At 45.0% G+C, this 144,179-nt stretch overlaps 2 protein-coding genes across 7 annotated transcripts; one reads left to right on the top strand and one right to left on the bottom strand.

Annotated features, from left to right (window-relative positions):
* Nucleotides 1–69,416: 69,416 nt before the first annotated feature.
* Nucleotides 69,417–72,766, top strand: LOC133900455 (protein FLOWERING LOCUS T-like). Its single transcript, XM_062341607.1, has 4 exons — nucleotides 69,417–69,721; nucleotides 71,667–71,728; nucleotides 71,897–71,937; nucleotides 72,395–72,766. The coding sequence occupies exons 1-4, from the start codon at nucleotides 69,521–69,523 to the stop codon at nucleotides 72,622–72,624; spliced, it is 534 nt and encodes a 177-aa protein (XP_062197591.1). The 5' UTR covers nucleotides 69,417–69,520; the 3' UTR covers nucleotides 72,625–72,766.
* A 5,694-nt stretch (nucleotides 72,767–78,460) lies between these two features.
* LOC133900478 (plant UBX domain-containing protein 11) lies at nucleotides 78,461–96,878 on the bottom strand. 6 transcript variants are annotated; one of them, XM_062341633.1, is made up of 11 exons: nucleotides 96,719–96,875; nucleotides 96,192–96,390; nucleotides 95,502–95,601; nucleotides 94,969–95,021; nucleotides 94,785–94,863; nucleotides 92,338–92,403; nucleotides 92,176–92,243; nucleotides 91,412–91,618; nucleotides 90,796–91,306; nucleotides 79,721–79,978; nucleotides 78,461–78,932 (listed from the first exon to the last, which is right to left on the bottom strand). In XM_062341633.1, the coding sequence occupies exons 3-11, from the start codon at nucleotides 95,599–95,601 to the stop codon at nucleotides 78,691–78,693; spliced, it is 1,584 nt and encodes a 527-aa protein (XP_062197617.1). In that variant the 5' UTR covers nucleotides 96,192–96,390; nucleotides 96,719–96,875; the 3' UTR covers nucleotides 78,461–78,690. The 6 variants fall into 6 exon arrangements, with proteins under 6 accessions (XP_062197617.1, XP_062197619.1, XP_062197616.1 ...); XM_062341635.1 differs by having other exon boundaries at nucleotides 96,301–96,390; nucleotides 96,719–96,874; XM_062341632.1 differs by lacking the exon at nucleotides 96,719–96,875 and adding an exon at nucleotides 96,477–96,621 and having other exon boundaries at nucleotides 96,301–96,390.
* Nucleotides 96,879–144,179: the final 47,301 nt, after the last annotated feature.

Below are 144,179 nucleotides of genomic sequence, written 5' to 3'. Positions count from 1 at the left end.
CCTCTGTTCTGAGCAACATCTTCAGATTTCAATCTTGATGCTTGGTCTTTCATTCTCTTTTCCTTGTACTCATCAGTGGTCCAATAGTGGGAGAATTTGGCCCAAACTTCCTTACTGCACCAATCAAGCTTACATATTAAGTATTGTTCTTTTGTAAGTCCTATGGTCCGTGCTCGCTTGTCATCGCAGTCCTCTTTCTTTTTTGGAAAAGTACAATTTGAGAGCATCCAGATGGCTTGATACATCATATCAGATACTCTTTTAACTATATAGCTCTCTAATTACGGTAAGCTTTTCTCATATATTGTCACCTAACCGAGAACAAACTCTGGACATGTGAAAAACAACTAAGTCAGATATGTCCACTCAAATTTTAGAACCCAAAAGATACAAGCTAGTTAGTTTTCTTACCCAAAATTCATGCTTAACTAGTCTGGCATGTGATATTCCACGTTCATTCTTTTTCTAAAAATAATCACTCCATGAAAATGTGTGTATCAACAACTCTACCTTCCTCATCATGGGTCTAGATAACACCCAGGTATAGCCATTTGAGGATTACTCCAAGCTGTGAGCCATACTTGTAGCCTTTAGGGATGTAATTGGCATAGGTGAACTGACTGTTAGCATAAAAACTTGAAATGTTAGTTTCCAATTTTAGTAGAAAAAAGAGTTGATAGAAGCATAAGGAAAGAGCTCCAAATTGATAGCACAACACATGAACACACAAGGTTATTTTAGCAACACATAAACACGCAATGCCATCCTAGCTACGCTCCACCAGGACAAGGCCTAGGATATGTGATATTGTGACAAAACAAATATCTTAGCTTCACCACTAACATCTGAAATCGTCCATGATAGACTAAATTATTATCATGCATGTTTTGTTGCACAATATTCAAGTTATAGTTTACCCTTTTCAAGTGAAATATGAGAAAAAGTCCTATACTCAAAATGAAGATGACCCCTTCGTAGGAAGCAAAAGGTCATGTCTTTCGTCAAGAAATAGTGAAAACCTTGATTCTAGTGTAACCTAGCTATAAAGTCTCACTAGCTATATAGTTTTTACATTCAGAATTACATGTCCTAACCAAAAATCATGTATTTCATCTTAAAAAAAACAAGGAAAAAACAACATAATAAGATGAGTGGACATACTATCAGTGTGACAGAAAAGTTTGGCAACATATTACATATGTTTTCCTTAATATCATAACCTGTGGTCTTTTGTGGTGTTAATAACATAACCTATGGTGTTTTCATACATGCAAGAAACTACAGACATTTGCCCTCCCCCCCCCCCCCAATTACATTGTACCTCAAACTGAAGGCACACATTGAAAACTTACAGCGAACTCAAAGGCGAGTTCTATTTCTCATAAGTTGAGATAATTCGCTTTTTTGTACACAATAAAAGAAATGAAGAGCAATTCCAAATGAAAAGGTGCTGTGTTATGGGAAACATGCCTTAAAGGACTAAATTCAGCATTTCTTTGAACCTTACCTGTGTGTTTGTGTGGTTTAGAAAACTTTAAGCAGGAACCTTTCTGAGCATCTTTTATTTGTTCATCTCAATCAACAAATTGATGAAACAATCTAAGTTGAAATAATGCAAAGATAGAAGATTAAAAAGCTCGAAGAGTGTTATTTTTTTCAATATGGATATCTTCTCAAATACACCCCTCAAACTTAACATTCCTCAGAAATTTTTGTTGTGAAACCATATTCTGAGCTTTGCAATATAAGAACAATTAATTAAAGAGATGAAATATGCTAGATTCTAAAACTAATAGGTATGTAGGCTAGTGACCTATAACTTGATTCTACCACTCAATATCCCGCTAGTGCATGTCATCTACTTGAATGACACAAATGGTAGACTGTAATTAGGCCAAATGAAAATGAGGATTTCTAATAATGTTTGGATATGTAACATTTCAAGTTTGCAATGTGTCTTTTCAGATAGGCAAAAGGCTGAATTTAGTTCATTGCATTTCTTCAGTGTAATAAAAAAAGTAAAATGATAATTTCACATTTCTTCAGCTAATGTTTATACTTACCTAGAACCCTTAGGAATTAGCTGAACCTTCCCATCACGTGGAGGTAATCTCAGTTGTGTCCTACACCTCTTCCCTCTCCCTCTTTTTGGAGGATCCTCGTTGACCCATGTAGTACCAATAGCACCATCATTTGAGTCATCACCACCAGCACAACGGCTCAATTGGGAGTTAACACCATTAGTACCAACTCTATGGGAGTCAATATTGTTAGTATCGCTCCTTTGGGAGCTCCCACCAGAGGCTGCACGCAGGTTACCTGCAAGTTTTTTGTGTCGAAGGCCCTACATCTCCTGTATTACCAAAAACATTATAAGTTCATTGCAAAGAAAAGATTCAACATATTTAGTTCCAGAGAAATGACAAGAAAAGATTCAAGACATGTAAATTAAGTTTGGAGGAAATTTAGAGCATTACATACATACAACACAATTTTATTTCCATATAAGACAATATAAGTCAAAAATCATTTGGGTCATAAGGTGGGTGTTCAGGCTGATCATCTTGATCCTCTTCATCACCTTCATCGGTATCTTGATCATTCATATCTTCTTCATCTGCTGCTCAATATTCAGTTTGGATACAAATTTAAAATCCTCTGGATTCATTATCTCATCTGACACAGTTGAAATTATATTGTCTATATCAATCCCTAAGTCAATGACAAAAGTTCCTGGCAGCCAGTCCTCTTGATAGAATGATATTTCTTGTGCTGGCCCATTAGGAGGATTTGAATCATCAATGGCATCAATTGAAGGAATATAGCTGCGCAGAGAAACATGATCTGCAATCCATCATTCCGTTAGATCTCTTTTGTCCGTACAGGCGTAAGGCAAATAATAAACCTGTTTAATTTAGACTTACCATGACAAATGGTTCAAACACTGAAAGCCTAGAAGTATGCTTAATCTCCACCAACCCTAACTTCTCAGTATGTAACACCCTGGTTTTTAATGTTCTAATTTTGCTAGAATTTTATTAGGGTTTAAATCAATAGATTAGGTTAAAACCTATTTTCTAAAAATATATTGAATTTTGCCCTAGGTTATATTTTTGTGTTGCATTCATGATGAGTATAGGTGCATTAGGGTTTTATGGTGTAAAAAAGAATTTTTCAAAACCTCGAGGCACGCCGTTTGATTTTTGATTTTTTTAAAAAGGATTCATAAAAGAAAATTCAATTTTTTCTTCTTTGGGCCGAAACCTTTCCCTCTCCCTCTTCTTCTCTTCTTTTCCCGACGGCCCATATCCCTTTGTCTCTTCGGGCGGAGTCCGTTTCATCTCCCCGCCGTCCGCCTAGGCTGCACATCTCGACCTATCTTCGCTCCATCCTTGCCAGCCGAAGACGCCCCGGGCCGAAGCCGCTTCCCCCCTTGCGAAACGCCCATGTATGCTGTCTCCTTCCTCGCGCTGCGCTAGCCGAGTCCGAGTTAAACCCGACGCCACGCGCCGCCTCTCCTAAGCCCATATCCCAACCAAACCCCACCCAAATCTGAACGCCCGACACGTTCCCCCGCCTATACAAGCGCATGCCCCCCTCCCCATTTCATCTGTCTTTGCCCACCGAGCCTCTACCACCACCATTGCTGTCGCTCGGCCAAGCCCGCCGTCGGCCGAAACCCGCTGCCATTTGCCGCATCTAAGCACATCCCTGGACCGTGTGCCTGCTGGGAGTCATTTCCGCTGTTGTTTGTCGCCTCTCCGCCGCTGGAACACCGCCGTCGACCAACACCCGTGCGCCACCGCCGCCCCTCTCGCTATCGACTACCTTCTCGGATTCCGCCACGCTAGGTAAGCCATCAAACGGAAATCCCTCACTCTCCCGAGTCTTTTGCGCCGCTCGCCGTTGTCATCCGTGCACGGCGACGAGGTCTCTGCCTCTCTCTGGCGAGTCCACCGCCGCGGTTTCCCTCCCGCCACCACATTCTCCTTGATGCCAACTGTTTACTCCAGTCCCACCTCTTAGCCGTCGCATCCGATCTCTACAATTTAGGTTCGAATCGAAATAACTCTTCGCAGAGCCAATCACGTGTTACCACGTGTTTCACTTAAACCAGTCAACCGCCACCTCATTGTCCACGTAAGCAAATCCACCCACGCGTCAAAGCCATGTCAGTCAGCACTTACCCAGTCAGTTTTCCTTTTATTTTTAATTTGGAAAAAAAATCCAATTTTGCAATTAAGCCCATGTACTCTTCTGAAATTATTTATAAGCCCTTGTCTTTTTACAGTTTAAACCCTGAACTTTTTCAAAATTACTTTTAGGAGCCTCTATTTTTACAAAAGGCCCCTAACCTTTCTATTTTATTCAAAATAGGTCCTTTTCTTTTTCAGATTAACCCTAAAACTTGTTTTTAGCATATCTTTCTCTTCTAGCTCGGATTTGTGCAATTTTCATGCTCCCGCGTTTGTAGCAGCGTGTACTATTCTTAGGTAGTTTTATTATGTGTTTTTTCGGTGTGTTTCGTGAGCAGACGAGGAGCAGTTCCAGAATCTCCAGGACTAAGTATTTGAAGAGTCTGAGCAGCAAGTTGGAAGAGGCAAGTGTCCTTGAACATTTTGATCCCAGCTTTCAAATGTGTTCTTTATTTCAAACATGCATACTATTAATTCTGAATCCTATTTACTTATAGTATCTTGTTCCATATATTTTCTTATCACCTAGTTGTTACAATGGATATGATGGGTAGTTATGCTTAGCTTTGCATAAGGGGATGGAAGAGTAATGGTTAAACATGACTAATGAACTATGCAACTATGAGTTGGGAATACTAGAGATGTTATAGCAACATGGAACCTTAGGCCTTGATCAAAGTAGTGTTGTTGATGATGATGGTTATGAAGTTGGCTTAGTGTTTTCTCAAGCAACCTAAGTAAGGATCAGTTTGTGGAGCGACAACCCAAGAAATATTGTACCAACCATGAGACCTGGTATGGGACAGGTCTGGTCTATTAATTAGTGGATTCTAGTTTTGTACGTACCAAACAAAAGAGTGGAGGTGTGGGGACGGCAAAGACTAGAACCATTTGGTTACTGGTATGAGATAGGTAGTGGAAGGGAAGGGTAAAAACTTTCTGGAGACTACAAGGCACAAAAGGAGGCTTCTGGGTGATGTGAATACCACTTTGACGGTGGTGAAACCTAGCGGGCATGCACATACTGGATGAAGCTTTGTAACAGCTTTGTAGTGACTTTCCGGGTGACACACCACTTGCGTGTGTTAAGTGTTTCGCAGACACGGCAACAAGGAAATTCACGACTCGTGGGGAAAGCTGGACAACCTTTGCAGAGTATAAAATCTGATATATCGACCGTATTCACGGATATGAGAGACTTGGATCCTCACATGATTAGTTGGATGGGTTTGGTTTGGTTCGGTTGGTTTGGGAACCTAATATGGGATTCAGGTGGTTGGGAAACATGTGGAGATGTTTTTATGCAAATTTTAACTATTGCAGCTTGTTCCTTTATTTAAGCTTGCATTTCATTTATTTTCCACACTTGCGAAGTACGATAAGTACTCATACTTGTTGTTTCCATCCAAATGTCCACCAAGCGCTGCTCAGACAGTGAAGGAGATCCAGACTTCTACGTCGATGAGGATGAAGATTGCTAGGCTGGTGGTTCCCCCGGTCAATTACCTGTGGAAGTTGGAGCTTCACCGTGTTTAGTTTATGTGCTTTTGTTTAAGACTTTGAGGTCTTTCTATTTCTGTTTAAGATAAATGTTGTAATAATAACATTATGTGTGATACACTGATGAAGTTGCTGTATGTATGAAATTTGATCCTGGTATACATGTGGTTTACATCTGGTTTTGTCCTTTTATAAAATTGGGTGTGACCCAGTACGCCTAGTTCCAGTTGGTGTTGGATCAAACCAATAGCAATCAAGCAAAATCATCTCTAGTTGCAAGCCTCCTTCCCATTTTATTCTTATGATGTCCTTAATAACACCATAATACTCCAGCTCATTGTTGTTATCATCAAGGCAAGATACACAAATAACACTATTAACCATTGTTAACATTGATTTAGTTCTCTCATATGCCTCTGAATGAAATCTATACCCATTCACGTCATAGCATCCATAGGTGGTTACTATTCTGCTAAACCATAAGATATTTCACGCAAGGCATTATCAACACTACATAACTTCATGCACTGCAAATTCAAAATAGTATGACATGTTAGTTCTTGGAGTATTCAGATGGCTACTTTACTTTAATGTGAAAATTTTCAGCAACATACTTGTTCTTTGAACCAATCAAAAAAATTAGGCCCGTATTTCCCACAGCTATTCTTCCACCCATGCAACCATAAGTCCCAGACCTGCTCAGGTTTTGCTTTAATACGGCTTTTCCATTGTTCCTTCTCAAATTTTGTAAGGGAACAAAGTAAGTTAGCATACTGCCAACAAATTATATGGAAAATAAATTAGAATTCGTAGATTCAATGTGTGCATACTTGAAGAATGTGTCCATCTCCAGCATGTTTGTCAAAATATATAGAAAAGCAACCTCATACCCTTCCGTTGAGAGCTCACGAACACCTCGAGGGCTAATGCACCGACCAGGGCATTGAATTTCAAGGTTGCATGAACTTTGGAAGGTAGAAGAACCATCATCATATCAAGGAATCTTATTTCTAATTGATCGAGCTTGGGGCTTAAAAAAAAGAGAAGGGTAATTTATGGCCTCCTCAACTAATTCAGCCTCAACCATGCAACCCTCAACACGAGCTTTATTTTGTACTTTCTTTCTAAGATTTTGGATTCCCCTACATGAAGCAAACAACGAATGAATAGAAGAATAGAATACAATAAAACATAGTATACTGTTTCTTTTTTTACCTCTCATATGGATAGTTCCAACAGGATTGGACAGGGCCACCAAGTCGAGCCTCACGAGGAAGATGAATAATTAGATGTTGCATAGGGTGAAGAACCCAGGAGGAAATATCTTCTCCATTTTGCAGAGAAGAACAACAATCTGGTGTTCTAGTGAGCATATGGTATCCTTGCTCAACTCTTTTGCACACAACTGCCGATAGAAGAAGCTAAGCTCAGCCAAACAGACCCATATATTTTCCCGTAAAAAGCCACAAAATGCAACGGGAAGTTAGCGTTCCATGAAGATGTGGTAATCATGGCTCTTTAGGCCAAAGATATTCTTTTGTAACAAGTTAACCCCCTCCTAATATTTGCTGCATAGCCATCAGAAAACTTGAGTTCTTGAAACCATTTAAGAATTTTTGGCTTGTCATTCTTATCAATGACAAATGGGGCCTGTGACTTGTCCCACTTGCCATTTTCCTTCAGCTTCAAATGCAGTGTAGGACAATTGCGTATCTTGGCTAGATCTTGCCTCACCTTCACATTGTCTTTAGTCTTATCGGGTATGTCAAAGCATGTGTTCCATATAGCTTTAGCCACATTTCTCTCATTGTGCATCACGTCAATGTTGTGTGGCAACAACAATTTATGAAAGTATGGAAGCTGCTAAAAACAACTGACATGGGTCCAATTGTGCACTTTACCAAAGTTTCTTGTGTCACCTATGAGTGTATTCATTTGTGCAAATATTTCCTCCCTTGTTACATGCCTTGGAGCCTCATGAAGCACCACTGTGTTCTTACAGAACGCATTAGCTTGAAATCTGAATTCATGGCCTCTAGGTAAGAAGCGCCTATAGCAATCAAACCAGCAAGCCTTGTGACCATAACAAAGTGTGAATGCTATACTATCACACAAGCATACTAGGCACGCATTGTAAAGTTTTACTTGAGTGAAGCATCCCGTGTTTCTACCCCCTCCCACAACCTCATTAATTCATCAACTAAAGGTTGCATTAGAATATTTAGTTTCTTTCCAGGATCTTCAGGACCTGGGACCACAAGGGTAAGGAATATGTACTAAGGAATATGTACTCTGACTTCATAATCGTGCTTGGTGGAAAATTCAATGGAGTAACAAACACTGGCCAGTAAGAGTATGGAGCTGCACTCAAACTGAAGGGCGTGAAACCATCTGTTGCAAAAGCAAGCCGCACATTTCTACAATCACTAGCAAAGTCTGGAAAGTCTTCATCAAATTGTTGCCACACTTCTCCATCACATGGGTGCACTATCTTACCAAATGTGGACCGCTTGTGAGACCGCATTAGCTTTGTCGTCTCCGCATGTGCATATAACCTTTGTAGCCTATCTGTGATGAGAAGGTATTGCAACATTTTACGTGGGACTCGATTATGGCCTTCCTCATAACGAGAGGTATCACAAACATCACACTTGTCTTTATTTTCATTATCTTTATAGTAAAGCATACAATTGTTATAATAGACATCAATCTTGATAAATGGCATACCAAGGCCCTCTAAGAGTTTCTTTGACTGGTAGAAGTCCTTAGGCAACTTAGATTCCGGAGGCAAAAGTTCATGGATTAAATTCAAGTTCGCTTCAAAGTGTGCAATTGACATGTTGTATTGTGATTTCAAAGCGAGCAAGCGTGCTACAACAGATAAAGATGAGTGTGTTGTGTTCTCATTGACCGATTGATCAGCACTAGCAACCATCCTATAAAAGGCTCGAGCAGACTCTGTTGGCTCCTCAACTAACATATCATCCATGCAGTCAGTTTCTCCAAATCTCTCATCATGTCCATTTTCAAAATGACTATCAACAAGTCTCTCGCCATGCGTTGTCCATGTTGCATAGTCATCCTTAAACCCAAATTTACACAACTGCATCTCTATCGTAAACCTTTTATGCATAACAAAGTTCCGACACATAGAACATGGACACTTAATGATTCCACCTACAACCAGATTAGACATAGAGAACGTACGATCTAAGAATCCGTTGGTGTTTTCAATCCAATCATTAAACGGAGCCTGCCCACGAGACCAACCAGCATACATCCACTCACGGTCTGCTGTTACTTTATTCTGTTTTAAAAAAAGGATGAGCAATATCATTCACTCATGTTGTCTGATTGCTCAAATAATAGCATGGCACATGAAAAAAATCATATGAACAAGCAACAACTTGTGAAAAAATTGCTATCTAACACGAGTACTGAACAAGTATATATTCTGTACATATGAACAACTGTATGAAAAAATTCATATGAAAAAGCATCAACTTGTTGAAAACATTGCTACTCTAACACAAGTACTGAACAAGTATGCGTTCTATATATATGAACAAGCGTGTGAAAAAAATTCATATGAACAAGCATATGCTCTGTATTGTACATCTATGACATGCTCGAGAATGAATTATTTAGAATACAAGATACATGCACACAAGCAACAATTTTTTGCACACATACAAGATACGTCCACACACAATATTCCAATTAAAAGAAAAATAGCAACAACTTCAAATTGACATAGCTGGTTGCGTAGCAACAATTTTGCTTTCACAGTTTTAGACACATGGGCACACAACATTCCAAATGCTGTGCAACAATAGCAAGCAAAAATATAGGAAAATAGCATATTTCAAACAGATCCAATTCCAACACTAATAGTCAATATAGATGGTCCATACAGTGTTATAACATCTTTTAAACACATCAGAAGCAACATAATTTGTTATGACATGCAAATGTTCGGCAGCAACTCCACTTGAATATGGTCAAGCTATATTCACACAGAAGTACTACACATGGGAGATCACATGATCTTGCAAGAAACTACAAAACTAGTATATACAGTACAGCTTCGAATGCAGAAGAGGAACAAATTGAACATACAGCAGAAATGATCAATACACATCAAACATACCAACAAGACAACATTTCAGAATATACAGAGATCATGCAGGGTAGAAATAGAATTACCTGAGGAGAGCGCACGCGGTAGCTCCCAAGCTTGGACGAAGCAGTTGGTGATGTAGTGGCTTCGCGACGCCACAACCAGTTGGTAGACCTCGCACTGCACAACCTTGCGGGCACACACGTTGATGCCGAAGAGGTGCTTCTCCAAGAAGAAGTAGACCACGTTAGGGTTGTCGGGGTGGATGAGCGCAAGCATGGGGATCTTCTTCGGCAGCCCGGTCATCTGGCGTCCATGCAGGGAGCTCCTTGCGTGGCCTCGCCCGGCGTCCGTGTGGCCGGCTCCTCGCGCGGCCTCCTCCAGCGTCAGTGCAGCAGCCACCTCGTGCGTCCTTGACCGGCGTCGGTGAAGCGGGTTGGGTCGGTGCAGCTACCTCCTCCAAGGTCGATGTTGGGCTCCAAGGTTGATGCAATGATGGGGGCAATGCGAATTCAGCTGGTGGACGTGGATTTGGTGAATTCGGGAAGGGCGCGAATTTAGGGGCGTAGGCTAGAGAGGAAGCAGCAGGGATCGAGGTGGGCCATGAATTTGGGGGCGAAGACTGGAGAGGCGGCGGCGGGGGTCGAGGTGGGGCGCGTTGGGGGTGAAGGCTGGAGAGGCGGCAATGGTGGTCGAGGTGTGGTGCAAATTTGGGGGCAAATGCTAGAGAGGCGACGGGGGTCGAGGTGGGGCGCATTGGTGTAAAAACTATAGAGAGAGGACCAGGGTGGCCCGAGTTTGACGCGCGATGCTGAAAAAAAATAGTGTTTTCACACTTGCATGTGGCGCCAACGGAGTCTTAGGCGCGGGAAGATAATTTTCCTGGGAGTGAACGATGTCCCGCCGTGAAAAAGAATTTTCGTGGGGGTTTAATGCTACCTGCCACGAAAATACATGCTTTTTGTGAGGGTTTTTAATTTCTCTCACGAAAATTTGTTACCCTCACAAAAGATCGGTTATGTGGTAATGCTACATGCTGACGCTGAAACAAATGCCAGTCGACGACTGTACATTATGTCTTTAATTTCCTGCGTTAACTGAGTCAAGAAATTAATCAAAATAGATGGTATTATATTGTAATTATTAGTTCCAAACGTTACAGCCTTCTGTAATTTTGTGCCCTTTTTGTTGCACGTTTTGGATGTTGCAGACGTTGTTTACTAATGTTGCGATAGGGCGTGGAGCGTCCGATGGCAAGTTTTATATCGAATGTCCAGGAGCTACCATCAGTCCATCACCCATGCTATGAACACTATTCATGACATAAGTAGAGAAGCCCCAGCTAGCCCACTAGAGTTTGAGCTGCGAAACATGCTACCTGCCTTATGTGAGATAATGTGGATGATCGACATAGATTGGTGTGACAAGCAATTGCCATCGAGTATAGGTGTATGAGGTTTGGTTTAGATGTAAGTGGTTTTTATCAGAATCCAGGTCTGTGGATGATAATGGTGATATATGGAAACAGTATTAAGCTAATAATGGTGATATATGTGTCTTTCTACTTCTTTGGGCCACGTGTCCCTTATGCATTGTGATGTGGCGAAACATCCCAAGTTTGAGTCCACATCGAAACGACCCATCCAATCCACACTAGGTGTGATTAATCCGGTTTTAAAAGATGATAGGGTTAAATTACTGATTTCATTGTTTAGAGTGTAAATACATGGACGTTTTTCACAGTTCAGATATAAAATGGGCTTACTCTTTTTTTCTTGATAAGAGAAGCCCATCGTACTTGAGCAGGCTAGAAAGTTAAGCCCAATTTTCTGCCATCCGTGTTGTGGTTGGGTCCATCCATTCCAACGAATATCAATACAATGGACCCGACCCATTATATCTTTACATGTCCTCACGCGGTCACGCCACCTCGCTCGCCTAAACGTGAATGCTGTGGTAACTCGGATGACTACAATACAGACAATTAGACAATAGATTGTAAATGAGTTTGTTGTTTGATTCATTGATTTCATGTGTGTATATATATGCACCCGTATGCTATTTTACACTATTCTACACCTCGGTTCGGCACAGCACAGCTCAACTCGCCAGCCCCACACGCGCTCGCCCGCCCACTCGCCTGTATGCCGCCACGTGTCCCCGTGGCCCGCGCACCCGTGCCCGACTTCACACGCTACGTCACGCGCACACGCCGCTCATTCTGCGCCCATACGCCACATGTTCTCGCTCCCCGTGCCCACTTGCCCACACATGCACCACCCGTCTTTGTGCACCACTTGTTCCTACGTTACGCGTCACGCATAGTACATTTTGTAGTCTAGTAGCGTTCAGTAGTTCAGTAGCAGTCTGTAGTAGTTCAGTAGCAACCTTATAGTTGCTCAGTAGTGTTCAGTAGTTTAGTAGTCCAGTAGTACTCAGTAATTTAGTAGTCCAGTACTGCACAATAGTTTAGCTATTCAATAGTTTCAAGTCATAAAAAAATTATTCAGTAATGTCAATAATATACGTAGTTTGTTTAGTAGTGTGATAGTTTTTGACCAGTAGTTTATTTGGTAGTGTCAATAGTTTATTCAATAGTATCAGTAGTTTGTGTTTAGTAAAACAATAGTTATTCAGTTGTTCTAAGTCATAGTAAATTTTATTTAGCGGTTTATGTCAGTAATTATCAGTAGTTTGATTGAGTAGTGTTAGTAGTTATTTCAATAGTTCTCAGTAACTGGTCACAGCCCTTGTGGTCAGTAGTTGGGCACAAGTGGGAATGCGTGGGGCGCGAGGTGAGGACACATGGCGTGGGCTAGCTCATGGGCACGGGCGCGAGCGTGAACGGCGCGCCATGTGGCGCATGCTGGTGCTGGGGCATGTGAGCGTGAGGTCGTGGCTACACGCGCCATGTGGCGTACTCTGGTTGCTCACGGGTGTCCTAGGCCCGTATATATATATATATATATATATATATATATATATATACACACACGGGTGGGAAGGTAACCTCTCCCCAATGGGTGGCTAGCCGATAACCTCTATGGGTGGTTTGGAAGATATGATGCCAACATCATACTCTCCCTTGATCGAACCATCATCCATATATTGATCAATGAAGAACTTCTCCAAAAACCTTATAGAAAAATATAGAGAGAAAATATAATTGTAACATGCCATTAAAAAATTCTTAAAAATCTAGTGGGAAAAACTTATGAGAAAATAATATAGCATATATGCTTGCACTGATATTGCCTCATTAAAAATATTAAATAAGAAAACTTGAGAGTAAAACTCATAAAGGAAAAAGAGTGCAATATATATGATCTGATGATCATATACAGGTTATAAACTAGGGATTGACTCCCTCTGAATTTGGCAATTCAAGAAGTCTTCGCATGCCAATTCCACTAATAAATTTCTGGAATATTGAAGTGAGCAATGACTTAGTGAATAAATATGCTAGATTTTCGCATGACTTTGTTTGCAAGATATCTTGTGGCAATATGTTATGTGATATTGTACTTTATATTATCTTTAGCATTTGAGCAATACAAGAGTATTATCTTGATAGATAATTGTGGGGTATTCAGATGAATCTATACCATATGATTTTGGAATATGATTAATCATCATGTGAAGCAATACACTCATGTGATGCTGCATATAATGTAATTATTTTAGAATGATCAGTGAAAATAGCAACTACAGTTTGCTTTTGATGACTTCCATCATAAGGATGTACTACCATGTAGAAAAATAGAACCGGTCAAACAATAGCTAGGATCAGTATATCCTACAATGACCATGTCTTGATATTCTAATAGGATAAATCAAGATCCATTGTATATTGGAGATACCTGAGGATATTCCATAAGCCAATCGTATATCCTTTTGTTGGAGTTACGTTGTATCTAGCCAATAACTCAGCTGCAAATGCAAACACAAAGTTAGATCTGGTGCAATTTGCAAGATATCTGGGTGCTCCAATCATATTAAGATATGGAACTTCAGATCCCAATAGCACCTTATCGTCAACTCTAGGTCTGAATGGATGTTTATTCATATCAAGGGATCGAACGATCATAGGTGTTTTAGATGAGATTCTTGATGGATGGTGCTCAAGTTATAGACTTAAGTAAAAATTAGTTTTAACCAAGTATTTCATCTTAAACTCCGTCTTAAGATATTTTTTTGCCACTTCTATATGTTTATGTAGTTCTAACAGTGTTGAGGTTGTTAACACATACTGAGATGATACAAAATTCAGTGAGGAATTTCTTATGAACTGTAACATCCCAAAATTATTACGCATGTCATTAAGTATTCATTAGCATCATATTTATCTATTTGAGGAAATTTTTGCATGCAATTAAAAATTAAACATAAATTGTTAAGTTTAATAAGAAATGATTATTGTGAAGGAACTCACAAAATGTCTATCTAACTTAAGGCTTGAAATAATTTTAGAAATTAGTCCATGTTATATGAAAATTTTGGTGAATTTTCCCAAAATTAGGGATTGAAGTTGAATCATTTAAAAATTAGGGCAAGTTGTAAAAGGTTCCAACTTTGAAGATTTTTCATTTAATTTTGGCTTTGGATTTTTGGGTCAAACTATTAAAATGGTTTGTATATGAATTATAGTGTCCTACAAAAATTCTCCCACCAATTTTGGAGATTGGGAAGGCTTGCATTTGGATTAGAGATGTAGCAAAAATGAATTCGGCCATGATTTGATTTTGGTGATTAATGATAATATAGCCTTTGTGACTAACATGTATGTCAAGAATATATGTTAGTATATCTCATGGATGTAATATATAAAGAAACCACCACAACTGGGACAAAAGTTCGGTTGAATTGGAAGAAGTCTCAGAAAAATTATTCTCACTAGATAGTCCAGTGTGGAAATGGTTACACACACCGAAGCAATTTTCTATTCTGTGTAGAAACAAGAAGACTTCATCGGATGGTCCAGTGATGGAAGTTAAAAGCACACCGGAGTATTTAATAGAATGGTTGATTTTCAAAGAAAATTGAAGTTAAGTATACTGGATGGTCCGGTGTTAGAAGAGTAAGAACACCAGAGCATTTTACAGAATATTAGATCTTTCAGAGGAGATGAAGTTCAAGGCACTGGATGGTCCAGTGTTGAGGAGTTCAACACATCGGAAGCTTCACCGGAGCATTTAACAGAGTATGTGAAAAATCCTGGAAAGATGATGTTGTATACACCGGAAGGTTTGACGATGAAGATTGTGGATGGTGAAGCTTTTTGCATAGAGAAGAAGTGGCGCGGTCAGACTTAGGTCAACACACCGGATAGTCCAGTGTTTAGAATGTATTTGGGTGGGGTTCCAACAGGCTAGTTGCTGATGATGTACTCACCGGATGGTCCGGTGCTTGTACTACTATTGTTACCGGATCATCCGGTGTTCATAGTAAATTTAAGCCGTTGGGATAATGGCTAGTTCATGGGGTTAAGGCTATAAATACCCCTCCACTCGTTCATTGCTGCTGGAATCCATAGAACCTCATACACACTTGAGAAGACATCCAAGCCATCCAAGTGCTTAAAGTGTTCATTCAAGACGATTAACCACACCATTAGAGAGTTATTGGTGCTTATAGGACTAGAGAGAAGTGTTGCTAGATGCTGCAACCTAGAGAATGGATTAAGGAGTAATCCAACCATGTACCGAGAGGTATACCGACGCCTTGGAGTTTTGGTGACTCACCGGTAACTTGTTGACCCTCTAACTTGGTGTAGAGCGGCAGCAAGAAGATTGTGGGGGACACAGAGGCCTTTGTGTTTATGACTAAATCTACGAAGTGAAGACGCCATGCAAGTGACCGAAAAAAAGTTAGTGGTGAGACCTCGCCTTGGTGGCTTGGTGGCTCATCGTGCTCGAGGCCTTATCTTGGTGACTTGGTATCTTAAGAGCCGTGACTGGAAGAGACTTGGCGACTGGGAGCATATCCTTTGTGGAGCTCCAACATGGACTAAAGGTTGTGCCACTGATACAATGGGATAAAAATCTATTGTCGAGTTTGTCTCTCTACCTTATTTATGTTTTCGTATTTACATACTTACAATGTACCTTGTTAGAGTAGGTTGCAATTCTCTTGAGCGGTAGAGTAGACATAATAGATAAACTTAGAGCACATTTACATAGAAATTCAGATAGATTTATCTTGTGTATTTTTGGAGTCATTAGTTTCTAAGCGTCTTAATTCACCCCTCCCTTCTTAGAACGTTACTGATCCCTACAAAAGAAAAGAGGGAGACTTTTTGCTAAGTCGGCCACTGTTTATCGGGCCCACTGTCATCCTCTCCCTCTCTCTGCATCTATGTCGCCCACCGTCGTTACACAAAAGGCTAGCCATTGAGCCACGGCACCTAGCAGCTGTTGGACAACACCGCTTTCCTTGACTCTAAGCATGTCGGCTGCCACCTTATCCCCCTGCCCTCTCCTCTCTCTCCCTCACTTCTCTCTCATGTGCATAGAGCAACAGAGCACAGCAGGGCAGTATAGCCACTACCACTGCCACCCGATTTCCACCCTGCAAAGCTCGAATCCGCCCCGGCCAAGCTCCCAAGAGTACTAAAGGGAGACACTAGGACCCTCACTGGGCTCCCCTCACCGAATCCCCATGGAATCTTGACCGGATTTGGTGCGCCAATGCCTTCTTCCTTGGCTTCTGTGCCTCTCTCCACCCCTCACCAACATGCTACCAATCTACAGCCCCTCTGCCCCAACTAGCCCCACGGTGAGCTTCCCTGTGCCACGTCCAATCTTTTGTGCACGTTATTTGTCCTTTGGCTCGACGCTGGCGTGGGTCTCTATGGGGGCCAAGCCACTAGCGCCTATGCTCTACATTGTCGGTAATCTTTCGATCGTGCCTATCAGTTGAGGCCTCACTAGGCACGTTCGACATCGTGTGCTAGAGCTGTTAGTGCCCTCGATTGGCTAAATAGCGATGTCGTTTGCCGACAGCAAGTTGCACTGCCTTGCGCTCCTATGCACGCCGGTGAGGCCAGCCATGGCTTCTGGACTTGTTGGCTCCAGTCAACAGGTCAGGTCACGGTCCCACCGATCCATGAGTACGGCTAGCTCTGGGCTTGGTGTAAAAAAAAAGAGAGGCCTCAACACTTTAGTTAAGTGGTTAACTCAGAAATTGTGAAAGATGAATTTTTGTTCAATGTTTAATTCGGTTGAAGCTTGATTAATCCACACTAAACTGAATAATTATTCAAAAATTGTGAAACTACTTTTGTTAGCTTCGTATGATCATGCTATACATGTTAAAAATGCTAGGAGCCATGAAATATGTACTCAAATTCTTGTATTAATGAATTATGTTAAATATTAACTAATTCATAATTAGTTAATGGTAAATCCAAAATTAGTGAAACCAATTTTGTTAATCTTATTATATTATGAACTATTTATTAAAAATACTCACCCTCATGTTATGCATAATTAAATTTTATGTTTTGGATTAAGCTTTGGGTTAACCTTAAATTAATCCAGAAGATTTGTAAAACAATTAACAATAATCCAAGTTAAGAAATCATCGATGCTATGGAATCATGACATAAAGCATTCCATCTCTATGGTTTGTCTTGCATTGTGGAGCATCTCTCATCGCATATCATCCAAACTCATTGCGACACATTGTTCTTCTATTTAGAAACCGACGCTTTGGAGAGTCGCGTGTTTGAACCTGACAACTAACTAGAGGAGTTCATGAGTGAAGTGCACGAAGAATCCGGCAAGAATCTATCATATCTTTCCAATATTTTGGCAAATTGTTGGTCAATTTTCCAAGTATTGCTACATGTCGTGTATGCATGTTTTAGTGAGTTGATGTTGGGAATGTGGGTAGATCCTACTTATTGCATAGTACCTACCTTGACAAAGTTGTTAATCCTGATCGTTGTAGCCTGGGGATAATGTGCCATGGTCTAACTTAAAAGTGATGTTGTAATTACTTAGCCTCGCATAGGTCCACGATAGAATTCGGGCGATAGATGTCACCGTCGTTCATGAGCTATCAGATATTCAATTACTGTTTTAAAAGAATGATCAGTTGGGACGATGAATTGGTGAGATTGGGACGAGATTTGGGTGATGTTAGGGGTAGTTCGGGAGAGGAGATCCAGGTGTCATAGACTGCTTGTATCATTTAAGCACCGTCCATGGTGTCATTTGGCTTAAGCACTTTTCTGTACTAACCACATATCCAAATATGGTAAAGATGAGCCGAATACCTTATGTTGTTGTGACCCTTTGGCCTGAACGTCTATGATGTTGTGGGCTAGCAGTCTTGTAGAGGTATCTAGGTTGCTCTGGGAGTGGACCTAGTTGACCTCCACACCGAGAGACACATGCTCCAAATGGTTGGGGCTTATTTGGGAAAGGTTGTCACGGGTACCCCCTTGTGTACCCGGTAGGTTGCACAAGCCGAATGGTATCATATCGTGTGGGTAAAGAAGTACTCCCCTGCAGGGTGTAAGATCAATTTGAATTACCATGCTAATCCCATGGTGCCATGGTGCCTTATGGGCAATGTCACCATTGGCCTTTTGTTTTATTATTATCTTTCCACTGCGTATGAAAGCTGTGATAGTAAGTAGAAATTGAAATTGTGAACAAGGTATATCTTCACACTGTATTTGTATCTTGTGATGAAACTATATTGTAAACGGTATACGATATGATCTTGGACATTGTTGAGCATATGTTGGGACTGCTGGAATTACTCTCGTCTTAATCGAATAGTGGCTGTGATTGATGTTTTTAGATAATTTACGCTCAACACGTCGAATGACTGGTGTGTGCTAGTTATTATCTTTATGGAGAGTTGGCACAGTCTATTAAGCCAAGTGTGATTTGGACAGGTCTGACATGAACACACATTGGCAATCATTATTTAAGTAACCCTTCAACAAAAAGAACTCACTCAGTCAGTTGTACCGTATCTTGTTTAACAAATTTAAGTCATAGAATGACTTTTTAGTTTTACACAATACATGTTGCAGTTTACTTTTGGATTTGGAATTTTAAGCCCTTCAAAGACTTTTTCATATAGATATTCGAATCTAGTGACCCATATGAGTATGTGGTCACTACATCAACTACATGGATAAATCCATATTGTACTGTCAAAATATTAGATATCCAAACTCAATTCCACACATAAGTTGAGAGTAGGTTATCATCGAAAATCGATGTCGGGTTTCTACATGAACCCTTACACTACAGAGTATGTTATCATTTTTTCAAATGAATAAACTTATTTTGCTTCTAGTGGGAAATCTTAATGAAGAGTAGGTATTACATAGGTAAATGCTTCTCTTTTGTTAAGCAAGTATAATTCTACCTCAATTGCTTCCTGTTGGGGGTCGTTATCAAGGACCCACGATGGCCCCTTGGCTTAATCAGCTCAGCCTCCCAAAGGCTCGGCCTCTCAAACCCTCTGCCTTCCGGAGCTCAGCCTCTAGAAGGCTTGGTCTCTGAGGCCACGGCCTCCTGAAGCCTCCCCTTCCGAAGCCCCGGCCTTCCGGAGCTCAGCCTCCCGCTGCCCGGGCCGGCTTCCCGTAGGGTACTGGGTGAGTCATCTGGCCTCAGAAAAAATTTACCAAAAGGGAAGAACCGGTCGTACTTTGCCTGCGAGGAGGTGACAAGCATTAAATGCCTAGGCTAATGGACACCGCTCTGACACCCCGTCATGATGGTACCTGCTCTGACGCCCCTAACAGTGTGGTGCCAGGCCGCAGTTGACAACCGGCCTGCCCCCTTCAGGGGGCAGGCACCACGATAATTACCACGGTGGATATTTATCTCCTCGATAGGATAGAAGGTAGTTATCCGGGATAAGGCCCAGTCATTTAGTTAGATCCCGGATATTTGTACATTATGATAACTTGTACGCGAAGCTACACATGGCCCTATAAATAGGAGGCCATGGTCCTCTGGGCAACAGGCACAGCGGGAAAGAACACGCAAGACAGTGAACGCTATGATACTCCTCCCAGAGTGATACATTTTTCTATCATCACTATCGAACCCTCACCACCTTCCGAGAGGAGTACCTCGGGAGGCAGGCAGCCTTCGCCTCCAACTGTGGGGCCCCCAAGGGGCAGTCCGAAGATCACAGGCTATCGGCCAACCGACGGGTCGACCACCTAGCCCTATAGAATCCTTCGCAGCTGGCCCTACCTTCACCACCCCAGTCATCCCTAGAACGGTACAGTGACGAAGGAGCTCGGGGCAAACAGATCGTCCTCGCCATTACCGGCGGAGGGAGCTCCGGTGACACTTCAAAATGACAGCGGCGAGACTACGCGCGTGAGGTACACCACATTGGAGCGACTAGCATCCATCGACAGGCCCCTAACTGGGCCGATGCCCCCGTAACATTCACCATCGATGACTCCGAAGGAGTAAAATTTCCCCACTCCGATGCCCCGGTCATCTCAGCCAATATCTCCGAGGTCGAGGTCCGAAGAATACTGGTCGACGGAGGCAGCTCGACGGACCTCCTATTCGTGCATGCCTTCGACCAGCTCCGAATCCCACGAAGCCGGCTCTCACCGAGCAATAGACCCCTCCAGGGATTCAATGGGCCCCTCTCAACGCCCTAGGATAGATAAAACTCACTGTCATCTTCGGCGATAGCTCTTCATCACTATCCGAGGTTATCACCTTTGACGTTGTGGACATACCGTATGCCTACAATGCCATCCTGGGACAGGGGACCCTGAACAGATTCAAAGTTGTACCCCATCACAATTACCTTTGCCTGAAAATACCCGGACCCCAAGGACTAATAAGCATCCACAACAAGCAAGACCTGGCTAGACGCATCGAGTATGGGCACCCTGCTCCGCTCCCTAGTCGCCATATCCACACTATGACACAAGAGGACTCGAAAGATCCTCCGTCGGCACACCCCGGGCACCGCTACCCTCCAAGGCCACAGCCAAAAGGGGACATAAAGCTAGTCCCCATACACCAAGACCAACCCGATCAGACCTTCCGAATAGGGGCGGACCTCACCTTCGGGCGAGAACCCAACATCTGGTCATCTTATGGAGTAACCTCAACATCTTTGCATGGTCCCTGCAGGACCTCCCAGGATTTGACCGCAGCATCATCGAGCACTTGCTCCAGGTCAACCCGAAGGCAAGGCCCGTACGCTAGGGGTTTCGCAAGCACTCTCCGGAGCGGGAAGAAGCCGCAAAAGAAGAAGTCCAAAAGTTCCTAAAAGCCGGTGTTATCCGAGAGGTCATCCACTCCGATTAGCTCTCCAACACCGTCCTGGTCAAGAAACATAGCAAAAAATGGCGTATATGCATCGATTTCACATCATTAAACAAAATATGCCCCCGGGATCCCGTACCCTCTCCCCCGCATCGACCAGTTGGTGGATTCCACAGCCGGCTGCAAAATGCTAAGCTTCCTCGGCTCCTACTCCGGGTAGGTGTGGATGGCAACAGAGGATGAGAGCAAGACCAGCCTCATTACCCCCTTCGGAGTATACTGCTACGTCCGGATGCCCTTCAGTCTTTGAAACGTCGAGGCCACCTTCTCCCGCCTAGTACACAAGGTGCTGCAAAAGCAGTTGGGCCGCAACGTTGAGGCCTACGTAGACGATATCATGGTGAAAAGCCAACTAGAAGCCACCCATGTTGCCGACCTATAAGAAACATTCAACAGCCTCCAAGCCGCTGACGTACGGCTAAACCCAGAAAAATGCGTATTCGACGCTAGAGGTGGAAAAATGCTAGGATATCTTGTCTCCCGAAGAGGCGTCGAGGCCAACCTTGACAAGATTCATGCTATCACAGAAATGTCACCTCCCACCAATCCGAAAGAAGTACAATGCCTGGCCGGCCGCCTCGCAGCCCTCAGTCGCTTCCTCGCAAAATCCACTGAGCACAACCTCCCTTTCTTTAAAATGCTAAGGGGCTCGGAGCCATTTAGCTGGACACCGGACTGCCAGGTAGCATTCGAGGCCCTAAAGGCACACCTTTCCCACCTCGAAACACTCGCGATGCCCCTCCTCGGTGAAGGACTACTCCTGTACCTATCCGTCTCTGCATCCACCGTCAGCGCTGCCCTGGTACAAGAGGAAAAAAGTAACGGTCGCCCCACTCAAAGGGTTGTATACTACGTCTCAGAGGCCTTAGCCAGGGCCAAGACATGCTACATTGAGCTCAAAAAATAGCCTGCTGATGACCTCGCGCAAGCTCTGGAACTACATCCTTACCTACGACATCACTGTCCCAACCTCGTACCCGCTTGGCGACATGTTTCGCAACCGGGAGGCAATGGGACGCATCGGCAAGTGGGCGGTAGAGTTAGCCCCCTTCGTGGTAAGGTTTGTAGCAAGCACTGCCGTCAAATCCCAAATCTTTGCGGACTTCATCGCTGAATGGACCTCGGCACCCACTGAACCCACCACTACACCCACCAAAGACATCTGGACCATCTACACTGACGGAGCATACTGCTCCACGAGCACTGGAGCTGGCGCGGTCCTCATCTCCCCTACAGGCCAGCAGGTTCAATATGCTGCTCGCTAGATTTCAATATGGCCAACAACATAGTCGAATACGAGGCCGTCCTCTTCGGCCTTCGAAAGGCCAGAGCCTTAGGAGCAGCCAAAGCCATCATCCGAACCGACTTTCAGATCATTGCTGGTTACATCAACAAGGACTTCCAAGTCTGGCATCCAGACATGATAACATACCTCGAGGCCATTCGCAAGGCCGAGGCACACTTCCGCAGCATATCAATACGAAGCATACCGCGGGCGGACAACAATCAGGCAGATGCCTTAGCAAAGGCCGTAGCCACGGGTAAAGACCAACTAATAGGCACCTTCCTCGAGACCCTGCACCAACCGACCGCCAGATCTCTTGACGAGATAGCCGTGTCCATCCTCCCCATCCAAACTGCGGACTGGAGGGCCCCCCTCCTATCCTTCCTGAGAGGAACAGCAGAACTGGATGATCCAATTGCACTCCGCCGCATCCAGCATCGTGCCAGGGGCAACCGTCTCATAAATGACGCCCTTTACAAGACAGGTGTTTCACTCCCCTCCTTCGATGCATTACTAAATAAGAATTAGCCGACCTCCTCAGGGAAATACACGATGGCCTTTGCGGCAACCATCTAGCGCCTCATGCTCTAGCTGGTAAGGCACTTCACCAGGGGCTCCATTGGCCTACAATCATGTCCGATGAGGAAGAACTCGTCCGCACCTGCCAAGGATGCCAATGGATGGGACGCCGAAGCCAACGACCTCCAACTCCCTTGCAACCAATCACCCCTGTCTGGCCCCTGGCTCGTTGGGGTATGGACCTCATCAGTCCATTTCCTCGCGCCAAATGAAACCTTCAGTACGTAGTGGTAGCATTGGAATACTTCTCCAAATGGGTCGAGGCCGAACCCCTCACTGCAATCACATCAAAAAATGTCCAAAAATTCTTCTAGAAGAACATAATCTGCCACTTCAGCGTCCCACGATAGCTCACAGTGGACAACGGCACACAATTCGACTCTGGGCCTTTTAGACAGTTCTGCGACGACCTCGGCATCGAATTATGCTTCACAGTAGTTCAATACCCTTAGTCCAATGGAGCCGTTGAAAGGGCCAACGGCAACATCCTCTCCGGCCTAAATCGTCACCTTGTCGGCTTAGCTCGAGGCCTATGGGTCGATGAACTACCCAAGGTTTTATGGTCCCTCCGCACCACTATCACGCGGGCCATCGGGTTCACAACCTTCCGCCTCCTGTACGGAGGCGAAGCCATGACCCCCACCGAGGTCAAGGCCTGCTCACTCAGGGTATAATTTCCGCAAACTAACGGAGAAAGGGAGCTCTCCCTCGACCTTACCGAAGGCACGCGGCTCCATGCCATTCAGAACCTAGATCACTACATTAAGAAAACTAAGGCCTGGTACGATCCAAGGGTTACACCACGAAACTTCAAACCCGGTGAACTAGTGCTTCGACGTGCCCTAGCCCCAGGAAAGCTACGCAATAAATGGGAAGGCCCATACCTAGTTCTCAAGTCTAACAGACCCGGCTCCTACCGACTGGCCGATACAGAGGGGACCCCCCTCAAACACAGTTGGAATGAGGAGACCCTCCGCAAGTATTATGTATAGAAAACCCTAGGCTCAGTCCTCTCCAAAGATACCAAAAAAAAAAAGACCGCCCCAGCATCTTGAAGGCGCAAGCCTCCGTGCTGGACGGGCATTCCATCCGCCATCTTTAAGGTCTCGCCAACCTATGTGGAAAATAGGCAAAGACCGCTCCAGCATCTTAAAGGCATAAGCCTCCGTGCTGGATAAGAATTTCGTCCGCCATCTTTAAGATCTCACTAACCTACGTGGCAGATAAGCAAAGACCACTCCAGCATCTTGAAGGCATAAGCCTCCTTGCTAGACAGGCATTCCATCCGCCTTCTTTAAGGTCTAGCTAACCTACGTGGCGGATAGGCACAGACCGCTCCAGCATCTTGAAGACATAAGTCTCCGTGCTGGACAGGCATTCCGTCCATCATCATTTGGGCCTAGCAAACCTAAAATGGCGGATAGGCAAAGACCGCTCCAGCATCTTGAAGGTAGTGCCTTCATACCGGACAGGCATAACACCCCCCCCCCCCTCATTTCTAAGGCCATGCTGGCCTAACATAGCGAAGGGATAAACACGCCAACACCAGCACGACTAAAAGTCTTTATCACCCGACCCTTCTGATGCCCCTCGAAGTCTCGCACCTCGTGGCCGCAGAGTAGCCACAAGATGCGAAGGGGCTGGGACAAGGGACACAGGTGAAACGTCGGCGCGATCAATCATAAAAAAGGGAGAGGAAAAGAAACAAAAACAACAAGCTAACACAACACAAGTTTTACACACATGACATACATTGGGTCTTTTTGTACAGTTAACCGCTGTACATCGAATCTAGGCCCAGCAAACTGGCTAGCCAACTACGCCCCCCTGTACCACTACGGGAAGATGAGGGTGCCCGACCGCCACGCCTTCCGGACACACCGCGGGACCTGGAGAGTCGTCCACGACAACTACGCATGGGAGGCCGACGCGAGCCCCCTCCGCAAGAAGGGCTACTGCCCAAAACAGAGACTCAGCCTCGGGAAGACGAAGGATCCGCCAGGAAGGGATACGAGCCAAAGGCGGAGAAGTCCAGCTCTTCCTCCTCCTGCCCCGCCAGCGAGGCCTCCTCGGCCTGTGCCTCCTCCACCTTCACCTCACCCAAGATAGACTCGAGGATTCCTGAGGGCACCCTTCCATCAGAACCCCGGGGAAAGACGAAGCGTTGTAGGAAGCGTTAGCTGGCAACCTCTCGGGCCGTTCGGGCCACACACCAATCATCTCTTGCGGTAAAACATACATCCAGAGCGGACACCGGGGGATCCTCTGGCTCGACCTTAACCAAGACATCGGCAGCCACCTACAGGTCAATACGCCCCTTGGAATTGCGGGCCATCACAAAACGACTCCGCTGACGAACAAACGGAGTAGCCCCCGACGCACCAGACGCACTCGATCGCTTCCCAGAGGCACTATCCAAGGTACGGACAAGGCCTCCTCCGGCCTCGGGCTGCCATATCTATACACAAAGAGCAGACTCCGGGTAAAACTCAAAGGCACAAACATTCCAGAAACAACATAGGTAAAACACAGGAAGACAGGCATGGTTTCCATCAAATAAAGGAAAGATTATATACATGAAGCAGAAGGAGGTGGTCAACATACTAGAACTCGACCCCCTCCCCGGGAAAGAAAAGAAACCAAAGACAGCCACGGCAAAGCTACACCTCCAGGGCATCCACGCTCGGCTCCGGCGGGGCAACAATGACAGAAAAAAGCTCCCCTAGAGGGCCGCAAAGCGCCCATAGACTCCGGGTGAAGCACCGGACCTCCCAACGAAGAACTCGGGCAAAGGCCCCAAGGCACCCGGAGTCCCATAACCAGCCATGAAGCGCAATGTCATGCTTCGGCCATGCTTCGCCCATACGCCACAACGGAAACTTTCTAGGGTTGCGCAAATCTCCGCCAATGGTGCCTCTGGCTGGAAGGCCTCGACCACGGAGTCCGACACCTGCCGCTCCAGTGCTTCGAAGGGACCAACCCCCGCCTGGTGCAGCAGGGTCAGCTGAAGTGCAGCGGCCACATGAGCGTTGGACCTCGCATAGACCTCTGCAGCCCTAAACGTAACCTTCATGGCGTACCGAAGCCAGAAGAGCGGTATGACCGACGCCTCCGAGTCGGAGGGCAATGGCGGACACCGAGCACCTAGTCCGCTCAAGGCATTAAAGGTAATCCAGGCCACCTCCGATGCAAACACCAATAACTGCTGGCACTCCGAACGCAGTGCCCCTCCAATGCCCGAACTCCTCTAGCTCTCGCCACATATTTACCACCACCGCCCGAAGGGTGTCAACGTTACTCTCGGCAGAAACGTGGGTTGCGTTGGCCTCATCGGCAACCTCCTTCACCTCTCAGAGGTCTTCAACAACCTTCCACACTTAAACCTCTACATGCTCACAAAGCACCATCTCCTCATGAAGACGACCCTCTGCAGACTCCACCAGTTTTCAGGCCTCTTCCAAAGCCTGGTGCCCACCACCTCCCAGCGGCCTCATCAAAATTACCTGCTACAAGGCACCACAAAAGATGGAAAAAGACAAGATGAGCTACTCAAGACACAACACCAAACTTGGCAAATCATAACTAATACTACCGACCTGAAGTGCCGCCGCTACCAACCACGCCTCCAGCTCCTCCACGGGACACTGGACCAACGATCGCTCGATCTCTCCACTCCGGAGTAGAGAGGAGGCCGCAGCAAAGGCCCTTGACGCCTCCAGGCGTAGCACGAAGTCGTCCGAGGCCAGGACCTCGAGGCCAAGGCCCCCCTCAACCGCTTCGTAGGGACTCTCAGTGGAGGGCATGATGCCTCAGGCACTAGCTGCCACAGGTGGGCCACCAGCTAACTCAGGGCCCTGCAGGAACGAAGCCACGTCCCCCGAGACGACCCTCTGCGACCCCTCCGAAGGAGTCCCCGATCTTCGCTTGGCCTCCGAAGCCTCGAGGGGTGGAGTCAAGGATACATCCACCTCGAAGGTCGCTACAAAAAAGAAACACAAATTGCGAACACAGTGCACGACCAAAAAAGGATATGACTAACGAAGCAAATCACACCTGGTTCCCCGAACCTCTTACAGGAGGACCCGTAGCATCCTCAACATCCGAGTCAACAATACTGAAGTCAAAGTCCACGGAGGCCACGTCTCTCCGTTGGCTCTGGTTGTGACCCACAATATCCAGGGAGGCCCAGTCCTTCCCCCGGTCATCACCGCCACCCTGGTCCTCGCCTCCAGACTGATTGCTCACGCTCCCAACCCGTCTCAAGCACTTCTTGCGAACTAGGGGCACCTCCGACGACTCAGCCGTCGAACCAGTATGCGAGTCTCTAGATGCTGAAGCCCGCTGGGCCTAGAGCGTCCTCGCACGAATGGGGGGGGGCCTACACGCGCTCGTTTTCCAGCAGCCCTAGGCTCTAGAGGATCCTGCCATGCCAGAGCCCCCACTCCAAGGTAAAAGCAGACACGATTGTACCGCTCATAGCTCCATGCCAGGGCCACCCGCCACTCCTGCTCCACAAGAGTAGGGGGCCCAGGATCACCTCTGTGATCTCCGTTGCATGCTCTAGCGGGAGGCAGCTCTCTGGAAGAAAAAAGAAGGCTTACATCGGCAGATCGAGAACCCAACTACAAAGGGAACTCACCAGCACTGACGAGCAAACCGAAATACACCTTCAGCCACTCTTCCTTACCTTGGTAAAAAAATGCAGTTCCAGCTTGTTTGAAGGGGCCGGAGGCGCAACATGGTGAACTCCTCCACGAGGTCACGCATGCTCATCTTTTCGGCCACCCTCCGGAGAAGGGCCAGCTGTGACGCGAACTGGTAGTCCGTAATCCCCGTCTTCGGCTTCGGAACATACGTGATATCCCGATTCGTGGAGCAAAGGGGCGATGCAGGGCTGATGCTTTAGTAAAACCACCGCTGCAACCAGCTGGTATACCACCGGCCATTAATGGCCTTCGCCGGGAAGGCATCGCGATACTGTGGCCGTATCTGGAAGTTGATACTCCCAAAACTAAGGGGCCTCTTCAACCCCTCGACCTTGATCAACTTCGGCTGGCAACTAGCAAAGTGGAGGGCCGCGAAGAAATCCGCCCACATAGACCACTCAAAGGTGGCCAGGCGGGCAATGGCGTTGGCGTGGAGCTACGAAAGCTCCACGTAGAAGTGGCAGAGCACCTTTTCAAGCAATGGCACTAAGGGAAAACCTAGGCCCGCCTTGAAGAAGGCTTCAAATATAACGACCTCATGGGCCAGGGGCTTCGGGACCTCCTCGCCCAGCGAAAGCCGATCGACAGCTCGAGAGGGAATCTTCCCCTCCCTAACCATCCAGTTGAGCTCCTTGTCACCGATGACAGATGCTCCCAGCGCAGTGGTTTTCTGAGAGTGGCTTTTGCTGGCACGCTAGAGGTCCACTCCTGGCGGCGGCCCCATTAGCAGCGGGAAAGCCGATGCCACCTGAGGGTCCCCTGGCGCGGCTACCCCGGCCATCTCCCCCGCCGTTCGAGTTTTGGCTTCACTCGGGGTACTCACGTCAGCCATATGAACCGTAAGAGGATGGTGAAAGGCGCTGGATTACGAGAGAGAGAGAAGAGTAGGGATCAACGGACAACTCGCACAAGGCAAAAGGCATCGAAGACAAAGGCAGATGAGAATGAGGAGTCGACGAAAGGGTTGCTTTGGGCAATCCCCCTCCTGCTACAAATAGGGAGCAACTTGCCCCCTCCAAGCGCCGGGCGCACGCGTCGTCCTTTTGCCTACCAGGCTGAAATCATGGGGGAGCGAAACCGACTCCCTTGCCCCCAATGACAAGATGACACGTGACCCACGCCCCGCCTGACAGGGCAGGACTACACCTCTCCAAAGGGCGCATTCAATGCCTCCTGTCACCAACGTCATCCAACGTGTCATTCTGTCACCCGGGTCAAACTGTCTCGGACAAGACAAGCGATTCTCAAACCACGAGCCATCAACCACAAGCTAGGGCACTGGGGGCCTTGCTTCAAAGGAACTGCGGGCCCAACCGCTCCGTTGGCCGCCCTCGCGAGCGGCTACTGTTGGGGGTCATTATCAAGGACCCCCGATGACCCCTTGGCTTAATTAGCTCAGTCTCCCAAAGACTCAGCCTTTCAAAGCCTCCGCCTTCTAAAGCCCCGACCTTCCAGAGCTCAGCCTCCCGAAGGCTGGGCCTCTCAAAGCTTCCGCCTTCCGAAGCCCCGGCCTTTCGGAGCTTAGCCTCTAGAAGGCTCGGTCTCTGAGGCCTCGGCCTCCCGAAGCCTCCCCCTTCTAAAGCCCCGGCCTTCTGGAGCTCAGCCTCCCGAAGGCTCGGCCTCCCGCTGCCCGGGTCGGCTTCCCGGAGGTTACTGCGTGAGCCATCAGGCCTCAGGAAAAATCTCCCGAAAGGGAAAAACCGGTCGTACTTTGCCTACGAGGAGGTGACCAACATTAAATGTCTAGGCTAGTGGACGCCACTCTGACACCCCGGCATGATGGTACCTGCTCTGACGCCCCTGACAGTGCGGCGCCGGGATGCAGTTGGCAACTAGCCCGCCCCCTTGAGGGGGCAGGCACCACGATAATTACCACGATAGATATTTATCTCCCCGATAGGATAGAAGGTAGTTATCTGGGATAAGACCCAGTAATTTGGTCAGATCCCGGATTTTTATACATTATGATAACTTGTATACCAAGCTATGCATGGCCCTATAAATAGGAGGCCATGGTCCTCCAGGCAACGGGCACAGCGGCAAAGAACACGCAAGACAGTGAACGCTGTGATACTCCTCCTAGAGTGATACATTTTTTTATCATCAATATATTCGTGGTGTTCCTTCCTCTCAAACTTCGTCTCCAAGCTTGAGTCTCCTCCTTAGAAGAAACTCTCGCTGTACTTGCTGGGGCAAAACGAACTCTTGCTCCAACACTTCCTTACAGTTGGTCCAGTTTGAGCGCTACAGACACTCTACCATAGCCATGGACTTTGGCCTGGATCCAACTGAAGGTATTTGGCAATTTTCAAGGAGAAATATATATGTCAATAATTGTAGTCTTTCTATTGTATGATTCAGGGGAATTAATATAGTTTGTGGATATTTCATTAACCCTTCTAAATCCTCATGATTTCTGACAACAATGAAGTTAGGGTGTTCCGATGTGCCAAAATATAAGTTTGTGACACATTTATACTGGATACTAGATGTAGAGCATCCATTAGGTGTTTTTCTACAAGAGGTTGAATTTCATTTACTGATTTAGAAGATATTTTTATTTGCTTCTATGGCTGCGTGAGAAGCATTATTTGTGCTTTGTGCCTAGATTCCCCCCCCCCCCCTCTTATTTTCATTGGTGAGATGAGTGGTTTTATAAGGTACCTCCACTCTTTCGTGTGTATTGACTGCATGGATTAGTGACACCCTTATGATCAGTAAATGCAATTGGCAAAATATGTGCAAAGTGTTACAAATTTATAATTCTCTGATTTTTTTTTGTTCAGATTCTTTAGTATGTGGATAAAGATTGAACCCATTATTTGTGGTGTATATCTCCTCGTAATGTTGGAATAATTGTCCTTATCAAAATACAATAAGTGTACCGAACTATATCTAAGTGTTCTGTTAGGAGTTTGAGGTATTATATCATTGACAGAGATTTATACCTCATTTAGATCCCTAATTTCTTATGGAGGCTCATAGATGTACACTGTAGTGGTGATATCGGTATGTAGAGAGTGTAACAAATTTTTTGCAGACGGGAAATACTCGGTTGATTTCCACGTACTAGTTATAATTGAAAAGTTGCATGATATGCAGTTGGTCGGATTTGGATCATATCCGGAGCGTGCAATAACGCATGATTCCAACAAGAGGTTGGTAAATTTCAATTCTGTTAGGAGTGGTTATGCAATTAATTTAACTTTCTTGATAAGGGATTCAGTGAGATCATTTAAGTATGGACATAAGGTACATAATGATCTAGATTGATACCTAGAGCCATACAACAGGTATTGAATACCTGTGGAGTTTATCCTGCGTCCAAAATATTTTTCTCTTAATTTGATAATTGGAGCAATTAATTCAACAAAAGTATAGTTCCTCGTGCAGGATAGATTCATGTGCAACCATTTTTTAGATGCTTTGTGGACCACCATAAATTACCATAAATGGTCTAGATGATAGCTGAATGGGACCACATATATCTCACTGAATGTGGTTAAGGAGATTAAGTTGCTCATGCTTAATTTTAAGGTAAGAGGGGCTCAAAATTGATTTCCATATGGCACAAGAGAGTCTCAAATCTAATGATTTTGGAAATTTTGCAACATTTATGTCATGACCAATAGAATTGATAATATTCTTTCATCATCATCCCTAAACGAGGATGGCTATGGCAAGCATGCCAAATCTTGAATTTTAGATTATGAAAAATTATTGTATAAGCAATATGTGTTACGGGATTGATGTATGTATGATACAATCCAGATGATATGGAAGAATTTTTCTCAAGTGTTTGTTTGTCATATTTGTTGGATTTATTGAGAAAAAAAAATATTCATCACCATTCTTAGTTTGGCATATGAAAATCATTTAGATTGATGTCTTTATAACTGCGTAAGGTACGAGTTGAATCATGATACAAGAGTGCATCCTAAACCACAAAGTGTGTACCCATAGGGAGAATAGTTATGGCTCGATCCAAATCCATAATTAACATATCGCATTCAGTGATCGTCATAGAATTTCCATGTTTTAGAGTGTGAAAATATTTTTTTCTTCCAAAAAAATGTATTAGTGGTATAGCTATCCACTAAACAAATTTCTTCCATCTGATTGCTTCCTGTAAAATTTATATATACATATAAGAGAGAATTTCATAGGAATTTAACTCATATATAGAATACAAACACTGCTAATTTTCTTGGGTATCATGTCTAAAGAGACACTATTGTATATAGTGATATGCAATATCATGTAGGATAATAGTAGGCTTATGACATTTATGGGAATATTATGAGACTAATTGTGGTCTACCAACATATCTTGGGGAGTAAAATCCACAAGCATGCCATATACACTAAGAATATCATCCTCCTACTGGGCTAAATTATTGTTCTCCATCAGAGTAATGGTTTAAGAACAGTCCACTAGTAGAGTGTCTTCTGGTTGTGCATTGAAGTGACCTTCAAGCTTATCCTATTTAACTTGCTTGCTTTGCTCAACAAATTTGAGATACAATATACCAAATATTTGGGAAGCTGGTATTTATTTGTACAATGATTCGTACATCCACACCGTTGACAAACTTGAGATTTGTCTATATTATCATTTCTAGTGAAACAATCTGCATGTTAGAAAACTTTCCCTTGGAATTCATGTTGTTCCATTTATGGCCACGAAATTTATATCCTAAGTGTTAGATGTACCTCAGGAAGGGGCGCTGCATGCGTTGGGTGATTTGATAACGATATTGCTATTGAAATATCTGGAACGATGGATCGAAAGTGCATAAAGTTTTCACAATCATCCGAAACTGCGTGATCACAAAATCTAAACATAGAGCCCTTTTGTGAACTTTGAGAGTTATAATATGCTACGAACTAAAAGTCCAGAAAGCGAAGGAGAGACCATTCGCGTTGATCTTCGAGTAGTATAACAGTTTGTTGCTCATAACGCTCCTAGAGGGAGGTCCAAAGAACGAGTGAATCATTCTCCATTAAATAATTAGATTTCAGATTTGGAAGGAGGTGATGCAATAAAAATGCAAAGTTGCATATTTGGAATGATCGGGAATAGGTTCAGCATTCTCAGGTGTTGGAGTTAAGGTGGCAATGTATTTATGGGCAATCAAATTGAGTTTGACGTCCACGGTCTCGGTTAAGTAATTGTTGACAGCAATGCAAGTTTTGAAAAATCCATTGAGGAAATGTCAGCAATGTCCCATATGAAATGACAATGTATTAATTTACTAAGAGAGTAAATTAATAGCAAATGTTGTAATTTCATGTATAAAAATACTAATCATAAAATGTTAGAAAGAACAAGTGATGTAGACCTTGATATAGTGCAGGCGATGAATCGCTTCTATAATGTTAGACTCTATTCCCGATGGAATAGGTGACAGTAGTCACCGCCAACATATAGACTATGTACGATGGAATATACATGATGAAGGTAGTCACCAAAATGGTGTAGACCTTGCAGTATTTGGCAAGATAACTCACTTTTATTGACATGGACTCCGTGCAATTAAGGCGGATGATGCTACAGTCGTAGCCAATGTCAAAGTCTCCAATACATTGTGCTATGCCAACATTGTTTAGAAGGAAATCATCAATTTAATAGCATTTTTAATAATTTTATGTGAATTATTTAAGCAGAGACTTCAATAAATAACAAACATAGAAAATATTTATTCCATTTAATAATATGCAATGAAAATGATTGCAAGGAATAAATGAAAATGTATTATAAACTACAATGTATTAAATACCAAGGTATTACATAAGTAATACTTGTAAAATGCAGTAATACACATTATTTCTGCAATTCTTGAAGAACTAAAGGTCTGAAATGCTTATTTACAAGAGGTAAATAAAGCAGAACGCAATTTATGTAAAAGCTGAGTGCTTAAATATAATAATTACAAGCATGTAATATTTTCATTTGGCCTGTTCTGCAATTTTTAAATGCAAGAACATCAATATAACTGAAGTTATATTTAAGCAGAGTGTGATGTAATGGAAACCCGAGGCATTTTATGCTATAGAACACATCACAATGCAATTCCATATGACCTAAGGGTCTAGAATGCATATTTACATGATATAAATATAATATAGTGTAATACATTTAGAACCTGAGGGTTGAAATATAAAATACACAAATTCCTGCAATTATTATAAGCCTGAAGGACTTGAATGCGAGGAATACAATATAATTAAAATTATATTTTAAATGCATCGTATAACTATTAGTAAACCCAAGGGGTTTATTGAAAATATGTGTTGTTTATTTGTATTTTTGCCCATAAAAATGTTGGAGGCGCTACACTGCCCAATGGCTATGCCGACCCATTAGCCATTGGCTCAGCCAAGAGCCTGCACCGGCCCATTCAGCCTGGCATGGTCCGTCTGGCTAGCGCTGCCTATTGTGGCCGCCCATTGAGGCAAGGCGACTCAAGCGGACGACATGGCTCAATTGGAAAGCACGAGCAGCCCATGCGGCTAGCGTGGCCCTATAAAAACAGTAGGAGAGGGGGGCCCAAACGACCGGCAACCAGACATGGCCCAAACAGTCGGCCGGTGCACCATATAAAGGACGGGGATCAGAGGGCATCTAGGGTTAGATTTTCCAACCACCCCCTCCCCTAATGCCCGTGAGTAGTGGCGGCGCCAGGTGTAGGGCAGTCGCTGTAGCCATAAGCCATCGTCACCGCATGGGCTGGTGGCCACATACCACTGGTCAAGCTGAGCCACCAGCACACATTGTCGAACCATCACCAGCCAGGGAGGGGCGGGCGGTTGAGTGGTGAGGCGGTGGGCGGATGTGCCACCGGTTTCAGCTGAGCGACGTCACCGGTCACTTGCCCTGATGGAGCGCTGCAGGGCGCTGCCTAAGGGCAGTCCGTTGGAGGGAAGGCATTGCTGAATCTAACCGTCCACTGCCGCTGTACCTTGGAGAATCTAGCCGCTGCCTTCTTGAAGAGAATGCAGAAGATGTCCACAATGGCGATGAAGTTATGCTACCATCTTCGTCTTAATACTGCAAGATGTGGTTAGTCACGTTGCCGTGTGGGTTGACGCCTGAGAGGAGCACGCTGGCTAACAGCCATGAGCTGTCGACGTCGCCGCGGTGGGGTCAGTCGTGATCTATTCTCAGGTTCTTCCTTTTTTCTTTGCCTTCGTGGCTTATTGCTCGAATTGGAGACAACGATACTAATAATGTGTTACTCAGATGTACGCAATAGAGATAATAGATAGGAAATGAGTTCGTTGTTTCATTCATTGATTTCATGCACATATGTATACAGGTGAAAAGGGTGCCCGCTCGGGAGGCAACCCCTCCCCAACGAGTGGCTAGCCGATAACCGCCATGGCAGTTTGGCAGATATGAGATCAACCTCAACAAATCAAACCATTCCATACCAATCAAACAGGTGCCAAAACCCTACTGATAAATTTTACATTGGGTCCCCTACAGGAGCAACAAATGCCAATCCACCCCCTCGAAAACCCGTCGCTTCCATTCTCCTCCCTCTTCTCCTCCTCACGTAGCTTAAGGGCATCTTTCTTGCCTAGCTTTACCCACTAGCCTTCCTTGGCAAGGTTAGGCAAGACAAACCTTTAGTGTTTCAGATGTACATAGATATATAAGATGGTATGAAGGTGTTAAGTGACGAGACATTTCATTAGCTCTCCTTTTCAACTCAACCTTGAAATAACATACTAACATTAGCGATAATTCATTCAATGCTACTTCAAAAGAGTGGAGCCCATACTATGTTACTCTAAAGAGCGGAATCCATAAAATACCGCTCCAAAGTGGGTATGGCTTTATAGTTCATACTATGCAATTATCCTCTCCTCTTATATATTTCAATTATTTTTTAACAGAAAATGTTGTGTTCCTTGATGTTTTTTCCCCTGTGTATGCCTATGAAAACTTGATGTATGGTTGCATGGATGTTGGTTAAATTTTATAGCTTATGTTTCTGGCATTTATATGTATCAAGGTCATGTTAGTTTTTCTTTCTCCTATCTGTAAATTTTTATGTTGATTTTTTTGCCGCATCCATGTATATGCAAAAAGATCATGACAATTTTTTTATGAACTGCAATATAGATGAAAGTTTTGCTTTTTTGGGGGGGGGGGGGGTCATTGAGTGGACCAAGAGCTCACTTAGTTGAATTAAAGATACACTTTCACCTACTTAGGCTGAGAAAGCAAAGTAACTAAAATAGTGACCTGGAACTACACATTAGGTACCTAATTTCATCCTTAAACTGCAACCATACGGTCAAGGTCATTTCGTTTTTTTGGATAAACTACAAACTTACAATCTAACTGACTAGGTCCCAATGCACCGGTAGGAATCAGGTTGAGGTTGAGGCCTGCTTGAGATGTAGGGCAAAAACGTCAAGGCATGTAACATGTTAGACTAAAAAAATTAAATAGAGAAGAGGAGGTGATCACGGCATAGCATGAACTCTTACCCCTTTAGAATGGGTTCCATGGATTGAACTATTTGGATTGGCATAGTATGGATTTCACTCTTTTGGAGTGGCACAATATGAATTATCCCCTGGCATTACGGTTGTCCAAAACCTCGACTGTGTGCATTATGTGATGTACAAGCTGAAATAGTTCTTATTCTTCATCTTAAAGAAAGGTTGTCCAAGACCCTTGCGGAAAACAAAAAAACTAGTGAGCCCATTGTCCTAGAGCTCAGTCCTAACCTCATAAATGGAACATCTTGAATAATTGGGCCGAATTTCCCGTCTCTGCGCTCAAAATTTTTTCTGTATTTTTCTTGTTTTAATTTACAGAACTAGTAGCCCAACAGTAGGGTAATTTTTTAAGAATCAATCGGATAGTAGGCGACTGCATAATTGATTGCCCAAAGCAACGACGAAAAATTTACATTGTCCATTAGTAAGGTGAAATTTTATTTCGCCCACTTGTCGGGCGACAGGTTGTGTCATGGCACACCATCGTGGCACTGCTTTATCTAGCCGGATGCCAGTGAGGCTAGTCACCTAGCCGTCATATAAGATTTTGAAAAATCTCATGTCTGTTGGTCGACATCAGCCTTTCGCGCACATGTGGGCCTTGTCACTCGAACAGGTTCTTATTGCACTGTTGTGAGCTCTATAGCTCAAATAGAAGGCGATTTTTATATAAATCTCACATTGGTGGAGTGACAAGGGCGGCTTGGAAGCCTATCACCCAACGGTCAGGTGGCTGGCTCTTTCTATACAGAGAAAATTTCCTATATGTCATAAACAAACTTCCTCTTCCCTATGAGCCACTTAAATTTTTGAACTTCCTTCATTGCCATCAATTTTATCTTTTGTTCTTTTCATTATGTCCACATTTCCATTCAATCCTCCATCAAATTCATTGTTCACCAATTCACTGTTCATCAGTTCTATTTCTCCAAAAAAGTAGTGATCTTCTGGTTCTTCAAAAAACCTAGAAATTTTTGTATGTCTTCCATAATCCATATATAGCGCATTTTAATTGGATTCACCCAAAAAGCCTATATAGAATTTAAACTAAAAAACTCCAAAAAAGACTACTTTTATAACTTCTAAGAATTTTTAGCGTCTAAAATAAAATCCTAAAATCTGAAAAGGTTCGCTAATTTTTTTTCTTATATGATGGAATAATTTCTAAAATTATTTCCAGTGCTAGATTATATGGTGAAAAAGTAAATTCCTTTTTAATGCTTTATTTTCATCTATTTTAGCTACATATAAATCGGTTGTAGGCTCATTTTGATCGAAAAAAAGAAAGCAGGGAGAGGAGAGAGGAGAGAAGAGAATAGAAGAGGAGAGGGAAGGAGAGGATGAGGGGTAGCGCTGTATCTTTACGGTAAATTTTTGAAGTTACATTAGTTTTGTGTTAAACTTAATAGGTTAGCCTTATGACCTATGATTAGATGTGTAGCGTAGTGATTAGTGTACATATAATTATGTAGTTTTGTAGTCATAGTAGTTAAATGTAAATTGATAATTTGGTAGGTACGTGACCTAGCTAGGATTTGATGAGTCGTGTAGTATTTAGTGCAGTTTGAAATTAGAATTAGTGGTAGATTATGGGTAGATTTGTAGTCATTGTTTTGATCTGTAAATTAAATGTTTAGCCATTGTTATCTTTTTAATTTAGAAATAATGGTAGATGCGATGTTGTTTTTAGGCAGTACGTCCGACAAGTTAGTTTTCCAATTTTTTATGGCGAATGGGAGATTGTTGAGGGTTCCGGTGGGTAGATCATTCTGGTTTCAATCAGTTTTCAGGGGATAACTAGAGTAAATGAAAGGACATATGGGTTGTATAACTGGTTGATGTGGACATTCCAACTTGATACGTAACATCATGAGTTTAAGCTGAGGGGTGTAGTTAGCTTTACCACGGAAAGGTTTTCTAAGAGTTGGGGATCAGAAGCTGAAGATCGTGTCATCTAGAGATGGCTAAATGAGTCGTGTCTATTGGGGCAGCCTAAGGCCCGGCACTGCACGGCTCAGGCACAATGCGATCCAAGTCGAGTTGGGCCGGATCGGCATGGTACGTCTGGAGATGGCTATTTTGTATTTGATCAATGTTTTCTTGCTCCCTGCACTTACCGTGCTCACGACCTGGCTCGCAATTGTCGGCATGCTCTTAGTTATGGCTGGTATCATGATGGTGTTGAGAGGGTTCTGGCAGTCTTTGGATATGCATTTTGAAATGGTAAAACAACACGAAAGCGTGTGCATGATTCTTCTGTGATGAGGGCAATGCAACCTACTTAATGGCACTTCTCTCTTTCTCGACCCCACGGCTGTGCATTTGTGTCGACTTGCTAGACAGCTGGAGCAGCATGCCCTTTGAAATGCCGGTCACGGACAACCTGAAGTAGTGGAAACATATATACACACTCGACGAGAGAAGGTATAAGCTACGTGCCACTGGATGAAGGTATACTGAGAGAATGGCACTGTTGATTGTGCAATTTAAAAGCTAACACTTTTTAGCAGCGCACGGGCAGTAATGGAGGTATACACCAGGCACGGCAGTATGCCCTAGCGAGCGTTGATGGCCCGTGGCACTGTTGAATTTGGTGCCGCGGGCGGTGGAGCTATTTTTTTAATCTATCTTTTTATATTTTTATCTATTTTTTATATATTTTTTAAAATTTTATAGTTATTTTATATTTTTATTTTTTTCCTGTGCCACCATGCTCATCATATCCATCGAACTGATCGTGCCGTTAAATTATAATCATGTACAGACCGATCTGACACAGCATGATATATGATAAACCATTATAGACTGAAAACGCGACACACAAACTGATACGACACGATCCATTACGCTAACCAGACCTATCAAACTATACCTAATCGGACCGTATCTAGCCAGATCCGTACCAGACCTGTTCAATGACCCAGTGTCATCCATCCCCCCACACACACCACACCCCTCTCTCTATCTCTAGCGAATCCGACCGTGCTTCACCAATCAAACGGCTAGCGAATCCCAACGACAAAATTCACACGCACACCCCCGGCGAATCACCAAATACCGACCACCCCCCTCGAAGCCCGCCGCGTTCATGCTCCGCCCTCTTCCTCTTCCTCACCGTAGCTTAAACCCAAACCCTCCGCGGCCGCACCCGCTCCTCGAACCTTCTGGAACCTTCCGTTGCGCCATGGCCTCCCCTGACGGCTTGCCCAGCAGGAGGACGTACATGAGGGAGGGGTTTAAGGCATTGCTGTGGCCCAGGTCTACGCAGCCCTCGCCGCCGCCGGTTTCTCCGGCGAGTACGAATAAAAAGAGGGCTCCTCGCTGCCGAGCAGTCGAATAAAAAGAGGGAAAAAAAGGGCAAGAAGGTCGCAGGTGGCTAGAGGAAGAGACCCGAAGAGGCTGCGGCGGCGCCCCGGTTCTTGGGTACGGCTCTTCTTGCCCCTTTACGAACTTATCCTCAAGACTGAATCCTTTGTGGGGTAAAAACTGTAGTTAGTGATTTTCTTACAAGTTCTTGTTTTGTTGTGTGATCCTTCATATAAATGTGACAGAGATTGGTGCGTCAACAAATGGGAATTTGGAGGTTCGCCATGAGCATCGCCTGGAGTCTGTTCATGACACTGCTCGGGTGTATGGGGTGATTGAGGAGCCGTTTGATCAGGGTGCAGATGTGGAGTATGAAGAAGACAGTGACGATGGCTATGAGGGAATTCTGAAGACTGCATTTGCGATCGTTGGGGACCCTGATTTCGAGTCTGGCGAGCCGATTGATGGTTTTGAGTATCTTCGCCGTGTCAGTTATTCCTTACTCATGGTTTTCACAGGGATTTAGGATCCGTTTGAACTAAAAGGATGTCAAACAGAGATGCATATCACTTTCTGCTTATATATGCATTTTATTTGTATTTTGGATCAATATTTACCTAGTGACTTTTGGTAACTGCCACTAATGGCCTCATGTGGCACCCTAGGTACCTGCTTGCTTCATCTATTTTTATGTATTTTTCTAGGCCTTAAAGGGCCCTTTTCTGTCGGTTGAGTGTTGAGTAAATCAACGCTCACTATCTTAATAAGAGGTCAATATCTCCCATTCATAAATTTAGTCCCATGTTTCAACATATGGACATTTGAGAATTGTGCCACAGTGATGTTTCATAAGTAGGATTTCTCCAAACTTATTAATCAGTATCAGAAGGAAATGTTGGCAGTTCATGTTTGTGAACAGAATATAAGTAGTGGTATTTAATAAATAGGATCTCCCCAAATATACCAATCAAAAACAGAAGGAAATATTAGCAGTCATTTTGGGAAGCTTGACCTGAAGCTAACAGTGTTTAGCAAAATAGAAGGATTGAATATGAGCTTTACAAGTAATGTCTAGAGAAATAAAAGTATAGCATATTTCTTCAATGTTGGCTATAAGCTTTTTTTTACCACTAATAGGGTTAATCCTTGGCCATATAACCAAAAAAAATGGTACAGATGTTCTAGTTAGCGTAAACGAGCGGTCACCTTCCATTCACATGTATAAGTTTTTTTTAGAATAAGAACAGATACAGTTATCTATGTATGCAATGATACCACCTATATGATAAATGTAATTGCATCTGCATTGCAACATCAAAAAGAAATATCTGAGAACCAAAATATCTCATATACGATAATATAGGCATATGGTTAAAAATGTTTGAAACTAGCAAGATGGTTAAAAATGTTTGAAACTAGTAATATGGTTAAACTTAGTATAAGTAAGAGTTCGGTTGCTTTATAGATTTTGAGAGTTCAAAACTTGGTCACAATGAGAGGGTCAAGAGGCAATTCTGGGAAGATCTGGATGACATGGTTAGTATTATGCCTATTAGTGAGAAACTCTTCATAGGAGGTGACCTTAATGGCCATGTAGGTACATCTAATGTAGGGTTTGAGGGGGTGCACAGGGGCTTTGGGTTTGGCAGTAGGAAGAGAGGATTTTGTCCTTCATAGGAGGTGACCACTCTAACTAGATCGATTTTGTCCTCGCAAGAAGAGAGGATAGACATGCTTTCTTAGATGGATGAGGTCACAAGGGATATACAGGGAGATATTCCTTGGTGTATGCTCTTTATTGACGATGTGGTGCTACTTGACGCGAGTAGGATAGGCCAGAGTTAATAGGAAATTGGAGTTGTGAATATATACTTTAGGATCAAAAGGCTTTAGATTTAGTAGAACCAAAACCGAGTATATGAGGTGCGATTTCGATGCTACTAGGCATGAGGGAGAAGATGTTAGTCTCGATGGAGAGGTGGTTCCCAAGAAGGATATCCTTCGATACTTGAGATTGATGCTACAACGCGATGGTGATATCGATGAAGATGTTAGTCATAGAATCAAAGCCAGATGGATGAAATGGCGCCAAGCTTCTAGCATCCTCTGTGACAAGAGGGTGCCACAAAAGCTGAAAGGTAAGTTCTATAGGATGGCGATTCAACCTGTGATATTGTATAGAGCTGAATGTTGGTCAACTAAAAGGCAAAATGTCTAGCAGCTACTGTAGCAAAGATGCGTATGTTACGATGGATTTGTGGCCATACAAGAAAGGATCGGATATGAAATAATGATATACGTGATAGGGTAGCGGTAGCACTAATGGAAGAAAAGCTTATCCAATATTAGTTGAGATGGTTTGTACATATCCAACGAAGGCCTCTAGAGTCACCCGTACATAACGGAATAATAAGGCGCGTTGATAATGTGAAGAGAGCTAGGGGTCGACCAAACCTAACGTGGGAGGAGACTGTAAAGAGAGACTTGAAGGAATGGAATATCCCCAAAGAACTATCCATAGATAGAAGCGTGTGGAAGTTAGCAATTCACGTGCCAGAACCATAACTTATGCATCAGTCTCCTTGCACTGTTATTACTTTTACTTGTTTACTATTGCTAGTACCTTTATTTATTATTGTTTTATCATCATATTTTTAGTTGGATCTCGTGGGTTTCACCTCTAGCCTACCTCAACTTGCTTATGACAAAGACTTTCTTGTTGTTGTTGTTCGTAGTCTTTTTTTACTGCCATGATCCTTTTCTTACTGCTCGCTAAAGGAGGTGGGTTATATCATTAGGTTGCAATCAAAATCAGATGGGTAAAACTATTTAGAAACTTTTATCCTAGAAGCTACTGATGATTTGTATAATTTTTCAGGTTACAATCCGTACCTTTATGGAGAATTGGAGATACTAATGTGTAAAACTATTAGGTTTTAGCGATACTCTTGTGGTTGCTAGGCTGTGGATTATACTGAATTTTGTCTGTTATATTTTTCTTTGCTTCTGTTCTTTTGTATAATTGGTCTTGATGGTCTCATTATTTGTAAATTCTAGTATGTTAGACTTTGTGAGTACCTGTTGGTAGTTGAGAAGCTTTGTAATGAAGTAGTCATGTTACACAACTCCCAATAAACTAGAGTTTGTTTTCATACAGTAAGGATTTCATTGAAACTAAATGAGAATATATGCATAGTATTGCATACTGGTGCCTCCAAGACCTTCCTTTATTTTTCATGGAGATCATGTATCATGTCTTCTGCAGTTGAAACACAAGTTCTAATGTATATATGACAGTATTAATTAAGTAGCATTTCATCAAATTTGTATTCTTCTTGTTAGATATGCTTTCGGCTTTCACAACAATCAACTATTATGCATGTAAATAAAGTACGTCCATGATTCAGAGCATAAATTGGAGCCCCACCCTCCACTCCACCCAGTCGACCTGTCCATCTCAAAGGCATAACTGAACATTGCATTATCTGGCCAATATCTAGTCTTATCTTTATCTGAATATTTGTAAACAGCAAAAGAAAGGAAAATTTCATGTCTAAAATATTCATCTTCATATTTGAAAATTTTGTGGGATCACTATCACTTGCAGAAATGCATGGCGGCATTCTTATTTCAAGCTTCTGTTTTTACTTGTCAAACAACTTGCCATTAATATGAAAAGTACTATTACTTTGACATGAACCCCTTAACATCATTTTGCAGGTAGGAGGCTAACCAAATTCCTAGAGTGAAGGTAGCCAAGATAGATTTGAGTGTAGCTAAAAAGGAGCAAATGCCTTATATGCCAGAAATTCCTGACATACCAAAGTGCTCACCTGATTTGCGCGCATCAAAGCAATGGGAGGACGCATTTATTACCCACTTTTCAGAGACCAGGCTGGGATGCTATCTTGTGTATTTATGCATTCAAATACTGTTTCCATTTAAAAAATGCAAACATGCGTAACCATATATAAACTATTTTCTATTATTTTTCATAATTTTCTTTGTATAGACAACACCCTATGTTTCTTGACTCGTTAACATATATTGCTATTTTGTTGATCCTTCAAATTTGAGTGGCAGATGAATAGTGCAATTGCAAACGTATTATGTGGTTCCCCCATGTGTTCTGTCAGATGGCAATGAACGCTTTTTTTGCTTATCTGTAACTGTGTATGATTTGTTCTATTTTGTCACATACATTGCTTCTTTTTCATGGAGGAACAAATGGGCATTCTTGTTTCTAAGGAGAATGCCCGTAAGAACAAGATTAATCTGAAAATCTGACCACTATGATCCTGATAGCATACCTTGTTACTCTAGCAGTACACATTACTCTGTTTTGATGTCTGCCTTACATAGAGCAGTGAACATTTGCTCTAGTCTTAATCTTTGTCTGCAGCATGATTGAATAGTATAGATGTCATCAAGCCAACAACTTCACTATCAGTAGGAATGTAGGATATTCTATGATGTTAGTAGGTAATGGCTGGTTTGATAATGCTAGTTATGCCTGGAACTTGAGTACTTGGCCCATTGGCCGTCAGTTGAAATAATCTGAACATTTAGTGTTAGATGCATACAAACAGAGATTCAAAACCACGTTAGAATGTGGTACCATTTGCATGAAATCATTGTCGCCTGTTATGGCACCTTATTTAAGAAATCTGCAATGCTGTATGACACTCAGAAAGGTACTTGAATACTATTTGTGATGACCTGAACTTTATGATTTTTACAATTTGGACGGCCATATCATCTTCTGCATAATTAGCTTTTTGACATCTACTTATTTTATATTATTACTATTTTCATCAGCTGTTCTCCGAGCTTGACAGCTCTCACGAACCATCAATATCTGGTGCGACGAAAATCTCATCAAGACCTAGAAGCAGCTCGGAGCCACATACTGACCCGACGCTGACATGGATGCAGTTTCCAGAGCTGCAACACTACGGAACTACATCGATATGGTTCAAAGCTTGGATACACTATTAAGGAATAACTGCCTGTGGCTCTTTGCACTCTGTGTCGCCGTGGACACTCCCTTGGACGCGGAAACATGTGCCTTCCTAAGATCCTTGCTGCGCAAGTGCGCAACCACAATTGCCACTAAGTCGGAGATGGACGATGAAGTCATAATGCTGAATATACTGATGGCAATATCTGGAAGATACTTTGGACAGTTTGAACTTAGATATGACTAGGCGAGCAGGAGCACTCCACGTGATGAATTCTTTTGTTACTGTGCCCCGCGTTTTATGCTTCCCTAACACAGTTTAAGGAAGCAAAATATATGTGAAATCAGTCTTCTCTGAATGCTTATCAGATCCTTTTGTAATGACTTTGTGTTTTTTTAGAGGATGTAATGGCTTACGTAGAGAGATGCCTTCGAGATGGGCCTTTTAAGTTCCTGAAGTTTGTACATACAGTGTGGGCCTTCGAGATGGGCCTTTAAGTTAAAGAATCGATTGCCTTGCTGCAAATATTTGTTCGATCGGGTGCCCCTGATTCTTTGAATTAGACCTGCTAGGGAGAATGATCAACTGAGATCATCTTAAGCAAAAGAAAATTAGTGGGTACCATGTGCGGTCTTGAGGATTTTTCTCCATATATTTGCTGCGGCGGACATGGTATTTTACATGGCTAAAATTCTCCTCCAAAATCATTCTCCTGACTTCAGTATAACATGTCTTGTTCGGAACATTAAATTTGAATTTTTCATAATAGTTGCACGAACTATGCCGTCACCTTCAAGCATTTTTTTTTATAAAAAACCCTATGTCCCAATAAGCTTTAACAGACAACATAAAGCCTCAGCACAATGAAAGCCCATGCCTTACTGCCTTCAAAGCGTAGCTTCTCCCCGTAACCAGTGTCTGGTTACTGGGACGTGGCTAAAAGAAGATACTGTTGCAAGTCTAGGCATCTCCACATCATGTTGTAGCTCAATAAATTTATGCGCAACGAAGGGTTTTGAACAATCGTCTCTATGATAAAGAGTTATACACGACCGTTCCATGTTTCCTTCACACACCAAATACAACCGACTCTTGGGGCATCCACATTAGTAAAAATAGGTGTTATTGATCTATACTAACCATCCAAGCCGCCTATAGACAACTTAAGGACAATATCTGCGGTACGTATGCACTAGAAATCATCAGTTTGGCGGCAAGCGGGTTCGGGAATAACGGGGAAAGCCTAAGTCGGCATCCCGCTGATGCCAGAGTCAGCGACGCCTTGGATGTCGTTCTCTTCTTGGAGGCGATGTTGTGGGATTCCCTGCTAATCTCAGGAGGGTCTTCAGGTGAAAACTCATTTTTGATGTTTCAGATTAGTCGACGGCAGCATCTTTGGTGTCGTGCTCTCCTTGGAGGTGTCGTCTAAGAGAGACCGCCCAACGGTTTTGCCTCTCTTCTATTAGCGGGCGTTGTCGACCATCTCAAGCCTAGTCTAACTAGGTAAATGGTTAAGTGTCGAAGTCATCTCTAGGTGCTCTAATCCTAATTTAGTTAGGTAGTTGCCCATCGTGTCTGGTGGTTTTTGCTCAATTTTTTCTCAATTAACTAATCAATTTAGTCCATCGAGCTTTCTTCATATTTAATACAATAAGCAGTTCTCATGGCAGTTCATTTCAAAAAAGGTACTCTTCCGTAGTGATATACGTAAAATATAATCATTGATTAGACGAGACATGCTATGTTCTAGACACTAAGTCATCAAAGCTCTATAAATTAGGTTTTTTTTTTCTTGTCAGAAGGAATATAGGTATGCATCAACCAAGAAGTCCAAAGAATCCAAATCCAAGAAAGTACACACAAAGCATATCAGCAATTAATTATATTAATTTACATGCTCTTAGGACCATCCTCTCCATCTTCATATAGTCGTAGACTTTAGCTTGATCTAAAGGCAAAAAGAGGAACGCGCGCCCATTGGTGCGTGCATGATGGAAGTGATCGATCGAGCTCTCTTTCGCATATGCGATCAATGCACTTTGTGTGGAGAGATTTAAAATTGATCACTGAGGTCAAGCGATTTGATGTATAATGAGCATTGAGAATTGGACGACCCTGGAGAGTTGACAGGGATGTTGGGCCGATTTGTTTATTGGGACAGCCTTGAGCCGACATAAAGCATGTCTCTTAACATGCAGGCCCATTGGACCCCTTGGCTTGCTTTTATACTTTTCTTTTTGCTCTTCGCTTTAAGCGATCTGAGTGTACGTGGGTATTAAATTTTAGAACTTAAATCATCCGATCCTCACAATGTTGGTGAAGTCTCAACAAATCAATGGAATAAAATCGTTCATTAGGGTGATTTGTATGAAGAAAGTTGTGTGTAATGTTCAACTCATTGTTATAAAGTGCTACATCTGGACGTCCTTGTAGCCCTACAAGTTGTACCTTTTAAGACTCAAGGGAACAATTCGATGAAAGACCAATTTTGTTCAAACTGCATAACATTCTTGCACTTGAACCTGAAGCCTTGAAGTTACCTTGCTTTCAATTGAAAATATGTAGCCTAGATGAGCGAGCAAAGAATTAATGGGTGCAGTGGCATGTTCAATTTTCTCTTGAGACTGTATTCACCACCGTTGTCGGCTCGATCGCCTTTACCCCGACTCACAGCCATCCAAATTTGCAAACTAAAAGGGGTTTCTATTCATCAGAGTGTCTAGATGCGAACATAAGCCACATATTCGCAATAAGGCAATTATTTATCGGTGCCTATTTAGATTGGGAGATATTGTTCCATCCTTACTGGTGGCGAGTAAGGTGACCTCTCGGGATTGCACTGGCATGCGGCTGGAGTTACACTATAGCAATTTCAGGCTTTCCTATCCTATATATGCAAGCAGTGTCTATAGAGCACTCCATGTTGTATTTGGCATGTATTAGGACTTTAACCCCAAAAAATTAAAGCAAGAGTACAACAATGAGTGGTTAACGATCACACTTAAAAAGGAAGAATAGTTTATATGTAGCTAAAACCAATCACAAGGATGTTTGTTAGGGCACACCTAGGACTGACATATATGCATAGCAAACAAATTAGACAGCCCACAAATTTGCCCCTCCCATAAAACAAGATCCACACTCGTATGGACAAAAGTGACATGCACTTAGCTGTTAATCTTTTAACCCTAAAGGGAGTTAACTTTTTCATTCTATATTTGGGGTTTGAATCTGATTCATTTGTGTAATTTCTTCCCCCATATCTTTCGGCACAAGCTACACTTGAGAGTACATTCCCCCCTAGGTTACTTAAAATAAACAAAAGGAAACATTGTAGCACAATAATTAATATGTGAAAAAGATGACAAAGATTTGCACAAGGGATGATCTAGGACCGTGCTACGTAATTAGCACTGGAATTTGCTACGCATCTGTTGAAAAAATATAAGGATTTGGCGCTGTCGTGCTTTCAATTTTCAAAGATCACACTCTTAGCTTGACTACTAGTTTGGGTAAGGTATGTATTCCTATGGTTGCATATACGGTGAGCGTATCGAAACCGATTTTCTTTATGGATATGGCTTTAATCCCCTAACTACTTGGTGAAATCTACGTGCGTCATCTCCAGGTTATAATAAGCACAGGTGATTAGGTAAGAGCGATGAGGTGGAATCATTAGCCTATCATCTTGCATTGCTTTCTGGTAATTGTTCTGGTTCCATTCTTTATTAAATTAGGTAGTATGGGGTTAGCTACATGTAGTGTTCTTCATTGTTTTAGGCTTATCTTCCGTTCTCTATATTTATAATAAGGAGTCCATTGAGTAAGAAATTCCATACCATCATCTTTTTGTATACATTTTATCTCTTGCTATTCTTACTGTCAATCATTTTACTAAGTATACTACATAGAACTTTAGGGAAAACCAGCTTTCTTGTCCAAAGGTTTTTTAATGAGCAATGTAGGGTTATGTAGCGACTAGCTACAAGAAAATAAGGATATATGATCGGATTACACTCCGTGTGTTCCCCTATAAATCGGGAAAACCTCGGCGCATACCGTGCGAGCACGCGTGCTTGAACGCGGGTGGCTCGGGTGCTCGCTCTGTGCTTGCGCCCTCATTGCTAACCGAGCTAACGCCCGGATGCAAAAATATGTACCTTTTTGACAAAAGAAGCCTAATTATTCATTAAATAATTGAAATTTCTGGACCTTATCACGTACGTAATTGCAACAAGCATAATTGGCATTTAATACATATATTTAGCTTATGGAAATTTAATTGCATGGTAAGACCGAATAGTGGACTGATATCTTACATTTCCACCAATATATATCGATATTATACTATGAATCCTCTGGATTTTGATCAGCCATTCACGCGTTAGCCATGCGCAAGGCATTTGATATCAAGAGTACAATTATCACACAGGATTACCAAACGCGTCCCTCTTATTGTTTCCTTTCCGTGGAAAGTATATGTTGCTGCGGCTCGTTCATGGTGATTCATCTCAGGCAAGGCATGCATACATCCATTTGGACCATTTTCTGATTTTTCAGTTGTGCCACTGCTTCTACCGAACAGCCAAAGTATATTTGTTGTTTCTCGCATATGCTGCATCGCCACACCAAAGTAGTAACAGTGGTGGCATCAGAACCCAACCACTTGGCCATATTGGTGCCACGTGGTATATATTTATCATGTCTAGTCATTGTACGGATCAGCAGGCTGCAGTTGTTGTTGCTTGATTAATCCTATATTTCTCCTAGGCTTGATATATGGCATCTTCCAATATAATTGCTGTTTTGATTTATTACTGTGGAAAGGTCCATTGCTCTTCTTTTCTTCAGCTTCTGATTCCCCCAACTCTGTCTCTCTTCTTCCTTCTTCGTTTTTCAAATTTAGGTTTGCGGCTTGTTGGCATATAGCCACTACAAAGAATTTGAATATTTCTTCTTTATGACTTATGAAACCAGGATTTGGTGCAGCTAGCCACTACATGCAGGGTGGAGCTAGGGGGTGCCGCATATGCATGGGCACCCCTAGAAATTTGGCAAATCAATTAGGAAAAGTACTATTGTAGTTAGGGCGTTTATTATTTTTTAGGCAAATAATTCTTTTGTTTGCAGCCCAATGACCAGTTTCTGATCCGTCACTGATTATTTTTTTTTCGAACTACTTATTCGCCAATGATTACATGGGTCCTTTAACAGAAGCATTCTTAATGAGATTTACAAAAGTGAAATCATACAACTTTTCTAGAAAGGCCCAAATAACTGACTTAGCTGAACTATAATGAAAATGATTTCTAGATGCCCAATTCCATGACAAGGGTAGCTGTCACCACCATCTTCTCCATCTATATAATTTAGGAAATAAAAAAATTCATAATTGTTTCAGAAAATTATAAAAAATCTCATACTCAAAGATAACTTGCAAAATATTGAGAAATTTTTGAAGTTTAAGAAAAACTTACATATCAAAAATAACTAAAAATCTTTATTTTTCTAGAATAGTTCGTATTATCTTTCTATAATAACCATATAAATGACTGTGTATTGCAGGAAAACGATACAGCTCCTAATATTCCTGTGATTGTTTCCTGTAAATTTTTCCTTACCCATCGAATTTTGCCTACACTTGGTTAATTTGATGCCAAAATCTTACTATGTATACTTAACTTATAAGTAATAACATATATAGGCAAAATTAGGGCAACCAAAACAGCCACCAACTTTAGTTCTACTCGGTTACAAACCAACCATCTTTTACCAAAAAATTGGCATTACTTAGGAGCAGAAACCAAACAATCCCCTTCAACCGGTCATGCAGGCATGGATGATCAGTTTATCAGGGAAGGGGTAGTAGACAGCAGTTCAGTTTGTAAAATTCGGCACACGCATGTGTATATATATTAAGATGCAATGTACAAACTAAAGATATGTAAGCCATATATCCTCTTGGTTATGGTTTGCATGTTACTCGTCGCTTTCACAGTGGTCCATACATACATCACAAATTAAGCTGCAGACCAGCTTGATCTCACATATCTCCATCACAAGTTGCATGCAGCGGCTGGAAGATCTTTGACTCGTTGTCCTCAGTTTTTCCTACCTTACCTTTTTGCCGCCCACCATGAATCGTTTAGGCTAATCTATGTGTCGGAATCTCACAAAATAATCTGCCAACTACGTATTTCTCTCATCCATGCATGTGAGATTTGAACTCATCAACGTGCATATATCCCTAGTCCACAATCGTACAAGATATATTTTACTTTCATTCGGTTATAAAGTGCGATAAAATCATAATATCGTGCAAGCATATGGGTGGTCCTAAGCATATCCATACTTTGTAGTTTCCACAAATCTCTAACTTAATTATCAGAACAATACATAGTGTATGAACTAACAGTATTTATGCTAGAAAAAGAACATATTTCCTTTCAGCTTATGAAGGAAGGTGTAATACATGCATGCATGGATGATTCGATCTGGCCCTCCCTGCAGTCAAAAGTAAAACTCTTTGTGCTGTCACGTACACTTGACATTATTTGATGCAGGTCTATAGAGAGAGAGAGAGAGAGAGAGAGAGAGAGAGAGAGTGATGGATGCTTTTTTTGACTCTTCCAGCCGCATGCATAATATTGTGGGAGCTGAGTCGTAGTAGGCGAGAAATCGATGCTCCTCCTGCCTTTATCTTGGCAAAGCAAGCACAGCATTGCAGCACACGGATATGATTCCAGACGCCTTTGCCCATTACGGCGTCTGCATGCGTGCGATCACGAAGGTTGCTACACAATACTCATGATCCATTCACATGCACAATCACACCACATGCAAGCAGCAGCTAGCCAGAATGCTCTGCATGTAATACATATATACATATATAAAGTGCTCCGGCTCCAGTTCTGCGTACACGCGCACTATGCATCAATCATGTGTCTCTTGTGGACCCTAATAAGCTATCTGATCCATCTACATACAGCTTTGCTATCTCACCTGGGCAAATCAAGGGTAGTCTCACCTGAATTTTTATTTATTGGATCCATGCTAAGATTTGTGTTGGATGGTCAGTCTTTCGAAAATTCAGCCTCTCTCTCCTCACCTTAATCTTTTTAAACTACTCACACATACAAATTTTATATCAATTACATTTAGCTTATATTAAAGTTACAACTACTTTACACTGAAATTATAGTCATATTTTATGTATTTTTTAAGTAATAATGGTGTAAGGAAAAAATTCGGGTGAGAACCACCTCACTCTCACTTGAATTTTTGTTACTGCTATCATCCGATGCAAGTTTAAGCCATAGACCTTAGATCTAATAGTTAGAAATACGGGTGAGATTTTCTTTTAAATCACCCGGGTGAGGTATAGATAGACCCACATACATATATCTCTATCATCCTAGCTACACTATACATGTGGCAATTCTTGAGATCTTTTTGTAGGATCACATCATGAGTCTCTATCGTGTGTTTCAGATATGAAGAAGAGGAAAAGAGAGCTCTCCCTAAGTTCAACTAGATATTGTTCATGTGCTCCACAGAAGACTTTCTAAAAAGTGGTGATTTGTAGAAGGGGAAAAGGTCTAAGTGTAAGAAGTTTTTATAGCCCTAATTATGAAAGTACTATTGGTCAATTTTTTTTGTGAACATTTAGTTCAATTAGTCCAATATGTTGTTTGCCAAAAAAAAATGGTGGCTTGAAAACATAGAATCCCGATTAAACTCATGTTTTGAGCCTCTTAAAGTACAGCTCTTAAAGACATTTTTAGAATAATAAACTGCAACTGAATAATTAATTTGATGTGTCAGGTTTCTTTCAAGGTTTTCCTTATCATTAGAAATTAAAAATTTAACTTTGAATTTGATGAATATAAATATTATGTATATCGGATATATCAAATATAGGTGATTTTTGAAAAAAAAAAAAGACAAATCTATGCTTCAAATATGGAGGATATGGCTTAATTGCAAAATAGACTGATGAAATATATATGTTGTAGAAGTGGGCATTCGATTTCTTCTATTCAAGCTATTTTCTATATAGTAAAGCATATACCATACAGATTCTTCTTTCCAATGACACACAGGGACGGATCCAACAAAAAAAATGAGCAGTGTGAAGTATGCATAATAGTGATTGAGCCTTTGCAATTTCACGAAAAAAGGGTAAGTCCACTTAAAAACAAAAATTTGAACGGAGTCATATACCCTCGCTTGCTCTATGCTGGGTCCGCCCATGATGACACACACTCTTCTTATTGGAATTCAGATGAATAATGCAAACACAGCGATAGTGGAACAAGACTTGTCAGCACTCTTAGCAAATCATATACCACACAGACGTCCGATGACAGTACTGTGTCATGGTGTAGTGCATGAATGGTGCCTCACAACCAGAATATTCCTCTTCCTGAAGCCTAACATGATAATTCACATACATTGGTCCATTTTCATGTCAATATTCCAACCCTGAATTACACTATTACCTGATAATCTTGTCGAAGCACCAGATATGGAGGTTCCAAAATAAGCTACTAGGTACTTCTTAAACCTTACAACACACTGATCATATAAGAGTCTGCAAAGCATGCGCATAGTCCTTGCTGTGGCAAAGGCAGCACAAGAAACGGTGCCCCCCCCCCCCCCACACTCTCGTCCATTCTCTTAAGGACCAATCTATATCAACTGCATATATAATTTAATTTGTAGTCACTTCGTGTTCATCAATCCCATCATGCCTATAGATTAAACACAACTAGATCACGAGCTTGTGATAAGACTAACAAATATAATTTGTATATTGACATGTCATAGAGAAACCAAGAAGTATAAGAGAGCGGCTACACACAACTTTCTTCCTTGACCATATTTCAATATTTTTTCCCAAAAACTAAAGCTAGTTAACGAACTGATAAATTTGTAGTGTGGTTTTTTGATAACTGTATATGTTGATGGATTATATTTCCTACACAAAAAGATATTTTCTATATATGATCTTCAACGGTTTGTTTGTAGGCATTGACCTGAACATGTAGGACGAATGTGCTTGCATATCCCTATAATCAATTACAGCACTCAGAGCGACTATTGTTGCATGTTAGCTAGGAAGCTAGTTTCATCTGGTCACTGGCTACAAATGTCACTCATTTAGTGCAGCTATTTAAGAGATACAATAAGAGTACTCATGCATTTTGCTAGTTGAGGAAGTTGAGAGATAAATCCGCACCAACTGTTACTAACCATATCTGTTCCTATTGAAATTGCAATTCATTTTCTTGAGGCCGTGAAGTATTCCTTTATTTAGTTAAGCAATGTAATATGTTATGAGACCTTTGTTTGCTTTGGCTATAGTAATTTATCCATTAAAAAACCCTCAACTAAATGACAGTTGGGCCTTAATTTAGTCGCAAATGAATCATCTCACATCTCGAAGCAAAGTATGATTCATGTAAACTACTACAAATAGTTCATAGTTAGCTCGGAGAGGACCACAGCATATACACATATATGCTGATATGGTTGGCATGCAATTTTGTACTTGATCCGAACCATGCTTTCACCTTGATCTCGAGAGACGGTTCCAAATTAAAGCTTTTTTAATTGGCACATGCATACTTCCATGTTATGGGATCATTTCAGCCGAACTCATGTTGAGAGTGGTTCCTAAAGCGCATGAGTGCAAGTGAATGCATGCTCAGCACACAGGACCACCCTAATCACTGGCTACAGGATACATTCACACATCTCAACAAATCAGTAGTACTACACTCCCTACCAGCTGGCAAGTTTTTTTTTTAGCCTCAGAACTAGGTACAAGTTGTAGCATTTAAACTCACACAACACTCTACACACACTCCACACATACCCTGGACCTACAACCTATTGACACACGCCTACTAAAAAGAATTAAGAAGCCTTCGACTCTACTAGCAACAGACACATCGCGATCCCATTGTGGTTCACATGTGCCTGAGGCTATCCGGAATAAATCAACTCATGGGGGAAAGCCCCAATGTGATGCCACGGGCTCGAGGCCGGGCAGGTAGGCTCCACGAAGGGAGGAGCTACCAACCAAGCTACGCTCACACTGCAATAGAAACAGTCATCCGAGTCGGATCATTAGTGCCGGCAAGGATAGAATTGGCACTGATGAAGTATCAGTGCCGGTTCATAACTTCCCGCCCTCGATCAACGATTGAGCCAAGTTGGCCCGGCACTAGTACTTAGTATCAGTGCCGGCTCTTGGAATAATTCAGTGTCAGCTAGTAACCATCAGTCAACACTGGTACTCAATAGTAATACTGATTCATATTACGGACCGACACTAATAAGTCTCTAACCTATAAAAGGCGTCTTCTTTTCCGCCTAAATCCATCTACTTCTTCTCCGGCCGGGTACCTCGAGCTCCTCCTCCGCCTCCACACCGACAGTCACCTCCGACCCATGGTGACATCCCCCTCCTTCCCTGGAAGCTCATGCTCTCCTCCCTTCTCTATCTAAATCACCAGATCAAGTCGCTGCCATCCTCTCAGAATGCTGCCACCACCATTGTCGTCGATGAGCCCTTTCGCCGGCATGCATGTCACCATTGACCCCTCAAATGCATTCCTCTCCTCATGTTGTCCTCCTAGTACCACTCCCTAACCAGACCTCACCACCGTTCATCGCCAGTGGCCAGTCAAAATCGGGTCAAAGCCGATCCCCTTCTCCTCTACTGTAGGTCAACCCTAGTCGCGATCCTAGGACCCATAAAACAGAGAGAGAGGCTAGATAGACCTGAGTAGGAAAAGTATTTGAGGTTAATTAGATTTTTAGAATAATGGAGAAATGATGAAATGAATATCTTTTATACTATTTAATCAACTAAAAGATTATAAGATACGTAGAAAAATAATTAGAGATTGGAAAAATGTGAAACTAATTTTGTTGTGTTCACATTGATGTAATATACATGTTAAAAACATATGTGCTCCTGAAAAATGTACTAAAATTCCTTTATTTCATTAATTGTGCTGTAAATTATTAATTCCATAACTAATTAAGGAGATATCTAAAAATGATGAAACCAACTTTGCTAAGCTTATTTTATCATCCTCTGCACAGAAAAAATACCATCAAGTCTTGAAACAGTTGATTAACATAATTTCTTGGTTAATCCTTAATTAACCCTTTACATTTCATTAATTTCTAGATAAATTAATAAAAAAATAAAATGGAAAAACATTGTTTTTAAGAATTCTCTAGATGTATCTTACACATAAAAAATACATATTGCCATGTTAAGCTCTTCCTTTATATGAGTTAGTTTGCATCCCCTCTTTTTAATTATTGATTAAAAACAGCACATAAGCAAATCATTAATAACTAAAAAGCCCCTGCGACGGGTCAAATCGTGCCACAACACTGTGCTACTTTCTAGTTAAGCTCTAATTGTGTAAAAATTACAATTTTCTCATTGTAGGGCATATAGAGATGATCTACTTTTTATCTATGGCTACTTTTCACATTGAAAGTATGTGATAATGCCATTGTTAACTAGATCTCAAATTTTCTAGTAGTGATTTAAGGAAAAAAATATTAAAATCACCTCTAAATAGATCAATATATTGAATATGAATATTGTGTTATAGGGGTCGCCAATCCACCCGCTAGTCATAAGCAGACATGACAGTATTTAGAAGGTGGGTCCTCCGACCTGAACCAAGTGCCGAAAGGTAATGGGCCATCTAACATGGAACAATCAAGATGTGAGATAATTCAATAAATTAGATGTACATTTTGAAATATTGTATGGTTATCATTTCATTGGTTTTTTATTGATTGCTAAAATGTAATGATAATCATAAATTTACTGATGGACCGGACATGGATGTACAAGTCTGACTGTCGTGGCCCAGAGTTCTTCCATGGTGTGGATGCTTTTTGAGAGCTGTCGCGGCGTATAGAAAGCCAAAAAATAAGCATGATTATCACTATATATATTGTCCGTGCGTTGATTGCAAGAATGAGAAGTAGTTCTTAGGCATAGAGCATATCCATGCACTCTTGTTTCACAGGGGTTTCAAGCCTAGCTATATCTGTTGGACCGAGCACGGTGAACATGAGGAGGTTGTGTATGAAGAGCAGCTCACAGTTGAGGAAGGCAGAGGCAACGATATGACGGCTGATGAAGACATTGATATGTCGGCGTTTGAAGATACTTTTGTCAGCAACAATGATGACGACCTAGAAAAAATGTTGCACAATACGGAGGGAGACTTCACTAGTGATAGGAAACATGAAAAGTTTCAGTGCATGATAGAGGACTATAAAACATATGTATTCCCAGGATGTAAGAAAGAGCACAACAAGCTACATGTTGTACTGATATTGCTGCAAATGAAGTCTAGCAATGGTTGGTCTAATAAGGGCTTCAACGAGTTGTTACGATTCTTGAGGAACTTGCTTCTAGAGGGCAATGAGTTGCCTAAAAACACGTACCACGCCAAGCAGATTGTCTGCTCATTAGGGTTGGAAGTAGAGAAAATATATGCATGTCGAAATGACTACATGTTGTTTCGCAATGGGGATGCATACTTGGAAGTGTGTTGCGTTTGCGGTGCATTACGGTACAAGTGCAACATTGATGATATCAATAGCCATGACGTGGGGAGAAGATTAAGGATAAAAGACCCCCCACTAAGATGGTTTGGTATTTCTCTATAATCTCCCATCTGAAGCGATTGTTTGCCAACAAAGCGAATGCCAAGTTGATGTAATAGCACGCCAAAGGGCGCAAGAAAGATGGAATGCTTAGACACTCAGTTGATGGAATGCAATGGAGAAACTTCGATACAGAATAGAAGGAATTCAAATCCGAAGTGAGAAATAGAAGGTTCGGGTTGAGTATAGATGTGATGAGTCCTTTCGGCAACATGGCCCGTGACTCTCTGTATCTACAACCTTCCATATTGGCTGTGTATGAAGCGGACATTCCTTACGATGCCTTTGATGATCAGTGGGCCGAATGAACTTGGCAACGATATCTGTCGGTGTATCAGGAACCGGGGGTCCCCGAATCCCGAGGCCAGGCCAGCAATCCGCCACATGGCGCCATCCCGCGGAGTCTCCATTGCTAGGTAAAAAAGATCAAGTCCCGGGAGAGGGCGCTCGGGGCCACAGTCGGTGGTCCCCGAGTATCCCAGTTCCCCAATGATCCACGAAGTCTAAGTGCCGAGAAGAACGTGCTCGAGAAGGTGTGCGGTGACCTCCGAGCACCCAAGTCCCCCGATGACCAGGAAACCTAAGCACCAGGAGAAACGTGCCCGGGGCCGCTAGCGGTGGCCCCCTGGGCACGCAAGTATCCCGAGGACCCACCGAAGGAAGTTCCAGGAGAGAGCGCTCGGGGCTGCGTGCAGCAGCCCCCGAGCACTCGGTTCCCCAAGGATCCGTACAAGTGTGCCCGGGAGAGAGTGCTCGGGGAGGTGAACAGTACCCCCGAGCACTCGGTTCCCCGAGGACAAGAAAGGACATTCTCGGGAGAGAGTGCTCGGGGAGGTGAACAGTGACCCCCGAGCACTCGGTTCCTCGACGACCCAGAGAGCCCCCTGACAGTGGCCCCCGAGGGGCCCACCGATGAGGTGTCAGCCAGTCAAAGGCCTAAGGCCACATTTAAAGAGCGTGCGTAGCCTGTCACCTCCAACTGCTCCCGCCGCGCTCAGCGTCAGTTCCGGCCACGTTCTAGCAGAGGGGCGTGGGGTCATTGAATGCACGGGTCCCATCCCGTGCCATTCGGCCCGTCTCAGGATAACGTCGTAAGGGCCGAGGCGTTCCGTCTGCCGCGCTGCTGTGGCAGGGGAACAAGACAGGGCGGGCACACCCGGCCGCTCTGCGACTGCCTGGTGGGCCCTCTCCCATTCGGGGCACGCTGCTGCTGGCGGGTATTTAAAGCAGCCGGCGGCACAGAAGAAGGCAAGTAAAAAAGAAACAACGGCTGAGAAGTGAACAACACGAGACAGAACAGAAGGAAAAAGAGAGAAGAGAAGATCACAGGCCGAAGAACAAAGAGCCCCAGGCTCTAAGATAGACCAACATTCTTGTAACCAGCAACATCCTTGAGGGACTTCCTCAGGGCATTTATAATATCCATACAGGAGTAGGGTGTTACGCCCCCGTGCGGTCCGAACCTGTCTAAACACCAGTGCATTTACTCCTTTCCGCATTAGATCACTCCGCATCGCCGACCATCGCATTCATACCCATTTATTTCTCAGGCGAACATATTCAGGATCATCCCCCCGGCCGAATCTCTAAAAAGGGGTCCCCCAGGATCCCTGCGACAAGAGTTCACCCTCCGACAATATCGATGTGTATCTCCAACCATTGCTTGAAGATCTACTTGTACTATGGAAAGATGACGTACAAGTGTGGGATGAATACAAACATGAGCATTTCACTCTACGTGCAATGTTGTTCATAAGATCTAAGATTGATCTACTCTTGCTAACCTATCGGGAAAGTCTTTAAAAGGCTACAATGGATGTGTATGGTGCTTGGATGAAACGGGGTGGTTGTGGCTGAAGAACTGTAAGAAAATGCTCTACATGGGTCATCGTAGGTTTCTACGCCCGGATCACCCATACTACAGGAATAAAAGACCTTTTGATGTGGCAGTGGAGACTCGTCGAGCTCTGAAGTTCACATTGGAGAACATGTATATAAGATGGTAAAGAATCTTAGAGTTGTCCTTAGAAAGGGGAAAGATGGTACAAAATTTTTAGCTGGAAAACTCGCTCCTATGTTTAAAAGGAGGTCAATTTTTTACAACCTACCTTATTGGAAGCACTTGATTGTTCGACACGCAATCAATGTTATGCATGTGAATAACTTGTTTGACAGCTTGATTGATACCCTACTAAACATACCTAGCAAAACAAAAGATACACTCAATGCACGGTTGGACCTAGAAGATATGAAGCTAAGGAAAATTCTGCATCCTAAAATCCTAGGCAACGAGGCAAACAAACTTCCCACAACTTGCTACACCCTGAGCAAGGAAGAAAAGATCAGTGTTTGCAGTTGCTTGCATGGAATCAAAGTTCCGACCAGTTACTCCTCCAACGTAAAGAGATTAGTGAATATGAAAACTTTGAAGTTAGTGGCATGAAGTCACATGATTATCACATGATGATGATACAATTGTTTACTGTTGCAATTCGAGGTATTCTGTTGAATAAGGTCTGAGACCTAATCATAAAATTGTGTTTGTTTTTCAATGCAATTTCACTGAAGGTCATCGATTCGAGCAAACTAACAAAGATGCAGGAAGACGTAGTCCATACTATATGCCAGCTTGAGGGTATTTTCCCTCCATCGTTTTTTGACATAATGCTCATCTCATTATTCACATTGTGCATGAGATAAAGTACCTTAACCTCGTGTTTCTACATCAGATGTATCCCTTCGAAAGGTTCATGTCAGTTCTGAAGAAATATGTTCGTAACCGAGATCGATCAGAAGGTTGCATGACCCAAGGCTGGGGAACGGAGGAGTTCATTAATTTCACCGTCAAATACATGGATCTGAAAGCAATTGATAATCCTGTATCTCGCATTGAGGGAAGGCTAAAGGGGAAATGGAGACTAGGTCATAGTACAGTCTGTTCCAATGATTATGTTTCATTCACCCAAGCACATTTTGCAGTTTTGAAATAATCAATTGTAGTGGACACGTATGTAAATATGCACGTGCAAATGCTATGATCCACAAGTCCAACAAAGTCAGATGATTTGATTGAAAGAGAGCGCAGAGATAATTTCACCAGTTGGTTACGTAGACACATGATGGATAAAAGATACAGATGATGCACTATGGGAAATGCTGGTTAATGGGCTGTCAACAACGATTCATACATTCAAAGCATACGATATTAACGGCGGCTATACATTTTATACGAGAATACAAGACAACAAGAGCACTAACCAAAATAGTCGTGCCTGTATTGATGCCTATGACTGTGCTGATAATAGGGAGACCTACTATGGATTCACAGTAGAGATTTGGGAGCCTCAATATGGAGAACAGTTAAAGATCCCCCCGTTCCGATGCCAATGGGTCAGACTCCCAGGTGGAGTGAATACCGACAAGTAAGGTATGACTACCATCAACCTCCAACTCATTGGATACAGAGAAGAATCATTCGTGTTTGCCAAAGATGTTACTCAAGTCTTCTATGTAAAGGAAACAAACCTAATTAACAAGGAGTAACACTATGTGGTTCTTCAAGGAAATAGAAAGATTGTCGGTGTTGAGGATGTTGTCGACGAGGAAGACTACAATCAATTCGACGATATGCCTTCTTTCAGAGAGAATGTTGAACTGCCTCTCATTGACGACACTAAGAAACCTACCTACATACACCATGATCATAATGAAAATATAATTGTTAAATGAAAGAAGCTTTGATGTAATAATTAATTCAGAATTTGCTAGAATTTGTATCAATGACATGTATTAAGTAAGGATATCATTTATTTTGTATTAAGTAAAAAATTTACAGCTATCATTTATGCTTTAATTAGTCAAATAAAGCTATTGTATAATAGTTATAGATCTAATCCGTATCTACTAAGAATATACCTTAATTTGTATTAAGTAAAAAGCTTTAATTTTTATTAAACATATGCATTGCATTATGTAACGAAGTTGTACTACACAAATTATAAACCAAATATAAATGAGTGCCGGTTATAGTAAACAACCAGCACTAATAGTCTGGTATCAGTGTCTGTTATAGTACACAACCGGCACTAATATTCTCAGTATCAGTGCCGATTATGTACCACAGCCAGCATTGATATGCTATTATGGATGCTTTGAAAATTTTGGTCTAGTGTACAGACCAGATGGTCCCGCATCAAAAATTTTCACACACTGGAATTCTGAAGTTTGGACTCTATGCATGGGGATCATCCGGTGTTCAGAAAATATTCTGATGTGAAGCAAATTAAAAAGGGAAACCATAATACTGCAGGCTCAAATTTACAACTGGCATTGATTCTTCAAGTATCAGTGCCAGCATATTTTTAAAATCGGCACTGATAGTACATGCATCAGTACCAGCTAGGTTATGCAACCGACACTGATGCTAGTATACCACAGCCGACACTGTTACTCGATCCCTATATATATGAGCACTTAGTTGCAGCCTCTCAATCCCTTACGCGCCTACCAATTCCACTGCCTCCTCGACGCGGTCGTCCTCGGAGCCCTACTATCTCCCCAACGTTGCCATCCCCGGAGCCCCACCGTCCTCATCACCATCACCGTCCCTTGAGCCCCGCTATCCCCATCCTCATCCCCATCGCCGACGCTGCCTCCCCACTGTCCCCGTCCCCATCGTCATCCCTAGAGCCCCGTCGTCCTCGTCTCAGTCGTTGTCCGCTAGCCCTCCCTACATTGGTGAGCACTGTCGCTCCTTTCTCCCTCCCTGTGCGCTACCACTCTCCCTTTAGCTGAGGTGCGTGTAGCCATAGCTGCGCTGCCATGCCATGGTTGTGCTGCACAGCCCGCCGCTATGGCCCGCGTGACCGAATCATCGGTTTTTTTTTATAAATGTGATAAAAAATTTGTGCTTTTAGCTTCCCAATTTGAGATTGCATATTTGATATTTGTTTGATTATTTCTTCTTTCTTTGCCTTAAGATCTTCCAGGGGAGATGTCACTGCAGCAAGTTGATCTTTCAACGATGTATGCTTTTCATCCACCTACAGATGAATATGTAGTATCTTCTAGGAGAGGTGTCACTGTAGCAAGATGAATACGATGTGTTGGTGCTAACCTTGTCTAATAAAATTAATTGGAACTGACAATAGTGCAACTACCAGAACAAAGAGGCATGAAACAAAATTAACAATCTGTTACCTGCTTGCTTGCTTAAATTTGGAATGAAATTGTAGAATGCTCCAAATGGAATGAAACCAATTTTATTGGTTTACATATTACTCTTCATGTTAAAATTTGTTTCAACCATGAAATATCTACGCATTTTTTTGTGAGCAAATTTAATTGTATAGCTTCAATAATGCATAGTAAATCATATGTAGCTCCAAAAATTCTCAAATTTGGACAGAAGTTTTGCTATACCATGTAGATCATGTGAAAAATATTGAACCCCATGTCATATGCCCAGAACCTCTATTTCAATTCATTTTGGTGATGTTACGTCGAAAACAATAATGCAATTTGTCTAACATTGTAAAATGAGTTTTTCCGAGGCAGCATGTTCCACTAGAGTGATTAGTGATTGTTGATGTAATGGATTACATATTATCTTCATTCTCCCTTATACTTAAGTATCTTTAGTGGCAGTTTCACACAATTCTATGAAATGATGTAAATTGAGACGATTTATTCATGTGAGCAAATGTTAATCATATAGCTTCATTGTTCTGTGCACTTTATTCTTTGTTTCCTTAAATTCTACTAGCACAATCAATGTGATTTATTGAATGATTAGTTGATGGTCTGGTGTTCTCTTATTTGGTCACTCCGTTGGTTGCAAGAGTTGTTTTTTTAACCGTAGCAACGTACAGGCCATTTAGATAGGGGCATTTAACTTTTTGCCACTTTTACGGGGTGAGTAACAACAAATTTGCCACCCTGGCCCACATTCAGTGATTCAGTGGCCCCACATGTCAGTGAGAGATCGAATTGGCACACGCTAAGAGTGGCAAATAGTTAAATAATCCTTCAGCTAGTGTTCTCTTATTTGGTCATCCTAAGTAGTTTGCTGAAACATCTATTTGATGCATTTAAGTATAATCCGCTAGTTGCTATTTCTTGATGTATCCGTTAGCTGCATTATATGCTAATGTCGATATTGCAAGAAATTCGAATAGATGGAATTTTTATGTAGGAATGGCACGTACAAAATCAAGTCGCCGCCCAATGTGCTAGTGTTCTCTTATTTGGTCATCCTAAGTAGTTTGTTGAAACATCTATTTCTTGATGTGTCCTTCTAATGTCGATATTTTATGTAGACGGCTGAGTGGATTCCATGAGTGAAGAACTACCAGTATGAGAGAGGGGTGACTCTTGCGACTGATGGAAGTTTATGCTTCAAAAGCGAACGAGAACTAGAAGTTAGGTAGAATATTAGATATGCCCACGTCTAGTGTTCCCAGGGCACTTTCTAGGTAGACAGGAAGAACGATGAGCTAATCTTGGCACTGGAAAATAAGGAGCACACTGGTCGCACATGCAGCAAGGGTTTAAAGCCTTAGAAGGTTGGATTCGAACAAAATGCCAACACTTATAAGAAACGAAGAAAAGAAAATATGTCGAAATGATGGCCATTCTAAAAGAAGAAGTTGCAGAGGAGAGATGGATAACTGACGCCAAAATAGAAGCAGTTATGCTGCAAGCCAAGCAGCAAGCAAGGCAAGAGTTGTTATCATCACAGATAATGCTTTGGTGTCGAGCCCTGATGGTCCTCGGAGCAGTTGCGTGTCCACGGGGCTTTCAGGAGAAGCCTTAATCCGTCACCCCATGGACAACATCACAAAAAGCATACCATGCAAGCTTGTCATACCAGTCTTGGGTGTTCTCACCACGGTGGCTAGGGGTCTAGCTGAGCAATGGGTGGAAGGGACACTCCTCAACAGTCATACGATACCAAAGGGATATGCTAGAGTACACATGGACAGTGTAATACATAAATACCGTAAAAGCAAGCTGGATTACGCTGGAGAGGAGGGGGAAATGATGCTCTCATAAAATATAGGCCATTACGTCATGTGGTGCAAGTGCGATATATTGTATGAAGAAGACACAGATGAGTCTGAGTCTAGTTCGGAGTCATTGGACGCACCCAAGAAGATCTATGCCTCCTCTACGCCGCCTCCATAGCCACCAAAAAGAACTCCAACCCCTTCGCCGCCACCGTCTATCCCGCTTTAGAAGCTGGTAGCACCTGCACAAGCTCAAAAGTCGATATCATCTCAGAAATTGACTTTGTCACATCAGCGAGTAGTAGCAAAAAAGCTGCAATTAGCATCTAAAAAATCGGCATCTCCTCTGCCTTATGATAATTGATGAGGAAATCAGAAGGAAAGTGAGCGTTGATATCACTGCACACTTCAAACATACTAAGCCAAAGAAGAGTGATATCGATCCAGCAACAATCGCCAAGTTTCTTCAGACTTTGGCAAGACATGTGGACCCACCATTAAAATCTAACTACGTGCACATCATGGGTAAAAAATAGTTGAGGAAGCCGTCGATTGAGAAGGTAAAAAAAATAATGAATGCTAGAACAACAGGAAGAATTAGAAACAAACTTTCTAATTGAGGCTGGAATGACAAAAGAAGCACTTTATGATGAGTCCAAGGTTGAAAAGGCAAAATCTAAATGACAATTTAAGCTTGGCAAACCACTGGTCGAGTCCTTGTCAAAGCTAACAACTCAAATGCGGAGATTTCATTCATGGTACTTGGAACAGTCGAAGGACGATAGAGAAATGTTCGTGTTCCAATATAGACATTGTGATTTCCTCCACGGGGACGGCAAAGTCTGGATTCATTTTGATGAAATGTATCAACTGTACCACCAAGACACCCTCTACGTTCAACTCTTAAGTTTGTGGACTCTGTAAGTATCTTACATGTATAATTCACAGTATATATTCTTGTATCATTAGACTGAATGTTTTAACTGCTTGTGTATGTAGAATGGAGATACATACATGCGGAAAAAAGGGCATCATTGAAGTAGGATTCCTCGACCCAATGAAAATAAATCAGATGAATGGTCGCCACCCAGCCACCCAGCCACAGGCAACCAAGGATTATGCACTTGAATTTATTCAAACATACCAATTAAAGAGATACATGCTTTTACCTTACAACTTTGGGTACGTATTTCCCTTCATGTTTGTACTACTCTTTTTTAGTATCACAATGTTAGGACTTATGACTAATTACCTACAGTGACATATGTGTAGATTTCGCTGGCCCCTCTTTGTCATCCAGACTGACTATAACAGTATCATTATCCTTGATAGGAAAAAAAATCCAGTAGCCGAATGCCAACCCGTCATAGACTTGCTACAAAGGTAAACTAATCATTTCATTAACGCTTTGGTAAACTTTGAATTAATTGAATCTAAGTCTAGTTACAATCAATAATCACACACGCACAGAGTTTACATGCGCTATGTCAAGAGGAAAGGACGTCACTTTCCATTTTTGGAAGGAATGGAAAATCGTAACAGACTTTTCTTGTAGGCTTTAGAGCCAGGGCAACAATTTATGTGGCTACTATGTCTGTGACTTTATGCATGGATGGATCAAAAATAATTATAGTATCATTACCAAAGCTGAGGTAAGTGATATACATATTGATGATTAATTTTCAGTTCCTACTTGTGTTCAAATAGATTGATTTCTTCAATTCTGTTAATTATAGGACCTCGAGCTGGAAACAAGTATCCTCATACCGTAGAGAATCAACGCAATACAGGAACAACTCTGCGGGTTCATCAATGATTGACCAAGTCATTCCAGAGTTTGGGTGGTACCATATTTTCAAATGGTGATGTTCGGATGCCGTCCCTTCACCTAGCCTATGGAGTTCGTTACCTGATTCTCCAAAAGGAAAGAAGCTTCAAGGTCTTTGGTCAACAAGAACAATTGAATGACATTGTTTCTTATTCTTTTTGTTGCATACTTCTGTTAATTATGAACTTTTGTTGCAAACTTGTATTAGTTATGATCTCTAGTCAATGACATATGAAATAACATGGTTACATATGCATGAATGAGATGCGATGTGAATGAATTGTGTATGTGTGTGATATTATATGTACTGAGATAATTATATGTGCATGTGAAACTTAAATATATGTTTATCTTACTGTATGTGATGTATGCGACATTATTTGTACTGTTGTTGGCAACAGCTAGATTCTGTATAGGGGGAAGGGCCATCAGTTTCAGCTCATGAAAAAAAAGGCACTGATAGTTGAGTATCAGTGTCGGTTCCTTGTTACGAACCAGCACTAATAGTCTCAGTATCAGTGCCGATTTTTTTATGAGCTGGCATTGATACTTATTATCAGTACTGGTCCAAAAACTGACACTGATAGTTCGTGACTATCAGTGTCAAGTAATTAATGCCGGTTCAAAAATCGTCACTGATGGTGTTTTTAAGCCGGCACTGATGACCATTTATTTAGTAGTGTCAGTTCGCACCAGATAGCAAGTTGAGAGAGAGAGAGAGACTATAATTACTTGTGGCATCCCTTGATTAATGGCTTTTGCAACTTTTGATACACAGATTTACCATTAAATATGAAAGATTAGTGATAATAATCATTTGATAATATATTGTTTGGAATAATTCTAGAAAGGCCTATACATAAAAAAACTAGCTATAGGATTGTAGCCATGCATATTAACCTAATCACCAGCGCTTTTGTTAGCTTAGTTTATAACGTGATGATGATAGGTGTCAGTGAGAATAAAAGAGGTGCAATGTTTTTCAAAAAGGCTCGGCGATGTGAAGGAGCACACAGTAATAGGAAGAGAATACAAACCTAAGTGCGGATCAGTCGATGCAAGAGGTGAAACAATGCATTGTATGCAGCTAGACAGCAGTGTCATTCTGTGGGCTGTGTTTCAACTTTAAACAGTGGCCTCATATTCTCACATTTGTAATGAAACACAATTAGAAGGACATAAAAGTATCATCCCTTTGCAAAGCAATCAACACACTTTATAGCTAGATTAGTAATAGCCTTAACTAAACAACACTCCTAACCCTGAATGAACAGTCCAATTGATGTTAGTATATGTTCAGCAGTGTCAAATTCTGTGGGCTGTGTTTCAACTTTAAACAGTGGCGTCATATTCTCACATTTGTAATGAAATACAATTAGAAGGGCATAAAGTATCATCCCTTTGCAAAGCAATAAACACACTATATAACTAGATTAGTTCTAGCCTTAATTAAACAACGCTCCTAACCCTGAATGAACAGTCCAATTGATGTTAGTATATGTTCTTGCATTACATATATATGCCATCACTGCATAATATTTTAAGGTGAACACCGCATAAAATTAAAAGTACCGTGTAGATACAGTTTGTCCCACATCCATCATGGTCTCCTAGTACCAACTGTACTAGATTACAGTTGAGAATTAGTTTTGTCATATCTATTATGCTTGTTTCTTGAAGGGCATCTAAGATGATAATTTAACTACTATAGAGTCCCTTTCGTATATATGCAAATGCCACACTCATAATGCAGAATCTGTGAGTAGCTTGCTTGTCTAGCTAATCCATTGCCCAAAGGTGGCAACATTTTTCATGGCATACCGACAAGTCATTCATATCTTGATCCTATAGCATTAATAGATTCTGCCAGATGGATAAATATTGTGCAATCCACATTAACAAGATGCCATGTTAGGCCTAGAGCACAAAGCAACCATGAGCTGCTGTCGATTATGGTAAATTCGAGTTTGTTTGCCCAATAATGATAGGCTTGATCAAATGATTGCATTTCTACTTATAGAAAGCTTACACCATACTGGTTATCTACTCATCATGCAATCTCCTCAGCCTAACTGTGTAATTCTAGAAGAGCAACACAGAAACAACAGTCATCTCAAAAAGGATGTGAGAAAGGAAACAGGAGCTTTCATGCGATTGATGCATTTGAAAGGGACTGCGCAAACCATAGTAAAAGTAAGAAGCCGGTGATCATGTAGCAAGCTTGGGTGTTATTTTGACAGTTCAGTGCATTCTTGTTGGACAAAAGTGAATTAGGTTAGTACTTATAATATATATGAACCTTCTCAAGTAAGACAGGACCAATGTAGCATGTGCTCGCTGGATCGAGCATTTAGCTCAAGTTGCATGCTCTGACCAATGCTTGGTGTTCGAATAGACTGTAAGAGCATTAACCAGAAGAAAGTAAGGGCAAGCAAGATATATACCTTATTATTAGCTGACTTGCATCCACATGGCTACTTTCTTTTCAATCTTTTTAATCACGAGGCAAAATTGTCCACAGGGTCTAGAAGATGCATACCATCTTGACCAAATATCTAGTCTTCTCTCATATCATTGGTTACACGTAGAAAAAATGTGTATAATTTTTACATGTACAGGAGAACATGCATGCATACCTTCTATGCATGGATATGCACATGCCTGAATTATTGAGACAGAATAGACCATGCAAAAACATGCTATACGTCTTCTCAACGGTTATATATTCAGCTGCATCCATCGATTGACATGATCATCCTCTCAGCTACAACATTCTTCTGGCTTTGCACAGCCACTTTACATGCATGGCGTGCAGAATCCAATGCCATGACCCCATTATTGGAGAAAAGCGTGAGAAAAAGAGAATGTCATGTTGTGAATTGGAGTCACGTCTTTGATGTCACAACGAATTAAACGTCAAAGCAACGGTGCCAAAAGGGGGGCGAGCTCGTGGCTTACTTGTCCCATGAGACAAGAACTCCACCTCTCTCAGCTAGGCTAGCTCAGTTAGCGCACACATCGTGCTTGATGGGACCTAGGTCAAAAGTGACCAAACTTTGTACATTTGTTATACATTATATGCATCAAATGGGTCCAGATTTAGAGAATAAGTGACACGGCAGCCTCAAGATTTTATTCACCAGTACTAGAACAGAGCAAATGGTCTATGCCCCCACTAGCCCTAAAGGATGGAGAAGGAGCCCCGAGCTTCTTGTCACAATCACCCAAATCACTTCTTACGTCCTAAATCAGATTCCAGAACCCCTGGAGAAATAGGGTGAAACTTTGTTTCGGTCTTGCTGGTGATCAGCATGTCTTGATCACTTAACATCTCTCTATAAATAGGCCTCTTCACCCCCCGTCATCTCACCAAACCCTTACTGTAAGGCACATTCGAGCTCTCTTATCCTGTCCTAGCTAGCTTGACAAGCTCTAGTATTCTTTGAGTTCTCCGCCAAATCATATCATGTTCAACATGTCTATGGACCCGTTGGTCGTCGGGCATGTCGTGGGGGATATAGTGGATCCCTTCATCACAACCGCATCGCTGAGGGTCTTCTACAACAACAAGGAGATGACGAATGGTTCCGAGCTCAAGCCTTCTCAGGTGATGAATGAGCCCAGGGTCCATATCGGTGGGCGTGACATGAGGACTCTCTACACGCTTGTAAGTGTCATGATCATTGTCTTTGATTGGTTACCTCATCTTTCTTGCTAGTGATTTGTGGTTTGGTTTTCTCTTTTTGTGCAATTTGAATTGGAGTGGTCCTAGTGGCTATATATTCTCTTGACTATATCACTACCATAGAAAATATCATCCGCACCCTCTCTTCACTACCGGTTCAAAAATAACCGACAGTGATAATATATCACTGCCGGTTCTTAAGCTCCAGGCATGCAAAAAAGGTCATGCCCGTAAGAACCGATGTGATAGTAGTTATCACTGTTAGTTCATAGCCAGCATTGATACATCATTGATGGTTCGTAGCACAAACCGGCAATGATATACAAATTATCACTATCGTTTCTTAAAAAATATGTGCATAAAAGACGTGCATTTAATAATCAACAGTGTTAATATTTATCTCAACCGGTTCATATTTCAAACTAACAGTGATAAATATTTATCACTGTCGGTTCTTAAAAAGATGAGTATAAAAAGATGTGCCTTTAATAACCGGCAGTGATAATGTTTATCTCTGCTGCTTCGTATTACAAATCAACAGTGATAATGTTTATCACTACTGGTTCGTAAGATGCACCTATGAAGCAATAATTGAGGACAACAAACCAGCGGTGTTAATTATTATCATTGTCAGTTCATATTTCTAACCGACAGTGATAATTTTTCTATTAATTGAACCTGTCTCCCCCAGCCACGCCCATCGGTCATTTCTCGCTCTCCCAGAAGCCACTCTCGAGGGGTAGTGGCGGTAGAAGTGGAGCAGTGGTCACTAGCCATCTCCACTGTGGCCGTCTCTACCCCTCGTGCCCAGCTTCAACACCACTCACGCGAGCTCCTCACCATAGCCACCATTTGCCAAGGTCGATTTCCGTCATCTCCTCATCTTCTCTCACCATCTCCTCATCTCCTGTCATCGCCACCTCGCAACGTTCGTTGAGCCTACTGTCTCTCGAGCTAACGTGCAGAGCCGTGTGCCTTCTCCATCTCCTCATCTCCTCTCTCCATGTCTCCACTGCATGATTGTTGTGTGAAGATGGTTGTGGCAATAGATAGATCTAAAGGAATGATGAAAGGCACATCTCCTTCTCATTTGAGTGTTAAAGATTGTGCTTTTGCCATTCATTTAGAATTAATATTGTCAGTATTGTAGTAAATTCAGTTGGAACATTTGTAGAGTGCACAAGATGTATAACGGATAGCGTAGGGCTGCTGAAGAGCTTCTGGTATAACATCTGTTTCTATTTGTATATTTAGGTATAAAATAATCTACCTCAAACATTTCAATATAGGGGCTTTTGTCTTAATTTTGATGTCAGATCCTTATACTGAAGAGTTTGCGGTAGAGTATTTTTTTACATCTGAAAATATTATCACTACTAGTTCATGCCTTGAACCGACAATGATAGTGGTTATCATTGGCAGTTCATGTTACGAACCAGCAGTGATAGTAGGGTTATCCATGATTATCACTACCGCTAATTCACTGCCAATTCAAAAACTAGTAGTGATGTCAATTTTAAACCGACCGTGATAGTATTTTCTGTAGTAGTGTATATAGACAATTAGTTGACCCAAATCAGTATATCTCCTAAAGTGTTTTCTATATCCCTGATAATAATAGATGAAAAAGCAAAGAATATGTGTTTCGGTTGACTTTCAGGACTTTTAGACTTGATTTTAAACTGATAATATTAGCTGGCTTATCATAGTTTTGATAAGGTGCATTTTTTATCACACAATCACTCCCAATTATTAATCAAGCTTTGTTTGTAAGGTTAAAGGCCCCATAAAAATCAATTTCGATGTGCTTGTATGTATTCTATTGCGCCTGTTCATTCATCAAAGAAGACTTAATTCCTCAATGAATTTATTAACTAGTCAAACAAGATGTAACTAATATGTGTCTATTTATCAATCTTGTTGCTAGGTCATGGTGGACCCTGATGCACCAAGCCCCAGCAACCCTACTAAAAGAGAGAACCTTCATTGGTAAGCTCTATGTAGCTTTTCTCCATGCGGCTGTGTGGTAACCCACAGCCCCCTAGTTCACTCTATATGCATGCCTCGCGTGGTATGCTGCTCCTGTTGCTGATCAGAGGAGTATAATATTACCAACTTGATATGGTACTGACTGGTTAGTTCTCAATGTCTGCATAGGTTGGTGACAGACATTCCAGAGACAACTGATGCCAGTTTTGGTAAGTAATTTGACACACACTAGTTTGTATTGTCAGAATGTAGCTTAGGACTTATGTTCATATTGATTAGTATTTTAATTTTCGGTGCCGACAAAGGTGCTAAAGTGTCTTTAAGGGTTTCTTTGTCGTCATCCAAGTTTAATATATTGTAATTAACAGTAGCATGTAAAAGAGAACATGATTTTATTCTAATTCGATCTTACGCTTGAGCGAGAAGCATGGCGTTGTACTTCGTTAATCCAGGATTTTGAACATTTAAAAGCTTTTTCGGCAGAGCAAATTCTAATTGGTTTTAATTTGTGGTATGCAAAAATATGATTATATGATTTCTGGTTGCGTAAGTATGTGTCTTGTCGAAATTAAGCTCCACATTAATAGATGAACATGGAAAGCAAACATTGTTAAATGAGTAAATACTTCCATCAAAAGATGTTCATATTGTATATCGTACCTGCAGGCAATGAAATAGTCCCCTATGAGAGCCCACGTCCAACTGCCGGAATCCATCGCTTTGTGTTCATCCTGTTCAGGCAGTCGGTAAGGCAGACCACATATGCTCCGGGGTGGAGATCAAACTTCAACACAAGGGACTTCGCCGCAATCTACAACCTAGGCTCGCCTGTCGCTGCATTATACTTCAACTGCCAGAGGGAGAACGGCTGTGGTGGTAGAAGGTACATTAGATGATATATATAGACGTGTGGTACAATATATACAATTGTGTGCTCGCATCTCTGAAGGCAGAGAAGCATAATAGCAATTGGGGTATAAGAACTCCCTAGCCAAATGAAAAATATGTATTGTGTGTGTGTGTGTGTGTGTGTGTGTGTGTGTGTGTGTGTGTGTGTGTGTCATTGTGTGAGCATTGCGTCAATGCTCAGTCATAAGAACTATAATTAGTTCACTAAAAATTGTAGCTCTGATGTAACGTTATCCTTGCCCTAGCTCTCACTCACCAGAAGTAGGGTTGGGTACTAGTCCAATTATTGGAAAATTGCATGATTTGAGATTAAAAAAAAAAATTGTACTGGTGCAAGTTGCCATGTTGAACTGGCTAGCTTTGACGCATTGAGTTTTGAAAACTCTAAACTACTCCTTATTCTATAAGCTGAAACCAGCATACCTAAAGCAATGTGATAGCTAGCTTCAGGTTAATTGAACCTAGATTTGAGCATCCCTTTATCTTCATAGCACTAAGCTCAATACGATGAAAAGCATGGCCTGATGCAGACATGCTCAGATAACGTTTCAAAGATAATTATTCGCAAAAAAAAAAAATGTTTCAAAGATAAGTTCGTTGTACGTTGTTCAAACAAAAGTAACCATGTCAGCTTAATTCCCTTTTAGATTCCTACAACAGAAAATAGGCCATGGGCAAACTCTAGAGACCGGTATATATATATGTATATATAGATATGATTTGGGCCACTTGGCCAAATGAACAGCTCTTCCATTTGTGTAAAACACTCGCACGTGTATAAATCCTTGAATAAGTTCTTGAAGCCAGAATTTTTTGTCCAAATTGCATGCATCTGAATAGTCCAAATATACGTGGTTATTTATGGGTTGCTGTGAACCGATTGAGTCTCAAAGTGATCTAGGTCAAATGGGCAAGTTTAGCTAGCACAGATGAATTCGGGTAATAATGAGCCCAACAAGCTGAGCCATAGCTAATAAATCTGGCATGGAATTCATTCTAGCTGGTATAAAATTGTAATACAATATTTGTGCTCACTAATGTAAAATTTATTGGAGACATATGAGGTGAAAACCAACTAGTTATTGGAAACTTGTAAACTTTTTACTTTGAGCACCAAATCAACATGAAAGATCCCCCAAAAAAATTGAGTCGATGACTTGAAAAGAAAAACGATAGTGAATTAAACCAACGTGGACTTCAATCGATGGACCGTAGATTAAATGAAAATATGATGAACATGCAATAACTTCAGTAATGAATGATGCATTTGCTCTCTTGGAAGAAATAGAATTAATATTACGCGCAAATCCAGCTTGTCCCGTCTCTTCCTTCAGTCCTCTTTATTCAAGCTGATTACGAGCATTTCAGTATCAGCGTAATAGAATTTACAAGCTAACTAAGGGGCTCCCAAAGCCTGAGCAAGTTTCTTAACAATATAACATTTTTATAGTGAGTGAAAATCCAAGATCAGGTAATAATTCACCAGCAGTGTAAGATCAACGATTTTAGCATTGGGTCAATATGATTATGTTGATTAATGTTAAAATAGTCAATGAGACTAACTTGGTTTATTACTGTGTAAGGTTTAGTCTCACAAATGAAATGTGATAGACTTAAGGTTCCAAACACCTTAAAATGATAAACATCAAGGTGGTAGAGGAGCTTCATAAAGATAAGGACTTATTATTTAGAACAAGTGATCATGGTGTTTAGAGTATCACTTGCATAAATAGATATGTTTGTTTTCTTTGGTCATACTACTATACAAAGAGGGGTTGGGTTAAGTAGCTTTATTTAGTGTCTTTAGGCTATTTACCTAAAGGTGATGCACACAAGGCTTGGATAGCTCTAATAGACCAAAGGTATACCCAAGGCATCAAAGAACCGAAGTAAGGGCAAAGAGAGAAATGTATTGGACATGTCCCATGAATTTGGATTTGATCATACGGGTTTAAACTCAAGGTTTCAGTGAAGATATTTAGATCACTTCAAAAGCTTTCGATAGAGTCTAGGATCAATGAAAACTAGACTTTGGATTGAAAAGTTATGGCCAAAAATGGATTGACGTTTTTGCTGAAAAAAAATGGTTCAGTGGGCAAAATGATCTAGTGGTTTTATAATTTTTTTCAAAGGAGATTCAGCTCAAGTGGTCAATAGGAGATGTGTAGATGTCCTCTCAATCTTTCTGTTCAAACTAAGATCATCAAAATCAGAGTCCAAAACAAAAAAATTATGGCCAAAATACAGGGGGTCACCAGACAGTCCAGTGGTCACTGAACCAATTTGGCTGAGAAGGCCATTTTAGAACGTTCCAATGTCTCCTACTCACCTGATGGTCTGGTGGGTTCACCTGTCTATCCGATGCTCCCGTTTTATAGCTTCACGAATAGTTCTTGCTCTCCACCAATGACTAGTTCTTGGGGTTGGCCCTATATAAACTCCTCTATCGGGCCATTTTGAGGTGATCTCATCCTTGTAAATCTTACACACATATTGAAGAGGTTGAAGAGCACTTTGGTGATAATATTGAGATCAAAGAAATTAGAACAAGATTAAGGATATGATTAATTCTAGTTTAGACCAAGTGTGCATCTAGATAGGTGATGTCTAATAGCTAGAGCCACGGAGTTATCCGACCATCAATACGTAGAATGGGTTATCATAGACAGATTTTAAACCCTATCACATGCAAAAGTGCCTGTGATATAGAGCTTATTATAGATAGTTACAACTTTGTATGTGACAAAGCTACACGCAGACGGATCTAAATGAGACTTGCGTTTGTAATATAGCTAAACATATGTTAGTTTTGAGATACACAGAGACATGTTTTTTTGAAAACTTGTCTATGCGTATTAAGGGTCATAGATGGGTTTTTTTTTGAAAAATCGTATGTGTGACTCTTTCCCCCTGAGAAACCATTTTGCTTCCTGACTGCCCTTATAATATGGCATATATGACACATAAATATATATCACACAAATAAGAACATCACATGCACGTATATATATATATATATATATAGAATATCGTACAGATATATACCACATAAAACACAAATATATAATATATAAAAACACATTGGTCTATACACAATATCAACAGCACACATTGTTCAAAACCTAAGCCTATACACAATCTCTAATTATATCATCTGATCTTCAATGATTGAGTTTCAACAGCACGCCTGTATTTCATCACAATCTCAGCAAAAGTATTGTCTTCATACATCATCTCGTTGTCATACTAATCATGCTCTATCTTAACTAACTCAGTCATACGACAGAACCAAACTATATTTCTTTCAAATCTCTTGCTCTTGTTAAGTAAGAGATGATGGTTCAAATCAGTCTTGCAGTTCATGAAAATATCTCTATTGTGACAAACACCAATAGAGAAATTTCTATCATGAATAAAACATAATAGAACATGATTTACAGCATAAACGAAGAACACATGTTCTACAAGACCAAAATCGACACCAAGCATTTGACCGTGGAAGCAGCCATAGGAACAACCCCATCCTCCCAGCGCTTGATAGTAGTGAACAAAGACATATTCTTATACAAAATTACACTCAATATACACAGGTCGAATCAACCCCTAACAAAATTGCAATGCAAACCCTACTCACCTCAGTGCATGGAAGGGGATTTGGATCTCGAACCTCCCTTTGATGTCAATGAGAAGATCGATTGAGATGAACTTCTCGTCGCTTTAGTGAGGGAGACGAGCGGCTTGTGTCTATGGGGGTAGTGGGAAGCGGAGAGAGGGGATCAAATTTAAACAGTACCTAGGTCTTTAACTACAAACGGCTTTTTAGAAAATCCATCTGTATCTATCATACAGATACAGATAGATCTTACAAGAAACCATCTATGATAATATCAAAGATGGGTATTTTCTAAACTATGTCTGTATTTGTATGATAGAAACAGACAGATTTGTAAAAATCGTCTGTAAGTTCTGACACACCTAAACGGAGGTTATATTATATACACGTCTATCTTAACAACCGTCTGTAAGTATTTTATCAATGACGTATCCTAAGAAATCATATGTGACACTCCATCTGTTTTCATTGATTTTGTGGTAGTGTGTAGAGCTTGACCGTTGTGAGAGGCTCCAATATGGATTAGCGAGGGGTGAGCAGCAACTCAGTGAAACAACGGGAAAAAGTCGGCATGCCGAGTTTGCGTTTTCTAACTCATTTGCATTCCTCAATTATTTAAATTTTACCTTTACCTTTTCTACAATTATCATATGTAGGTCGTAGGATTTGAACCTAGGATATAAAACTTTGTTAGCCATACTAGATACACCTAGAAGCACGTAGATAGAAATTAATTTAGATTTATCTGGTTGAATTGAGCTGAATAATTTTAGAAATCCCTAATTCAACACCCTCACCCTGCGCTTATGGGCGTCACCAGTCCTTACGAGGTGTAGTCACTGCTCGGAGATAAAACTGGCCTGAATCTTTCAGGACTTCAAATTTTGCTTCAATTCAACAAGATAGTTTTAATATCGGAAACCATGGTCTGGGATATGAATTGAACAACATGTCAATTCCAAAGACAAGAAAAAAGCACGGAGTGTGTGGTTGGCAACTAAGGCACTTTTTCTCCAATGGCTAATTAAAAAGTCGAAAATCTCGCGTGGAAGGAATATCTTGATTTGGAGTATGTCAAACTGCATTTTCTTCCCTCTGTTTTCCCCCAAAAAAAAAACAAATGTGATTGAATAAATCTCATTAGGAACTTCTTTGAATTCTTGGTAACCAAACTTTTGGTAACTATGTATATATTTTTCCTTGTCCGGGATAGGATCAAGTGTACGTGCTCAAATTTTTTCAAAAAAAGTAGTCCAAGAATCAAACAGAAAGATTGACTACCTATACCAATACAAGCTATCCATTTGATGCTTTATCTTCCAACAAGACAGCATAATGCCTAAAATATAAATATTTAGCTCATACTTACTACATTAGCATCGCTCAGAATTACGCTTCTGCATGCGTGCAACCGCAGTTGCCTGTAAGTCCAGACTTATGAAAATTCTTAGTGAGAAGAGGTGATGCCGATGGCACGGGAGATTTTGATTTTCAGTAGGATAGTAGGAACCCAGATAACAAGCGCTAGATTGGGTCTGAACGATCCGAATCTGAGGGTTGATAATTGAAGGATTACACACTTAGTTCGCACATGGAAGGGCACGAGTTCAATCTTGAACAATTTAGAGGTCTTCTATATGCAAATGGTTCACAAAATAGGTTCCTCAGAGCAGGGAAGAATTCTTCAAGGCGTCATACTATTTTTCACCGAGGCGGTGGCTGGAAAAGTGACAACATCACGTCTCGTGGTCATATGTCTAGAACAAGAAGGTATCGAAACTCGTCTTTCTCGCAACGCCGAGAATTTTAGACGTGTCAGAGCTGACTATTGCCTAGCGGTTAGCAACACTTTTCCGATAGCAGCCCTACTCTTATGATGGGGAGGATTTTTTTTTATATCACATAGAAATAACTGAATCCAAAAAAAATAACTTCGAATTGGGAGGACTATTCACAAGTCTGTCCAAATTGAGGGGCTACGGCCTGGTGGAACGAAGTTTTCTTCTGGTCAACTCTCCGCCATGTCAAGAACAGGTTTGACCTACCTGTTCATTTATTTATCCGTTATAAAAGAGTCATGTACCAAAGTTCTCTATCATGCGTATGGGCTAGGCCAAATACCTTTTAAGAAAATTTTGATTCCCAATGTCTAACTAGATCCACATCATCTATATGTCCACGCTTGCTGCCAAATAGTAGAATGGAGAAAATAGTAAAATCAGACAGTTTAGATTTAATTTCCACGGCTATCAATACAACGAAGTACGTCGATTCAGCAACAGTAACATCGTAGAACTATCACCAACGTATACTTTCTGGTGATGCGGTTTCAGCAATCAGTTTAACCTCCAAGACTATTCGAAACATTTTTTATTTCCCTGTCGTGTGTTTCAGGTATCTCTCACTTGACTCTACTACCGTGTTGTCTCCGCAGCACTATTTATTTCCTGTCGTCGCCTCCAAACTCGGTCGAGTTCCCATTCCAGAAAACATTTTTATCGTCGGATGGACCATGGTCATCCCTCCCCAGAGTGTGGACATTGGCACCGAACGGTCTGGACCGCCTTCGCAGTGAATTTCCAGAGCTCTCACCATCTGCTTGTTGGCTCCTGTTATCAGGGAGCGTCCGATGTTCAGAAGCTGTCTCCGTTCCAGGACGATTCCATTGACCAGAGCTTGGCCCTGTTTCAAGGAGACAATTGCACTGATCAGAAATCACAGGACTAAAAATTATCCCAGACCAAATAGAAGAACAATTAACATCCGTGGTAGTTATGGGCCTTGGGCCCAGCAACAGCAGCTGCGAGGCTGCCGCGCGACAAAGCGGCAGCAGCAACAACAGAATACGAGAAGCACCAGGGGAGAGAAATTAGTTAGTGAAGCAATAAGTTAGATTGAGTTTGTTATCCAGGTTAGCCTTATCTGTTATTCCCTCCGTTCAAGAATGAAAGGCGTATTTTGTTTTGAAAAAATCATCAAAAGTAAACTTTAACCATTAATTTCTCTTATAATATATTGTCAATTGCTATAATCAATATCATATTAAAAGTACTTAGAAATACAAACCTATTGAAACAAAGTTTGTATATTAAACATGCATATAATTTAACTAATTGTCGGTCAAAACTCATGAAGTTTGACATTTTTTAAACAAAATACACATTCTTAAACGGAGGGAGTTTGTTAGTAGCCAGCACTATATAATGTGCCACGGCTCTTCAATTAAAGGCAAGCAAGAAATAAACAAGTCTTGGCATGATCAGAGTCTCCTGCCGCAGGGACAAGCCCTCCTGTTAGTGACAAGAGCGATCTCGCCATTATCCCGTTCCCCCGGCTGTTCAGAGCCTCCTGGTTCCGTCTGGAACAAGTCCAGCAAGCTTGGAGGGCGAATCTGCCTCCATCCCGGTCTTCATATCGCATATCAGCAGTAGACATTATTATTGAGAACAGTATGAAATAATAAAACATACTCTGCTGCTGCAGGCCTCCATTTGCCTGTTGCTCCGGATTTGATGAAGTGGGGTTTCCAGTTAAATAGGAGAGAGGATTCACGTATGAGAGGACTGTTCTCAAATAACCAAAATATCCCCCACCATCTGAATTGCCATCCACATTATAAGATGGTGATGACGATTGGCGCCTCGACACCTGAACAGGCTGACGATGTGGAACAACAATCATAGCCTGACGATTTTGAATACCCAGCTCACACAGCATGGCGTCCATATCTGAACAACAATTTGATGATCAATTTGGCAGTTCTGTCTAAAGATAAAAATATAAAATACAATGGATAAATCACAAATTCAGGAAATGTTCTAGGCAATGATTATGATGTAAAAGCAAACTAGAGAAGCAAAAAAAAAAGGTAGGTGTGTTTGAAATGCACTTCAGCACTCTTGGCACAATGTACCATACTTGAAACACCACATTCAAATTGTCTGATAATCAGATAAATGTAGTGGCAGTAAAAAAAATCAAATTGACATCGTTATAGCAAATGAAGTTGACTAAAAGAGGGTGTGTTTCCATTGAGATTCTCTCAAAAAAATCGAAATCGGTTTCCAAGTTTACTTATTTAGTTATTTGGAGCAATGGTTGGAATTAACTCAAGAATTTGTCACAAGTTGATAATTCTTACTGGGTGTTGTGGCTTGGGGACTTGGAGAGATGGTGCAGGAAGGAACAGTGCTCAATGGGAGGCGTCTCCCCGGATATATGGTTGCTAGGGTGCTCAACGCCGGTAATTGGAACTCAACTTCTTGCTTAATCCCACCTAATGACAATCTACTGCCTTTATAGATCAGACCTTACTTCACCTTCTTGGCCGATCCTATCCACTTTGACGCGCCTTTGTTTCCTTCCCGCGATGCCTATAGGTTCAGCCCCACATAACATATCTCCCCCAGCTCGTCTTCAAGCTGAAATGAAGGGTAGCACTGCTGGAATTGGTTCAGATCTTCCCACGACGCAGCTGAGGCCGGTTGACTGCGCCATTGCAGAAGCACTTCCCGAATGCCCCAGCCAAGCCGGACCTTTAACGCACGCTCTGGTTCTTGAATGACGGAACCGTTGTGCACCGGCGGAAGGGCCGGAGGTGTAGATGGTGGGGCACCAACAAATTTCTTCAGGAGACTGACGTGGAACACGTCGTTGAGGTGGGCACGCAGAGGAAGCTTGAGCCAGAATGCTGCTGGGTTGATATTGGGGGAAAATAGATCAGCCTGAAGATAATGGTTGACGATCGCTATCAAAGGTCCCTCCAGAGCCTTCGGCCTCCGGACTCAGCAGAAGGCCTTATCCCTAGAGGCTGCGAACCCCTTCGGGCCACCTCCCCGGCACGTACGTGGCCTTCCGAAGGCTCGAAGATATAGCAAGTCCATCCAGAGCCTTCGATCTCTGAATTCAGCAGGAGGCCTTGTCCCCGGAGGCTACGGACCCCTTCGAGCCACCCCTTCGGTGTCCATGCGGCCCTCCGAAGCCTAAAGACGCAGCCGGCCTCCGAAGATAATATTAGGGAAGAAAGGACATCCCCTACAACTGACCTGACGCGAGGTGACGGCAATTAATACCGGTGCAAGTGGTGCTTATCCTGACACCCCAGCACGATGCAAGTCGTCCTGACACCCCCTGCAGAGTGGCATCGGGCCATAATTGGCAACCGGCTCACCCCTCAGGGGCAGTCACAAAAATAGTTACCACGATAGATATTTATCTTCTATGAAGGGTAAAAGGTAGTTATCCAGGATAAGGCTCAGTAATTCGATCAGGTCCTAGATACTTGTACATCGTGATAACTTGTACACTAAACTACATACTACCTTATAAATAGGGGGTCGTGGTTACCTGGAAGAGGGAGGAAAGGAGCCTGCTTAACACAGCACAGAAGAGCGTAATCACAAGTCTTCATGTGATACTCCCACTATTCCGGTCCATATCTTTACTATCAATACATTCGTTGTATTCCTTACTCTCAAACTTCGTCTCCAATCTTGAGTCTCCTCCTTAGAAGAAACTCTCGCCGTACTTGCTGGGACAAGACGAACTTTTGTTCCAACAATGACGCCGTCTTTGGGGACCGAACACAGAAGTACCAAAGAGAAGTAGGAATCCACCAGAAAAACCACCAACGCGCTAGCCGCCATATCCACCATTACAACCATGCAACCATATATGTGACTGTCTCAGCCGTGCACATCATGTATACCCTCTAGCCCCACTGCCATATGGAACGGCATTCCTCTGGTCTTGACCAACCAAGAACCTTGGGTCGGTACGGAAACTCCAGACGGCATGAAGCCCCTCCAGCCTCTACACGGTGAAGACCTCACTGCACCAGAAGAGGTCGCGGCCGAGGTCGTAGCCAAGCAGGCCGCTTTCCAATGGTTCTAGGCGGTCGAAACCCGAAATGTTCCCGCTTGGACTTGGTCCCAAGGTATCTCCTTCGACAGCACCAAGGATGCCCCGGGCGAGCCAAAACCTTCGACAGCACCTGGGGCGCCCCTCCGGCAAAATAAGGTTCCAAAGAGACGCAATGCTCCAAAGTGCGCAGACCTCGCCAGCGCCTCCGACACAGCTCTCGTGACGCCAACCGCATGCGGGGAACCCCGAGCCCACCTCGTCCAGGGAGGCGCAATCGGAGCCACTCCGACTCTAAAAACCGGTTCACCAGACGACCCCGATGGTCTCCCCAAAGGAAAGGAGGCCCTGGGCGGATTACCTCCGGAGCCAGGCAACGGCTAAGCGCTGAGGGAGTCGAGGACCACCTCTCCAGACTAGCCTTCGGCTCCACCTCCGACAAACGCCGTCGCCAGGCTCCAAGCAGATTACCTCCAGAGCCGGGCAACAGCTAAGGGTCGAAGGGATCGAGGACCATCTCTCCCAGCTTAGCCATAAGCTTTGAGGCCTTCAAGCCTCATAATAGAGGCCTTATTCTGGCAAAGGTACGCCCACTATTACCTATATATAGTTTACTTAGCTGATCAATCTTTCATACAGTACGATAAAAAATATATTGGAGGCCTCCAACCTTACTGCTAGAAGTTTTTTCAACAGATAGCCATTAAGTAGAAATGGTAAATCTAGATTGTCCCTGTTTAGCAGTAAACAGTAGAACTTAAGTTACATCTTCATTTGACATGAGTTATGAATAGTCGTTTGACCTAGTTATTCTTATACTGCAATTAGCTGCTTATTGCCAACAGTAGACTGCAAAACTTAACTAGTACGTAACCATGCAAAACCCACACCCGCAGTTGCGTCGCATGCCTAGGTCACCCATGTTAGTCGCTGAATTCTTACTCTTGGTAGTAGCTGAATTCTTACTCTCATCGAGAGAGGATGACACTAGGAGTTGGGGCAATTTTTCCTTTATTTCTCACACAAATGCCATACCAACCTGAGGGGTTGGGGATACATATTTATAGGCCCATGGCCAGCCAAGCATATGCCAAGATGCTAGTCTAAGATGCTGTCCTAGATGCTGTCCTCTAGTCTAAGATGCTAGTCTAAGATGCTAGTCCTAGATGCTGTCCTAGATGCTGTCCTAGTGTCTTAGATGCTGTCCTAAAGCATATGGGCAGCAAGACCACCATGTGGCAGCCCCACAAAGACCATGCAGCAGCCCCACAAAGACCATGTGCTGCACAAGGACTTATCCCATCATTCTCCCCCTAAGTCTTGTGCGTCGTCTTGTGGGAAGATTGAACCATCCCGGTCCTGGAGCAGAGCTCAAGGAACTTGAGCCTCCCAAGAGGCTTGGTGAGCAGGTCCGCAAGCTGATCCTTGGTGTTGATGTAGCTCGCCTTGATGCTCCCTTCCTCCAAACAGCCTCGGATGAAGTGGTACCTCACCCGGATGTGCTTGCTCCGTTCATGGAAAACGGGGTTCTTTGCCAGGGCTAGAGCGGACTTGTTGTCCACCCTGAGCTCCACCGCTCTAGTGTCTCTGCCGAGGAGATCACCAAGCAGTCGAGCGAGCCAGAGCGCCTGAGTCGAAGCGGTGGAGGCCGCTATGTACTCGGCCTCGCAGCTGGACAGGGCCACCACCTGCTGCTTGACCGACTGCCAGCTAACGAGGCACTTGCCGAGGAAGAAGAGGATCCCGCTCGTGCTCTTGCTGGTGTCGATGTCGCCGGCGTGGTCGCTGTCGCTGTACCCGACGAAGTGTGCCGCCCCAGGGCACCTAGGGTAGTAGAGGCCGTGGTCGAGAGTCCCCGCAACGTAGCGGATGATCCTCTTCACAGCCTGCTGGTGCTCCGTCGTCGGTCGCTGCATGAACCGACTAACGTAGCCGACGGAGAATGCCAAGTCCGGCCGTGTGTGGGCGAGGTAGCGAAGGCTCCCCACAAGACGCCGGTACTGCGTAGCGTCCACCTCCTCCGTCGTGCTGTCGCGGCTCAGCTTCAGCCTCTCCTCCATCGGAGTGAGAGCTGGGTTGCAGTCGGTGAGCCCAGCTAGCTCAACGACGCGCTTGGCGTAGGCGGTCTGTCGAAGCGTGATCCCGGAGTCATCCTGGTGCACCTCGATCCCCAGGTAGAAGGAGAGAGGTCCCAGGTCACTCATCTGGAAGGTGGCCTTCATCTCTTCCTTGAATGCCGCCACCTCCGCATCCTTGGTGCCGGTGATCACCAAGTCGTCGACGTAGACACCCACCAGCAGAGCAGTTCCTCCACTGCCCCGTCGGTAGATGGCCGCCTCGTGCAGGCTTTGCTCGAAGCCCATCCCTTTTAGCGTGGAATCCAACTTGGCATTCCACGCCCTCGGTGCCTGCCGCAAGCCATAGAGGGCCTTGCGCAGGCGGAGCACCTTGCCCTCCTTGCCGGGGATCGTAAATCCCGGCGGCTGGTGCACGTAGACCTACTCCTTCAAGTCGTCGTTAAGGAACGCCGACTTGACGTCCATATGATGAACACGCCAGCCCTCCTGGGCAGCTAGCGCAAGGAGGAGTCGCACGGACTCCATCCGTGCCACGGGAGCGAAGGCGTCGTCGAAGTCGACCCCCTCCTGCTGCACGAAACCTCGTGCCACCAAGCGAGCCTTGTGCTTGACTATGGCGCCGGCTTCATCCCTCTTCAGCTTGAACACCCACTTAAGGGTGATCGCTCGGTGACCACGAGGGAGGTCAGCAAGCTCCCAGGTGCGGTTCTTCTCAACCGCATCCATCTCCAACTGCATCGCGGCGCGCCATGCCGCGTGTCTCTCGGCCTCTGCAAACGACCGAGGCTCGCCGTCGTCACACGCAAGGTGCAACTGCGCCTCCAGATCGTGAGGCACCAGTCCCGGCACCGGCTGGTCGCCGAGAAGGTTCTCCATCGTACGGTACCGCAACGGCTCGCCGTCGTGGTACGCGTCGATGCGCTCCTCGTCGTGAGAGAGCGGAGTAGCGAGCTCAACCGGGCTGTGCTCGACACGAGCTGGTGTTGGAGTAGACGTGCCCGGAGAGGTGCCTGTCGGTGCTGGAGTGCGTGGCGTTGCCGGCTGTGGTGGAGCCGGCGAAGAACTCATCGCAGCCGAGGTCCTGGCTGGAGAACGTGGTGCTGTCGAAGTAGCAGGCGCCGGGGTCGGTGGAGGCTCGGGGACTGGGGTAGACACGCTCGTCGAAGAAGAGCTGCCTACTCCCCCAGTTCCCTCGAAGTGGACGTACTCGACAGTGAAGTCGTCGTACGTCGGAGCCGATCTGTCGTCCATCGCCTTGTCCCACGCCCATCCTCGCCCTTCGTTGAACACAACGTCGCGCGCCGTGTGCACACGCTGTGTCTTCGGGTCGAGGATGCGGTAGGCCTTCGAGCCCTCCGCGTAGCCGATGAACACTCCCGGAGTGCTCCTGTCGTCGAGCTTGCTGATGTGGCCAAGCTCCTTGGCGAACGCGAGGCAGCCGAAGACCCGCAAGTGGGAGACCGCCGGCTTGCGCCCATGCCAAGCCTCGTACGGCGTCCTGCCGTCGAGCGCCTTGGTAGGCGAGCGGTTGAGGATGTAGACGGCCGTCACCACCGCTTCTCCCCAGAAGACAGCCGGCATCCCCCTCTGCTTGAGGAGGGCCCGAGCCATCCCCACAACCGTCTGGTTGCGCCGCTCGACGACGCCGTTCTGCTGCGGGCTGTACGGCGCAGAGTAGTGGCGCTGAATGCCCTTATCAGCGCAGTACGACGCGAATTCAGCCGCCGTGAATTCGCCGCCGTTGTCGGTGCGCAGCACGCGCAGCTTGTGGCCGCACTCCGCCTCCGCAGCAGCCTGCGCGCGCCTGATGGCGTCCGCAGCCTCTCCCTTGCTGCCGAGGACCATCACCCACATGTAGCGGGAGAGGTCGTCGACGAGCAGCAGGAAGTAGCGTCGTCCTCCCGGTGTGGCCGGTGTCACCGGGCCACACAAGTCCCCGTGCACAAGCTCGAGCCTCTCCTTGGCTCGGAAGCTCGCCCGCTGGGGAAAGGGGAGTCGCCTCTGCTTCGTCAACACGCAGACGTCGCAGAGCTGCTCCACATGGTCGAGGCACGGCAGGCCTCACACCATCTCTGCGGCACTGAGCCGCTTCAGGGCCTCGAAGTGAAGGTGCCCGAAGCGCTCGTGCCACTGCCACGTCTCGTCGTCCCGACGAGCGGCGAGACAGAGGGGTTGTGCCACCTGCACGTTAAGGACGTAGAGTCGATTTGTGCCTCTGGTTACCTTGGCAAGAAGGCGACGACGGCGATCCCAAATCCTCATGACTCCATCCTCAACAACCACGCGCGAACCGTTCTCATCCAGCTGTCCCAAGCTGATGATAGAGTTCCTCAACGCGGGAATGTAGTAGACTCCGGTGAGCAGCCTGTGCTCACCAGACACGGCGGTGAAGATGACGGAACCGACGCCCTTGATCTCCACGCCGGAGGCATCCCCAAATTTAACGGAGCCTCGGACGCTAGAGTCAAGCTCGGTGAAGAACTCCCATCGACCGGTCATGTGATGGGTGGCGCCGGTGTCGAGACACCACCCGTCAGTCTTGTCGTTGCCGGAGCCGTCGCGGAGGAGGGCGTGTGCTTTTGGCTCGTCAAGGTGGAGGAGAGCCGCTGCGGCCGGTGCCGCTGGAGGTAGCTCTATGCTCGCATGAGCCATGAACAGAGCCGGCTCCTCCTCCTCCGCCTGTGCGACGTGGGCCTGGCCGCGTCGTGGCTGACGACAGTCCTTGGCCCAATGGCCAAGCCGACCGCAGTTGCGGCAGGTGTCGTCTCGTGCCGGCTTGTGCTTGCCGGCGGCGCCGCCCTGGGCGCCTCCGCGGGCATCACCCTCGGCACGTCCTCGCGCCCCGGCCTGGGCGTCTCTGCGCGCCTTGCGCGGCTTGCCACGCTTGCGGCCGCCTGTCGTGGAAGAAGGCTCCCCCTTCCTCCGGTCACCCTGGCAGGCATCCCACTGTTCCCGAGTGAGAAGGAGCTTCCCGCCAGTGGTGATGGGCCCCGAGAGAGATTGTGGCTCATCGCTGTCGACGACCTTGAGGCGACCTATCGCCTCCTCGATCGACATCGTGGAGAGATCCAGCAGAGACTCGATCGAGCGAGCCATCTGCTTGTACTTCTCGGGGACGCAACGGAAGAGCTTTTCGACAGCTCTCTCCTCGCCGTAGGTGTCATCGCCGAACTGCACCATCTTCTGCAACAGAGTGTTGAGACGGAGAGCAAAGTCATCAACGTCCTCACCTGGCTTGAAGGTCAGGTTCTCCCACTCCTTGCGAAGTGCCTGCAGTGTGGACTTGCGGGCGCGGTCGCTGCCGATGCGTGCCGTAGCGATGGCGTCCCAAGCCTCCTTGGCAGTCCGCTTATTGGTAAGCGAGAACTGCATCTCGGACGGGACTGCTGCGATGAGGGCATCCAGCGCCCGTCGATCCTGGTCGTAGTCGACGTCGCCGTACCGGACTGCCTCCCACATGTGCCGCACCTGGAGCTTTACCCTCATCACCGCAGCCCACTCGACGTAGTTGGTCTTAGTGAGGGTAGGCCACCCACCGCCGGGGCCGACGTCCCTGACAACAGCCTGGAACCCGTGGTGACCACGGTACCGATCCGGGGAGAGAGAGCCACGCCGCCTGTAAAGGCCGCGCTCTCCATCGACCCGTCCGCCACCGTTGCCGAGCGCGCCTCCTCCAGGAGCGCCGCCGGCGTGCGCGCCTCCTCCAGGAGCGCCGCCGGCGCGTCCGCGCCTGTCTGGGCTGCCGCCCCGCTCGTGGGCGTGCGCCGCTGCCCACTGTGCCGCCCGCTCTCGCGCTGCCTCTGCCTCCGGCAGCTCGAGGTCCGCGTCGGCGCTGTCGTCAGCAGAAATGGAGCTGCCGGTGCTGCCGCGCAGAGCCTCGACCTCCGCTGCCGCCGCACACGCTGCAACTGCCGCCGCTCTGGCTGCTGCTAGCTCCGCCGCTGCTAGCCTCGACGCCCTTGCCGCCGCCGCAGCGGTCTCTGCCGCCGCTCGCTCGCGTTCCTCTGCCGCGGCAAGTTCGGCCTCCTGCCGACGCCGCGTGCTCGAGGCGACCGAGCGCTGAGACTGCCCTGCGGACATGACGCGCTACTGGGGGAGGGCTGCTGCGTGGGGAGAGGGCTGCTTCAGACGAGCTACTGCTGCTCTGCGCAGAGGGAGAGGGGTGAGCAGGAGCAACCGGGGCTGCTGCTGCTCTTAGCTGGGGCTGCTGCGAGGCTGAGGGGGGAGATGAGCAGGAGATGCTCAGGCTACAGGATAAACAGGCTCTGATACCACTTGTTAGTCGCTGAATTCTTACTCTTTGTAGTAGCTGAATTCTTACTCTCATCGAGAGAGGATGACACTAGGAGTTGGGGCAATTTTTCCTTTATTTCTCACACAAATGCCATACCAACCTGAGGGGTTGGAGATACATATTTATAGGCCCATGGCCAGCCAAGCATATGCCAAGATGCTAGTCTAAGATGCTAGTCTAAGATGCTGTCCTAGATGCTGTCCTCTAGTCTAAGATGCTAGTCTAAGATGCTAGTCTAAGATGCTGTCCTAGATGCTATCCTAGTGTCCTAGATGCTGTCCTAAAGCATATGGGCAGCAAGACCACCATGTGGCAGCCCCACAAAGACCATGCAGCAGCCCCACAAAGACCATGTGTGCACAAGGACTTATCCCATCAACCCAGAGGGCAGATTTTGTCAGAATGACCTGGAAGGCATTGCACAACCTCGGCAGTGTCGAAGTCACGGTTGCCGCCCTTGTTGCAAGTTAACCAAGTCGACAAACCGTGTCCACGACGACGTACCTTCCTCTCGTTCCATTCGCATGTACCACTGCTGGGCAACATCGACGAGATGGTACGATGCGAGCCAAACATTTTCTTTGATGACGCGCTGGCCGCGAAAAAATTGTTTGTAGCGATTGAGGAATGGAAGTGGATCTCCCTGGCCGTCGTACTTAGGAAAGTCCACCTTATGAAATCACGGCGGTCGCTCGTAACCACCGTTGTCGCATCCCCGAAAGCCACCATTGTCGCGGTCTCAGTAGCCGCCTTCGTCGCGCCTGCGATACCACTCGTCGACGCGGTCGAGGTAAGCACTGTCGTCGCAGCCACGGTTGCCGCCCTTGTTGCGTCCGCGGAAGCTGTCATTGTCGTGGGCGCGGTACGCCGTCATAACGGCCGCAGTGGCCGCCATCATGGCGATCACGGTAGCCGTCATTGTCGCGGAGTAGGCGAACGATGTTGTCACGACCGCGGAGCGCCTCATCGTGGTCGTGGTAGACGTCGTGCTACCGATTTGTACGCAACGTGTCGTCGTTCAAGGCGTGTACATCACGTTGCCGCTTAAGGCGACTGATGGCTAGGTGGTGAGCTCGTTGCTGTTGGTCAAAGTCGCAGAGGCATCCTTCAATGGAGTCCAGCTTAGCGAGTTTGTCCATGATCAGCGCTAAGGTTTGCCGTGTCTCTTCGGAAGCACTGTCTTGACTGCCGGTCATGGCATCGTTGGGCACAGGATCGTTGGAACTCGAACCTAATACCAAGATGTTGTGGCTTGGGGGCTTGGAGAGATGGCACAGGAAGTAAGAGTGCTCGATGAGAGGGCAAGGTCAATAACTTTGCCTCCCCGGAGCTATGGTTGCTAGGGTGCTCAGCACCGGTAATTGGAACTCAACTTCTTGCTTAATCCCACCGAATGACAATCTACTGCCTTTGTAGATCAGGCCTCATTTGTGATAAGGAAAGAGTAAACAAATATTTGTGAAAAGGCCTCATTTGTTATAGATCAGGCCTCATTTGTGGAAGGAAACTAACAAATATTTCCTAACAAATGATATTTATTTCCTAACAAACGGTATCTTCGCCTTCTTGGCCGATCCTATCCACTTTGACGCACCTCTGTTTCCTTCCCGCGACGCCTATAGGTTCGGCCCCACATAACAAAGGACTACTTAACAAGGTAACTCATAATCTGCTATCATTCCTAGATCTTACTTGATACCAGATATAAGGATAGCCTTAGATTAATTCGCATTTTACAAGTTGGACCGTAATTACATGATTGGAAATGTAATTAGATTTTGATTGATGTGTGATCCGATAAAGCATATTTTACCTCCATCATCCCTTTTCTAAATCCAATTCTGAATATTACAATTTCAATGAATAAATCATCTCAAAATCCAATCAATCAGAAGAAGTTATTTGCCACAAATCAAGATTCTGATAAAGTTGAACCACCTCATGGGTGCACATTGATGAAGGCTAAAAACACTACCTTGAAGAACACTGAACGAAATGTTATAAAACTAAGAAAAATGCATCTGATTAGTCTCTTGATGGGTTTTTGGATGATGACTACTTTTTGAACTAAATTTCTGAAATTCTAACAAAATATTTCCCATATCCAGACAGGCCCTTAACCTGCCACAAAACCAGCAAAGTCACCGGTTCACCAGTTGATCAGCCGATTTTGAAAACTATGCTTAGGAACAAGAAAAAATTATTTTTTTACCGATGCATTCACAAATATTCCTATCGAAAAAAATGGGCATACTGAATATCAACAAAATGATGTGAAGACAAATAATGTCTACCAGAAATAAATATTCCGTACCTTGTTCAGTGAATACTTTTTTTGGATAAATCATAGAGAGATCATACGAGCTGATCCCACTGCCTTTGTTTTCATCCACAATATTCTTCACTTTCCTTAAAACATCTTGTTTTGTCAGTTTGATCTCCAGTCTATTTCCACTGGGCATACGAACGCTAAGCTGAATATCATCTGACTTCACAGAATTTGAGGCCACTTCATCAGGGGTGCTAGAAGTTGTTGCCTTTTCTTGTTCCACAAGCAATTGGGAACAAACTTTTCTACTGGTGGCTGTACTAGGAGTTGTCTCTGAAGCAACTGCAGTGCAACTTCCATCCATTTTGTTCTTTCTTTTCGGTGATGGTGTACTGTCTTTTCCTTTTGGATTTTCGGAACTGGCCATATTTGAGCTCCTTGAGTTATCAGGCAAATCACATTTAACTTTGGTACGTGCTGAATCTAGCTCAACAGTTCTATCAACTGGGTCTGAATCTGATTTTGAGCCTTCATTTTCATTTATCTTAATAGGTTCCTGGTTCAGAAAAGAGCAATGTTTTATCACTTTGTAACGCACTGCATTGGGCAAAACCTCCATTGAATATAAAGATAATGGAACATGGACATGGAAAAAACTTACATGGGTGGTGCTTCTAGGAAGTTGTGAAACTAAATCAGTTGAATGAGAAAATTCGCTGGCTCCAGAAATGCCTGGTGATTGACTGGATGAAGCAGAAGGATTTCCTGAAGTAGACGAACCTCCTTGAGGCAAAGTAGTAGAAGCGGTATTCATAGACTCAGCACTTCTTGAAGCAAGCGATGCTGTCAACAAGGTTGCCGCTGTCTCCTACAACAATTCTGTATATGTTTACAAGAGCTCTATTGCTAGTCAAAAAGTTGGTAAACAGACTAACACAGTTCATATGGCACATAGTAACAAAATCAAAGAATTTTGTAAAGAGTCCCTAACATACTCATGGGTGAAAGGGTAAAGAAAATTCATGCACGTGTGCAATATTTTATTGCATGTATCATCAACAAAACCCACATCTTTCATCCTAAATTTTCATGGCATGTTTGGGCCCACCGAGCAATAGAACCAAAGTGATAAAACTGGATATTCATCGAAAATACAAGACCTCTTTCATGGAGCCCCACAAAGAAAGCAATTACAAAACTGGAAATTCGTGAGTGCAGATCCAGACTTCCAGTTGTGTGAGAGATTAAAACTACATGTCAAACAAGGACAGAAATTTATACTTGGATCAACTATCAACTGAGCAGCGCTGCTCAGTTGTTGGTTCAATATACAGGTTGAAAATTCCTAGAGATCCATGATCAGCATAGTGAAACATCTCTGGAACAGACAAGTAGTATAATATATGGGGTTCGTATTATACATACCTGCAGATGAAGGGCAGCCCAAGCTTTCTCAATACTTTCTTTCAGATCTTCAGAGCTGATATATCCCTCTGAGAATCGCGCTCATATTAGTACAATTCAAAAGTCATCACTTATGGAAAGACGGTCTTTTCTGCGGAAAGTTCTGATTTAGTATTGGCATACCATGATTCCATAGCATAACTCCATTCAGTCCAATTACGGATATACTTGGTACTGACTTCTGGGGATCTGATTGAAATATTTTAAGGACGAAACTGCATAAATTAACTAGAACACACATAATCTTAGAATGTCCTAGTGTCGCAAGAGGTTGGAGAAACTGCAAATCCTTAAAAATAGTTGCATTATAACTTAGCTGCAGGACCCACTCAATGGACAGTAATTCGTGCTTAAGTACAAAAATAGTTGCATTATAATATGCATCTCAACATACTGAACAATTATGTCAATCTATGACGGCAGCAAATCAGGTATGCTGAAACAAATTATAATTTGAACCGTGCATATGCAATGCAGGACATCCTGTTGACAACAAAAGAAAACATAGATAATCAGATAAATGGCTACATTTATTGTTAATCAAGATAGTGCACTAGAAAGAGCACAGTCCAATTCTCTATGTCGCACTAACAACCTTCATTATGAGAGTTCCAACTAGCTTCCCACATGATAATATCTTACCTTCATACTACTTTAAAAGATGGGTTGGTGGTTTGTAGGTTCTCTCATTTGCCTCCTCACCACTTTAAAAACATGAAGACAAAAAGTAGGAGAAAACCTAGAGAAAATTGATTCTTATATCCAACTTTCAAACAAATTATATCTCTTCCTAGATTTTAGGCAACAAACAACCTTTTCCTCCCACACCTTCCTGAAAGTTCTCTTTTAGTCCTCAACTAACCCCTACAAACTTGCATGTTACCTCCTAAGCAGCACCAATACGGATACGGGTATCGATATCGGACCGATACGGATACGGGGATACACCCTTTTTCCAGGAAACCCAATACGCTGATACGTTTTACTATTTAAAAAAACAGCAAATCTCTCCTGGCAATTCAACATCGCATCATGGTACTAGGCCCTTGGGGGGCACCGTGCCAGCAAAGTCTGCGGTGGCAGGGGCGGTTGCTGCGCGCCTCCGCTCAACACTCCTCCTGCCCCCTCTACAGCCATTGCCGGAATGTGACGGTGGTGAAGAGGGCACGAATGTGCACCGCACGAGTGCCCCTACTAACAGCATCTCCAACATTGCATCAGCACAACATCTCCTGGATGCAAATCAGAAGAGGGGGAAGGGGAAGAAAGGAGGAAACGGGGGAGGAGAGGAACTCACTGCCGGCGGAAGAGGATGTGACGATGAGATATGAGAGAGAAGCAGCAAATTCGGATCTTGATTGTATCTATCTCTCCGCTCCACCCTGTCGCAAAATGACACCTCACGCTTGCCACCTGTGCCCGTCTCAGACGCATCGATCGCCCATTGCTGGATTGCCACGTGCTAGCCCCTCTCTGAATCTGTTGGCAGTGAGTTCCCCTTCTGTGAATCTGAAGAGAGGGAAGGGGAAGGAGGAAAAGGGGGAGAAGAGGAAGAGGAACTCACAAATAGGTGCAGGAGGGTGTCGTTGGCTCGCCGCCAGCAGGTGGTGGAGGCCTAACGACCAGCGAGAGGGAGGCCGAAGGCGTGCAGGCGAGGGCGGCGGTTGGGAGCCTAGGAGATGCAGCTGGGAGTGGGAGCTTGGAAGGGCGGCGGTTGAGGGTTGCGGTTATACGGCTGGGAGTGGGAGACTAGGTCGGACCGTATCCTACAGATATCTTAGAAGTATCCTAGAGGTATCTGTAATTTCTTTATTTACTTTTTTACGGTTACTTTGAGGATACGTATCTGATATGGATACAACCCCTTCTGGAGGTATTGGTGTTTCATAGGTTATCTCTACAAACAAATCTTAGCAAAAATTCACATGTTATCTTTTCAAAATTCCAACAATAAACTCTCTTCTTATCCCATTTCTCGTAATATTTGAGAAATACGAATGCTATCATCTCTGTTGTCATGCAAGTATCCAACAAGTATCAGTATCAGATATAAGTATCTTCTCTGATACGTCAATTTTTGAAAGTATCCACACAACATAGTGTACCGTCACCTCCATGCCATGCATTATCAGCACGTTAGCCAAGGGGATATGCTCCTGGCACATCATGTCGAGTGTGAATCTAGAGCTGAGTTGCAGCAGGCCCGATTTGGCCATGTGTGATGTGTGCATGGTGTTATGGTGCTTTGTGGTTGAGCTGGGGGAATGACGCAGGCCCACCTAAGTAACACGGGTTCTATGCAGGCCAGAATGGAGCTCCCCATGTCGGGCATATGCTAAGTTAAATAATGTCCTTACAGTTCGAAAAAAATAATAATGTCTTTACAAGAGAAATTCATGAAGAAATAAATAAGCACATATCACGCTTAGAGAAAAGGGCTCACTGACTTTTATAGATAAAATCTTATAAAAAAAAGTAATAGTAGAGTATAAAATCAAGAGGGTGTTCATCTCTAACAAAGAAAATCCCCCACAAACATGAATGCGTTAAAAATAAACATAAAAGGATACAGATAGCTGAAAATTGTGATGCACCAACATTGCCTTGTTTTAGATGCAAAAAGACACATCTGCCTATCACTTCGACGACCTGAGAGCATAAACATACATAAATACATGAGCAACGTGGCAACTTCAATACCTAATAATAATAACAGAAATCAAACTTCTCTTAAGAAAAGTTGAAAGAACCTACATTTTCATCAACCAGTGTTGACTGTTCCAAACTGCTCGAAGCATCATCTTCACCTGAAATGGAACAAAGATATGATGTTCAATTAATAGGCTGGATTGACCACAATCCAATATGTCAATTAAAGAATTAGACAGGACAGTGTGTTGGATATTGTCCAGCAGGGCACTCTTTTTGTACAGAAAACTAATAAGGACGCAGGAGAAGGAAACTACCAGAGCATGACAACTTGAGCTTTGGCACAGATAACAATAATAATAAGAAAAAGTACCTTTGACCTCGTAGAACCTAACTAGTGAAAGGGCATCAAAGAGAAAAAAGGTCATACATGCCAATAACTTATGTTGCTAACAGGTTGCCTTGAATTGCAAGTACAATGGTGCATTGATCTAGATGTTGAATGGATATGGTAACTTTTCACCTCAGTTTCAATTAAAAATAATTAGGTGAGCATTTAATATCCACCAAACTTGAGAAAAACTCATATTGCTTAACGAGGTACACAACATAGCTAGAAGCAGTTGAAGTTGAATCACCTGATATGTAGACTACAAAGAGCTTTTTCTCCCTTCTTGACTGATTAATTGCATCAGGAATGGATCCTTTGTGCGTCAAGGAATTAATTGTTCTCTCCATCTGTACATTGAAAAAAGAAAAAGTGCATCATTACATGGATAATTTCATGGAACCACACACATATACCAACCAAGTACAGTTCATAAGGGAGAGCTGACTACATGAATTAGAAACAAGAAAGGGGATCTTCAGTAAGATATTGGCTCTTCTTGTTAGCCATGGCATAATTATTGAATTGTTTGCTGTAGAACCTGCTTTCTTTCTTTCCTTTCTATCATCATCATTAGAGTTGAAAACTTGAAATTCCGTTGCCACTTGAAAATTGTCACAAGTCATTCTGTGGAGTGGTATACAGGTTTGAAACTGAAACTGACATTTAAGTAAACTGGGACAGTTCAGTGGTACATGTTAAATCCTGCGATCCTTGGGTAGTATATAACCAATTTCCTAGTTTAGCTACGGATAGGTTTTTAGCAATTCAAATTGAACATGTTTCCACTCTGGAACACAAATGGAGAAGAAAGGGTTCCCCTCCTCGTTGAAGACAACCCAAGAAATCATATTAGGCGAACAAAGAACATGCTACTAGGCGAGAATTGGACCATATAATAGAAGCTTTAACAGAATTCAGAAACAAAAAAAAAACCTACGTTGTCAAGCAAAAAGAAAGCCAATCATAAGATCATTTCCACCACGAGGGCGTAGGAAAAGGCGCAGGTCGCAGGGAGCCCACCAAAACCTGGTAACTGATTCACTCACCAAGAACCCACAGCCCACTGCAGGTTACCGACGACAAATCCGCACAGTAATCTAATCCACGTACGGACGAGACGACCCGAGCCACAAGATCTGTCGAGAATCAGCACAAATTGACATGCCAAGAAAAATTTCTGGTCATCCATACCAAGAAAGAACCGGACGGGATCAGTACGAACCAAGAAAATTAGGGCTAGAAAGGCTGGTCGCCGCCAACTGGATGTAATTCCAAACAAAGATTTGTTCGCATCAAGCACAGTACGAACTTCTCCAGATAGTCTAACCCGCGTATAAGAAACCCGCGGCTAATCTTGCCGATGAGCGGACAGGAGGGGACCAAGAACCGGACGGCACCAACCGGCCAGGCCTGCCCGGGGTACTGAGAGCAAGCGTGGGAGTCAACCAGCAAGGGCAGGCTTACCACGAGAGGCCGATCCGGATCCCGAGACCGGGCGGAGGAGGAGAACGACGACGAGGGGAGCGGAGAAGCTGAGTAGGCGACGGGGATGGGGTGGGGGCGATTCCTGGATCGATGACGGAGGGGTTGAACGGGTAATGGTGGCTGTGGGTCGGATCAGATCAGGGCCCACAGGTTTGGTACAGAAATCCCTTCGCATGTCATTAGGTTTGGTCCTGATTCGAGTCGGATCTAGATCCGAATTGTATTTCACACTCACAGGTATCCTACCTTTGAGCAACGGGCAGACTACGTTAGTTAAAATAAAAAAAATTTACTATATCCATAGAAAATAATACTAGTAGTAAATCATAGACGGTTACCACTCGACGTGCAGTGCAGCGAAAGAAAAGTTAGAGTAGATTGATCCAACGTCCTGTGCGTCAAACTTCTCAAACAACTTATTAATCAGATCCGCGACCAGCCCCGCGCAAGTGGTCACACTCCTCGACCAATTCTGAGCAGATGGCCGTGCTCCTCGACCAACTCTGAATAGATGGTCGTGCTTCTCAACCAACTCCGCGACTACGTCACTTTCAATTTGCCGAGAAGATCAGCGTCGCAATAGCAGCAGCGCCTCTACGGTATCCACACGTACTGGGCAGAAAAGTCAAAACGCCGATATGCTAGCACTACACACGCGGCTAGAGTTTTAGCAGATCGTGTGAAAAGCTGCAACTAGGGTTTCCGAGTGGCTCAACCTCAGCACGCCCTATCTACGCCTCTATAGAGCTTGCCAATAGGCTTCCATGTTAGAAACCCTTTAAGACTCTAACTTCTCATGGATCACAATCCAATCAAAACCTATATGCGAATCCAATTCGCATATTTTGTTCTAACCTATTAAGTTTGTAACCCGTTAGGTTCATGTACAAATGGCTACGACTCGAAATCCCTTTTTTCAAACCGAAATCAATAGCGGCCCCTAGTAGGATATGTTGACTTCCGAGTATACATAAAAGATCATATCGGCAAAATCTTGATATACACATGCACGGATCCTTTCGCCTCACGATATCAGTCAAACTCAAGGCGAGATACGTGCCACCCTTATGATAGCTCGACCATTCACTCGATCAAGTAATGGATTCATAGCTATGTACTTTCTCAATCCAACTACCTCGAGGAGTCCAGAGATATCTCTCCCGTAATCAAGGAGGGGCAAGTTCTATCTTGATCGTTCATACCCCACGATATGTTTCATAACAAACCCGAAAACCACATTTATGACTATCCAGTTACGGAATAGCATTTGACAGCCTCAAAGTATGCCACTACACATTTTGAGAATCAATGATGATCTCAGGTCTAATGATCCTGTAGATACACCATTTAAGATAACAACTGATGGCACATTATAAATAACAATCTCAGTAGTATCTCAAGGTGGGTCTATCTAACATTATGTTATCTAACATAAATATCCATATTATTGACCTGATATCTCTATACCTATGATCCATGAAATATGATCATCAATCAATACATGTGATAGTCTTATGTATCATCATAATGATATGCGACCAGGGATCGACTAAGAATAACATCCTGATATAAACAAAGAGTTTCATGAACAAGTCACATACTTGGCAATCAATGTAAATAATAGTCATTCTTGAAATAACAAATTATTCGGTAGTACATGAACATAGACGTATGATAAAATTATCTTTATGATTGCCTCTTGGACATTCACCTTCAATCTCCCACTTGCACTAGAGTCAATCATGTAAGTATCTAATACACATAGCTCTCATATGCGCCTCATGCTTGGGCCACAGGAGTGGCTGGGTCAACGGATCAGAAATATTCAAATTCGTGTGCACCTGCAAGTCCATCGAGGGCGATTAATAGATAATTGGCTGTCACCCTATTATCACTGCCGACTGCTTGAATAACAGTGATATAGATCTGTAACCACTCGTTAGGGTTAAGCTTCCTGATGTACTTCTAGATCGGGCCTGCTTTGAATTTATCGGGCCATCGTATCTCCTGAAGCTCAGATGTGAATGCTTCGCAACCTCCATCGAATTCTTTATGAGGTGGTGGGGGAGGACTATTACATCTATTCCTTTTAATAGGGGAGTCACGTCGACCATCACATCCTAGAGATCTGCATTTGTTATAGCGATGATCGTCCTCACAGCGTTCCTCATGGAGGTTGTCTATAACTTTTCGTAGATCGTGCCTGATGAGGTCATCCCTAGCATCGACAATAATATTATTAAGAATAAGGATGCAACTAATATTGTTGGTCCAGTTACACGAAAGCGGGCTAAACAATTAGAGAAGGAAATTCATTCCCAGGTGAATGCTAACCTTATTGTAATCAATGACAATATTTCAAATCATTCGATGCTTCCAAGTTGTTGTTTGAACATTCTTAGGAACGATGGCATATGCGCAAGAGCATGAGATGATGATGGTTTTTGTCCTCCAACAGTGTGGTGATCAGCTGGTTTGATGAGAGCATATTAAAGTACAGATCATAGAGTGTGGTGATCAGCTGGTTTGATGATGATAGGTGAAAGCTATCCCTAAATATCAATTACTATTTCTATATACAATTATTATACCACACCCTACATGCTAATTGCAGGAAGTAGATGTTTGGACGTACTAGAGAGAATAAAGGGAAGAAGAACCATTGAGCATGGACCTTAATTACTTTGTGATGACATCAGCAACAAGACTAGCGGCCAGCCCTTTACTTCTCACGTCCACAAGCAAGCAAGGAAGCACAAGAGCCATCCAAAATAAGAGAAGTTAGAGGAAAACTATTCAGCTTCCATGTAATTATTTTATTGTGTGAACTGAACACAACCATTATCTCTATATGTATCCACGCACTAGAGGGGAGGGGGGACTTTTTGGCTGCCATTTTCAGAACACTCATCTTTGAGATAATATACGTGAGTCTTGAGAGGCTTACAAACTTGTTCTTTCGATTCCTGAGGGAGTTGTAGAACGCCGAACTACAGTTCACCCAGTTCGTGCCTTCATGTCTATACGGCGTGATTGCGTGGTCTGGTTTTGTCGGTACGTGGAAGGGCGATTGTCTCGGTTGTTCGTCGCGTGTGCAAGATCTCGCGGTGCGCAGCCTCGTCGTCAGGTCACGCAACGATATTTATCAAGTTAGTGTGAGGATCCTTCGAGAAGATCGGGCCACAAAAGTCGCTCTCGTGTAATCTGTACACGTGCGCGCATCAGTGCCAATCGTGAAGAATGCGATGCATTAAGTCTTCCTGATTCTTATGCCCATGGAGGGGGTAGTTGCAGTTCAACCTGCATGGCTGTACTCAAGGTCGACCTCATGTGCTTCCTGCTTGTGACCCCTAAACTTGAGAGCGTCTAAGGTCTATGGCTCCTTGAACTAACATCTTGCCGGTTAGGGTGCCTAGAGTCACTAGGATTGTTTACTCGAGCAGCTTGGATCTGAACCGCATCAAGTAAAGTCTTCATCTGATTAACCATGGGGATTAAGGGATTCATCGGATCCTCCTCTGGTTCTTAGAATTAGATGAGCTCCCTGGACATTAGCCTCTAGAGTACTGAAAACATCACTGCCAAGGCTTGACTGCAATCGAGCCTATGAAGCCCCATGATGGTTGTCCTGAGAGAGTTCGTTCCTCGATTTTGGGACCGCTGGTGGTGGGGGCATGCCCACAGGAGTCGTCGTTGAAGGCCAGGAGGCACCTGACCTCCCGTAATCCGTCGATGAAGGATTATGTCAGGGGCACACAAAGCCCCAACCGCAGACGTTTCTAGTGGTATATTTCTGGCAACACCGATATTGTGGGGGGGGGGGGGGGTTGCTACTAATGAGTCCTCTGGAATTCTAGCAACATCGTTTACCATAGCGTTCAGATCTTCTGTTGTCGGATCTGGGGATGTGCTGGCAACTCCTCCGGCCATGAACACGAATTGATCTATTCAGCTGCTCTGGTTATCGATGGAGCCATTGTTCCCACTCTCGTGACTCACACCGTCGCTGTCGGTGTCCATGAATTGCAGAACGTTAGGCTCCATGGGATCCCACTCAAGGCGTCCCACCTCGAAGTATGCGTCCAATGGGCTGGACTCGAGAATAACGATGTGGATCAATCCACCTTGATCATCCCAGCAGAAAACCATAGTTTTGAATGTGATCTCCGATTCGGTAGGAGGCTATGTGAAGATGGCTGGCGTCGACTCAAAGTGGTCATAGAAACCATAGTTAGAGAATCCAATTCGAGCGTGTACTTGAGACATGATCAATCCTAAAAAGCAAATGATGCCCCTACCTAGCACGCCAACTGTCGAAGATTAGTTCCTGACAATATGTACGTAATTGACTAGGGTACCTTTGAGATCAGGGATCGGGCACGAAACGAGACACACGATGTAGATAGGTTCAGGCCTCCAGAAGGAGTAATACCCTATGTCATATTTAGATGTTGCCGCAGTATATTGATTAACTCCAGTGCAAGCAATGTGGCTAGACCTATTACAAGGAGTAGATTGGATCTAAACTAATCTAGGGTTGAAGTTGCCGAGTTCACCTATGCTAGGGTCTTGGTGCTTGCATCGAGCTACATATGTGTTGATCTGGCTTGAGTTCTCCTCTCCAGGGGTCTAGATCCTCACCTTATATAGGGCTGATGTACCGCTTCCTATCCAGTTGTAATCGATAGGGAGCCTTTCACCTTGTCCGCTAGGACAAAGCAGATAGATCTAGCCGAGATACTAGTCATACTCAAGTTGGGTAACCAATCGAGATCTTCGTAATATATACCTTCTAGATTTTGGGGTGTATTAGGTACCACAGATTCAGTTCCGCAATTTCTGGAGTTGTTAAGTATGCACGCGGTGTATCTTGTCCGTATATGGTATATTCCTTATGTGTATATACCCCATAGTTAGATATTCGACAAGCAGCAACTGATGCGTGGGCAGTGCTCGAGGTCTAGCGTAGTTCTAGCTAAGAGGCGTCGTTGAAGCAGAACATTCAGCCTAAATTACTAGCTTCTCAATAGATCAAAACTAAAAAAACTAAGGTGGCAGGCAGGACGTTGCTGCGAAATGCGTAACCAAGTTTATAAGCATCTCCCTGCACCTGCTCAAATAGGCCACATGATTCTTTAGACATCGCTGACACAAGGACGCATACTACCTCAATGGAGAGCAAAGTACTTGCGTTGTGACGCTCTAGGCCGATGGCGGTGTGGATGGTGGTGCTTCTTAGGCTGGTCAAAACCTTGGGCTCCCTGCATGCTGGCGGATTGGATCCTGGAGGCAGCGGTTGTGCAAGCAAGGGGTGGCACACGGGCACAAGAGATGAGGAATTGAGAAGAGAATGAGAGCGTGAGGTGTTTTAGGGTTGACAATGGGCCATGGGCTGATTCTGTTCGGCCTCACCTAGGCTTCAAAACAAGATGTTATGGCCCAAAGTCTCGGAAGGAGGTATCGGCAAGTATCGACGATGTATTGAAAATTATTAATTTTGTTTTTAGATCATAATTTCCCGATACCCCCCGATACCCGTATCACACCATATTGATGTATCCCACTGTATTTGATACAGGTACGTCGACCTCTGCCACGTATCAGTGAAACTTAGGTCAAGAATAATGACAATTTATTGCCTAACATCATATGCAAGCACTGTCAATAGTGCAACTAGGCCCAAAGCAAGTTCCCAATTTCGACGAATATTTGTTCCTTCAAAAGAATTAACCAGTGAATAATTGACGGTCTCTGCTAATACTGAAGTTACCAGCCAAAAACTGGTATATCCTTGCTAGGAGAAATATCCAAATTAAGAAACCGTCCCCCATCTCTAACCACAGTTTTTTAGTAATATCATGAGAATATACATAGTATACAACAAAAGAAAAAGAAAATACTGAGCCAAGGAGGTAGCCAATTGTAGGATCAAGGAGGACGACTAGGGTGGTGAATAGGTAGTTCTAACATTTCTAGCAAGATTTAACCGATTCTAATGCGAAATTAAAATGATCGGTTACAACACATATAAAACCCCCAAAATCTACGTCTCAATAAATGACCAATTCTATATCTATGTCAAGGTTTGCAATCTAGGGTGACATGTATGCAATTATAATTCTAATAATATAAATTGCATAAAGTAAATAAGCTTAAATAGATAAGCCACAAATGAGACACATAATTTTTTATCATAGTCTTGAAGACTTGCCGGTCTCCCATAATCTATATTGAGGTGGGTTCAAGCCTTTAACCTCTCCTCTATCAAGTATGCAATTCTCACCATGAGCAACTTGATCTTGAGTCGGATTAATCCAATGAATCACTCACTACCTCAATTTCACTAGAGTTGCACTTTATCACTTTGGCAAGGCATGCACAAAACCTCTCACAATCAAATTGGACCTTCTCACAAGCTTCTTTGAGAAGATTACCGGATCACAATGTCACCGCACTATCTGTATCACAAACACTAAGAGTAACAAACCAAGATAAACTCGACTCTCACCAAGTGCCCAAACCTTAATCTCCAATGCAAATGCACTTGATTCTTGCCTCACACCCCTCTTTATGTACAACACATACACAAATGTGCGGGGAGGACTTTACTTAGCTCAAGTATGCTCAATGGAAGGAGGAGAGTAGCTCCAAGCTGCTAGACACGAGGTATATATAGGAAACACCTCCAAAACTAGTTGTTATACCCAAGATGACCTCTCTGTGCATCTGGCGATCAGACCGCGGTACATCTGGCGGTCAGACCGTCACTCATCCAATGGTTCTAAAACTAGCTGTGACAGTCGTTCAAGCCTCTGGCGGTCAAATCATCCACCTTGACAGTCGGACCGCCACTCGTTCCAGATAGATAAATTAGTTCGAGCAGTCAGACCACCACTTTGGTAGTTAGACCGCCAACCTCTCTAAGAAAACGAAGGTTCTCTACAAACTCCAGTGGTCAAACTGGCCACCTTGGTGATTAGACCGTCAACCTCTCTAGGAAAATGAAGTTTCTGTGTCAGGTCCAGTGGTTAGTCAGGAAATATTGGTAGTCAGACTGCCACTCCTAGATTAACACAGCTAACACTTAGAGAAACGGTGATAACTTTTGAACCCGATGTCCGATTTTAGATGATCTTGGACTGTAAGGAAAGCTTATTCAGATGGCTACACATCCCAACTAATTTCTTGATCTCAAACACATTGGATAAAACCTAAAACATAGTCCAAAGATCCACCACAATGAAAACTATATGAACATTAATCTTTTGCAAAACAAATTTGCAGCCTAAAGGTTCCATGTGATCAAGGGTTTAAAGCATTCACTATGACAACTTGTAAAACATCTTTGCAAACTTAGTGATATGCCACACGTAGTAGGAACATGGACTTAAGCTATTTGCAAAACCCATTTGCAAACCATATCATCTTACAAGAGTATGCACATATAAAATTGAGCTTATCAGCACATGGTAAAAACTCAAGCAATCTTTTAGACCCTCTTAATAATACAATATTTATCTTGTCAATTCGGTCATTTCTCTTCTATAATCACCATTGACGGGTAAAAGAAAATACTCTATATTTTATAGCTTTGCTTTTAGCTAGCCATGTCGTTGGACTTGACAGACACATCATCTGAGTCCAGATGTTTCTTCTAGCCTTGTTATCAACTCTTCACTTGAGCTTGATGATGATGTTCATCCTTGCTTCTTATCTCGATCCTCTTTTGATCTTCCAAAAGCTTGATGAAGTTCACTTGATTGCTTCCCATGCACTAAGCATGGAAGACTTTTTTTTCACATCATCTTCATCTAGTTCACCATAGAGGTATGAACCGCAAGCATCAAGCACACAGGTTGTCCACTAAGCTTGTCTTGATCTTGCTCTTTCAACCCTGCACATTGAATATCTCAATTCAATATTTGCCTTCATATGAAACCTAACCCTAACTTACTGTCAAGCACATAACACATGGGTTAACGTCCATAAAACTCAATTGATAATTTCATACCTTTAGTTACTTGATCTCTACAAGTAACTTTGATCTTCACACTTATTGTCAATATTCTTAAGATCATCTTCAAACTTCGAGGTTTCTCCCTCTCTAGTTTCTTCTTCATCGCATGAGCATCACTTAGAGCTCAATGTCAATATATTTTGAGCTCAATTCCATGTCTCAATAAATCCATGCTTTATCACTTATGCATCTCCTACGGAACAACATACTAACAATTCTTAACATAATTATTAGTCCATAGGTATTATCACCACTTACCCAGACATCATCTAGAGCTCATTCATCTTGATGTATTTCTCTTTATCACATGGCATTCCTCAATGAATCCATGCTCAATTCTCCATGAATCACTTATAAAGCAACATACTAACAATTCTCAACACAATTGTTAGTCTATTAGTCTACAGATATTATCATTAATTACCAAAACCACACTTAAGGGCTAGATGCACATTCACCAATACTGTTTATCCTAGTTTAGGATGATATAATTATTAAGAAAATTGGCATAACATTCAATCTTATTTGCACACATAGTAATAGCTTCTCCGAAATTCTTGGTAGATAATATAGGCAAATGTAGTATCCAGCTCAATAAGCCAAACTCATTTTAGTTGTTCTGATACCGCTATCTAAAAAAAAATATGTTATTACCTGTGAAAAAAGAGAATATTATCAACAATGCTTCATATGGTTCGTTCAAATATTCTTTTGAAGCCTCACACTGCTACAAAATGAGCCATCCATGCCCCCTTTCCATTGTCAGTTCGAAAACAACTGGTAGTAATAAGGTATCACTGTCGGTTTACAAGCTCTAACGACTGATCAATCAGTGAGCTATTAAGAACCGATTGTGATACACACTATCACTATTTTTTTAACATGAAATGGCAGTGATGACAGGAATACATCACTATTGGTTGTTGTCATAGACCGACAGTGATACTTCTTTATCACTGCTGGCTCTCAAGCTCCAATGGCCGATGAGTCAATGAGCCATTAAGAACCGACAATGATATCTACTATCACTATCGGTTGGTATCCATTGTCCCCAAGCCTGAGTTGATCAAAGAGGAGCTATGTTCTGCTCAGCGGTGGCTCTTTGTGGCGACCTTGCGTGGGGAAGCTTCAAAATTCAGAGGAAACCATCCATGTGTACTTCAAGTTTAGTAAGTTCATCTATATTTTATTTGTACTTACATTTACTTGCTAGATTGCTGTAGATTTTTAAAATATGTGCTTGTTGCATGATGATGAATTTTGAAGGAGCTAGAGCTCCAAAGACTCAATGAATTTAAGATAATTGATTTTAGGTATACATTACTTAGGTTAGTAAGTTCATCTACATTTCATTTGTATTTAGATTTACTTGTTAGATTGCTCTAGATTTTCAAAATAGGTGATTGTTCCTTGATGATGAATTTTGAAGGAGCTAGAGCTCCAATTGACTTAGTGAATTTAATATAATTGATTTTAGGTATACATATTCTAGGTATGAATTTATTTATCATTATATTCTATTTTATTGATAATAATTAATTAAATGGGTAGTTATTTCATATTAATTCAATGGATTTATAATAATAGATAAAATTGCAAATGGACTAAATATGGATGTACGATACTGTTTGTAGTAGCCCATAGTTCTTTAACAACATGGAAGCTTTTTTTAGCATTGTCGCGGCATATGAGTCAAATAATTGTGATGACTACATATATTGTCCATGCACTGATTGCAAGAATAAGAAATAGTTTTCAAGCACAGAGCATATTCGTGCACACTTGCTTCAGAGGAGTTTCAAGCCTGGCTATACCCATTGGACCAAACATAGTGAAGATAAGGAGATTGAACATGAAGGCAATCCACTATCGAAGAAGATGGATGCAACGATATGACGGTTGGCGAAGACAATGATATGCCATCATTAGAAGATATTTTGGTCCACGACAGTGAAGATGATATATAACAGATGTTGCGTGATGGGGAGGGGGACTTCACCAGTGAAAGACAACATCAAAAGTTATTGCGTATGATAGAGGGCTCTAAAACATCATTATTCTTGAACTGTAATGATAAACACACAAAGCTGCATATCTAACACTGCTACAATTGAAGGTTAGCAATGGTTTGTCCGATGAGAGCTTGAACGAGTTGTTCCGATTCTTGGGTGACTTGCTACTAGATGGGAACGTGTTGCTTGAAACCATGTATTAGGCCAAACTGGTTGTATGCCCATTGGTATTGGAAGTAGAGAAAACAAACGCATGTCCAAACAACTACAAACTTTATCGCAAAGATTTTGTAGAATTACATGCATGTCCGGTGTGCAGATCAGCACGGTACAAGCTATGTAACAATGATGATGACGTGGGGTGAACCATAAGATGAAAAGTCCCCTTCTAAGTTGGTGTGGTATTTTCCTATAATCTCTCATTTGAAGCGATGGTTTGTGACAAAAGGTATGTCTAGTTGATATGATGGCATGCTGAAGAGCGTAAGAAAAATAGAATGCTCAGACACCTTGCTGATGCCATCCTGTAACACATGGAAAGTTCTTCGAGTTCTCTTTTTCAGTATTTGGGTTTGTCGCTTTTGGTTTTCAAGTCACCGGGAAATATGTATAGGAGAAAATACACTTTCTACATAGGAACACTACAAAGGAGAAAAGGTTGACCAGGAAGATAATGAGGGAGTGAAAAGTTAACTTTTTGATCCATCACTCGGATGGACGATCAGAGACCATGGATGTGTAGAGCTCGTTGAAATGATTCCGTTTGACTACTCACATGCCACGTTTGGAGTTCGAATGGTAGAATTTCAATTTGGGCATGCGAGAGAATTCTGAAAAAAAAGAGATCGGCTCCCCTCCCTATGTAACTTACCCCCTAATCCTTTTCGGTTACCCCCCTCCCAGATGCCTTCACCCTCCACAGATCGAGCCATCCTCCCATGGTGTCCCTCCTCCTCCTCTCTCTCTCTTTCTCTGAACTGCAGCAAAAGAACAAGAAGAAAGGAGAGAAAATGAAGGAGAAGGTGGGAGGGTGCTAGAAATTGAAAGGGGAATCCGTTTTGCCGTCGTTTCCTCGTGTTTTGCCACTGTTCTCTTCAGGGATCCCCTACGTATAAACCCTCCCTTGCTGTTCATGGTTTTTTTTTTGATGATTATGATCTATAGATGACGATTTGTGGGGATTAGTGATGGGATTTGGCAATTGACATCGATTTAACTGTTCTTCATATAAGCTGATTGGATAGTGCTGCTGTCTTTGTGGTTTTGCGACCTAGATGAATTTTCCTGCTGCAGCCATCAACTAGAAAGTTGTAGCTAATGTCGATACCAAGATTTCATAAATTTTTCATGATTTTAGGCAGTGTGGTTCAGAAGATATGCATTTTTTAATTTGCCTATCAGGTTTTGATGAGGTTCTGGACAGTCATAGATCTATTCAGTTTTTGACCATCTTAGAGGCTGAACAAGTTTTCCTAGTATGAAGAAAATTGTAGAGTTTTTTCCAAGCTTTCCAGATTGGTGAAGAATGCCACTTTTGGTGGAGTAGAACTTCAGTTATATGCTGTTGAATCTAGCTATCTTGTTTTACTATCAAACTCTGCAGCAAAAGTTCAGAGATGAATTAGATGACATAAATGAATTTTCCTGCACAAAGTTATATGACCGTGATCCTTGCTATTTATATGTCGTGTGGTATATTGTGGTTCTGATATATGAGTGCTTGAGCAGGTGGTGTTACACCGAGGCGTGTATTGTCTTTGTCATCGGTAAAGGCAAGTGAATGTAGTGGTTGTACTACAACTTTAACTTGTTTTTTTACCGCCTACATGCTAAAATGGAGCACACATATTTATGCTTCATGATTTAAATTGATGAAGAACTTGCTGTTTAAAATATGTTTTGAGGTAGGATGTTCTTAGGTCAATGATAGTAATGAGGTAGGTGAGCAACTGAAGATCATAACATAGGGTTGTCCTTTTTATTTGTCTCAAGGGAATAGAGTTATCTTGTTGTCTTTTATACATGCAATATGAAAAAGGTTAATTGTGGGTGAGCTTTTGGGGATTAGTTACCTTATTGAAGCCTGCGTAGAAGAAGTTTTTCATTTGTGGTTATACAATGAAGTATTCTATTGTTCAGTTCATACACAATATGTTGCCATATGATCCTAAGGTCTTTATTTATGCCTTGATGGATGCATATGAAGATTGCATTGTTTATACCCCTCTTTCCATTGTCCATTGGTGAAGATCATGGTATATATCTTTTACCTTCCGATATTTGAAGTATTGCAGTATAGTATTGCATCTTGTGTATTCATGTTATGAGTGCATCCGAGCCAGGTTAGTGAGAAAGTCATATAACTATTCTGAAGTGCATTGAAGCTAGGTCGGTGAGAAAGTTATATGACTATTCCGGAGTGCTCTTGAGCATTAGAAGTTATGTTGCCGTCTTATGGCCACGACCATACCAGTACGCATCGTACGTTCCCGAGTATGGGTGTGATGTAAAAGTTGACGTGGCATTTGCATCGCATATGCATGTATTAAAGCTTTATACATTAGTGAAGTCTATGCATTGGAAGTGAATCCATAGAAGTGAAGTATGAAGTGGAGTCATATTTATTGAAGTATGTTCTACGAGTTATTTGTGAAATGTTATTTCTCCAAAAATCATATGAAGTGGGTTATGCTTGACTTATTTATGCAGACTTGTTGGTTGCTTACGTATGGACCTGCATTTCATAGCATTCATATGCACCATGTTGCATTGCATTTTGATTGGCTGAGTTGAAGTGCGTGTATGTAGTTAAGTAATCTTGTTACTTGTGGATATCTTTATGATGTTAACTTCTGTGGTGTTGCATTTTTTTCCCATATGGTTGGAATGTTGTTTATGATGCAGGAGGTTAAGAGACTCTTTAGAGTCCTATGTTTTCTTTGGTATTAGAAGCTTAGTTTTAGTTAAGATGACCCTTCACGACATATGCGGTAAGTAGTTCCTGTTTATAGCATAATACATGTGAAAGTATACCATAAAAATTAATATAAGGAGTTCTATTCCCTAGAAGTTATTATGTAGTTGTTGTTTGTTTTACTTATATGAATCTCTATCTATTACCATGTTAGTAGCTATACTTGTACAATTATCTAACTAAATTGTTAAGCAACTGGCCGTACATTCTACTTGTTATACCACATATCTAAATTGATCCTTCATAAACTTATGGTCTAAATAGCTTGTTAAAGTAGTTCGCTTGCTAAGATTTTTAATCTCACTCTTGCATTAATCTTTCCAAGTATCTGATACTTGTCACAAAGGGAAGGGGAATAGTACATTTTGCACATCATGTCCTCACATGAAATTCACTGTGTTGTATTAATAAGAATGTTTAGTTCGTGGAGCCGTGTGCTTGAAGTTTAAAGTATGATCATGAAGTTAAACTTTATGTTTACTCTTAGTTCTTGTTAAGGATGTTTTGAAATGCTAGTGTGCTATGTTATATCTCGGTTATCTATGTTAATGCTTCCATGTAGCCTCTCTTTTTGGAAGATGCTGCCGGATTTTTGTAGTTCAGCGTGTTTCTAGTGCAGTGTAGAGGCATTCTAGGTCTGTATAGCGCCTAGTGTGTTACACATGCAATGGAGGAACATCTATAGAAAATACAAGAAGAAATTTACATATGATATGAGGAATATAAGGTTTGGGTTGAGTACATATGAGATGTATCCTTTCGGCAACATGAATAATAGTCATAGCACTTGACACGTGACTCTATGTATCTACAACATTTCACATTGTATGTGTATGATCTAATACGCGCAAAATACTCAATCCAAGAGGGGTTGAATGATTACAGAAGCTAAATTTAATTTTTAAATCACCCTAAATAAATATTCAATTTATTCGCAAAATTCAGTTCGGGACAGACAACTATCACACCACTAAAAGTGATGTATAGAAAAATCAACCGTTAGATTGACCTAATTTTCTATAGGAACTAAAGAATCATACAAAACTATTCCCACAAGAATCAGGTCAATCGAATATCTAATTTTAAAGATATAAAATTCACAAGCAAACTGTGACAGACTATGATGAAAATAAATCAAACGTAAATAACTTGAGAATTACCAAAATTCAACCAACTAATTTTTTCTTAGAATTACCTTGCTGCTTGATGATGATTTTAAATGGATCAAACCAAGATAAATTGCAACTATGAACGATCCACAATCACCGCAGAACGATAAACACGGAGAGAAACTTACAAAATTTATACTTTATTATATAGATGTGTTACAAGATATGTCTTCAAACCATCTAAAAATTTCCTCACAAAACCCTAGATTAGTTCTACTCTGCTCTCTATTGCTCGTTGGTCTGTACTATTTCTCCTACGCACTGTATGCAACCCTTTATAGCTGGTAGCAACTCCGACCGAGTCTGACTCCGAGTTTTTTTATTTTTATATTTTTTTCAATTAAAAATTTAAATAAACAGATTTCTCGTCGTAATAATTGCAAAAATAGGCGCCTGCAGCCCCCCGAGAGGGCTGCAACCCTCTCAGAGGGCGGTTAGGAAACCTTACTGCCCCTTGAGAGGGCGGGTGGCTTAACCGCCCTCTGAGAGGGTGGCAAGACAGCTAACTTCTCAGAGGGCAGTTAGGAAGCCTTACTGCCCCTTGAGAGGGCGGGTGACCTAACCGCCCTCTGAGAGGGTGGCAAGGCAGCTAACCGCCCTGTCAGTAGGTGGGTAGGGCTTCCCGCCCAATGGGAGGGCGGGTACAATGCCAACCGCCCTCTCAATGAGCGGGTAGGACAAATTGTTTTTAAAAGTTACAAAATTTACTGGAAAATGTTGCTCAGTATTAAAAAGTTGCAAAATTTGGAATTAAAATGGTTAAATAGTATTCAAAACGGTATATTAGGGAAGCGAGATTTTGGAGTAGTTTACGTATTATTCGGAGGATAAAAAATCAATATTTGTGAACAAATTGTATATGTGAAGCACTCGTAGCATATTACGCGACAATAGGGTTGCAAACGGCGATAAACATAAGATTATATGTATGGTGGAAAACATTACATTGGAGTGTAACCACGACGACATGACGAGAAAAAAAGGTGGGATGTACGGTTCTCACAAAGACCTACTTAATAGTGCGTCATTTCTAATCATAACATGCCTTAGGGACTTGAAATATGTCGGGTTACATTAGATACTCTCTATTGAGTGCACCTAGGATATTTGCCCTTTCGCAGGGCATCGAGACCTGCCGCCTTAGAGTGACGAGCCCTCTCCCGCTTCCTTGCCCTCTCAGCCTCCCGAGCCTGAGCTGCGGTATGGTCTTGCGTTTCCTTCCTCATGCACTCTTCTTTCTGCCGCTTCAGGCATAGTTCCTCTTGCTGTTACTCGTACTCCTGACGTGCGTAAGCTTCCCTCCTCCACCTCGTGGTCATGTCGACCCACTGCTTCTGGTCCTCATTTTGCTCAATGTCGAGCAATTGAATAAAATCATAGATCGGTGGAGGGGACTGGACAAATAGAACAAGATGAGAGATTAGTAAAACAGGGTGTGAAATCGGGAAAGATGTGGCTGATCTTTGTTGCTATACCGGTGGATACTCATACGGTCCATGTTGAGGCTTGTTGTATAGGTAGTTGGCACACATGAAGAAGCGCTTCTCATAGGTGTGTGAGATGTCCTGGGACTCGCGAAGCCTACAACGGTCACCACAGAAACACATCGGTGGTTCGATGCCCTGAGGGATGAAAATCCCCCAATGTTTCTTGGGTGGGCTTGGTGGAGCTGAGGAAGACATTGCAGTTGAGAGAACTGAGAAATGAGTGGTGCATCCATGTATGGAGGTTGGGTTATTTATGGTGGGGGAAGGTAGGAGCATTGGATTCCCTCTTGAAGAAAGGAGTGGGTGGAAGGGCTTAGAGGGCGACAGGAGCATTGAACTCCATCTTGAAGAATGAGAAAGTTGTGGCATTGATGCTGGATAGAGATTTCATGTGTCAAGGTACATGTGTTGTCATTAAAGTTTTGGTAAAAGCTGTCCTGTGTTGGCACTTCTTGTCTAAAGCCAGCGCAAGGACAAATGTGTTGTGATTTTATGGTTAAAGTTGAGTGGTGCGGTCAATTCGTTTCTGCAAATTACGCCAGGAAAAATGTGATGTCATTTAATGGTTAAAGTTCAGTTGTGTGGTCACTTCATGAGTAAAGTTAGACTCCCGACAGAGTTATCGAGCGGTCACTTCGTGTATAAGTAGCTTTGTAAGAAATACTTTTTTAGGTATGTCGTGAACGGTCCATACATCGCTGAGGACGATAGAAAGTAGCGTGTGGTCACGTTGGATTAAGAAATGCAACTAGCATGTGATCACATAGTTATAAGAAATGCAGTTACGACATGGTTAGTGAACCATAAAGATTACACACGTCCAAATATGTAAGAATAGATCGCGAATCGAATATGCAAGGACAACAGATGCCCAACTAAACTGCGGTACCTCCTCGCCAACAGCATCTACTATCAACTTAGCGTACGGCACAAGGCTCCTCGCAACCAGGTGGCCTTAGCTGCTGGTTAACCCAGCCAAACAGCCAAAGGAGATAGGCCTCCAAATGCCTGGACACCGTGTACGTGTTGGCCTACAGGTGCATGTACTCCGGCTGCAAGTATGACAAGTGATAATAAGGAACAGAACTAGATACAGAAAAGTAAATGAGAAGTTGCATTGTACAGTACCTGGAACTGTAGGATCCACTTCTTCGTGGGCCCTTGTGGATCGGACAAGAACTTAGGCATGTAGGGGGGTGCGTCATCTGTCCGCTCAACTGGGCTAAAGCGCTGATGCATGACGTTCATCCAGTCAGCATCCATGTCGATGACCCCAACCGCAGCTCCCGCGCAAGGTAAGCCTAAGAGGTAGGCTACGTCCTGTAAGGTCGGGGTCATCTCGTCGCAGGGGAGGTGGAAAGTACATGTCTCCGACCTCCATCGGTCAACCAGGGCTGCTATCAGCGAGCGGTCAAAATAGAAACAACGCACCGCTGCCTTGGGGTTCTCCGTCTGTTGGGGATTATCTCCCGCCACCCCTAACTCGAAGGGAATCGCGAAGTCTACTGGAGATGCTGCGTGATAGCTATTGTGCTTCTGTTGCAGAAGTTTGTTTGTCAGCCGCGGAAATCATGGAGCGATGTTGGTCAAAGGGTGTAGGTGCCCTCGCATCTTCAAGTTCCTAAACCGGCGAAGACGAAGGCTCACGACCTTCGACTGGCGGGCGAAGCCCTGGTTCGCATCCCGCATCGTTTGGAGTAGGCGAAGACGTGAGCTGACCTTCGCCGGGAGGCGAGGGCTACCCGGCATGCGCCCGGGCGAAAGAGGCTTCGGCGCCCTTCGAAGGGATGAACCACCTTGACACAGTGGGCCCGACTACGGTCGTCCTGGGTACTGCTGTAATTATGCGATCATGCTCATTTGTACCATAATGCCCCTGGATATTCCGAGAATGTAGCAGGTTAGGGGGTAAGATATGTAAACGGAACCTGTGGTCGCCGGGTACGGGCTATAAATAGAGCCACAGTATAACTGGAAGGGGTAAACGAAACTGTTTCGCCTCCAACATGTGTCACTCTGAGGGACCTTCGATATCTCTGTATCCGAAGGCCCACCTTGTCTGGGAATTCGATCCCAACAATTGGCACCATCCACGGGATCGAACCCACGAAGGCATGCCACCCAAGAAGAAATTGAAGCCACCCAGAACAGCGGAGGTGTTACTGGAACCCCCAGCCGCGGCCGGGCCTTCGGCCGATGACCCACTCCGGCCGTACCAGGATCAAGTAATGCTTCAGCCGGGGTGGGGGGGGGGGGCTTCGGCCGGACGAGAGTGGCACTGCGAAGTTCACATAGGACCACAACAACCTAGCGATGGCCGACAGGGCGAAGCACTGCAGGTTGGCACGGAGCAAGTGCCGGTCATGGAACCAATAGATTGCACTCGCTTCGATCTTCCAGAAAGAGAAGGCGAAAGGGGACGGAATGAAGAATGGGAGGAACTCGACGACTTCGCAAAGTTTGAGTACGAGGAAGAAACAAACAAAGAAAGAAACGAAAGGCTAGAAGCCGAAGAGTTGGAAAGGCAGCTAGCGCAGAAGAAGCTCATGTTGGATGGCCTAGCAGCGAGTCAGAAAGCCGCAGAGTACCGCAGGCGGGCAGACGAAGCAAGAAAAACATTGGAAAAGATCCAAGAGGAAATTGATATACTCCACCAAGCGGAGGGCATGTCTCGCCGGCCAACGCCGCCAGGAGACTTGATACGAGCTTCGTAGGAAGTTCAGTGAAGATCTTCCACGGGAGATCCGGAGTCACCCCTGGTGTTGGTGACACAGGAACCAGGGGTCCCTGAGTCCCGAGGCCAGATCAGCAGTTTGCCATGTGGCGCCCTCCCACGGGATCACCTCCGCAAGATACGAGAAGACTAAGTCCCAGGAGAGGGTACTCGGGTCCATGAACAGTGGTCCTCGAGTACCCGAGTTCCCCGATGACCCGAGAAGACCGAGTGCCGGGAAGGGAGTGCTCGGGGCTGCGAACTGTGGCCCCCGGGCACTCAAGTCCCCCGACGACCAGAAAAGCCAAGTACCAGGAAGGGGGTGCTCGGGGTTGCGAACAGTGACCCTCGAGCACTCGGTTCCCCGACGGCCTCAGAAGTCCTTCGCCGGTGGCCCCCACAGAGGTCCAACGGTGAGGTGTCAACCAGTGAAAGGCCCAATGCTGCATTTAAGAGGGCGCGTGGCCTGTTACCTCCAACTGCTCCCCCACGCTTGCTGACAGTCCCTGCCATGTTCTGGTAGGGGGGCGTGGGGACATTTAATGCACGGGTCTCATCGTGGGACATCCGGCGCGCCTCCGGATAACATCGCGAAGCCCAAGGCGCCCCGCCTGCCGCCCTGCTGTGTCAGGTGTACAAGACCGATCGGGCACGCCGGGCTGCTCGGTGGCTGCCCGGTGGACCCTCCCCGCGGCGCTCGTTGAAGAACGGTAGGATAACGAACAAGACCGGACGGGGCGCGTTTTCAACCCTCCCGGTCACTTCGCGCAGCTGTCCATGATGGTTGCTTTCCATTTATGGCGCCTCGGAAATCGCGCCCTCTCTTTCTGGCACGCTACCGCCCCAACGGGTATTTAAGGCGGGGCGGGCTCCCCGGAGAAGACGGGGGTGAGAAGAGGTGAAGACTAGTAGAGACAAGTTAGTTACAGCCAAGTGAATGGAAGCTAGGTAAGACAAAGGCTTAGTACAAGCACAGAAGCTCAGATCACTGAAGAACAAGGAGCCCGAAGCTCTAGGCTAGACAAATATTCTTGTAACCAGCAACACCTCTGAGAGACATTCTCAGAGCATTTATAGCATACACACAGGAGTAGGGTGTTACGCTCAGTGCGGCCCGAACCTGTCTAAAAAACCTCCTGTGCACTTACTACTTCTGCATCCGATCATTCCATTCCACCTGCATCACATTTATTTCACCTGCAAAACAGATTCAGAATCATCCCCCCGTCCGAATCTCAAAGGGGGTCCCTCCGGATCCCTGCTTGAGGAGTTCACCCTCCGATAGCTGGAGCGCGAGGCAGGGGGGTTGCATCCCTGAATTTGTTTTGTTTTCCTGCAGAAAAAATGGCAGGTGGACATCGTCTCCGATGCACCGGCTCCAGCTCCAGTGAAGAAATGGAGCCCCTCACACAGGAGGCCCCAGTCGTTGCTGCTCCTCAGCAGCAGCCACGGTCCGCTCGCACGGCACTCCCCTCTCATGGGGACCATGGCGATGGGCCCAGCAGGGCCGCCGCCGCTGTTGCAAGCGCACCACCTAACCCTCAGCGAGCGGTAGAAACTCCTGCCGCGAGATCCACGTCTGGACAGCGCCGGGTGCCGCTACGGCGTAGGCTCGCCTTCGGCGATGCCAGTCCTGGGAGTAATGGAACCCACTAGGGTTTGTTCCTGATCCTTCGATGAGAGTTGGGGATAACTTCGATTTGGGGTGGATTCGACGTTGGCTGTCCGACTACAACGACCACAAGGGGCTGCGCCTTAGCAACAGGTACACCGTCTCCGTTGGTGATGTTCTTGCCGTGCCAAGAACACCACTGCTCCTGCTAGCAATCGAGAACAAGCAAGAACAAGATGAACAAGCAAATAACTCACGGAATGAAATCCAAAGGATTGATCTGAATCACAAGTTGGGGTCTTGAATCAAGCAAATCGGGTGGTCTGATCGACACACGCGTTTACAAGGAAGTAGCAGTAGCTAACTTGCATCTAAACAAAACCCAACCTTGCTCCTGGCGGCTGGAGGTTCTATTTATAGGTAGAAGGCAGCCAGGAGGCGTGGGGTGAAGAAACCCTAACACAAGATGGGCCCCTAGTGGGCTGAACTAGATACAAGGACCTCAGCCCAAGACTGGAGGTCTAAACGTCTTCTGGTCGATTCTGAGCAGCTCTGGTGGAGTTTTGCAATGAGGTTGGACCTATTTGAAAATAGACATCAAGATCTTTCCAACAAGTACTCATGGGCCTCAAACAACCTTCGGAGTCAAGAAATATGGGCCAAGCAATTTGGGCCAGCCTGGCTGTCCGAACTTGATGTCCGAACCTAATGTGCAAACTTCTGCAGCTTGAAGATCTTGATGTCTGAAGTGGACGTCCACACTTGAGTCATCTGGTTCTTCTCCCATGTTCCTAAGTATAAGAAAATCATCACAAGACTTTAGTAGTACCCCATTCAAAGAAGAACTCATTTTCAGAGCGAGGAACGACTTTACCTGATAATTGAGTTGTCGTGCCCGAGCTCTTGTCATTGGTCCTTGTTGTGCAGTAGGTGTAGTTGTATCGTTGGAAGGGATGTCCTCATCATCCTCCCCTTCTTGCAGTTGAGTCGTCCTCGACTCGAGGTTATCTTCCTCTCCCAAATATGGTTTCAAATCTGCAATGTTAAATGTGGGGCTGACCCCAAAATCTGTAGACAACTCAAGCTTGTATGCATTATCATTGATCCTTTTTAGCACTTTAAAAGGACCATCAGCTCTAGGAAGCAACTTAGACTTTCTCAAATTAGGGAACCTATCTTTTCTCAAATGCAGCCAAACTAAATCACCCGGTTCAAAAGTAACATGCTTCTTTCCTTTGCTACCAGCAAGTTTATATTTAGCATTCATGTGCTCTATGTTCTCTTTTGTGGTCTTATGCATTTTTAAAATCAGCTCAGCACGTTGTTTAGCATCAAAATTCAATCTATCCAAAGTTGGAAGAGGCAGCAAATCAATTGGGGCACGAGGCACAAAGCCATAAACAATCTCAAAATGGCTCTTTTTAGTAGTAGAATGTTGTGAACGATTGTAAGCAAACTCAACATGAGGCAAACATTCTTCCCACAATTTTATCTTCTTCTTTAAAACAGCCCTAAGCATGGTAGATAAAGTTCTATTCACAACCTCAGTTTGTCCATCAGTTTGGGGATGACAAGTAGTGAAAAATAATAACTTAGTCCCCAATTTAGTCCACAAGGTTCTCCAAAAATGACTAAGAAATTTTGCATCTCAATCGGAAACAATTGTGTTTGGCACTCCATGCAATCGAACAATCTCACGAAAGAACAAATCAGCAATATGAGTAGCATCATCGGTCTTATGGCATGGTATGAAATGTGCCATCTTCGAAAATCTGTCCACAACTACAAAGACACTATCCCTCCCCTTCTTTGTTCTAGGCAGTCCTAAAACAAAGTCCATAGAAATATCCTCCCATGGTGCACTAGGAACAGGTAGAGGCATATACAAACCGTGAGGATTAAGGCGTGACTTAGCTTTTTGGCATGTTGTGCAGCGAGCAATGAATCTCTCCACGTCTCTCCTCATCTTGGGCCAAAAGAAATGACTAGCAAGGATGTCCTCTGTCTTCTTCACACCAAAGTGTCCCATCAGCCCTCCTCCATGCGCTTCCTGCAACAATAACAAATGCACGGAGCTAGCTGGAATGCATAGCTTGTTAGCTCTAAATACAAACCCATCATTGATGACGAATTTGTTCCACGTTTTTCCCTCCTTGCAATTTAGCAACACATCTTTAAAATCAGCATCTTGTGCATATTGCTCTTTTATTGTTTCCAAGCCAAAAATTCTGAAATCAAGTTGTGAAAGCAAGGTGTAACGCCTAGACAAAGCATCAGCAATGACATTCTCCTTCCCTTTCTTGTGTTTGATGACATAAGGGAAAGATTCAATGAATTCAACCCACCTAGCATGTCTACAGTTCAGTTTTGCTTGGCTTCGAATATGTTTTAAAGACTCATGATCAGAATGTATAACAAACTCTTTGGGCCATAAATAATGCTGCCATGTTTCTAAAGTCCGAACTAGAGCAAGTAATTCTTTATCATAAGTAGAATAGTTCAAACTAGGTCCACTCAACTTCTCGCTGAAATATGCTACAGGTTTTCCCTCTTGTAACAACACACCTCCCAAACCAATTCCACTTGTATCGCATTCAAGCTCAAAAGTTTTAGTGAAATCAGGAAGTTGGAGCAAATGTGCATGTGTTAACTTATCTTTCAATGTGTCGAAGGCGCTCTTGTGTGCTGTAGCCCATGTGAATGTAACACCCCTCTTGGTGAGTTCGTGCAATGGGGCTGCAATGGTGCTGAAATCCTTCACAAAGCGGCGATAGAATCCAGCAAGTCCGAGAAAACTTCTCACTTGTGTGACTGTCGTGGGAACCGACCAGCTATGTATTGCTTCAACCTTGGCTTGATCAACTTCAATTCCCTGTGGGATCACAACATAGCAAAGAAAAGAGACTCGATCCGTGCAAAAGGTGCACTTCTCAAGGTTACCAAACAAACGTGCATCACGTAGAGCATAAAAAACAACACGCAAATGATCGAGATGTTCCTCTAGTGATTTGCTGTATATCAAAATGTCATTAAAATATACCACCACAAATCTGCCAATGAAAGCGCGTAAAACTTCGTTCATTAATCTCATGAAGGTGCTGGGTGCATTAGTGAGACCAAAAGGCATGACCAACCACTCATATAGACCAAACTTAGTTTTAAACGCTGTTTTCCATTCATCTCCTAGCTTCATGCGAATCTGGTGGTAACCACTACGCAAATCAATTTTTGTGAACACAATTGAGCCACTTAATTCATCTAGCATATCATCTAGCCTAGGAATAGGATGACAATATCTGATTGTAATGTTATTAATCGCTCGGCAGTCTACACACATGCACCAAGATCCATATTTCTTAGGAACCAAAAGCACAGGAACAACGCAGGGGCTAAGAGACTCACGCACATAACCTTTGTCGAGCAATTCTTGCACTTGGCGCTGAATCTCTTTAGTCTCTTCCGGGTTGGTCCTGTATGGCGCACGGTTGGGCAGGGAGGCCCCGGGGATGAGGTCAATCTGGTGCTCAATCCCACGAATTGGTGGCAGCCCCGATGGCACCTCCTTTGGAAAAATGTCCGCATACTCCTGCAAAAGGTTAGTGACAGCAGGAAGCAAGGAAGAAGGTATCTCCTCAAGTGAAAACAAAGTTTGTTTGCAAATTAAGGCATAGCAAATAGCAGTGGTAGCATTGATCTCATCCAAATCAGATTTGGTAGCAATGAAACATGACCCTTTCAGCTTAATCTCATTTTTAGTATCATGAACAGATTTGGCATTTTTCATTTTATGCTTCTCAAGTTCATTTGCCACAATCTGATTTTCACTCTTAGCATGCTTCTGATTCTTCAATTTACTAGCTCTAGTAAGTTCATCTTTTAAAATTGCTTCAGGAGACATTGGATGCAAAATAAATTTCTGGCCATTGTGCATAAAAGAGTATTGATTAGCTTTACCATGGTGCAAAGAATCAATGTCAAACTGCCATGGTCTACCTAACAACATAGAGCATGCTTGCATGGACACAACATCGCAATCAATAGAATCATGATAAGAACCAATGGCAAAATTAATTCTCACCAACCGTGTTACCTTCACCTTACCGCTACTGTTCAGCCATTGAATGTAGTAAGGTTGCGGGTGTGGCCAGGTGCTCAACGCAAGCTTTTCCACCATTTCAGCACTTGCCAAGTTGTTGCAGCTCCCTCCATCAATGATCACTCGGCAAGAGCGCTCTTTGATCACACACTTGGTTTCGAACAAAGTGTGGCGCTGATTTTGTTCAGCCTTCTCCATTTGTGCGCTCAACACTCGCTGCACCACGAGGCTCTCATAGTGCTCAGCATGTTCTGTTCCAATGTGCTCCTCATCTTGGTTGTGCTCCCCATCTCCCCCTGCATTGTTAGCTACAAGCAAATGTGCTCCTCATCTTGGTTGTGCTCCCCATCTCCCCCTGCATTGTTAGCTACAAGCAAAGCATATGTTTCTTCATCTGAATCACTAGCAGAGGAGTACCCACCATCTGGACTCACAACTAGCACACGTGCGCTTGGGCAGTCCTTGCGAATATAGCCGTAACCCTTGCAACGGAGGCATTGAATGTCTCTAGTTCGCCCCGAAGATGCAATTGAGGACGAACTCTTGGTTGGTGCAGCAGCTGCCCCCTTTGTTGTTTCAGGAGGGCAAGGTGAGGAATTTGTCGTCGAAGGGCGTGGCTTGCTGCTTGAAGAAGATGGTGCAGTGGCTCAGTTCAGTTGACCAGCGGGGTTGGATGGTGTCCAAGAGGTAGCACTACCTGCAGAAATGTTAGTTCTTGTGCTAGCTCTCCGTCCCTGTACTTCCCTTTCAGCCTTACAAGCAAGATGAAACAAACGAGTGATCGAATTATATTCTTTGTAAGCCAAAATATCCTGAATTTCCCGGTTCAGCCCGCCCATGAACCTAGCCATAGCTGCATCCTCATTTTCTACCAAACCACACCGAAGCATCCCTGTTTGCAGCTCTTGATAATATTCTTCTACAGATTTGTTTCCCTGTCTCAAAAGCTGTAGCTTATGCAGAAAATCTCGTGCATGATAAGAGGGAACAAATCTAGCTCGCATGATTCTTTTCATAGCTTCCCAAGTTTGTGGAGTGTTGTTTTGGTGGCTGCGAATGTATTCACTCCACCAAATAGCAAGGCTCAAACTTGTTTTTGGGGATTTCGGTTCTATCCTATTTTTGGGATTTCTGGATTGCAGGTAAAACAAAGAATGGGTAGAATCTCTCACCGAAAAACCTTGCTCTGATTACCACATAATGGAACCCACTAGGGTTTGTTCCTGATCCTTCGATGAGAGTTGGGGATAACTTCGATTTGGGGTGGATTTGACGTTAGCTGTCTGACTACAATGACCACAAGGGGCTGCTGCGCCTTAGCAACAGGTACACCGTCTCCGTTGGTGATGTTCTTGCCGTGCCAAGAACACCGCTGCTCCTGCTAGCAATCGAGAACAAGCAAGAACAAGATGAACAAGCAAATAACTCACGGAATGAAATCCAAAGGATTGATCTGAATCACAAGTTGGGGTCTTGAATCAAGCAAATCGGGTGGTCTGATCGACACACGCGTTTACAAGGAAGTAGCAGTAGCTAACTTGCATCTAAACAAAACCCAACCTTGCTCCTGGCGGCTGGAGGTTCTATTTATAGGTAGAAGGTAGCCAGGAGGCGTGGGGTGAAGAAACCCTAACACAAGATGGGCCCCTAGTGGGCTGAACTAGATACAAGGACCTCAGCCCAAGACTGGAGGTCTAAACGTCTTCTGGTCGATTCTGAGCAGCTCCGGTGGAGTTTTGCAATGAGGTTGGATCCATTTGAAAGTAGACATCAAGATCTTTCCAACAAGTACTCATGGGCCTCAAACAACCTTCGATCAAGAAATATGGGCCAAGCAATTTGGGCCAGCCTGGCTGTTCGAACTTGATGTCCGAACTTGATGTGCAAACTTCTGCAGCTTGAAGATCTTGATGTCTGAAGTGGACGTCCACACTTGAGTCATCTGGTTCTTCTCCCATGTTCCTAAGCATAAGAAAATCATCCCAAGACTTTAGTAGTACCCCATTCAAAGAAGAACTCATTTTCAGAGCGAGGAACGACTTTACCTGATAATTGAGTTATCGTGCCCGAGCTCTTGTCATTGCTCCTTGTTGTGCAGTAGGTGTAGTTGTATCGTTGGAAGGGATGTCCTCATCAAGGAGCTCGGGGGCTGTGACAAGCCCTCGGGTGAAGCCACAGTTCGGGCCTGCCGTGTACAACGACCGGTGTACTTCGTCAGTGAAGTCCTCCGAGACGCCAAGACAAGATATCCCCAAACCCAGAAGCTGCTCTATGCCATGCTTGTCGCTTCTCGGAAGTTGCACCACTACTTCCAGGCGCACAAGGTCTCGGTGGTTACCACGTATCTCGTCCTGGAGCTGCGGTACATATCTCGTCCTGCCTGCCGATCAGGATGAAGGGGAACCCTGCCTAGTTAAGGGGACCCTGGCGGCGCCCTCAGTGGGGAATCCCGTCAGGGTGCCACCGCCCGGTGAGTGCGCTGTGCTTTCCGGCGGTTCTCAAGATGCATCGTGGATCGATGAGATCCGAGGGTACTTGAAATAAAATATCCTCCCCGGGGATGATGCCTCTGCCGAGAGGATTGCACGGCAGTCCAAACGCTATGCCATTGTAGACGGGGGTCTCTACCGGTGCGGCACGGACGGTGTCCTCCTGAAATGCATCACCCGGGCAGAAGACGGTGTGCTTCTCACTGAGATCCACTAGGGCGAGTGCGGTGGCATTCATCGTTCCGCACGCTGGTTGGGAAGGCCTTCCGGCAAGGTTTCTACTGGCATACAGCTCTCCAGGACGCTTCTGAGTTGGTTCGGCGCTGCAGGGCGTGCCAGTTCCACTCAAAGCAGATTCACCAGCCAGCTCAGGCTCTTCATACCTTCCCCCTGTCATGGCCTTTCACGGTCTGGGGGTTGGACATCCTGGGTCCATTCCCCCGAGCAATCGGGGGCTATGAGTACTTCTACGTCGCCATCGAAAAATTTACCAAGTGGCCGAAGGCGGTCCCAGTCATCAAGGTTACCAAGAACACGGCGCTTCAGTTCATCCGCAGTATCACAAGTCGCTTCGGCGTCCCGAACAGAATCATCACCGACAATGGCACTCAGTTTACAAGTTCTCTGTTCGGGGACTACTGCGAGGACCTCAGCATCAAGCTCTGCTTCGCCTCTGTCGCTCTTCCTTGGAGCAACGGGTAGGTCGAGCGTGCGAATTCTGAGATACTGAAGGGGCTCAAAACCCGGACCTACGACGTACTCGCAAAGCATGGGAAAGGGTGGATCGACGAGCTACCTGCTGTGCTATGGGCCAATCGGACCACGCCAAGCCGCGCCACCGGGGGACGCCATTCTTCCTCGTGTACGGCGCAAAGGAGGTCCTCCCCTCCGAGCTCACTCTTGGCTCCCCTCGGGTGCATGCCTACTCCAAAGGCAAACAGGAATAGCGAAGGCGCGACGACGTCGACTACTTGGAAGAGCGCCGGTGACGTGCCGCCGTCCGAGCAACCAGATACCAGCAAGGCCTGCGGCACTATCATCACCGTCACATCCGGGCCCGGTCACTCGGGGTTAGGGATCTAGTTCTCCGACACGTTCAATTGCGCGAAGGAAGGAATAAACTGTCTCTCATGTGGGAATACCCCTTTACCGTGATCGGTGTCCCGCGACAAGGCTCGTTCCGGCTGGCTACGGAGGATGGGCAGCCGCTCCCAAACGCGTGAAACATCGAGCATCTGCGCAAGTTCTATCCTTAGGTGGACATGTTTATGCTCGGGCCAACTAGGCCGGGGGTCCCCCCCGCCCAAGTTGGCCGGAGGCTACCACCAACTATGTAAGTCACCCAACCTTGTACAAAATTGTCAATATATACTCTCATTTTTCAGTTCTTATTTCAAATTCTGTTCCAAATTTTCTCTCTGGAATCCATATGTTTAATCTGTCTGGTGAGATGCTCAATTGTGCGAGAAAAACGTGCTCTCTCATTTTTCCCCGTTGATAAAAGAATCCCGATCGGTATGCGCGCAGGCAGTTGCCGCTGACCTAAGTCTGTTGTGGTAGGCTGTGGTGTCCGGTGCCATGGCAGTACCCCGAGCATCACCGAGCCTATGAGGTTCTCGGGTAATCCTACCGCTTGAGGAAAGAGTGGTCGGGACCGCCTAGACCCCAAGGGCGGGCTGTCGGTGCTCGGTCTGGTCAGTCCTTCCCGGGCGCCACTGAACCATAGGACCTCTGGGTTATGCCTCTGTCTGTATACTTCGCTGGTCCGGGTATTCGAGAGGTCTCGGGTCAAAATCGAGAGCAGTCTATAATGAGTACCTCACTAACAGAGCGCACCAAACAAAGAATCTTTTTCTATTTTCTAAAGCTTACAGATCAACAACCAAGAATGCGAGCAGCTCAATCGCAAGGGCCTTAGTGCCCAGGGCGCTGCTCGAGCGTGTGGGGTCATCGGGCAGTCCTACCGCTCGGGCACGAGTGGTCGGGATCGTCTGGCCCCTGGCTCCCTCTCATGCTCTCAAGTGCTCGGGCATTTCGTCCGAGGGAACCAAGTTCCTGGGTACCCCGAGCTCGGAGCGTATACCCCTCTTGGATCGGTCGGTCGAAAGGCTGACAGCTGTCCGGTGAGTGGCTAAAATCATACGAGTTTACATTCTTACTTACTTAGCAATCTATAGTTCCCGAGTTATCCTCGGGACCCTCGCATTCTAATCTGTTCGGCGAGATGGTCTCCTCGCGCACAAAACCTTGCCCACGTGCTTGCTTTTTCCGGAATGACAGAACAGACAGTAGTCAGGTGTACCGTACGAACGGCGATGTTTGAACGAAGTCTTTCTTGGTGGTCGTGGTGTTTGGCCAGTTGGGCACTACCCCGGGCACTACCGAGCCTCTAGGGTTCTCGGGTAATCCTACCGCTTGAGCAAAGAGTGGTCGGGACCGCCTAGACCCTGGGGGTGGGCTGTCGGTGCTCGGTCTGGTCCATCCTAGCCCGGACACCACCAAACCGTGGGGACTTTTGGTAGCATTTCCGCCCGCACGTGTCTCCGGTCTGCTTGTTTGAGTGGTCGCAAAGTGGAAAAGTGTTCACTGGTCATGGCGTGCTCCGTGCTGGATCGACCTATCTCCCGAGCAAGGAAGTTCGTGCCTTTGTCTCTTGACTTAGCCGCTGCTGACTCGCGAGGGCTTGGGGGCTAAACGCGCGGATTGGTCTCACTACTCGTGAGATGAGTGGTCGGGGCGACTTCGCTCTCAGGGAAGTAAGGTCGGGCTCGCCCCGGCTAAGTACTTCTCGGGACGTCAAGTGAAAAGCAAAAAGACTTCATCAAGCATCAAGACAAACATTGGAGTTGCGATCCCGAAGAAAGGCTTCTATCATATTCAAAAAGAACCGTTCGGAGGGATCACTCCCATATTTACAACAAATCAAAAAACAAAAGCCTAGTCTTGGTCGGCGGGCACTGAAGGCGGCATGGAGTCTTCGCTGCTGTTGCCCCTGCTTGGTACCGGCAGCGGCTCCCTTGTGAAGCACACTACCACCTCGGTGGCGACGCCCCGGACAGCCTCCCGGGCGGCCCCTTCCTCGGCCTCGACCACCCCCTGCCGGACTGGCTCCAGCGAGAAGTTGGGATCTCGGCTCCAGTAGCAGGCCAGGAAGTGCTCGGCCACCGCTTGGGCCAGAGCGTGCCCCTCCCGGGATGCCAACTCCTGCACAGCCCGGGGAAGAGCCTTCAAGTGCATGCTGATCTACTCGAAGCTGAGGGCGATGTGGCCGATGGTCTCTTGGTCCATCCCCTTCTCGCCCACGATGACTCGCCCAAGCCCAGCCACCCTCATGGACCTTCGTGCTTGCCGAAGGATGTCTTGCATCATCAGCTTCATGTTGGCCCGCTCCACGACAACGGTCTCGAGCTCGTCCTTCGTAATCTGTAGCCGCTCCTCAAGGCTAATCCCCTCGGCCGTGCTGGTCGGGACGCCGCTGGTCGCCGCGGCTTTGGCTTGTCCCCGCTTCACCTGCTCGATGAGGGCAGCAAGGGCCCACTCCCGGGCGACCAGCTCAGCTTCCCATTTGGCGGCCTGCTCCTCCTGAGCAGTTAGGGCCGTCGACGTCGAGGCAGCCTCTGCTTCGCGCCGAGTGATCTGCTCCTCCCGGGCGTCCTGAGCTGTTGCCGTGATTTCGATGTCAGTCTCGCAGATCGCAACCTCCTCCTCCCGACGGTGGACTTCGGAGCGACCCTGCTCGAGTTCGTCGTTCCGGCGGGCTAAGTCTGCCCGGGCGGTCTCCACAGACCTCTCGCGCTGACCGATGGCCTCCTCCCGAGCACGGACCAGCCGCTCCCGCGCAAGGAGCTCCGTGGCCCGTCGCCGTGACGCCTACTCCAAGCGGCTGGCTTCCTCCTGCGCGACGACAGCCTCATCGCGCACCTCCTCCGGAGCCTCCCACTCCTCGGCCACGGCGCGCATCGCCCTCTCGTGGATTGCGCGGGCCGAGGCGAAGTGGGCCTCCAAGAGCCGGCCGACTTCTAGGCGCCCCTTCTTCTCGACAAGGGCGGCATGGTCCCTCTCGAGCTATGCTCGCTCCCTCGTCACGGCCGCCTCCAGCCGCTCGATCACCTCCCGGGCGCTTCCTAGCACGTCCGGGAGGGGTTCTGCGGCCTGGTTGGACGACGGCCGGGTGTTGGGTCCCCTGCGAGCCCTCTCAACAGAGGCGCTCGGGGTCCCCGATGTTTGCCACGTCGGCGCTTCCTTCGCCGCGGCCACTTGCCCTACCCTCGAAGTGCTCGGGGCGGGCTCGGCTGGCGCCGGCTGCTCGGGCGCGGCCGCTGCCCTCGGCTCAGGGCAAGGTGGCGCCCGCGGATCCGGTTTGGCCGGCGCGCTTGGCTCAGGGGCGAGCGCGCTCGGCTCGGGGGCAGGAGCCGGCCTTGGCGCCTTTGGTCTCTGGCGGGGTCCTTGGGTGGCCTGAAAACAAAAAAAGGGGTTAGTCCCCTAACTTACATCCGGGCAAACGCGCTCGGGAGAAAAAGAGAACTCACGTAGACTTTGGTCCGCGGTATTGCCACCGGGACTCTGGGATCTTGAACTCGAGGCCCTGCGGCTTCGGCCCGGGGTCCGCCTTCCTCCTCTTCGGCCTGGGGCTCTGTCCCTCGGGCTGTTGAGGGTCCGCCGTGGAGCCTGCCTCTGGCGGTAGGTCGGCCCAGGCGCCTGCTGTAGCGCCGCCGCGCCAGCCTTGGTCTTCGGGCTCCCGCGCCCTGGACCATGCCTCCGTCGCGGATTCCGCGCCGGACGACTGGCCGCCCCGGCCTTCCTCCTTCACGTCGCCCGCCGACGGTCGTTGCCGTGAGGCGACGGCGACGACGAGGATGACAGCTGAGGCACAAATGCCCGGGGGCGCTTTCCTTTGTCCCCCGGGGCCGCTGCTCCGCTGCCGGCGGCGCCTCTCGCTCCGGCCTGATGGCTGCTGCCTACGGCAGCCCCATGGCTGGCCTCCGGCCTGCTGCCTACGGCGTCCCTGCCGCCGGCCTGCTTCCGGCCGCCCGCGGCCTCCCTGCCGCTAGCCTGCGGCCTGCCGCCCACGGCGTCCCCATTGCCGGTCCTCTGCGCACAGCCCGTCTCCTCATCTACCCTAGGAATCTGGATAGTCCCAGGGTTCCGGCGCCCCGGTCGGTCGACCAGACCCTGGGCGTCGAACTCGGGCAGCGTTGCTTGCAGCGCCACTTGGCCTGTGTCCGTGTAGAGTGCCAATTGCTCCCGGGGCAGGACCGCCCGGGTGAGGTCTTCCACGTCGGTCACCACCCGCAGTAGAGCCGCAAGCGCCCCCTCGTCCAGGTTCCCGTCCTCGCCGATCTGGGTCCTGGTGATGTCATTGGGGCCCATGTACATCCAGCAGGGGCGCCAGGCGGCGGCGCAGATAGTCCACCACCACCATCACCGACGCCAACCCCGCCCGGCGCAGGTTGTCGATGCGGTTCAGTACAGGCCGCATCCTCGCGTCCTCCGCCAGGGCCGCCTTCCAGATCGACCTTTGGGGCTCCGCCGCGAACTCCGGCAGCGTGAGGCGGTCGTGAGGACTGACGTCAATGTAGACCCAGTCGCACCGCCAGTCGTCCCACTTGCTCCGCAGTATCTGCGGGATGTATAGCTCTGCCAGCCTGTCCTGCAGCCGGAAGTTGCAGCAGCCGGCGACGTCCGTGGTGGAGGAGCCTTGCTTCTTCCCGGCTGGCCGCAGGATGAAGAAGTGGTGGAACCGCGCCACCGACGGCGGCACTCCCACGAACATTTCGCAGAAGTGCGCGAATATCACCAGGATGACCACTGAGTTCGGACTTAGGTGGATCAACTGGATGCCGAACGTGTCCAGGATCTGAAGGAAGAATGTCGAGAATGGCGGCACCAGCCCAGTCGCCACGAAGGAGATGAAGACGACGATGCGTTTCGGTCGGTCCGTGATGGGCGGGAAGCTCGCCAGCCTCACCACCGAGGCCTCCCGCTGGCCTTCGGGCACCATCAGCTTGCGGACCTTCTCCGCCCCCTCCTCGTTGATGATCCATGACTCCAGCAGCACGCTATCAGGCCCCTTGTCACGGCGGCTGCTTCCTGCCTTCGGCATTTTGTCGGTGGTGGGGAGTGTGCTGGAACAGGTGGGGAAGGAGAGCGTTGTGGGCTGAAGAAAGAGCGAGAGCTCTCGAGCGTAAGGAACAAGAAGAAGGCAAGAGACTTGATCGCAAGGGTGGCGTAAAGGGGCAGCGGTTCGCTCCCCTCTCCCTTTTATATCGTGGGGATTGCAAACAACGCCTGCCGCGGCGCGTTCGGTGAGAAGAATTTCCTCGTTCGGCGCGGGCGCCAGGCGAATCTCCCTTGATCTGCGCGGTTGCCAGGCGCACAATCCCCGATCTGCGTGGGCACCATGCGCGCCGCCCGCCTCGTTATCACGCGCCTCGGGAGTCGGTTGGATACGCGTCCGTCTGGCTCCCCGCTGGGCTATACCAGAAGCCTGGGCCAGAGAGATCAGCGCCTGAAAACAGGCCACGTAGCTTCGGTGCTGGGATTGTCCTCGGTGAAGATGAGGGCCCCATCCGCAGTCTCTGAGCCATCGCCTATCGATGGACCCAGGGGCTGCTGTCGTTGACACAGGAACCAGGGGTCCCCGAGTCCCGAGGCCAGATCAGCAGTTTGCCATGTGGGGCTCTCCCGCGGGATCACCTCCACAAGGTACGAGAAGACTAAGTCCCGGGAGATGGTGCTCGGGGCCATGAACAGTGGTCCCTGAGTACCTGAGTTCCCTGATGACCCGAGAAGACCGAGTGCCGGGAAGGGAGTGCTTGGGGCTGCGAATAGTGGCCCCCGGGCACTCAAGTCTCCCGACGACCAGAAAAGACAAGTACCGGGAAGGGGGTGCTCGGAGCTGCGAACAGTGGCCCCTGAGCACCCGAGTACCCCAAGGACCCAAGGGAAGTCAGTTCTGGGAGAGAGTGCTCGGGGCCGTGAACAGTGGCCCCTGAGCACTCGGTTCCCTGAGGACCAAGAAAGGGCATATCCGGGAGAGTGCTCGGGGCTATAAACAGTGACCCCCGAGCACTCGATTCCCTGACGGCCTCAGAAGTCCTTCGCCGGTGGCCCCCACAGAGATCCAGCATTGAGGTGTCAACCAGTGAAAGGCCCGATGCTGCATTTAAGAGGGCGCGTGGCCTGTCATCTCCAACTGCTCCCCCACGCTTGCTTACAGTCCCTGCCACGTTCTGGCAAGGGGGCGTGGGGACATTTAATGCACGGGTCCCATCGCGGGACATCCGGCGCGCCTCGGGGTAACATCGCGAAGCCCAAGGTGCCACGCCTGCCGCCCTGCTGTGTCAGGTGTACAAGACCGAGCGGGCACGCCGGACTGCTCAGTGGCTGCCCGGTGGGCCCTCCCTGCGGCGCCCGGTTAAGAACGGCATGATGACGAACAAGACCGGACAGGGGCGCGTTTTCAACCCTCCCAGTCACTTCGCGCAGCAGCCCATGATGGTTGCTTTCCATTTATGGCTCGAACCCTCCCTTTCTGGGCACGCTACCGCCCCGGTGGGTATTTAAGGCTGGGCGGGCTCCCCGGAGAAGATGGGGGTGAGAAGAGGTGAAGACTAGTAGAGACAAGTTAGTTACAGCCAAGTGAATGGAAGCTAGGCAAGACAAAGGCTCAGTACAAGCAAAGAAGCTCAGATCACCGAAGAACAAGGAGCCCGAAGCTCTAGGCTAGACAAATATTCTTATAACCAGCAATACCTCTGAGAGACATTCTCAGAGCATTTATAGCATACACACAGGAGTAGGGTGTTACGCTCAGTGCGGCCCGAACCTGTCTAAAAAACCTCCTGTGCACTTACTACTTCTGCATCCGATCATTCCATTCCACCTGCATCACATTTACGCCCATTTATTTCACCTGCAAAACAGATTCAGAATCATCCCCCCGGTCGAATCTCAAATGGGGTCCCTCTGGATCCCTGCTTGAGGAGTTCACCCTCCGACACCTGGCCATGGACCTGCAAAATCAGCCATGGCCAGGATTCATGAAGCCCAGAGTGGTTATGTTTGATGGAGAATCAGACCCGAAAGAATTTGTCATGAGTTTCGAAGCAGCTGTAGAGTCTACCAGGGGGGACGATGTAACCTTGGCGAAGGCCTTTGTATTGGCCATAAAGGGAATAGCAAGGTCATGGTATTCCGCGTTACCCCCAGGATCCATATATTCATGGGAACAGCTGCGCACTGCACTATACAGCAACTTCCAGGGGAACCGGGCAGACAACATCACCGCAACAGACCTCTTCGCGCTGAAGCAGCAACCAACAGAAACTTTGCAGAGCTATATGCGCCGATTCGTACACATACATTGTCAGGCGAAGGGGTTGAGAGAAGATACAATTATCGATGCCGCAATACAGGGCATCAGAGGGGTCTATTGGCAGGAAAGCTCACCAGAAAAAGACCCGCAAGCGTCCAAGAGCTGCTCAACAAAATGGAAGAAACCTCAAGATCTGAGCTCGATCATCTCCGAAGGAAAAATGAATTAACAGCCGCCAAAGTAAAACAACATGCACCACCTAAAGAGGCAGGTGGCGGCAATCATAAAGACAGACTGCACCGTCTAAGAAAACCCGAAGGCTCTGATTATCCAAGGCAAGAAGAAGTCAATCAGATCAACCCCAGCCCGCCCGAAGCCGTTCAGGGATCATGCGAAGCCTACAGCTTATCCAATAGAGGAGGCCGAGCGGGCAGGGGAAGAGGCCGCGGAGGCGAAGGACGAGTTCCGCACGACCCGGCAACCTTCTACTGCGAGCTGCATGGCGAAGGAGCCGGCCACCGGACCAAACAGTGCCCACAGGTCGTAGCTATGAAAGAAAGCTTAGCGAAGTAGTCTGCTGATCATGGAAGGACAGTTCACCATGCAACAAGCTTCGGAAGAAGCGAAGGGTGGAAGAACCACAATCAGAACATGGTGTTTCCGAACCAGTGGCATCAAATTCCAGCGCCACAGTATGCACCTACAACTTCAGCTCAATTTCATCGAACTAGGCAAATGAACCTTCAGGGCGACCTACCTCCGCCACCGCCAAGACCCGCAATCGAGGCACCACCAGAAAGTAGCAAATCAGTTAACACAATAAACCATGGGTACAACATGGTGTTGGCCATCTCAGGGGGATCAAACCAGCAAACAGAATCCAAGAGACAACGAAAAGAATACGTGTGAAGGGTCAACCACGTCGGAGTGGGACCAACGTACATCAATTCAAGATGGTCGAACATTCCCATTACATTCTCGCAAGAGGATATGAGGGTATTAGACTATCCGCACACAGATGCCTTCGTCATTGCCACGAACATCTCGGGAAATGAAGTACACAGGATATTGATCGATGGAGGAAGCTCGGCGGACATTATCTTCGCTGACGCCTTCGACAAAATGGGGCTGCGAAGAAGTGACTTAAAGCAAGCTGGATCGCCATTGCTAGGCTTCGGAGGAAACACAATCAACACTCTGGGAAAAATAACAATCCCAGTGTCGTTTGGTGAGTAGATGAATTTCCGCATAGAAGACATTACCTTTGATGTGGTGGACATTGGCTACCCGTACAATGCAATATTTGGGAGGGGAGTCCTCAATACATTCGGAGCAATACCACACCACGCATACTTGTGAATGAAGATGCCTGGCCCGGAAGGAGTCATAAAGGTGTTGGGAGATCAGCGAGTGGCTAGATGGGAATCGAAGTGGGAATAGCTCCAGGAAGAAGAAATGTCCACAACATAACAGACCCTTCGATGGGTCGCGAAGCAAGCCGCAACCAGCCAAAGATAGGAAAAGTAGCGAAGGCTGCACCAGAAGGGGCTACCAGAATAGTACAGTTAAATCATGAAAAAGAAGATAAAAAGGTCACTATAGGAGTAGAGGCTCCGGCAGAGGATTAGCAACAACTTGTAATGTTCCTTCACGACAACGATGATGTCTTCGCTTGGTCTCCCAGGGACCTGCAAGGAGTAAGTCAGAAAATCATTCAGCAGAACCTAAATGTGGACCCCAAAGCGAAGCCAAGGAAGCAGAAGCTTAGAAAAGCTTCGGGCGAAAGAGAAGAATCAGCGAAGGCTGAAGTAGAAAAACTGCTCGATGCCGGAGTCATACGCGAAGTAATGCACTTAGAGTGGCTGGCCAACCCTGAGTAAGAAAAAGCAATGGAAAGTGGAGAATGTGCATCGACTTCACAGACTTAAATAAAGCTTGTCCCAAGGATGACTTCCCACTGCCTAGAATTGACCAGCTGGTAGACTCTGCGGCCGGCTGTGAGATGCTAAGCTTCCTAGATGCTTATGCAGGGTGCCATCAGATATGGATGGCGAAGGAAGACGAAGACAAAACGAGTTTCAAAACCTCCTTCGGAACATACTACTTCAAAAGGATGCCTTTCGGACTCCGAAATGCTGGAGCAACCTTCACGAGGTTGGTGCAGGCTGTATTAAAGCCGCAGCTGGGATACAATGTATTGGCCTACGTTGATGACATAGTGGTAAAGAGTACCAGGAGGAGCCAACACATCGAAGACCTCCGGGAAACCTTCGACAATCTGCGAAGAGCATGTTTAAAGTTAAACCTAGAAAAATGCGTCTTCGGAGTGCAATCCGGAAGACTCCTAGGGTTTTTAGTGTCGAAAAGAGGCATCGAAGTGGATCCTCAGAAGATACAAGCAATTTTAGATATGAAACCACCATAGAACAGAAAGCAAGCCCAACGCTTGACAGGAAGGCTAGCAACATTGAACAGGTTCATTGCAAAGTCTGCTGAGCAAAGTTTACCATTCTTCAAGGTGTTAAAAAGTTCTGACCCTTTCAAATGGGATGCGGAGCAGCAAGCAGCCTTCGATGAGTTAAAAATCTACTTGACGAAGCTTACAGCACTGACCAGCCCGGATCCAGGCGCAGATTTGCTGTTATACATAGCGGCATCCCCATCGGCAGTCAGTGTTGTACTTGTACAGGAAAAACTCGAAGACAATAGGCTGCGCCAAGCACCGGTATATTATGTATCCGAAGCCCTAGCAGGCCCAAAAAAGTCATACACAAAGTTGGAAAAAGTAGCGTATGCACTGGTAATGGCATCCCGCAAGCTTCGCCACTATTTCACATCTCACAAGATTACATTACCAACTTCCTAAAACAAAGAAGCCATTGGAGGAATAGCGAAGTGGGCAATAGAGATCGCTCCATTCATGATCATTTTTGTGGCAAGAACATCATTAAAATCGCAAGCACTGGCAGACTTCGTGGCGGAATGGACACCCTTAACCAAGGCCTCGGATGATGAACCACCAGAACTTGTCTGGACCGCGTATTGCGACGGAGCTTGGGGAACTACAGGAGCAGGAGTTTCGGCAGTAATGTTTTCATCTTTGGGGACGAAGCTACGATACACTGCCAGGTTAGAGTTCCGCTCCACAAACAATACGGCGGAATATGAAGCAATCCTCCTGGTACTTCGCAAGGCGAAGGCTTTGGGGGCCCGGAGAGTACTTGTCAAAACAGACTCGAAGGTCGTAGCAAGTCAAATTGACAAAACATTCCAGGCAAAGGAACCAGAGCTGATTAAGTACAGAGCAGTGGTGCGAAGAATGGAAAAATACTTCCTCGGATTCACAGTCAAGAGTGTATCAAGAAATGATAACACCGAAGCAGATGAGATAGCGAAAGCGGCTTCGCAAAACCTGCCTATGCGTTCAGACGTTTTCTATCAGAAGCTGACTGAACCGGCCCTTGAAGACAATTTGAACCAAACGCGTCTGGTTGCGACAGTCGAAAGCGAAGACTGGCGTTCTCCAATACTGGCATATCTTTGTGGTCAGAGAGACATCGAAGATCAGGTCGGAGCAAAGCGCCTAGCAAAGAGGGCCAGAAATTACAAAGTTATGGAAGACAATTTGTACAAAGCAGGGGTCTGTGCACCATTCTTGCGATGCATATCTCATAAAGAAGGCTAGAAACTGTTAAGAGAAATTCACAGCGGGTTGTGCGATTCTCATATCAGAATAAGGGCTTTGGTCGGAAAAGCATACAGGCAAGGCTTCTATTGGCCAACGGCTGTAAACGATGCAGATCAACTGGTCCGAAGTTGCCAACAGTGCCAATTCTGGGCGAAAGGATCGGATAGACTGACGACGAAGACACAACTCATTCCGCCGATCTGGCCATTACGGCGATGGGGAATTGACATTGTTGGGCAGCTGCCGCCTGCTCCAGGGAATTTGTGGTACGTGGTGGTGGCAGTAGAGTACTTTTCAAAATGGGTCGAGGCAATGCCACTTGTGACCATAACATCAAGAAACATATAGAAATTCCTATGGCAGAATATTGTATGCCGCTTCGGAGTCCCAAGCGAAGTAACCGTGGACAATGGCACTCAGTTCGATAGTGCGGGTTTTAGGGATTTCTGCAATGGTCTGGGGATAAAAGTAACTTTTGCATCAGTATACCACCCACAATCTAATGAGGCAGTTGAGAGAGCGAATGGCATCATCTTCGCGGGGTTTGCGAAGCATCTTCCGGATTGCCAAAAGGGAAGTGGGTCGAAGAACTGCCCAAGGTACTATGGTCATTAAGAACAACGGTTACAAGACCAACTGGATACACGCCATTTCGCCTTCTCTTCGGCGAAGAGGCCATGACCCCAGAGGAATGCAAAACCAAATCATTCAGGGTTGGGAATGAAACAGAGCAATGCGAAGAACTATCATCGAAAGATGCCCTTGAAGAAGTAAGATTGCAAGTCGCAGAAAATCTGGCCGGTTATCAACAAGAGACAACAAAATGGAGAGATAGGAATATATCCGAAAAGACCTTCGCCCCTGAAGACTTGGTGCTGCGAAGGTTCGGTACATCAACATCGGTTGGAAAACTTCAGAGTAAATGGGATGGCCCTTTCATAGTAAAAAGATCTTTGAGACTTGGCTCATATCATTTAGCTACTATGGAAGGTGGGGAGCTTCCACACACTTGGAACGTAGACAATCTTCGCAAGTTCTACGCCTGAAAGTCGGCAACTAAGTCCGAGACTCCAATGTAATTTTTCTTTCGTAGTATTTCTTGTAATCACATTGTAAGGGTACTGCACTTTTTTCCTCACAGGGGACCCCTTCACTAGGGGATGAGGTTTTTAACGAGGCAGGAACATATGTAAACATTGATAGTAGCACCCCCAAAAAATGTTGTTTGTCTCGAGTAGTTTATCGTCGAAGTGCGCCAACCTAGAGGTAGATTGGCGCACCAATCGACAACGAGAACACGGTGCAAAGTGTAAGCAAACAGGTGTACACTTTCAACCTTTACGGGAATACAAAAACCACTCGGGGGCTAAGAGCGCCTGCCCCTGCAACGAAGGAAAAACATACCTTTGGGAGAAAAAATGAAGTGTCGCTTGACCGACGAAACGGCAGCGCACTTCGCGAAAAAGTCGGGGGCTAAGAGTGCCTGCCCCTGCACCGAAAGAAAAACATACCTTCAGGAGTAAAAATGAAGTGTCTCTTGACCGACGAAACGGCAGCGCACTTCGCGAAAAAGTCGGGGGCTAAGAGTGCCTGCCCCCGCACCGAAGGAAAAACATACCTTCAGGAGTAAAAATGAAGTGTCACTTGACCGACGAAACGGCAGCGCACTTCGCAAAAAAGTCGGGGGCTAAGAGTGCCTGCCCCCGCACCGAAGGAAAAACATACCTTCGGAAGAAAAATGAGGTATCGCTTGACCAACGAAACGGCAGCACACTTCGCGAAAAACTCGGGGCAAAGAGCGCCCGCCCCCGAGACGAAGGAAAATCAGACCTTCGAAGCTTAAAGTCGGGAGCAAAGAGCGCCCTCCCCCGAGACGAAGGAAAATCAAACCTTCGAAGCTAAAAGTCGGGGGCAAAGAGTGCCTGCCCCCGCGACGAACTCAAAAGGAACCAAATCTCTACAGGCCGAAGTTACCTGTGACTAAAAGTCAGGGGGGGGGGGGGACGGCGTTTTACCAAAAAAAAAAACATAAAAGTCCTATGCAATCGCAGGAAACTGCGGCGAAAGTCGGGGGAACGACGTCGCTAAGTACGTCCAATCCGAAAACCGTACCAACAAGATTTGGAACATCACAAATCGCAGAAAACGCTTCGGGCGCCATGTCACTAAAGTGTAACAAAAGAACAAGTCATAATACAAAACCGATTTATTTCGCATCGTCATCAACATTTGGATCAACAAAATCCTTATACCAATGACTGAAAGAAAATTGAAAAGCAATGCCTTCGCTAGCATGAAAATGCGTTGTTGGGGCCGGATGGGCCCCAACTTGAGTACAATATGACGGTGACATACGGATATTGTCGTTACCACCATTGTGCCTCACTACTTGCGAAGAGGGACCATGGCGATAGCAAAATTGCGATTGGTGCAAAACTGACTCTTCGTCCTGAGGCTCAATCTTTGGCTCAAGGAGCGCCGATGTGCCTTCGACGTCTCCCCTCGCTACACGGCGCAGATTCCGTTCAGCTCGGTGACTAGCTAGCGTTGAAGGACTAACGGATTTCCAAAAAGCTTTTATCCTAGCATTCATATCATCATATGACCTACACTTCGCATGCCAATACCGCTCCAGCTCGATATCGGCATGGCATCGGTGAAATGATTCCCAGTAAGACCAAGACACATAAAACCTCATCATGGTCAAAGGGACAGCTTCTTCGGATACCTGCGCAGGGAAAGCAAAAAAGTCAATAACACTTTGATATAAACATAAAATATATTACACAACCAATGTGTTATATCGTCAATCACAAAAGCGAAAACAAAAACAAGACGACCCTTCGCGCTGAGTCAGCCCACCTTCCCAGTATCTTCGGCTATCGTGGTCGTTGGTTTCGACGAGGGGTCATCCCTCGCCTTGGCCTGAAAAAAAAAACAAATTATTACACATAATTTATTTATAATCTTCGATCAGATAAAACAATAGTTAACTCAGCGTACCCTTTGTCGGTTCATTTTGGCTTCTCGAAGAGCGAGCTCACGGCCGTGCTTGCACCAATAATTGGTGGTGAATGATCGAGCAATGCTCTTCGACGCCTTCGTAACGGCCGAAGTCGACAGATCCGCCGCGTACTGGAAGGAAGGCCTCTGGAGAGCAGTATGATGGTCACAACCCGTCATCTCGACAGACTGCACGAGACTTCGAGCGGCAACCATCGCGTAGAAGTCGCCGTAAAGTTGCGCGGCAGGAAGGAGGCTTCCACTGCTTTCGTTGATCCAACTTATAAGTCCACCCAACCCAACAAGTTCTACTGATGGGGTAGTCGCCGAGGCGCCAATACCTTCGAAGGTATGACTGATTGCTTCGCACGCGGTGACCACCTTTGGCTCAAGCTCCCCAATAACATTAAGGGAATCATCATTAAAAGCCTTCGCCTTGCTTAATTCAGATTGCAGCCGCTGCGCTTTATCCTTCTCTGACGCGCAAAGTGCCTGCAAGTCGCACACTTGCGCCTCAGAGGACTGTAGGTTCTGGCGAAGGCAGCTTAGTTTGCTATCGGCAATCTGCTTCTCCGAGCGAAGGGTGCTAAGCTCCTTTTCAAGCTGTTCCAGTCGCAATTCAGCATCCTTCGCTCGCCGCGACAGCTCGCGTTTTTGGCCTTCAGCTTTCTCTGCCCGTTTTTGCAGCAAGTCAATCTGCGCGTGTGCGCTTCGAGCCCGGGCTTCGGATTTCTCAACCTGCATACGCTGAGCTCGCGATAGAAGCAAAACCTGCAGCGTTGAATACAAGTCAGCAAAATACCGAGTATAATAATGTAAGAAAATAAACAATATACCTTCTCAATAGCCACATCAGAGGCATCGAGCAGCTCGTTTGTGGACTTTTGGGCGAGCGGAATTTCGAGTTCGGGGAGGACGAAGGTACCAAAAATCTTCTTCGCATCACTAACCTCCCTGGAACTTGGCACAAAAGCGGCGGGCCGCAACACCTCAGGCGCAATGGCCTTTGCATGAAGCAGCCCGCCGAGACCCATCAAACCCTTCCCGCCGCGGTGGGGCGCACTCGGCGTCGACTCTTCGGTCTCAGAAGATGAGCTCGAAGGCGAAGAGAGCGATGAGTACGCCACCACTCCTATGTTGTCGGCTCCCTCGGTTTCGGGCTCCTCCTGAGTGGCGGCCTCGGGTATCGCCCCCGCCTCTGTCAACTCCTCGTCATCACTCAGTATTAATGTTGGAAGATCGACGCGAGAGCAAAACAATGATTTTGGCGCCTGGCCCTCCTGCGCGCCTTCGGAACTCTCCCACCGGGCCATGTCGTGCGAGGCAGCGGAACCCTCCGGAGATGTTTCTGTGTGAAAAACCTCAGGTGCGGCTTCACGCGGCCTTTTCCAGAGGGCAACAGCTTTCTTAGTCCGGCCTCCCTTCGGTGACCGCTCGGAGTGCTTCCTCTTCGTCGAAGGGCCAGCAGCGGCCTCTTCTCCCGCGTCTGCTGCTGGGGAGCCCCCCCGCGCCACTTTGCAGCACAGCGGCGATCTTCGGTCGTTCAGAATATGATAGACCTCGATTCTGGAAGACTCTATTCAGCCTTCGGGTAAGACCCTGGTCGGCACAGAGCTGTGCTTTGCCCGGTGTGAACTTGCCAACCAACATTATAGCCTTGGCATCTACCTCAGCTACTGACAAATCTGGAAAAAATTATAACCGTTAGGCAAGGACATTCAAATTATGTAACCATGTATGGGCAAGGGAGTACCTACGAAGCCATGTATAGTAGGATGGGGCCGGCAGAGCCCCTCGGGCCCTTTGTCCCCGAATTCCGAAATAACCCAGCCACGGCTCAGGGGCCAGACTCCGGCAGCTACGAACTCCTCTACCAAGTCGCGAGTCGAAAGATACTTCGTGCACCTGGCGAAGGCCTCAAGGGCCATTTGCTGCGATGAATTTAGCCGCACATCTGGCGCGTGGTTTCCCCTAACTTCTTCGCATCTAGATACAACATATTCTTCGGCCTCCACTTTGTGGTAAAACCACCACTGGGTCCAGTCGCTAGGCCACTTGTTCTTGTACACAACGACGGGCGTAGATAACCCAGCGCGATATGCGAAGTTCAAGCACCCATAGTGAGCCTCGCTCTGCACTCCGCGGGCAAAGACTGGCTTCGGTTGGTGGTGCAGACGGTGCGCGGCAACGAAGGCCCTGGCGGACGCCTTCACACCCTCCGAGCGAGCGGCCCAGGCGAAGAGACCCATTCTCACTATGGCGTTAGGGGTTAGTTAATGCAAATAGACTTCGAACAGTTTCAATACTTTAATCACCATCTTGTCACAAGGAAGGTGAAGGCCGGCCCGGAAATAGCGCACAAACACAACAGCCTCGTCATCAGCCGGCTCCGGTATCTCTTGTTGGCCGGGAAGCCAGACTTTCGAAACATCGCTGATTAAACCTTCTCTGACGAGGCCGGCCAAAACTTCGCCGTCCACTTTGGATTGGCCAATCCAGTAGGTCTTCGGTCGGGACGATCTAAGCTTCGAGGCCATCTAGTCCAAGGAATGCCTTCAACAGCAGGTCACACGGAGTGATGGAAACTGGGGGCTTCGTCTAAGGTGTTCGAAAAACTTTACTCGACTTCGTGCGAGAGCGACAGCTTTAGCAAGGACACGGTAAAATTTTTTTGACAGTGGCCCGATATTTATAGGGCGAGGCGGTGGCGGTTACAATTTCCCACATCGAAAATTGAACCGGCACCGAAAACCATGCTTAGGTGTCCACCAAGAACATGAAATGCAGGCAGTTACAGGGATTGTTCGGTAGCTACTAAGGAGCAGTTTGAAAAAAAAATGATATACAACAGCCAAAATTAACAGCGTGCATTGAATCCAGTATACTTCGACAGACCGAAGGGGACGGCGTTGAGATATCCTAAAGGCTACAGGCTCGGCCTATCGAAGATAAACCTTGCCAGTAGAGGGCTACTATTGGGGATCATCTCCCGCCACCCCTAACTCGAAGGGAACTGCGAAGTCTACTGGAGATGCTACGTGATAGATATTGTGCTTCTTTTGCAGGAGTTCATCTGTCAGCCGCAGAAATCATGGAGCAAAGTTGGTCGAAGGGTGCAGGTGCCCTTGCATCTTCAAGTTCCCGAACCGGCGAAGACGAAGGCTCACGACCTTCGATTGGCGGGCGAAGCCCTGGTTTGCATCCCGCATCGTTTGGAGCAGGCGAAGACGTGAGCTGACCTTCGTCGGGAGGCAAGGGCTACCCGGCGTGCGCCCGGGCGAAGGGGGCTTCGGCGCCCTTTGAAGGGATGAACCACCTCGACATAGTGGGCCCGACTACGGTTGTCCTGGGTACTGTTGTAATTATGCGATCATGCTCATTTGTACCATAATGCCCCCGGATATTCCGGGAATGTAGCAGGTTAGGGGGTAACATATGTAAACGGAACCTGTGGTCGCTGGGTACGGGCTATAAATAGAGCCACAGTGTAACCGGAAGGGGTAACCAAAACTGTTTCACCTCCGACACGTGTCACTCTGAGGGACCTTCGATATCTCCGTATCCGAATGCCCACCTTGTCTGGGAATTCGAGCCCAACACCATCGATCGGGCCTCCACCAAACGACAAAGCGGTAGGAGTCCTGCTGCTGCCAACCTGAACCATTGCGAATATAAATAAACCAGAGGATGCAATACATAAATGAATCGGCACATGCGTATGAAAGTATCAACTTACCTGTGTTTCCACCGATCGTCGACTGTAAGTAGCTCTCAAGGGACACATGGTCGGAATACTCCTAACTCCGTCTGGTGCACGGCGGACAAGAAGCTGTGGTGCCTCTTGTCCACTGCAGGGTCGAGAATCTCGGGGGTCGTAGGGTGCTCCATATCTGCATTTAAATGACATGTACATTAATATATTGCAACATGTAGACAAGAACAATATATATTGAATGGAAATTTACATTACAACTATATGTAACATGAATATATTGCAACATGTACTTACAAATGAAATGTTAAAATACTAGACAGTGAAATATAAATATAACAGCAAGGTACGCTAAATACAATCACACTAGAACGCGCTGCAATACTCACCTACACAACAGGTGCATTTTTAGGATAATACTTATACCTGTGACCTGTTTCATTGCACTGGCTGCATTGCTTGACCCTAGGACCCACCTCGGATTCATCCATATCGTTGCGAATCCGGCGAGTTTGTCGACGATCCAGTGCGTTCTTCATCTTTTCCAAATTAGGCACATAGATTCGTGAATGGCCTAGATTACTTAAAGTAACAACAATGCCGTAACCATACAGCTCATGATTCCAGGTGTTCAGTATCTGCTCCTTCATTAAATACTTTGAAACATATTGCCTGGGAAGCATATTGTGCTCCGCACACGCAGCTATCACGTGTGTACAAGGTTTGTGAAGTAATTGTGGCTTCTGGCAAGTACAAATGCATGTCCCACTCCTAAGATGTCCCACTCCTAAGCACGCACTCTTGCACATGCCGCTCACGTCTTTCACCCTTGTGCACACCCAACACAGAACACTGAACCTGTGCTCCGCAGACCCCTCTTAATTAGTGCGATGCATGTGTGCCTTCTTTGTGGCCTTCTCCAGATACTCACATAGCATCCATTCATAAAGCTTACGATTATCTTACATTATTTTTTTAGCAGCTGCATACTGATCAATGAAGTATTTACAAGTCCCATGCAAAATACCTTCTACAATTCCAACAAGTGGGAGGGACCTCATTCCTCGCTTAACCCAGTTATAAACCTCAGCAAGATTTGTTACTGTCATACATCAATGCCCATTTTTCATTTGGCTCATTACGTATCCACTGTGAAAAGCTCCTAATAGTTAACCCTGACCTCCTTACTATCTGAGGAGTATCTGTTGGGAGAGGTCCAAGAGCTATCAGTTCATCACCAGTGGCTACAACCTCTGCTGTCTGTTTCAGAGTTAGTTCGTCTAGTCTTGCCCACATGGCATTGAACTTCCGTTGCTGGTTTTGACTGCACAATTTTTTGAAAAACTTCATCAACTCTTTGTTTTTGAACTGTCTATAGAAGTTCGCGTCCATATGGCGCATGCACCACCTGCTCTTCAAGTCGGGCCACTGTGCTGCAACACCCCGTCGAACACGCCCATATTGCATATCCAGCAAAGCCTATAACAACTTTGCATGTCTATCATGAATCAGACACACATCTGGCCGGTCAAGAATAATAGCATGTTTCACCCACTCAAGGAATCAATACCAGGTGTCACCGTTCTCACTCTCCACGAAAGCAAACCCCAGTGGCAAGACTTGTTACCGTCGACCCCAATTGCAAACAATATCTGTCCTTTGTACTTCCCAGTCAGGAATGTCCTATCCAGGCAAATAATGGGTCGACAGTACCGAAATGCTTTGATGGTTGCAGCGAATGCAAAGAAAGCACGCTGTAATACTCGTTTCCCGTTGTACTCCGCATCAGTCGAGGGGTAATGCTTGATATCATAGTAACTACCTGAATTTCTTTCATATATTGTGGCTAATTGACGAGTTAGATTGTGATATGAATCTTCATATGTTCCGAACCTCACCTCAATAGCCTTCTGGTCTCGATGCCACTGGTTGACCCTCACGTGGCCCCAGGAGTAGGTGAGGGGGTCGGGTGGACCGACCTGCCTGGTAGGCCTAGTAGGGAGCACCGGTGTCGAGGTCTCGTCCTGTGTGGGCTGTGTCCAAAGTAGAGCACTGGGTACCTGGGACCGCTGGAGGACAGCGTAGTCTAGTGTGCCCCTGAAGAAGTCCCGAACGAGGTCGTAAGCGGGGTCCGGGCCAGCCACATCGTCC

This window comes from Phragmites australis, chromosome 19 (assembly GCF_958298935.1).
Source record: "Phragmites australis chromosome 19, lpPhrAust1.1, whole genome shotgun sequence".
Lineage (NCBI taxonomy): Eukaryota > Viridiplantae > Streptophyta > Magnoliopsida > Poales > Poaceae > Phragmites > Phragmites australis.
Note: the sequence above shows the minus strand (reverse complement) of the source record. Positions and strands in the feature narration are given on the sequence as shown.

Bases quoted from the DNA above. Each gene is read 5' to 3' on its own strand.
- LOC133900455 (XM_062341607.1), top strand. From the start codon at position 69,521: ATGTTCAACATGTCTATGGACCCGTTGGTCGTCGGGCATGTCGTGGGG. The intron at 69,722-71,666 runs GTAAGTGTCATG...TCTTGTTGCTAG, and splicing joins TGAGGACTCTCTACACGCTT to GTCATGGTGGACCCTGATGC. The intron at 71,729-71,896 runs GTAAGCTCTATG...ATGTCTGCATAG, and splicing joins AAAAGAGAGAACCTTCATTG to GTTGGTGACAGACATTCCAG.
- LOC133900478 (XM_062341631.1), bottom strand. From the start codon at position 95,601: ATGGAGAGAACAATTAATTCCTTGACGCACAAAGGATCCATTCCTGAT. The intron at 95,022-95,501 runs GTGATTCAACTT...GTTCCATTTCAG, and splicing joins CTTTGTAGTCTACATATCAG to GTGAAGATGATGCTTCGAGC. The intron at 92,404-94,784 runs GTATCCTTTTAT...TATTTCAATCAG, and splicing joins ATCACAATTTTCAGCTATCT to ATCCCCAGAAGTCAGTACCA.